This window comes from Dicentrarchus labrax, unplaced genomic scaffold (assembly GCF_905237075.1).
Source record: "Dicentrarchus labrax unplaced genomic scaffold, dlabrax2021, whole genome shotgun sequence".
NCBI classification, from domain to species: domain Eukaryota; kingdom Metazoa; phylum Chordata; class Actinopteri; family Moronidae; genus Dicentrarchus; species Dicentrarchus labrax.
In genome coordinates, this window is record NW_026136719.1 from 20,277,659 (window position 1) to 20,421,837 (window position 144,179).

Sequence of the window (144,179 nt, forward strand, 5' to 3'; positions counted from 1 at the left end):
ATAATTTTGTGTCAGTTTGCTGAAACAGCATGGGTACAAGACATTGTGCATGTAGTACTAAAATGTAACAGTTCCCCTTAGTGGCAAGCTAATTGTAATCATTATCTCAGGCCAGTGAAATACAGTAGAAAACGCATGAAGTATCCCGGTATGGTTAAAAAAAACCTGAATACATTTGCAATGGAACCCCCATTTCCAAAAGCTCAACAATTGCAGCATCATGCATCCCAAGTCACCCGAACAAAGTCTGAAAGCAGGTTTCAGGCAAGGCTGGTTCCAATTCAACTGTGATAAATGGGCAGATAAGACAATCAGTGCACACCGTGACATAGTGCAGTGTTAGCTGTCAGGCCAGCACTCTGCTGGGGGAGTCCAGGTGCACCCATGTTCCTGCAGCCAAGGAAGGAGGGAAAAGCAAGGGCACAAGGAGGCGTCTTGCAGCCTTCGTGTATAAATACCCAAACTGTAGTATAAAAGGTGACTACTAGTTTGAACCCAGTTTCTACTACACTGTTAACCATGTGCATGTTATTGAGGCCTATAAACACGGAGAAAGATCTTTTTTTGGAGAATTAAAACCAGAGCGTATCAAGGACTCGTATCAACTGATGCAGGATACGCTGCTCATAGCACAGTGCCCCCAACCCAGGATGGAAAACGGGCCTGCAGTTGAGAAACCTGTACCTGTGTGAAGTGGTGAGTTGGCCAAAAACCTGAATACCATTTGCCAATGACTGACAAATGTAAACTGTGCTTGGCTGGCTGGAGAGTGTATGAATGGGGCAGGCTGTTTGAAGTGCTTCTGGTGCATTGTTGTGGGAAATGTGTACATGTGTACATGATTCACTGTCTCTAAAGGGTGCCAAGTCATAGCAGGGGAATGCCCACGTTGCACTTCTCTCATCTCCGGGATACAATAATGTGTGTCTAATTGTGTGTTCGCACTTGTACAATTCATGTGGCTGTTATTGCCTCTCTCTTTCTAGCTCACTCGCCGCTTCGGAACAAGTGCAGCTCTGCACGCAAAGCTCCCACCAACCTCAAACCAAAACACCTTGCTCCATATAACATTAGATAGATACCCCCCCCCCCCCACACACACACACGAACACACACTCCCACAAAAATACTTTAATTTAAGTGACATCATGGTTGTGATGCTACTGCGTTTATTGCCCTCAGCACTGTGATGACTTCACCTTTGTGTCTTGTACAGTAATTGCTGCATCCTCTCTATTTTTGTTTTATTCTTATTTTGACTGCACAATGAGTTTTATTCAAACATTAGTAATACATTTCTATAACATTAGTAAAAAAAAAAAGATGCTTTACTGTTAATGTACAGTCAAATGGATCTATAGTTGTGGGTTTTGTGTTTTATGAACAAATGACTACAACAACTTAAGCTTTTTTTGCAGGGTGAAATGGACACAGAATGCTCCTGTGGCAACTTCTGGGACATGGAATATTTAATGTCAGCTTTCAGCTTTATCAGTTTTTAGCAGCAGTCATAATATTCTGCTGTGGATGAAGACTGTTGAGATTATTCTGTGGAGTCGTTCAAACTGAAGCACAGGGAGAGCACTTTAGGAGGTTGATATGACAATACTGCCACCTAGAGGCGTGGGGAGAAGTAAGGGAAGAAGCACAAGACTGACTAAAACCTCATTCAGTCCTGCTCTTGTTTGAAGAAAAAGGCCATTGATCTACTAAATAAATATGTGCGGCTTCACTTATTTAACAGTATTAACACTATATGATCAGCATGAACTTGACGCTCTAATTGTGCATGTGTGCATTTGTGTGCACCTGCATGTGGTCTTCACTTCTCTGTCACAACAAAAAAGGCATCTCTAGCTGCATTATGGGTACATCAGGTGGGTCATCCACCGAATGTCATCTCCATTGAATCCCATCTGGCCTGCAGAAGTAACCCGGCACATGCTGACCTGCTCTCATTTGCTATCAGAGAGACAGAAACACGGGACATGACTATAAAGAAAATAGAGAAGCGGAGGAAAAGAGAGGGCTCACCTGTGAACCAGAAATGTCCCGTTCAGGTGGGACCTGTTTTGACCTGTTGCCATGGGGACCCTAATGTAAGAGGTGAGGGGGGGGAGTGGCCATCTGGTGTGTGTTTATCAGTATGTGTGTGTGCTTTTGTTTATGTAGCTATCTGAAGTCATTAATAGGCCAAATGATTTTTCAAGCAGATTAAACTTTGTTGTGTACAATGTGGAAACACTCAGTACACTTAGTACATGAGAAATCTTCATTTGATACGTGATAACTTCCTTAATATGGGGCAGATCATATGTAAAAGTCATTTTACAATATATGGAGCTTGTGATTTGAATCTGAAAGACTGAGTTGAACTGTTTAAACACCCCTTGCACCATCCTCTTATTCTGTACATTTAGATGGATGAAATCCTAAAAAAAACTGAAGTAAATGTAATGTAAAAGTCTTTTAGGTAGAACTGATGGAAAGAAAAGCTCTTATGCAACAGTGCTTGTCACTGTGTATTACAGCAAATATGGTGGAGCTATTTATTCGGTATGTCATTTGCATGTAGGTAACATCCTGTTAACAGATGTGGTGAACAGTTGACAGTGTAGAAACTTAACATGCTTGTGTGTGTGTGTGTGTGTGTGTGTGTGTGTGTGTGTGTGTGTGTGTGTGTGTGTGTGTGTGTGTGTGTGTGGATGTGTGTGTTCTGTGTGTGTGTGTGTGTGTATACATCTTGACCTTGACGTTTTCCAGTTTTTATTACCAGTATACTTTTTTTAGTATCAGTATTGACTTGCAATAGCATGATTTTTTAAAAATCCTCTGACAATGACAATAATGTGATCCTCTATTTTTTTACAGTCAAAGGTCAGCTGCTTCTACGATTGTAACAATAACAGTCAAAACAAAATCACACACACTAATCGGGACAATAACATACACCGACTCAGACAGGGAATGACCTTTGTTGTTTATACAGAAGAGCTGGTTATCTGACAATCCACACTTAACACACACAAACATACACACAAGCATGCACACACATATTGGGCACACACTTACCTCTTGAGAATATCTGAAAAATCTAATTGGGATTTAAATTGGTTAGAGGCCTGGGGGCCTTGTTTGGCTGCGCGGTTTGTCTGTCTCTTGTTTCTTTCTCTCTAAGGTCATTTAGAAAGTGCTTGTTTAGGGATGAGTGATTAGCAGAGATGTCCAGGGGCTTCCTACTCATCTGAGGTTTCCTGGAAAGGCAGGGTAGACCTGCAACAGTGGCATGGCTGAACAGTGGAGGCTCCGGGGGCTTTGCCATCCAATACAGTGGGGATTCTGCTGTGGTTGTGAATGAAATCAGTGTCATGCAGGCTTTTGTGTTTAAATTGCATGTGTTGTATTATTGTGAGATTACACGTTAAAGTTGGGTTATGGAATTTCTCAAGTTAAGGTATTTAAGTAGTGCTTTATTCTCTGACCCGAACCCTCTAATACCAAGAGACAACATGTTACCACATTTAAATGACGGCACTGAACACGCACACACATTTATGCGCACGCAGGCTAACACATGCACACAAACAGACAAGCATTCGATGTAACAAAGTCCTCTGTTGACCCTGACATCCAATTTAACAAACACCAGTTTAAAGTCCTGTTGACAAGAAGCAGGAAGCGAGAAGAGAAAGAGGATATGACATGAGGAGAAATCGGCTCCTTCTGTTCCTTGTCACTCCATATTATTGAAGACTTACCCAACATGCACCTGGGGGAATCAGTGTCTGTCCACCCGAGTCTCTCTGTTTCATGTTGCTTTGCCTCTCTCTAACATACACACACAAACGTGCGCTCACACACACATTCATTCTCTTTCTCTTTCCTCTCTTATCCTCCTTGTCTTAATCAAATCTGCCTCTACACTCTCTTTTTCCTTCTTTTGTTTTTTCTCCTTGTTTTTTTTTTTTCTAAGTGTTTGGGCTCCAACGGGTCCGGCGTGGGCATGTATGTCAGCCTGTGTATGTTTATACATATGCGTACATGTGTGAGCAGATGTTTGCTTGAGGCAGTCTCACATGTCCGTCCCTGATAGCTCAATAGAAATGTGGGACAAACTGAAAATCACAAAAGAACTTTGTGTTGAGATGTATTCAGCACACATACGGAATAACTAATATGACTGTGATCAGTTCATCTCCATCAAATCATACTGTCCTCATTTTTGGCCTGACTATTCATTACATGACAATTTATTATAATTTGCATTATTTCTATGTGTTCAAGGAGGAGGAAAAATACATCTGTTAATAGTGCAAATCCCTTGATAATGTCCCTGCAGAATAGGCTTCTCCTCTCCATCTGATATTAATAGGTCTTAGAAACACAGCTATAGTTATTACAGTTATTTATATATTTTACTTCACAAAGCCAGCATACCTCAGTGAGCACCAAATATATTTTGTCAAACTCTTTAATGGTAATCTAATGAACCGTGACCTTTGGATGACAATTAATGCCAGATGTATTTCCACAATGTTCATTTATTACTGGCTAATTTTACCTTGCCTGCATTTTCTCCTGTGCAGATATTCATGCAAGTCTTGTCTAAATGAGCTCTTCATCATTAGTTAGCCTCACCAGGACAAAGACTTCCCCCGTCCACTTCCTGGAACGGTATTGGAAAATCCAGCTATCAATTCTTAATGAATATGTTTATGAAAAGCAGAGGCTTATATATTAACTGGCCCTTTTTTATCATGAGTGATTTTGATAAAGATGAAGAAGAAGAGAAGCCAAATGGATGCATTTATTATTGTAGTACAAACAATTTATATATAAACTTCTGAGATGGTGTGTCAAGAGATTACAAACCTTGTTAATGAACAAATGTGGTTCTATTGATTATTTCAGTGAAGTAATTGATACAAAACCAATCCTCTGTTCAAGGGATCCTCATGAAGTTTTTTTTTAAAGCCTTATCATAAGTCTGGAACTGTTTTTTTTTTTTTTTTTGATCAAGTGAGACAGTCATCACAAGATCTCAGAAATATCTAGTTTCCTCTTGTTCCCTTTTCTCCCTCCACCCCTTCTCACTATGTTTCCAGTCTATCATACATCCCCCCCTTACTGGGATCAGTGGGGCCATCACGCGCGCACCTTTGATGTCTCCCAGAGTTAAGCTGGTTTTGAAGTCAGATTAGTGAATTGTAAACACCCTTTTAGACCTTCAGACTCTCTCCACAGAATGAGGGAGAGTGAGAGAGGGAAAGCAAGTGAAAGAGTTGTGGGATTAACCCATACACTACAGCTCAAAGGTTAGCCGATCTAAAAAACCACGCTTCATATTGCCAAGTGCAAAACCATAAATTGAGATGTTCAACTCATTTATCATTTGTTTCTCTCCCCTGTCTCATCCTTTTTCATTTCATTTTATTTTGGGGGTGGGGGATGCAATGGAAATGGCTGGATTGAAGCAGACAGTAGATATGTGTGGGAGCAAGAGTGGCCCTCTCAACTCACACACACACATGCAGACACGCATGCACACACGTACACACATATATACACACGTGTACGGAGAGAGGGCAGTGTTTTTCAGACGAGAAGCCCGTCTGTCTCTTTCACATTCCATTAGTTCCTGGAGCTACATCAGAGGGCAGAGAGAGCACACAGACATTCCTGCAAGACGCAGATGTCAGGATCAAAAGTCAGACTGACTCCTGTACGCAGCAGGGGAGAAAGGCAGAGAGGGAGAGAGCAAAGGAAGAGAAAGAATTTATATGCTGGGTATGGTGAGAAAGCGTGTCTGCATCTGTTTGAACATCCTGTGTGTTGAAACCCATAAAAACATTATACTCTCCTTCAACAAATTCTCAAATTTTCTGCAAACAAAGGCCTTATCCGCCGCCTTGTGTTTCTGTCTACACCTGTAATGCTTTGTGTATTTACTGTTCTCAGGGCTATTGTTGCTATTGTTACTTACTGCTCTCTCGCTGCCAGGCTGATGGGAAACCATGCACCATGCTGCCTACATCTTGTGCCTTGTTTCAGTTATTAAAAGGCACGGGACCAGATGGTGTGTGTGTGTGTGTGTGTGTGTGTGTGTGTGTGTGTGTGTGTGTGTGTGTGTGTGTGTGTGTGTGTGTGTGTGTGTGTGTGTGTGTCTGTGTCTGTGTGTGTCTGTGTCTGTGTCTGTGTGTGTGTGTCTCCAGGTCTACACTTTGGCTCCAGGCTCTTCCAGAACTGGCACAAGCCCAACTGGGTCATCCATGCAAAGACTCTCTCTCTCTCCTCCTCACCAAGAGCGCATCTGTGTAGGCCTTTACATGGGGAATGTATGTGTGTGTGTGTGTGTGTGTGGGTTTAGTAAAGATACAGTATGTGTTATTGAAAGGCTGGGGGTGTTGGGCAAAGTACAGCCGCTCCTCAACAAAACATAAATTCTGTTCTGCATATGTCCATCTCTCCTCCTGGGTCTTTCAGTCTCTCTCTCTTCTCTCTGTTTATTTTCCATCTCGTTTGTTTGTTTGTTTCTATCTCTTCCTTCCTCTCATCTCTAGCCAGCAGAGCAGCCAGGTGAACATTCAGTCAAGTGATGAAGTGATGCTATTTTTTGCTATTTACAAAAGAGAACTATAGGAAGAGGAAGAGACAGAGGAGAAAATAAAAGAGCACTGTGGGATTAGAAGGGGGGAGGGCGAGAGGGAGACAAGGTGGGTAACAGCGAGCTGCAGACATATGTGCAGGGACACTGAAGGTAATGGTAGAGGATGGGAGGGTAAACACTTTCAGCACAGGGCTGAGAAAAAGATAGGAAGACAGAAGGAGTTAAGAAGAGCCATGGGTCTAGTAGAGCTGTCAAGATGTCCAGGGAGCTGCGGGACAACAGACTGTCAGGAAACATCGTGTCCCTCCAAGAAACAACCAGAACTCGTCTCGGCTCACAGCGTGGTTGTGACTTTACAGATATGTCTTTAAGTAGTACACCCCTGTTTTAATATCCCCTCATAGATTCTACTCAAATATTTACATGTCACTGATTAAGCAGGCTTGAGATGAGACATCAGAGACGGGAATTCAGCTTGGGGCCCGGCCACAGATCTTTCATTCATCATATTGTGTGTATCTCAGTTGAAGGAAACAAAGATTGAAATTTGACAAGCAAGAGACTGCCTCTGTTTGCTTCAAGCAGAGCTTTCACTCTGTGTAACCTCCAAAAAAAAAAGGTACCTGTACTTGAGTATTTCCATTTTGTGCTACTTTATATTCCTACTCCATGTTAAAGTCACTAGTTACTTTTCAGACTCAGATTATTAATCTAAAATATTATCAACAAATAAATGATGATGCTATACACGCACACATATATATCATACTTCAAAAGAGCTCCACCCAAATCTGTAGACACAAATGTATCACTAATTATTATCCAATAATATAATTTATCATACTGAAATAAGCAAATCTGCAAAGTCTATTTTGAGTACTCCCTACGCCACTGCATAACGCTATATTTCTGTGTTTCCTTATGCTCCTTTTCACCTTGCACAGGACATTGTATAAACTGTAAATATATGCCTTGTATAAGGGATCCTCGCTGCTTGACTCCTGTCTATTCTCCCACCTGTCTCGCTGCTAATCTCACCCTCCACCACCTGCCTCTCAGTCCGCAGAGGCAGGGGGCACTGATTACATTAGTCCTCAGAGGGCTGACCAGATCGATACAGAGTCACTGTTCAATCCAATACAATCACAGCCACGTGCTAATGAGAGGGAGAAAAAGACAGACAGGGGGGAAAAAGAGACAAGAAAACTGGTAAAGATCTGTTCTGTGTTTTTTCATCAAAGTGGCATTGTATCATAGATTTGTCTTTTGAGATACTGAGAACTCCATTTTGCCTTGATCAATACTGCATCCTGATTTTGGCATTTGCTGTAGTCTGACTGTGCCAATCTCTCTCTTTCCTTTCATCTGATTTCTTTCATATGAAGTGCTCCATCCTGCCTGTCTCCGACTCTCCCATTGTCTGTCACAGGCTCTCTTTTTTTGGCTCCCTCTTTCTCTCTCTCACACATCGCTGTTTAATGATGGTAATTTTCTACCCAGGTCCGAGTGTGAGCTGATGTGGCGAGGCTCTTGGCCCCCCGCTGTTCCTGATGAGGCATGATGGGAAATTACCCAGAGCTCTCTGTTGTCAGATTGTAACTCACTGTTTGGTTGTAATAAGCAGGCAAACCCCTGCACGGGTGTTCATGCACACACACGTATGCAGACACCTCTGATTGTGTGCATTAATTACACTGTGTGAGATCACCACGGTGACCACAGCTGTGTGGGCCACGCCTTGCTTTCCGGGTTACTTGGGTCATCAACTCCCTATAACGGCTACAGCATCGTCACTGTCAGACACAACAGCACATAATGAGAGTTCTCCTTGCTGATACCACTGAAACACTGTCCTCCATCCATCTATCACTTCCTTTCTTTCACTTACTTTCCCTCTCCATCCTGTCGTTCCCCTCAACAGTTTCAAGTTGTTCGATGATGTGTGTGTCTGTGTGTGTGTGTGTGTGTGTGTGTGTGTGTGTGTGTGTGTGTGTGTGTGGCCGCCTGCGGTTTATTGACTGACATGGCCAAGGTACAGGGCTCACTGGGGCACCACTGCTGGGTGAGTGGATGTTGGCTGGAGAGGGTGGAGGGGGGGCTGCCCCTGTCACTGTGGTGTGTCACCTCTGCAGCAGCGCTGTCACCAACAAATGGAGCTGTAGTGGGAACCCTGTAAAGAGAGTCCTGCTGAGGTACTGTTTGAGTCAGCTTGGGGCCAGTGGGGGACTGCAGGTTCTGTTTGATCAACATCAGCGGATGTTGGGAGGATGTCCACTGTCAGCTTAACTACAAATGACCATTCACAGTCAACACAGACAGTGGGTATTTATTTAAGTGGGTGTATATATTTTTCTGTAGGTTTAAGAGAATAGCATGTAATATTCTAAGAACACAGCTAAAAACAAGTGGTGCTGTCTCTTACTTGGTAAAAGTGAGGAGAATTTCAACAAGATCAGAATCCATAAAGGCTTGAATAGCAATCAGAAGGTCTATAATCTCTGTAATGACAACTGTCTGATGATCAAATTTAGTTTGAATGTAAGAATGCAAGCATAACAGGGAAGTCTACTTGCCAAATTACCTTTTAAACCAGCCACCTTCCCCCAGACATGCTTTGAGATATATAAAAAATACTCTCTTTTGAATAATAGTTTGAGGTTTTTCCACAAAAAAAGATTAACTAGTTAAGAATCCATATAGGCATATCTACTCTTTTCCCACATTCAAGAATCCAACATTTATGAATTTGCATATATTTTTAATTTCAAAAGTCAAACTGCTGGATGCAACATGTCCCCTACTTCACTTTAAAGTCCATTCTCACTGTATGTCTGCTGGACTTTTCAAGTTTTCACATCACACTTGTGTAAGTTGCATTTTGGACATTGAATGTATCCCAATCTAGTTGGGATATCACAACATCTTGCTCACAAGTACACATCTTAAACTGAGATTTAAGATGAGCACAGCAAATAATCGTAAAAACAGCCTGCTAGTGTCAAACATCATTAAAATCATTCTGCACCTTGAAGGTCAAACATCTAAATGAAGCAAAACACATTTTTGAGTGGAGTTAATTTTGTTTTTACAGTTGGACAAGTCAAACCACATGTAATTTGTATTTATTCTTTAAAAATGTTTTAAGTATTTTTTGTTGCACTTCAATGATGAGGTTGATAGAGTTAAAAATATTGACTTTCCTCATTGTGGTAAACATCTGAATGAGGCATTATCATGGTTTGGGGACGATATAAATCTGAATCTAAAATCTAAAACATGCTCTGCTTGATGATGTGTGTTTTAAACATGCAATAGCTTTCAAACATATTAGGGCAAGTCAAGAACTCAAAATTATGACTGTATTGTATGTATTTATATACCAAAAATATGATGATAAAGTACTTAAAAGGGCACACTTCAAGTCCACTGATGAGGTTGATAAGAACATTTTAAATTACAGATTTCCTTTATTATGATAAAACTATGAATGATAAATTATGTGATGAAGACAAAGAGGAGCAGGTCTTAGGACGTTTAATAGTGAAAAACCAATGTATGGGTGCCCGGATAGCTCAGTGGGTAGAGCTGGCGACCCATGTACCATGAGAGTCCTTGCTGCAGCAGCCCAGGGTTCGAATCTGACCTGCGGCCCTTTGCTGCGTGTCATCCCCTCTCTCTGTCTGTCTTCAGCTGTCACTATAATAAAGGCAATAAAAGCCCCCAAAAAATATACTTTAAAAAACAATGTACGAGTAATGCTAAAGCAGCTGGATAATTTAGAAGATTATTTAGAATACTTAGAAAATGTTCCTAGTGTACTGTACATTCATTCAATTATGATTAAAGAATGATATAATAAGCTCCATCAGATTACCCCTGTGATGCCTCACTCTATTCATGTCCAGATCACATCTTTGATATATCTGTGATATCTGTATCATATTGAGGGCATAGTAATTACATTTCTCCCCGCAGCGCTGGCTGCAGTGTTCAGCACCTCCCTGCATCACTGTGGAGATACCCTTCTAAGAGAAGCTTTAGCTAATGGATAACGGTCAGCATTCCCACTATCATAGTGCCGCTGGCTGTATGTGGGCAAAATGGCAAGGCCCGACTAAACTGGTGTGACTGAGAACGGTCTCAGATAGGGCAAAATCAGTCCTGCTCTCACACACATACACACACACAGCGACACACACACCCAGGGGCCAGGAGCTGACAGTAAATAAAACCAGAGTCCCTTCTTAATTAGCTCTTTGCCTGAGGGTGAAAACACAGAGAGAGAAAGTGTGTCAGTCTCTCCCCGTGTTGAACACTAAGCTGCCACCACATCCCTCTGACCACGGAAGCCAAGGAACATGGCATTTCAGCACGCTGATTTATGTGCAGATGTAGCTCAGTGGCCTTTATTTATCTAAGTATGAGGTGATTGTTTTAAAGTCATCATTGATTATCTCATTCTTATCAATTCCTTGCCATTTTTTAAATTGTTACTCGATGAAATTCTACACAACAAACAATGACATCCTTATACAGAGACAGTGAAAATAGATGGTTAGACATGCACTCTAATGGTATTTAATTGGACGTAGAAATAAAGTGAATTTAAATTTAGGCCAGAACGTCATGAGATATCTGAATTCACTGAGGTGAATATTATAAATGCTGATTAGATTTAACAATTACAAGGTAATGTCTGTCTCTACCTTTGTGCATCAGTGATGTCTAGCCCCTTACTCCAACCTAAGTTCATTATGATTTAAAAATGAGAGCTTTCCATTCCACACTTGTCTTTGAATTACTGACCTTATCAACATTTTTAATATGAGCCATAAGCATGAAAATAATTATCTTTGATAATGTGTTTCACTTATTTGTAAAATTCCATGTGATTTTACTGGATATTTAGTATCACTGTCCACTATATAATATACAGACAGTTTGAATAATATTTTATGTATTTAAAATAATCAGTGTAACCTATGTAAACGCTTGGTGCAGCTGGTTTGTGAGAAAAAGGCCATTTAGCTTGCGATAAGGAGCTCTGATGGCAGTGCACTACTGACCCCTGCTGGTGTGATGTTGCCCAGAAAAACAGTAGACAAGTGAATTATACACTCATTAAAAATCTTTTTCCTTGACTTTAAAGTATCTCTTTTTGCTTTCTCCTTTTTCAGAATTTATCTACACTTTTCTCTAACTTAAATAAAAAACATAAAGTAAACTTAAATACATGCTATTCCATTATATTACTGAAAGCTTGAAATCTAAGCAGGACTGACCTTACCTTATCTTATGTATAGACCATTCATTTTTTTCACATTAGTTTTTATATAAATCTTTTTGGGGATTATTAATTGTATGGAATGGTTGACAGTATAGTAAAGAGACAGTAAACATAGGAATAGGGGGACTGAAGGGTGACATAGAACAAAAGTCTCCAGCTGAAATCACACCAGGGATATTGCTTCTCTGCTAGGCAACCAGGACACCCCAAGTAACATTTTAATTTTTATCTTTTTAAACCTCAAAAGCACCAGAACCCTCAAAACTAATCTTTGCAGCCCTTTGTGCACACATTCTCTCAACGGATGTGGATATACTGTACATTTTCCCAGCCAAACAGGCTTGTGTGTCACACCTGACTTAACTGTGGCAGGGGTCTGTAAGAGCAACGGATTTACACCTCGTTGCGCATCTGATGTCACTAAGCCATGGGTCAGTGGGAGGAGGAGAGTGCTTGTGAGTAAGACCTCTGGGGGAGAGCAGGTTCAGGAGGTTAAATCCATCTTGTAGTGGACAAATGCTCAATCAGAAAGGACACAGAGGGGTCTTGTTATGACTAAATTCATCATTCAACAGCAGGAGCAGTTCATCTTAAAACATGATGAGCTTGAGAAGTATGAAAAACATGTTTTGTCTTAAATTTCTATTCTGCAGCTCAATGGTGTTTGAGTGTGCGACTCCCCCTCTGACCACAGTGTACAGCTAAGTGTCATCTGAGACAGATTCTTGCTAGGAAAGGCCAGGAACTGTATGAGATTAGACAAGCACAGGACACACGCCATTAACAGCGCATGGCAGTGGCCCCTGGAGCCATGACTGGCTATGAGTGGACTATCAGTCGCCACTATAAAGAAAGGCCCAATTAAGAACATTAATTATGCTTCCTTGGCACTAACTCTATCACTCTCTTTTTAGCCTGGAGAGCATTTAAGTCTGAGGCCATGGCTGCACGCTCCCTCTCATGCAATAATCCAATCTAGTTGAGGAAGTTTGTCATGTTTGGCAGAACTGGACTTTCTGGGATATCCAGATGGACAGGGTTGCAGAGTCGAGCTCATCCACAGGGTAAAGATGTGAAGTCGCACAGAAAATGTGGTGTGATCTCAAAGACTGTTTCTGCAAGGTTCTCCTAATGCACTGTGAAAAACCTGTGAGGGAGGCAGACGCAACATGTTTCACATCAACACGCCTCACAGCTCTTTACTGACACAGAAAATGCTAAACTGATACAGGCTTAATGTCAATTAGAATTTCTAAATACAGTGAAAGCAAGGAAACTCTGTGCAGTATGTCTCTGTATGTACTGACGTTAATTATAGGGAGTGAAATGTGCTTTTACTGTTAACAGCCCCAATACTGCCTGAGGCATGCTGCCTTAATCTATAAAGGCTTTTATTTGTGAGAGTTCTTTCTCTCTGCAGTCTTAGTTCCCAGAACTCCTCTGTTCACTGATTAGTAACATAATCAGGTTTACTAAATGTCATAGAGTAGCTGGAGTGTATGTCACATTAGAAAAGGCTTCATACTTCCAGCTACGCAAAAACCTTGGTGATTTTAGAAGGGTGTTTCTCAACAAGTAATGGGTTTATTCTAATGCAAATTAGTTCATAAAAACAAATCTCTATAAGAGAACATATACAGTTCTAATTAAGGACATTACTTCAAAATATAATGGCAGTATAATGACACAAAGCATGTTTAGTTTATGATTGAATTAAGTTGATATTGGATAGAAGAAGATAACTAAGTGGTTGCATGTGAAATGTTTATTTGGAGCCAAGATAATTGAGATGATACAGCTCAAATAAACATTTCCCGTAGAGGGCCAAGAGTGCATGAGTTTTCACCGCACTACGTTAGCTGATTTCACTCATCACTTCCTCCTCTCTGCTTTAAGTTGTGTTCATTAACAAATCAGCTGGTGTAGTAGTTCAAAGGAAAACCTCAATACTCTCTGCCCTCCATGGTGGTTCATTCCTGTAATGTAAAATTCCTTTTTGAGTACTTAGGCCCTTTGGGCCAGGGAATCTTTCATGAACTGAACTAGCACAGTGCAGCATATCTGCAACCATGGGAGTTAAATCTTTTGTTTTTGTTTCAAATAGCATGCAAGCAAAGATTGACAATGGTAAAAAAAGAAGATGATTCTTGATTACTGCGCCACCTGGAACTGAGTGTGAGCTCAGTGGCTTAAAATTATTTCACAAAGGGAGACAATATTTTGCTCAAAACGTTGTATGAGTCAAAAATTCTCATCATATCGGAATTGATACTAAAACTATGCTGGACATATACTGTATGTGTGAACAGCCAAAGCTGCTTTTGATACAAACGTCACACTACAGTTCTTTTTCAATATTTACTGCAACTTAAATTGTAATTAAATCCTTAAGTTACTGACAAAAAACCCCCAAAACAGTAGAAACAAAGCTTATTGAAAAATCAGGACAGGCACTAGTAAAGAAGTTTCTTTTGGAGGTGTGCATCTGCACCCAGCATCTGTTTAAAATATAATGTGGTAACTCCACTGCTGGAAATGACAAAAATGGTGGAAGGCCTTTTGCAGTAAAATTATAAACAGTAAAGTTACCATCAGAAAAGGCCTTGTGATGAGATATCTGAACACTTTTTAATACTGAACATCCCCTGATTTCACTGATTGAAAGTAACAAAGTTTGTGTCCGGATGAAATCTTAATGTCCATTACTGTCCCGACCTGCAGCTCCCACCCAAAGCACAACTTAGTCATGATCCGGCTCTAACGTAGACCTCAGTTTTCATGGCTAACAGAACATTAGCATGCTTATTGCTCTCACCGATTATCCCCACTATGTACGCTACATTAGCAAACTGTACGACTGGCCAACCCCCTGCCTGCACAATCAACAGAGAGCGTGAATGAATGATCAGCCATTAGCAGGTCGGCTGTGAACTGTGAAAATGGGCTCTCACACCAATGACTGCAGGAGGCCTTGATTTGCTTTAGCCTATCCTAGCATCATGCTAGCAAGGCCCTGCACTTCTTACACTGTGGCAGAGCTTTAGCTAGCATTAGCCGGCTCTGCCCAATGTAATGCAGTGGAATACAGACTAGTGTAGCGTGCTGAAGCCCAGTCTAGTGGAGTGCTGTGTGCAAGATCATAGTAAGACTCCTTGCTAGCATATGCTTGTGTTTAATGCAGCGACCTGCTTCTGCATGGTGAGTTTACACATACCCTGCAGTGAAGGTAGTGTGTGTGTGTGTGTGTGTGTGTAATATCAGTAATCAGTGTACCTCAAACAGGCAGAGTATAACTAGGCCTGGTGTGGCGAGAGTGCTGTAGACCAGCTCTCTGCCAGCCCACGTTGACTGTTTCTGCTGCATGTGTGTGCGTCTGTGTATGTGTGTGTCTCTCTGTGTGTGGTCATGGATACTAATATTGGACTCCACCTTCAGATGCCACCAGGACAGTGAAAGGCCCAAAAGGTTAAGGTAACAGGGAGAGGTGTCAGTGTGTGTGCATTGTTTGTTCTTCAAAGTGTGTTGTATTTCTAATGCAAGAGAGGTTCCTTTGGTGGGGAAAAATGTGATTGTTTGTGTATATTTTGTTCTTTAATACCCATATGACGTCTGTGTGTTTCAACTTAATCTGTGTGAGTGTGTGTGTGTGTGTGTGTGTGTGTGTGTGTGTGTGTGCGGACGTATTTTTATGGCTCAAGCAGTGGTCTCTGTGGATGGGATGCTATTATAATTGCCAGCATGATAGCAGTAGCATGTCAAGGGTCATAGGAGGATATCAGATGGACAGAAAATAAAATCTGAGAGAATATAGCCAAGGGATCCTCATTTGTGATTTGTTGAAGAAATGTAAAAATTACACAGTAAGTAATATAAATCAATACACCTATGAGGAAGTTGAAAACTACCTCCCGCAGTGCCGCTGCATAAAGTTGCAGTCTCTTGACCTTTGTTGCCTTAAAGTAAAACAGAAAGGCAGGAAAATAAGTTTCACTCTGGTTTTCAAACTACTTCATTATTCTCTTTTGAGTATATAATGGCTTGGAGAGCTGTGCATGACTTAATAATTCAGGTTAAAGAAAAAGAAGACAGTATTTTCAACAAGCTCGAGGCAAAGATGGCACATTAGTCACAACAGAGAAACCAAGATACATCTGATCGTGGACAATTTTCTTCTTTATCGAGTTTGACAGTGTTGAGGCGCGGGAATGAGACAGGCGAGAGAGCGTGATACCGTGTTTCAACCTCATGCTTACTTGGTTTTTCCACTTTCACACCCCAGACTAATTTCACAGTACAGAATCCTGACTGCATGATGGCTCGTTGTAGTCCCTCGAATCAGTGGACCAGAGTGGACCCAGGGCCACTGACTGAGCCCACCAATATCAGCTCGACAGACTGACGCCTGCATGTGTATGGTTAATTTGGTTGTTATTGTCGCTTATGTGTGTCCCAATGGAGCAAGGCGCATTGGTTTCGCAGGCCAGGTTTTAGTTCCACTCACTAGTCTAAATGCACACATGAAGGCTGATGTGAGGTCCCTCTGGGCCGCTCCCCTCTTGTGTGAAAACCTGACACTCTTATCCGACTCAGACTACATTAGTTCTGTATTTTTTTGCATTTGATTGATAGAGATGGCCTGGGTGAGACATTTTTGGGTTTGATTGTTTGCATGCACTCATGGTTTTATCTTGTGAATCAAAACACACTCAACACAATTCACTTTTTTAATATAAGAACGAATCAACTAATTGCTTTAAAAAAAGTCATTTTACAAAGCTTGTCAATGAGATTTTATTTAGTAAACTGTGTTAATATTCGATTCATCTATTCATTATACAGTGCAATAAGAATAATGCATGAGTAGCTGATGCAAGACAGTGAACACTCATAAAACCTTAGATTTCACAGTCCAGTGGCTCTATCTGTTCCAGTACTGTTACTTAAACGATGACCTCTCTATTCCCTGCCACTGAACAGCCTAAGGACCATCAAATCCTTATCCCACTCTGTCATATTCACATCACAGGACTTATTCAGGTCCTCCTGTCTGCAGAAACAAACATTTCATTATTGCTCTAAATCGCTGGCAGATCACTAATTCATCCCTCACACACTCTAATCCAGCGACTTCCTTGAATAATAGCACCTAAAGTTCTTCCATACATTAACATCTCACTTTCTGTATCCTAAAGTCATAATTGGCTCATCTCTGGGACGTGGTCAGTGGCTGTGTGATACGGGCATTGTGTGCAAAGTCTCCAAATAATGAGTGAGCTTTAAAACAAATAATGGTTGAGCTTTGCTATTAAACTCTCACACTACGGATTTGTAGATTAGTGTCGCTTTTTGGTCTCATATCCTCGACCCGTTGATGTGGCATCATAGACGCCTCTGCCCTGATCTTTATGCCAGCTTGGAGTCCTGATAATGAGAAACAGGATGGGTGCAGCAAGGGGACTGTGTGACAAATACTGGGTGCATGTGTTGTAAAGTGTAAACACTCTTAACTGGATTCACCTGATTTGTGCCGGTTTATGCCTCAATGTGCTGAGCAGTGTTAGCTATTCAGCACCCAGGCTCATTATAAGACCTAATTCAATTGACCTGGAGATGTAAACACATGTGTATTTGGATATAAGAGGGCCAATTAGGAGTGCTGCGAAACTGAACTGCAGTGATTTGCTGTACCGTAAGGATAATTGCCACAGAGCCTACGAAGTAATAGTGAGAAACTGAGACAATATGTATTGTAGTTCCTTCTCAGAGAGGGAGACCAAAAAAGGGAGGGGGGGAGGTCAGTACAGGCCCAGCTAGTGTCCCATGCTTACTTGGGTGTAATGACCCATCAATGGTGACATCTTGTTTCATCAACTTCTGCTTCCCTTCACTTGTCTGTCTGGGCCTGTTCTCTCTCTTTCTCTTGCCCCCCCCCGCTGAAATTCATCTTCCTCTCTCATGTTTTCTATTTCTCTGTAACTGCCGGTGTGCCCCTGCTACATGTAAAGGATAATCCAGAACCATGAGTGAGAGGACTTTCAGATTCTTAAAATCGATGTCCCAAAACTCTTCACACATTAGAATGAAAACTTGTCTGGAATCATTACTTACAACAGAGTTTTGTATAATGATGATATATGATCCTATCATCACAAAGTAGTTCCATAATATTTTATTCAAAGCTGGAACAGTTAATGGATTAATCAGTTACTCAATCAGCAGAAAATTAATCATCAGTAAATTGAATATCAGTTGGGTTTGGGACTGTCAGACAAAACAAGCAATTTTGACTTCGTCAAGACGTCACCTTATACTTGACTTGACTAGGAAATTGTTGGATTGTGACAAAACAATGACTCAATTAAGAAAATAACTGTTAATTGCAGAATGAACTGAATTGTCCTGCCATTCATCCTCCATCTCTTTACACATTCAACATTTAAATACTCTTTATGCCTTTGTTTGATGCCCAATAAGTTTATTTTATAGAAGTCAGTCTGATTATAAGAATAAATTTGATTTTAGAGATATATATATCGCAAAGAGAGTGAAAAGTGGTAGAAGTGGTGTGAACTGAAAATGCCATGACAGCATAAACTGTGTTCTAATTTTTTTCTGTCAGAAGTGTGTGTGTGTGTGTGTGTGTTTGTGAAGAAGCAGGGGGCCCAGCTGACGAGGCCTCTCACTGAGACACTGGCAGGCCTAACTCGCCGCAGGCCCAGCTCTCAGCTCTACCTCTGACAGGCTTCATACTTATTGCTCAATGACATTCGATGTTTTCCTTCAGTTTGCTGTAAGATTGATTTCCCAGATATGTTTGAAATATCTCCAGAGCCCTAGAGCAGGGTGACTGGCACAGTGGCACAGAGAGAGAGAGAGAGAGAGAGAGAGAGAGAGAGAGAGAGAGAGAGAGAGAGAGGTGGTGCAGAGGAGGAGATGGTGCAGCACAGGGTAAAGGAGGAGAAGTAAATATGAAAAGCAAATGCAGACTTCAGAATCAACAGATGAGTTCTCTGTTACCTGCAGAATACTCAAAGTGCCCGTGCTGTCTAGATTTAGGGATTCAACTTATTAGCATTATTATTATTATTATTATTATTATTATTATTATTATCGAATAATAACAATTTTATCGTTTGTAAAAAGTCAGAAAACAGTAAAAAATGTCCTCACAATCCATTTCCACAACTGAAGTTAAAGGTGCATTGTCGAGTTTTCTCGTAAACAAACATAAGTTATGTTTATATTTATTGTTTCTCACCAAAACACATACACAGGAGTATATCCTTAAAATAAACGTGTTAAACTCATGCTTATGCAAATGCTCCCATAGGCTGTAGAATTAAAAATGCATGGGTGGTAAAGAGAGAAGGACAGAGACAGAGCACAGCAACAACAGTAGCAACAACTATACTAGTAGAAATGACTGATGATGATGATGATGATGATTGTGATGATGATAATGAGGATTCATGAAGATGATGATGATGACAATGATAACAGATCCAACGATGGGGGATGATGAATAATAATACTACTACTACTAATAATAATATAGTAATATTAGCAGTGTTGGTCAAGCAGGACCATGGCAACAGGCATCACCATGATGGCGCCCACCTGTCACTCAAAACGGCCATGCCCTTAATTATGTATAACTTTAAGCCTTAATATGATTTAAATGGGTGGTTTAAAAAAAACTTACCCCCTGCACAGTTTAGCTATAGAGACCAAATCTGTTTATTGTACGAGGCTGTAAACATGTTTGGGACCTATGGGGCCTCATGGAGGTTGACTCACTTCTGTAGTCAGCCTCAAGTGACTGTTCAAGGAACTGATGTTTTAATAAGTGAGCAGAAATTCCACAGAGTACCTTTTAAGTGTACATTCCTTGTTTCGTCACACCAGTCCAAAACCTGAAGATTTTTTCATTTATTTATGTACAGTAACACCGTTACACAGCAAATCCTTACGTCTGAGAAGTTTTGCTCACTGAATGGCTTAAGTGGCTAATTGATTTGAAAAGAATGTTGTTTCCAACTGCTCAATAAATCAATTAATTGACTAATTGCATTTCTGGCTTATGTTGAACTTTCAGTGATCTCAAATTCACCCTGCTCTTCACTCTGAGGATAATATTAATACAGTAAGTTCAAAATAAATTGGGACACATTGATGCATGACCCAGAGAGGCCTGACAGTCCCTTTGGCGTGACTCTTGTTGTGGCATCAAGTTCATCTTTCTCTCCTGAGGTGTTTATCACGAGTGGATGGGGCCTCATGATGAAATTTTCCTCTTTGTGAAAATGCATCCTCGGTGCGTATTGCACGTCTCGTCAATGAGCATTTGAGCACATTTACCGCTTTGTTTTCTTGGGAGCGGGGAGGAGAGCGCGCGGGGGGGGGACACAGCTCTACTGTTTTAAACTCTTTAATGCAATTTAACAGTGCCACATATTCTTTTCACGTTTCATTGGAGTCCTTTACGTGTGAAATTGCAAAGGCTTGCCTAGCCTGAGCGACACAGCACAGCAGAGGCAGGGTCACACAGAAGCGCCAGATGTGGGAGGGAGAGCGAAATTAATTGCTACACATTGTTCAGTGGGTGTGTACGCACCTTCAGTGAATTAACCGCTCTCAGGGTGTGACTGTTTGAATAACGGGAATTAGGTATGAGGCCTCTCACTCACAGCTGAAGCCAACTGCAGGCATTGCATCCAATTAGCTTATCTGGCCCCAAATTTGCATGCTTAACTTGCCGTTGTTTAGTGCATACAGAAGGAAAACACGTGAACAACACATTGTGGCCTATAGTTGTTGTTCTCTGGTTTTCTGTACAGTATGCTCATATATACAATACTATTTTTACATCTTTCAAGTCAAGAAATGATTTCATTTGAAGGTATTTTAACATTACAGATATTTTGAGAATCATCAAGGGCCAGCCACTTAATTCAAGTGACACACTCAGATAGACAGTTTTAATAATGATGACCTGAAAGCTATGCATTAGGTGAAAATGGCAAACCAATTAGAGAGACTGTCACTGTGAGCCCATTAATGTGAATCTTAATGTTGTCTGTTCAGTCTTGTATTGCTATCAGATTAGACTTCACAATGTGGCTGAGAGCAGAGGTAATGCACATTAATGACAGTTGGATGACAGACATCAGGAGCATATGGGGCTTTTCTATGGCCATTACCAAGTTCATACCATCCCTTTTACCCATAAGGAAGAAGAGAATCAAATACATTTTAAGGTTCTCCTCCTATAATGATGTACAAATAATAAAGCTTTCTTATAACATTTGATCTCATTTAGCTTTAATGTATTATATGACATGACTGTATGACAACTGTTTTCATTGCGTTCCACACCATTACCTGAACTACCTACAGCATCAAGAGTGGCAGTACATCATAGTATTCCTCTGAGGTCTACAATTACCATCTAAGCAGCTCACATTGACCCTAACCCAAACTGCCAGCATCATCTGTATCAGAGGAACTAGCAGTGGCGTGCCCACCCTAATCGTGACCCTGGCGTTGTCTCCGGTGTGGCGAGCTTCTTGTAGCCCAGCCCAGCACAATGGAGCACCTCTTCTCTCCACCTGCCCCCTCCTGTCTCTCTATTTTCCTGGGCAATAGGAGGGTTGTGGTGGGGGCGGCAGTTTGATGGAGAGGTGGTGGTGGGGGGGCACTCTGCTTCCCCTGGGGCTGCCTGCTGGAGCGAGGTGACCCAGCTTGTCGCTCGGTGACCTGTGAGAGGGACATTATGAAGTGTGAGTGGCTGTCACCCTAACCGCTTGTGACAGCACGGCTCCCGGCACAGCTGTGCCAGCCTGCCCCAGCCAGGGACCCAGGGCCCACGGAGAAGGGGGTGGGAGAGAGGCCGCTTTGGAGAAGGCGCAGTCTTGGGTGGGGTGTTCAGAGAGTGTCTATGGTGGGGCAGGAGGGTCGGAGTAGAAGGAGAAAAGAGGTGAGGATGTTCGGGGCCTTTGCACTTACTGGTGTAATGACTTCTTCATTGATTCTGGTGCTTAAGGGACGTCCCTGCGGCTCCACAATGTCAAAGCCAGCACAGTTGGGCTTTGAGCTACAGGATGACATAGGGATGTGACGGTAGAGGTGTAAGCGACCAGCTGTTATCCTTTAAGCTAGCAGGGTTACATACATGTACTTTATTTGGCATGTATATGTTGTGCCAAAAATAACTTTCTGACTTGTCTTTTGCTTGTTGGAAGTTTCCCTTCTATGTTAGAAGCATTTTTTTGCATGGGTGAGACTTAGTTTAATTGACCTTCCTCAGGTCTGCATAGAAGGCATATGGCACCAGAATACATCAAAGTATTTGCTCTGTCACTTTATTGTACACTCTTTATTTTAATGTTGGGTTATGGTGAACCTTAACATGATTTAATTTTATTTAGTCCTCTGGAAATCTCGATGATTAAGGCTCTAGTGACGGTTCACAGACCCTCATGCCGCTGCTGTTGTTTGTCACCTTGCTAAACTCATTAGTGTCCAGAGAGACAAGAGTGGTAGAGTCTAAATCCAGATCAGGATCATTAATCTTTCTTTTTTTCCTTCCTCCTTTGATAGTTAGTTATTATAAACTTAACCATCTCTTCTTCTTCTTCTTCTTCTTCTTCTTCTTCTTCTTCTTCTTCTTCTTCTTGATCCCATCCCTTTTGGACGTGGGTTGAAGTCTAGGTATTGATGAAACTGTAGAACTTCTGAAAAGTAAAATATCCAAGTAGTGTAATTTAAAAGGTGGAATGTCAATTCCTCCTTAGGTTTAAACCAAGTTCAAGACTTTTTTTTAGCTTTAAGTAAAGTTTTTTCCAATAAGACAAGGGGCACAGGAAATTAGTTTTACATCATAAAATGCAAATAATGTGTATGTGCAACTCTAAAAGTATTCTGTAGACGACAAATGACATGACAATGAAGATACATTTCCTATAACCTCAGGCCAACTTTTCTTAACCTGAGTCAAATAAACATTACCCCAACCTTAACCAAAGTTCTAAATGTAATAAATGTGAAAATGATTTAATCAGTGTGAACTATTGTCTTGTGATAAGGAGTATAATATCCAAGTAATTTTCTCATTTCACAAAATTGTGTGTGGCTGTATTGAATATCATCACAAGCATTGGCTATGGGGCACCACACATGTTTGGAGTCAGATCGACTACACTGACTTTAAGAGACATGCTGATAAAAAGACCAGTGAATGAAATATTTATGTATTGCAATGGCTGGGTTATCAAGAAGAAGAATATATTTTTTTTAATTAAAAAGACAGATAGAGCTTCACTTGCTTTCTGTTACAAAAGTGCATGCAAGATGTAATTAAAAGTAACCTGGCAGTTTTAAGACATGACCTTAGGCTTTTCTAATTTATGATGTGAAACTATCTTGTTCTTCTTTTGGAGAAATTATACATATATATAAATAACTCAATGATACGATAAGTGTATAACAAAAATAATAAAAAGTTAGTTTGAATAAATTTTTAAATTTTAAATGCCTTAGAGGAGCAGTGTCTGTCTCTTATTATGTGAAAAAGAAACACAGCCTGGGTCAATGTCTAACATTGTACATTGCAACAACCCTACATCCTGGTGGAAGGGCACACACTGTTACTTCCTTAAGCAGGTCTCTAATTCCCCTAATCACTGTACATTGCAAAAAGTGTTCTTTACACATGGATGAGCAAACTAAGAAACACAGAGCCTGACTCCTCTTGAGGTGTTCCCTAGCACCAAATGAGCTCATGTGTCTTACTTTACTTCTTTTTTTCTAACATTTGAAAATGCCAGAATGGAGCAGTTTGATGCATAATTCTTTTATAGCTACAATTTGAAAAATGTGAATCTTGGTATCTTTGGCAACCCCTTTAAATCCTGTACAAGAAAGTATTTTACATCAGGTATAACAAAGATGACTCCTCGTTTGGCCAACGTTGCTGCAGGCTGCAAGAAGGCAACAAATATGCAAACAGTAGAGGTGACGTGAAATTGGCCTAATTGAATAATAGAACCAGAATAAACCTGTTAAAGGGAGCAAATCATTTCCCCACAATACAAGAGATCTTTATCAGGGGCGAAATTCAGCTCCGCTCTCATTTACCCAGCCTGACAGTCTAACTATTAACTTGCCAATCCATGTACAGCAGGATCGGTCAAGTAGGTGTATCCGTTACAGGTTTTGATAACAAGTTTGATTCCGTTTAAAGAAACAAATATGATGTGAACAATAAAACAAAATAATTCTCTCTCACTGTGATTTAATATTCATGTTTGTGTCACGCTGGGTATTTGAAGCTGCAGTGGCAAAACTACTCATCGTGTGTGTGCGGTCTATAATGCCTGTATGCACAGTAGTCATATATGACAGAATGTAAAATTCACTGAACTCACTACAGCGATTTGTCTATTGCGTTATTTTATATAGGTTAGGATTTTCTAAGTTATGAAAACTAATTGATAGAAATGTTTTGCCTTTATTATTAGAGAATAAACAACCAAATCCAGATTTTTGCTCATTCAAATTATCAGCAAAGGTGATTCCATAATTAACTTTCTCATAGACGTAAAGCAGGGTTTTTCTAAACTTAGATTTTCTGCAGTTTAAACTATAACAGATACAGAGTAAATAGAGCACTTTACAATGAACAAGTAATACCATTAATGTTTTGAATCTGCCGGGATTGTTACATTTGTAATTTTTCTCTGTCATTCATTTTCCTTATCACATGTGCAGTGCAGTTCAGTATATTTACAGTAAATCTCCTGCTTAGGTTGTAAAAAGAGGGGTTGCCGACCAAAGTAGAGGTGCAATGTAAAAAAATTACATGCAAAAGAAAAATTAACTAAGTATAAGGACTTCCTTGACAATGTTGTCTAGCAACTGCAGATCTCCATTTCTGAGAGATTTCTTTTTTTTCCCACTTTCACACCATCTCTCCTCATACTTTGCATTCAATCCCTTCATAACTTTCCTCTCCCAGTATGTTTTTGGATATCCCTGTTCTGTATCTAAACCTTGCCACTTTACTTCACACCTCTCTCTCTCTCTCTCTCTCTCTCTCTCTCTCTCTCTCTCTCTCTCTCTCTCTCTCTTTCTGTATCCCTCTGTCACGGCTGACCTGTGTCCTCTCTCTGCAGGGCCTCTCCTGGTAGCGCCCAGCTGGCGCACTGCGAGTCGGCCGGGCAGAGGCAGGAGGCAGTGCCAGCTCTACTGGTGCAGAAAGGGGCACACCAGGCAGACAGGCCCAGTGTCAGCAGCAGCAGCAGCAGCATGCTATCCCCCCGGCTGCTACATTCACAACACACACATATGCCCACATATATATATCACAGCAACCCAAACGCATGCACACCAGCATCAACGGACCAATGCCAAATAGGTTTGGTCCGACTGGGACCTAGTTAACTGGGACAAAACATTTGTTTACACACTGGACTAGTGCAAACAGGCACACATTGAGTCACACACACATTCACATGGCAGGCGATGGAAAGTGCCATATTCACATAAAGAGAAGCATAGCTATTCTTTGGTGCCATTTGCAGACTCCTAAGTGATTAGTTTGACAGTCCTGATGCCAGCCTGGGGCCTGTTGTCCCCCGAAGGAGTCTGAGCTGCATGAAGCATGTAATAGAGCCCATACTGAACAGCACGCATGTCTATTGGCTTGTATTTGTCCTCAGGGTCGACACTTGAAGCTCCTTGTAATTAAGAAGATGGAGACTGGGCCTCCTGCCTGTAGTTACGCCTTTATGTCTTCAGCCCTGGGTATTTCTGTCTGTTCTCTGCCTACCGATTCAACTTGACCTTCCTTTAGCAGCAACTTTATTAACCCAAGTAAAACCCTACTGCCCTGAGATCAGACCTACAGTAATTAAGATCAGCAGGGAGAGGAGAGAGCATGTTGCACCTTGACTGACATAATTTTAGAACTGGTGAACTCAGGTGGCTTGAACTGAAATGTCAAGAAATATACAGAATAATGTAACAATACTGTGATACATACGTGACATGAATTTCAGTAGCATCCATAGTGTGACTTATTCTAACTCAGACATTCATATGGGAAAGAAAAAGGAACTGGCTGATTTGCATACGGTTCGATTATCGGGGTCTTGAGTATTCAGCCAAACTTCCTTATTTGTGTTTGTGCCTCTGCATGTGTGTGTGTGTGTGTGTGTGTGTGTGTGTGTGTGTGTGTGTTCTGACCTCTTTCACACAGAGAGACCCCCAATTGTGCTCCAGTAGCCAGCCGAGCTCAGTGAAGCAGAGCCTATATGCTCACTGGCATTTCACACACCCAAACGCGTGCATGTAAACACACATGAATATCATTTATCCAGCTGGGGTCCCATGCGACACACACACACACACACACACACACACACACACACACACACACACACACACACACACACACACACACACACAAACACAAACACACAGATGCACACAGACATCAGCTTGGATATGGAAATAATGGTCTTATCCTCTAATGTACGCCTTGTATAGCACCTCTGTGCAGCAGAAAACCCCTCAGCCATATTTCCCCTGTTGTCACTCCAACTCTTCTTTGACTCTGCAGGTCAGCCCACCCTTTGACACCCCCAGCATTTGTGGCACACTTCCGCCTTAAAAGTTGTACACCGCTACCTTTTGATAATCAAGATAGAAACTAATTGAGCTCACCCATGCAGAAGATGCTCTCGCCTTTTGGCGCACACACACTTTTTGAGTGGATGGGGGCCTATACTGTTTCAGCTCATCCAACTGTGAGATTCTCCTTTCCCCTTTCCAGTCTTGCCATCATCTCACTAATGGTGTTTCTATCTCTTCTCCATAGGAGGTAAATGAAGCTTTTAAGCAGGGTGGAGGGAAGGGGGACCACTGAAAAGATTAATTGACTTTCTGCAGAGATTCACTTATCCTCTGCTGGCACCTTTGACTTGTGAGTGTATTTGTGTTTGGATTACATGATTATATCACCATTATTGCGGCAATTTGTGGTTTGTTCAAAACTGTGTCAGATAATATCAAACTGTGTCCCTTCAACCATTTCATCCACAGTGGCTGCTTTGTACCTTTATGCAATTAAAGCAAATTTTGGTGGCATTGTTGGTAAAATATTTTGTGATTACAAATAATTAATGTAATAAAGAGTAACTTTATTACTCATTTATCTTTTTTTTGTTGTTGTTTTTATCTCTTGATTTGATTTTGCCTGCATCTAATTTAAAACATATAATTCTGAGGAACAGACATAAAGCCGGCACCACAATTGTGGGTAGGGTGTGCAGGTATGTCCTTTATATGGTGACAGAGAGAGCTTAATGCACTGCAACCTAAGAAAAAGCAGGGGAAACTAAATTAAACGCACATTAATTAAGACTTGCAGCACCAATTTGACAACACATACTGTACGCAGGGCTAGGTAATAGCCTAAAAATAAAATCTCTGTTTTTTTCACACCACATCTGATTTACTTTTTTTAATTATTTAATCAATTTATTTCTTAAAAACAATCTATAAAAGACACCGTATTGATGGCACCACCACATCTGTAATGTATCACTCGAGCCTCTTCTTCTCATATGGAATACTATGAGAAAATGATCCGACACGCTCTGTATAGCTGAAGGACTGGGGCTTGTTAGCTGAGCTAACAATGTCTATCTTAGTTTCAACATTGTGATGGCATGAGTCTGATACTACTAGAGATAGCACCCATGCTCCTAGTGACAGTATTTTACTAATTATTAGTTCATCCTTAGTGTCCTCCAGAAGCTTCCATTGTGTTATAGTTGACTTGCACATTTTTAATTTTGCTAAAAATTTGTGTTAAAAGTGTGTGGATGATTCTTCATTTGCTTTTGACTATTAACAGTCATGGTAACTCTTTAGAGTATGCCCCACATTGTACTACATATTCTGCCATTTACAGTACAATTTTTTGTACAGTATGCACTGGTACATACATAGGTACAAGGGAAGATGTGAAGTTACGGAATAAGAGGGTAACAATGTGGGAACTTTATTAACCTTCCCCCAAACTCCTGGCTTGTATAGTTTTACTTTGATTTAAATCTTACTTACTTAGGAAAACTACATAGCTCCTAAACAACTACAGGGTACATTTGTATTTTTACATGGTCAAAACAAGTACTGGGAAAAGAGTATTGTCAGGAACATACTGTTGACTTAAAGCCTATATGTTTCTGTATATGTTGCAAAGTAGCCCCATAATATTATCTACAACATAGAAATGGTGTAGAAACGAAGGTGTAGGTGTAGAAATGAGTGTCAAGAATTAGATAATGATTCTAAACTTTGCTTAATGAATAGGGATTGAACCATTAAGGGAAGATCTCTTTGCACAATATAGGACAGTAGAGGATAAGACAAGGAGCTGTGCATGTTTTATGTAAATGGATGAAATGTTCCTCACTGCCTGTCGGTGAAGCAAGCTGTGATGAACTGTTTTGTAGAACAAGACTAATGGCTGTTGTCTCAGACAGTGAGACTATAAATATAGTCTTGAACTTAACCGACTCTGGTATGTAGAATCTATCCATTAAAAGTTCAGTCGAAAATGCTTATTTTGGTCTGTCTGCATTTGTCTGTATGTATGATAGACTGACCTCTCCCAAAATATCTTAAATGTCTGATCCCACAAAATCCTTTAGTTACACATATGTTGCTCAAGTTTTCCACCTGCCATCTTCTTTTAAACTACATCACCTCACAGATATGTTCGTTTTTTTATGTGTTGACCAGTCATCCTCATCATACAGTCGTATCTTGTAGAAACTGAAGTAAGTTTGACTTTGACTCCCAACACTGGTATGGTGAGAGAAAAGAGCCAAATGTGTGAATGTACAAAGAGTTCCCTCCCCACCCCCATCTCTCCGCTGTAAACTCCACCACCCACAGCTGCACACACTTCTCTTGTCACGGTGATAATCTCTTTGTCAGGAGCCGTCTGTTAGAGATTTGTCCGTCTGATTCGGTGAACGTCCGAGTGGCAGGTCTAGCTGTAGTGCCACAGGGTGTCCGTGGGTCTGTGTGTGTGTGTGTGTGTGTGTGTGTGTGTGTGTGTGTGTGTGTGTGTGTGTGTGTGTGTGTGTGTGCGTGTGTGTGTGTGCACACACTCAGTGCCATAGGTGGTGGGATCTCTGTCCCTGTCAGTGTGTGTATGCCGCTTGTCTTCAGAACTCTGTTTTGTGGCAGAAGAAGAATTTTGAGCAAAAGAGGAACAGATACACAAGGGAGAGTTTGCATTTTATATTTAAAAGCCAATTCAGAATCACCTGCACTTCAGGGTTTATTTGCATTCATCATCATCTTTCTTATTTTGTGGCAAATATTTCTCGAGATATATCATGTGATGTGTCATCCATGACAAACTGTGAAGTATTTAGGTTTTATTGCCGTGACTGAAAATGTTAAATTGGAAGTGGTCTTCCACTAGATGGCTCTGTTTTCTGCATAGAGGTATGATGTTTAATCATTTTGCTCATAGATTAACAAGAAACATTGAAAATCATTTCTCATGTGTTAACAAAAAAGGTTATTTGAAATCAAAAATGACTGTAATTTGTAACTTAAGTACTGATAATAGTCCATTAATATTGTTTTCAGTAGTCGTCAAGGGATTATTTTCATTTATCATGATGTGCCAATCTTGTACAAGAGTTTTGTAGTACCCTGTTGATCTCAAAATAACCTTTATCTGTTTAGTCTTTAATCAATCCTGCAAATATAATGTGATGCTTGCTATCTTATAACAAAAACAGTTTATACTGTGATAAATAGTACCCCTTTATCCTGTATGTTGGATGCAGTAATTAGCACTTAACACTTAGCCCTTAATTGTCTACAATATTCTACATTTAATTTTGTCTGGGGAGGAGCACCTATGCTCTGAATGTCTTTTCACTTTCTCCCCTTTGCAGGAATGTTTCAGGTCAAGTCCTGCTACAAAACAGCACTTCCAGAGTGGGTAATTATTCTGTAACTTTCTCAAGGACACTATGGTATAGCAAGGACCTGAACGTTGGCTCTCTGGTTAAAGGATGGCCAGACTCAAACCAGGTTTCCTACTTTGTCTTGTATGTGCTCACTTTTAAGGAACACTAAAGACTAAAACCTGAACTATTTGATTGCTTTACTATTACTTTATGAAAGACAATATAAATTCTGACAAAGCTGTAATTGTTGGGTTGAGTTATTGTTTCTCAAAGCTCTTTTCCTTTCTTTTGCCTTTCATCTCTCACCTCCCGACACCTTCCCCTTCCTCTATCTGTTGTTTGGTCTCCTCTTGTCACTCCACTGCAATCATCTTCGCAGGGGGGCTTGTCATCTGTATCTACTCATATCCTCCAATCCCTTTTGCTCTGAGCACTACTGCACTTAAATGTCAGGGCTGATGAGCCTGCCACACCCACCTGACACATCAGCTCAGCGCCTGCTAAAAGCTTTTATGGAACAGAGTGTGAGCCTGGTGGTTGATATAAATTAAAGCGTTCTTTTCTTCTTTTTTTTTTAGGGATTATGGCACTAAAAGGACAACTTCTGGTGAGAAACTGGAAAGAGAGCGAGTGAGAGCATAGACTATGATTGGTTGCCATCTAGTGGCTTTGACAAGCACTTGCTGCCACATTATGATGGACAGAAAGAAAAATACAATAAAGTGAATTCTTCCGCAACTGCTAACATGACATGGAGTTCTTGTGTGTAATGAGAAAAGGTTATTTGTTATTCCTTTGGGGGCCCTGCGTACTGAATATAAAACTATATTGATGTGACAGTTTTTCCATATTGTGATGCGAGGGGGGTGAAATCTTAGAAAACATTTCACATTTATTTGAATATCAAGCATAAGGGGTTTCATATTGCAGTATTTACAGTATTATAGTATAAAGATGAATTAGTTTGTCATATGTAAGTATTTTATATATTATTACATGTCTTTGTCTAATCTGTGCCTGTTTTGAGCTCCTTTTACTATGTTTACAAAGCCTTGATTACATCTTATAAGCACAGTTCTTGCTTTTAAATTTAAGGAAAATAAAGCAAAAATTGTGCAGCAGCTTTTCAGGGCCAACATTTGATTATTGTCATGTAATGTTGAATATTGCACTGTGCTAATATACCTTTTCACATTTTGACATATAATAGGAAAAGAATTGGTCTAAATAATACATTTAATGATGAATTCCATTTAGCTTCTTCAGTTGTAGGGTACTGGTATTGTGCTGGCTGACACTTAAATAGAACAGAGCCATCATTAATGTTATTAGTACCATCTGTAATTTTTCTACAATGACAAGTCAAAATACCTTCTATGAAACAGACCTATTGATATCTAGGAAGGTAAGTTTATTTGCTGTGATACACGTTGTTAATCCTGTGGTAAGAACTCCCAGGTTAAATGATTAAAATACACGCATGCCAGCACTAAAAAAAAACAAGACAAAAAACAAAATCAAAAGAAAAACAAATTTTCGTTCTTTTGCTTTATTTGTAAAACTTTGGCATTCTAGCCAACAACTTCAGTGATTGGCCAGGTATAGACAGTATGTACACTCTGAGCAATGGATGCACAACACAATATAATATGTACAATCGCAATATATCTGCAAACACAATATATACAGTCTTACTGCTTGCCGATAGTTGTATAACACTATATATATATATACAATCAAACCTCTTTATTGGTGGTTTTGCATGACAGTATGTACAATCTAAATTAGTAAACAATATTTACAACTTTACCTCAAACTTCTGGTTGTGCGACACAATATCTACAACCGTATCTGCATACTCATCAATTCAAGCTCCACCTCTACAGATGTGCAATGCATCACAACACATAGTCTCAGCAAACATAATGTACAGAATTACTGTATCTCAGCTACAGTGCTTATTAGTTACACATCACTACATGTTTTGTTTTACCTCAGACCAGTAAGTATGTGTATTAATTGTGGAGCATCATAATCTACATTCCTACTGGTAAATTGCACAACCCAAAATGTGCTACTCATTTCTGCACCCTGTTCAGTCTTACCTCGTATTTGTGATTGTACAACTTATTATTAGATACAATCAGGGCAGCAGCAATAGACAGTATGTACAATCCTCTGACACAGTGGTTCCCAAATATTTTGGCTCTCAAACACTAACAGCAAACAGAAGCCTACTGGCAGCGACATGACACACTCAAGCACACACAGAAAAATTAACCATCACACTGAACGCAGAGTTAATAATACAAAGTACTATAGGCTGCAGAGTTTTGCTATGAGTGTGACATTTACCACAGACCAATATGATGGTTTTTATCCTGCATTTGTGTCTACTCTTAAGCCAAATGACATTTTGAATATGTTATGAAAAAACACAACAATCTACGTTCAACATAAACACCTTCATATCTCACTGTTCCATCTAATCTGGGAAGTGCAGTAGTGACACGGTTAACAATACATTTCATAGGAGTCAAAGGCTGCATTTATGGAAGACAGCAATACATAGAGTAAAATTATTAAGCATATTATGAACAATAAGACTTCAATGGCATTGTTAACTTAAGTAATAATTCCCTTTGGTAGAATATTTACATTTTTAACATGCATAACACTGTAGAAGATTGATTGGAGGAAAAATATCTGAATGACAGTGTCTCATTCAAATAGATGTTATTCTAACGTATATCTCATGTTAGACATATATTAGAGTAATGACTATGGAAGACTGTATTGTTATGGCTGGCCATGAATATGAAAGCTAAATTAAACTCACTACTTGGCATGTTGTTTGTGGCACTGAATACTATGTTTTTCAGATTCTGGTGACCAGATTAATTGGTCCCACTTTCAGCCACCGGAGCTACTATAGATACTAATCAAGGCAGGTAGCAATTTGACTGTTTATATTGCACTACAGCTCTAAGTGTATTCTGACATGTATGACCCAAACAAAGTAAACGTCCATGTGTTTGCTCTGAATGTCAGATCAGTCCAGTTCCTTGCAAATGTATAGCAATGACCAAACTATGACAAATGTTGTCTGAGAATAACATTTAGATAAATGTTTTTTTTCAATTAAAATCAAGGGCAACTTTCAGACTAAGCTTGTAATCCCCACATGACTGTGTGATTAAGTGAAGCCCTCTGTGATCAGAATGATTCATTTTAGGGTCATATTAATCGACTTCTTCACGCCACTGGGTTTCGATCAGTTTTAAGGTCACAGTTTATCTACAGGTGCAGATGATGAATGTCGTATCACATAAGGTTTAATTTGAATTGAGTGAACTGAAGCTAATCCTGGTGCCAGCAATAGCAGACTGTTATATATGTTTTATTGTTATAGTTAATTAAACTTTGTCTCTTCTGTAAAGGTTTTTTTTTGGTCTGCTACATTCATTTTATAGGCCTCCAAACACTTTATAACAAGGTTTGTGCTTTCAAGTACATCTTCTTTGATTATGTTGGACTAAGTTTAATTTCTTTTGAGTTCCATTCAGATTGTAGAGGCTACTGCTTTTCTTTAGGGTCAGAGTTAACTTTGGGATTCCCCAGCTTCTTCATTTCTCGCCGCTGGGCCAGGCTGGAGGCTTGAACAGGCTCCAGGACCGGAGCAGGAGCACAGCGCCTCAGAGCAGAGTAGGTGGCAGACAATGCCCCCTAGTGGAATAAAAGGAGACTATGTCATATCATATTAATACTAGCCTATGTACATATTTCCAACAACTAAATAAGTAGCAGACAGCGCCACCCGATGGACAGACAGAAAAACACATCACAACACAATAACACATTGTTTTGCATTGTAGTAAATTTTACTGACGCTGACATTAACTCTGTTTTAAATCCAAATATATCTTAACATTTTGTTTTTAAAGAGATCACCCATTGAGGCTTCACTCAGTGAACAGCATAAGACAAAAAATCTTGCCAGCTGCAATGCCAATTGTTTATATGAACCACCTGTATTTGTCTGATATTCTGATAATGTTTTCTGTATACACACATGCACGCAGGTCTGACCTTGACAGTGAGTGCATCTTGTCTGGCGAGAGCTCTGTCAGAGAGCTGGTCTCTGTCCACAATCCAGGGGTGACGGAGAACCTGGAAGGCATCACAGCAAAGATTATTTCAAAATGTATTTTTCGAAAACTGCTCCTAATGGTGACATATAAACAATAAAGCGAGCTAACATACAGTATACTGTGTAATAGTACCTGGGGGGCGGTCAGGCGCTGGTGAGGGTCCACATGGAGCATCTTGATCACAATGTCCTGTTTAACATATGTAAACATACACACGTGATATTAGTATAGTATAGTTTATTTAGACAAGCCATGATGTCAACAACACAACCACTTTATCCGTATCTATATCCCCTCCCCCCCAAAATGTAATTTTACCTTGGCAGTGTTTGATACCAGGTCCCAGTTCCCTCCTGTGATAACGAATTTCCCGCAGCCGATTTGAGCCAGAATTTCCTCTGCTGTGTCCTCAGAGCTGCTGGCAAATGGACTGAAACTGGCCAATAAAAATAAAAATTTACAGAGAGCAATTCAAAGGTTGGGTGAATTACAATAACCGAGAACGAGGCAGACCATAGAGAGCCATCTAAAAACTGGTTGAGACAAACCGCTTGATAAATTAAATCCTCTGACTTTATAGAATCTAGAGACAATAAAACCCACTGTAGAGACGATAAAAAGCAATAACCTTTGATTTTCACATGGGTATAATAACATTGTCTTTTATTGTCTTCACTGTTATTTCACCGGGGGAGTTCATTTAGAAAACATCCTGTTTAAAGCAGCAGGGGGAGCGTTTGCAGGAAATGGAAACATTCCATGCAGTTTACACCTTTACAGAAGGTAGAAGCAGAAAGCTAAACTATAGTCTGTAGTACTGTAGTCTATAGTCTGTCATCGTTGGTAGTTATAAATGCATTTAAACTGACCCAGCTATTATGGTGTAGAGGAGGATCCCCAAGCTCCAGATGTCACAGGCTGCATCATAACCCTGCTTCTTCAGAACCTGCACAAACAAACACACACACACACACACACACACACACACACACACACACACACAAACACACATCAGTCAATAGAGTGCATGATGGGATTAGTCATTCATTAAATGTATTTTTGATAGCATTTCATCATTTGCAAGTGCTGGTTGAGACATTAGAAACTTCTTATTATGATTACTGATAAAACTGTACCTCAGGAGCCATGAATGTAGCTGTGTAACAAGGGGTCATCAATAAGCCATTCTCAGCCCTGAGCTGTTTGGCAAAGCCAAAATCACATATCCTGATGCATTCTGGGACTCCACTGTCATCAGCATAGCGAATGTTACTGGGCTTCAGGTCTCGATGCACGACCTGAAAACGGGAAAGGTACGCACGGACAAAAACACACATACGATTAGCAAGTTAACATTAATTATTAGTTTAACTGTTAACATTCAAGTATAGTGATGAGAAGAAGTCTTGTGTTAAGGTTTCTGTCCCTCCGTCTTACCCCCTGTGAGTGCAAATATTCTACAGTCTTGGTCAGTGTGCAGATGATGTCTGACGCATCTCTCTCTGTAAAGTTTGGCACCGTCAGAGCTCTGTCCAGCAGCTCGTCTCCTCTCAGTAAATCCTGAACCAGGAAAACGGACTGGCCGTCATCAAAAACCTGATAGTAAAACACACACGTGGCTTATTAAAAACTATTATAAAGATGCTGAAGAAGTTCTGCTTGTCATGTTAACATAGTTTTTGTGTGTTATACTTACATCCTTCAGGGTAATAATGTTTGGATGCTGTCCGTATCTTAACAGAATCTCAATCTCTTCTGATGGATCCTTCTTCGCTCTTTCAATGATCTGACACAAACATGAAACACACATGTTATGTTGAGAAAGACACACTATTGCAACTTCTAAAACACCACATATACATGGCCAGGATGCACAAAGCTTGGGTGCATCCCTTCCCAGAATCCAAAACTCATCCACTTATGCAAATGTAATTACTACATTTTGTTTTGATTTGGAGGTGTGTTTGAGGAAAGAATGTGGATGCTATGAAATACAATGACAAAAATGTAAATACGTTTTATATATATTTAGAGCTACTTTAAATATATTATAATGTTGTTGTATATGTAAATAAGTTCTCGTAAAGGTTTACTGTCCACTACCTTTACTGAATACTCCACAGCAGTGACTCTGTGCAGACATCTTTTGCAGACAGAAGTCGCTGTCTGTCCAACTTCCTCCTTAAGCTCATAAACATCACTGAAGGCCACATCACCACGGAGATGCTGCAGGGAACACATGACACACACTCTTGTATTATATTTCACACATCTGTCATAGTCAAACATATCAGAGTCATATATTAGGTGAGAGAATATTTGCTCTGTCCAGCAGTCAGTGGCTGTAGTAATACAGTTGGCCGTGATTTATGGGGGGAATGTTGAGAAAGGTCAGCATCATTAAATAGTCAATCTCTTAATTAATCAGTCTGTTTATCTGTCAGTTAACTCATAACACTGATTAATTCAGTGATTTGTTATCCAATCAGTGTGCAAGTGTATGATTTAATTAGATATGGAGTTAGGACATGAGTTGTTTTCTTAAAGACATATACACATACCTGCGCAATAGGGTTTATGTTGTTCACTTCCTGACGAGAAGGCGCTACTGTAGCAACAGTAGGCTCCTGACTTTGATTAGTCGCAACAAAGCTGAAACCACGAAACAACTGGTGTGTGTTCGCACTGGGAGGGATGCCGGGCGAATCTGGATAGGCAAAGACACACAGATACAAACATGTGTTTATGGTACTTTACAGTGATTTCTAATGAAAATTAAAATCATAATAATATTTCTCATCTAGTCCAAATGCATCGTACCACCACGCCTGTGTGTGTTTTTGTATGTTTTAGTTACCAGTGGGTGTTCTGGAGGTGAACTCAGGGTCAAAATGGAAAGTGTCTTCAGGTCTTCCAACTGTGGGTTTGAATGGGGGCCTCATCTCCTTCCTGTACAACCTCTACAGAAAACAACAACAATGATCGATATCAGCATCATCACACAACATCTGGTTAAAGCTTGAAGCTCTGGTGTACAACATGTTGCTTTCTTTCCATTAAACTGCTGTTGATTTTAATAATCACTGAATCCAGAATGAATAATGGGTTCAGTGGCTGCGAGCCCACTTTTGTCTCACATCTACCAAACTAATCCCATACTGATGCAAGGTTGAATGGAAAGTCAGCAATGACACAGCCAGATTTAAATTGAATTTAGCAAATTATAAAAAAAAGAGAATTAAATAAAGAATGCAAATATGCAAATTAGATAGGAAAATAATATTTGGCCTCAACCCCATAACGAAAAAATCATTTTATAGATAGTGACAAAGTAGGACACCTCTATGATACGTAATGTCATGTGATGTCAGGTGAAAACCCTTGTATGCCCACTGTATAACAGTCCACTGTATGTTTATTTACTTAAGTGTATTACTGGATATTGCCTGCAGATGTCACCATTGCAATGTCAGTCGTTGCCTGCTGTGAACAGTCCGGCAGGGTTTTTTATATTTATGGTGAGACTGTTACCAGTAATACACACTTTGCAATTTCTATTCTTTGTGAAGCTGAGATGCAGATTTTGTGAGTTGTCTTTTGAGAGAAATTCCTCAAAGATTGAAACATTGATAAAAGATTGGAGGATCACAGAGAAAAAGTCGAACAACATTCTGAGAGACAACAGAGGAAATTACTCTGCCTGGTAGAGCACAGTGATTTAATTAGCATAGTGTGGAAGAGAACTTAAGCCTCTTATTGATAGCTTGTCGCATCAAGCCAGCAACACCGTCTGTAAATGGGAAAATGTGATGTTTGGCAGGGGCGAGAAGGTAGTAAAGTAGTGAGGAGTAACAGTGAAAGCCAGTGGCAAGGGCAGAGATTAGTGGGCATGCAAAGCAGATAATAGTGGATTTTGTTAGAAATGAGAGCGTCACTACTCACAACAGCAGATAAACAAGTGTCACAAAAAAAAAATAAAAAGGGAATGGTGCAACAGTGTGACCATGAGTGCTTTGAAAGATTTTGTTCAATCAATAAAAGTGATTACTTTGCTGAGATTTCTGATTTCTCTAGAGACAAAAACCTCTGTCTGTTACTCGAGCAAAGTCTTTCTGGTGTGTACATCTAAGTTTGATAAAGCTACAATTGGCACATACTCTGATGTACTTCTATGTTTGATATTTTACAGTCAAAGGCATCTGCAGCATGGATGTTACTGACATAGGGGCTGCAGGAATAGCTTTCAGAAACAAATGGAGTTCAAGAGCATGATTCGGTGGTGTTTGACAAGCTACTTGAATAGAAACTTTGGGTCCTGACAGTGCTAGATGGGGTGGATGTCAGGGTTAGACTAATGCAGGTAATGTCTGTGGCCAAAACATTTGTGCATGAGAAAACTTTCTGGGGGGAAAAGTATTACAGATAGAGGATTAGTTACAGTTAAGTTGGGCATGGCATGCAGAAAGAGAAGTTGGGGATTTTGCCACTTTGCCAAATCTACTAAGGATGCTTAATGATTCATGATTGTGGGCAACTCTTGAGGAAGTGGATGAACAGCTGCAAGGTTTTGATGACAGGATACAGGAACTATAGTCACCACAATGTGATTCATATGTGTTGTTCTTAGAATAAACTTTTTTTAAATTTAACTCAGGTCACTTATCTGAATACTGAATCTCAGAAGTACCACTTTCAGTAAACCAGTACATGACAGTATCTGACATTTGTCACATGATAAAGAAAAAAATGTCTGGAAAAAAGAAAAAAAGATTTCTTCACCCTAACATGAAGCAACTGTGACCACAAAACTAATACACAATAGGAGTAGTGGTTGTTAGTAGGAAAGATCTTTCCACAACTGTAGCCTATATACTTTCAAACCAAGTTAAAAGTGGCCATGTAAATAGTGTCCTTCCTTAAAGGAAAAACAGAATTGGATATCTTAAAATGATGCAGACTACAGAATATTCTTCATAAATTGCACTTACATTCCAGTCTATCGATGCAAAGAAGCGATGTCTTTTTATTTCTTCCACTCCATCTGGTCCTGCACCTGTCAGTCACGCAGATTGAGACAAATTGAGAGAATTATGTCTTTGCTCACATCGATTAGGCAAACATAAATACAAACATACAAAGAGCATGAATACAGCCATTCAGTTTTGATATTTAATGAGCACCTCCAGATTTCCAATGGACTCAACATTATTGGCTTATCTTTATTGGCATACTGTAGGAAGACTGTAGAAGTTGTCATCAGGATGAGGTTTAATAGCATTAGCTCCCGAGGTCCGTTTGTGTAAAGTGTCTCATGTTAACTGACTTAACTTTTTTTGCAAAGTGTTCAAAAATTATTGATTCCACGTAAGAACTAACCTCAATAATCGGTAATCAAAAACAGCAAAAAAATGTAGAGCCATTATTCATTATTAGTTTTCAAGGTTCATGTATACAATACCTAGTCGATTAGCGGGGTTCCTCTTGAAGAGTGCTCTTAATAAACTCTGCACTTCAGGACTGAGGAACTGTGGCATTCCCAACTTTGCCCTGCGCAGACAAGACAAGAAGTAGGTTTATGCACGCACATATGTTTGGTAATGTCTTGATACATTAAGTAAGTAGGAATATAGTGGGATATCCTGAGATTGATAATTTAAGGTTCATAAAAGCAGTTTGGTAACATCCTGTACATGTATATGAAGAAAATCACATGTACACCGCACTAAGAACAACACACTAATAAAACATCAGTACCACAAGAAAACAATAACAACATTGTTAAACAAATGATCTATAACAGTAGATAAAAATCTAAACCCAAACCATTAGGAGTTGGTCATACATAGAAGGCTTTGAGAACCACTGAATGGTAACAGTGTGAATTGTTCTTACTTTAGAATAAGCGCCATTGTTTCCTTACGATCTTTTCCTTGGAATGGTAATGATCCTGTCAACATCTCAAACTGCAAAACAGATGATAACATTTTCAGAACACAAGGCAGTTGGCCAATTAAAAGGGTAGACGTGGATGGATTGTTTTGTACTTTTACACTTATTGCAAGTTTCATAAGATGGAAAAAGGAAAAATTCAATAGATTATTTGTAAAGGCTCAGCTATTTGTTAGTTTTAATAGTTGTATATTCATAATACTAGACAAGAGCACATAGGGGTAGCACTCTTCCCTGGTGCCCTGATGTAGCTGCAAGCTGTCAGTGAATGTTAACCTCATTTTCAGTATTAGTAAAATAAGCCACCAGCCTAACAAAACAAGCTGAATCCAACAGATGCACGATTACTGAAAGTGATGGGACCTAATCTGCCAGATACGGTAATTAAGCAGCTTTACTGCTAGAAGAAAGCCAAATTAAGAAACCGGTACACTAGCACATTAGACAAGAGCTGAGTCTTTGGCTCATAAGATATAGTAAATTCAGGCCTGCTGCTTTTGACAGCATGATCAGACAAAACTTGCAAGTCAGTAGAAAAAGTGACTATGTACTATGTAGTAAAGATCACAAGCTCAAATAAAAAATGAAAATAGGCTACCAAAATAAAATACGGTTTTAAGATTAAACAGTTCTTACCATAAGTACCCCAAAAGACCACCAGTCAGCACTTTGTGTATGCCCTCTCCTGTTTACTACCTCTGGAGCCATGTACTCTATTGTTCCACAGAAAGAATATGCTCTTTTATCATGGTCGATGGCCTCCTTACTCAGTCCAAAGTCTGGAACAGAGAAGCAGAAAGAGAGAGAAAGAGAGAGAGAGGGGGCAAGGGAAGCAGAAAAACTGACATTAAGTAAAAGATGAATAGAAAGACATAAAATTGAAAGGCAGAATTGTTTGCCGTTGGAAGCACTGACCAGTTATCTTAATGTGCCCTTCTTCATCCAGAAGAATACTGTTGGAGAACACGAATATTAAAATATGTTTTAAAAAATCATTTTGTGAAAGGAATGGATACAAAAAGGGAGCCTTTATGAGCCTTTACTTTTCAGGTTTGAGGTCCCTGTAAATAATCCCCAGACTGTGTAGATGGTCCAAGGCCAGGGCCAACTCTGCGAGGTAAAACTTCACATCCTCTTCCGTAAACATTACCTAGAACGGATAGAGAGATAGATGAGATTAAAAAGACAAAACAAAAAAAGATAATAAAACTGTAAAGAATATGACTAAAATATAAATGTTGGCATCTCACTCTGTAAGTCAAACGTCTTAATGTGGTAAGGGTCTCTTGGTGACATTAAGATGCACTTTTTCCATTCCTCTTATAACAGTAAAGAAAACTACTCTCTCATTAATTTGTTGTTTGTTCTTTCTTCACTCTAGAAGAATAGTCTGTGTTGGGAAAGCCGCAGTACAACAGACAAAATTAGCGTCCCACTGCAGCAAAAACAGTGATTGCTTTAGACTTGTGGGTCTTAATGGAAAAACAAACCAACCATCACACTTGTGTGCTCTGTGTTTACTCATGATGCATCAGTATGACAGTAACAGAGGAGAGGGTCACATCAACACAGCATTCACAAGACGAATGATGGCAGGTATATTCACTCCTGGTGATTCTGTATCAGTTTTATACAGTACAGATACCTTGAAAAGTAAAGGCTTTTAATTCTTTTAGTGGAGATGGGGAAAGAGCCAGAGAGCCTATCAGGAGCAAACCTACCTCCTTTGACAGACGAGTGAAAAGGTCCCCTCCTCGGAGGAAGTCTAGGATCAGATAGAGCTTTCCCTCTGTCTGGAAGGCTACACACACACACACACACACACACACACACACACAGAATATATTTAAAGAACAAAAGGTATACTTCGTGCACATGCAGCCACAGCAGGGTACAGGTGTGGGACAAAATCAGCAACATCGCAGAATTTAACACATGGACTATTGTGGAGCATGGACTATTCTCTTTTTTTCTCCTCATCTTGTTGTATTCACCCTCAATCCAAACAAATTTTTACTTTCTCTAAAAAAGTGTTCATGTGTTGTAACTCCCAGTGAGTAATGAGCCAAGGCTACAGCTCCAAATGCTCTAATGGAGTCGCTCAGCAGCCAACTGTAAAGTCTGCACTGATACCTGGAGTTTGTTTGTTCATTTCAGATCTAACTCTGTTCTTCTGAAATGAAATAACAGCACTGAGCCACTACATTTATTTTGAAAAACGTTAGTTTTTTTTCAAAAGGAAGATTGAAAAGTCATCTAAACCTCCTTTTTTGCTTTTCTCTTGTCAGAAAAGAGGATCTTGTTTGTTACAAATGGGAATAAAGTGTAATTTCAGAGAAAGATAGCTTATTCAAATCAGACTTCAGACTTACCATAGTGCAGTTTAACTATAAAGGGATGGTTCACTTCTGCCAGAATGTCTCTTTCCATCTTAGACCGCACGCGATCCCGGACTGAGGAGATAGTGGGGCAAGAACATAATGTTCAGTTATTTATATCTGCGTGCACATAAATCACCGCAAGCCTCTAATACCATGAGTAGGTTTTCTGTAGATTGAAACTGCATTTACCAGATTGAAAAATGTAAATTGAATTAGACCCATCCTATGTTGCTGTGGGTCTATAGTGCAGTGGAAACTACAATAACAGTGTTATTGCAGCATCTGTCTCCTTGACAGGATGAGAGCATAACTATTTAAATTCCAGGGGTGCAGGTTAAGAGGATTAAGCCTTGTACAAAGACACTAAATCAGCACATGACATCTCAACCTGCTTTTACAGTACATCCTCATTTACAATAATCCTATTCGTCTCAAAACAATTTATCTGCATCAAAAGTACAAACTAACCTGTTTTACCCCAAATCCTCATAAATGTAGGGCACTCTAAGAACTCTGACATTCATCTCTTTTTATTCTTGTGCACGACCCACAGTAGTCTTAACAAATAACCAGTCAGCACCCAATAAAGAACAAAGATGTTATTGCATCTGAGTACTACTTGAACTTGCAAGTACATTAACATCACAAGAAAAACATCCTCAACAGACACTTTTGCTGTTTGTTTTGTAATATTTTCTTTTATCTTTAAACTTTCCCTCCAAAAATTTATTTTCTTCTTTTCTTGTCAAATAGCTGCATGAGCCAGTTGTGCCACTATAAAAAGATAATTTAAATATAACATTTGAGCTTCTCTTTTTTACCTTTCAGTGTGGCTTTCTTCAGGACCTTCATGGCATACAGCTGTCCTCTGTCCAGTCCTCTGATCTTCCTCACCAGAAACACCTGGAAGCATCACCATCATTAATCACTGTCATCATCACATTTTTGTCAGACAGACTATTTTGTGTTTGTGACAATTTAAAACACTATCTTAACATTTCAAAAGACCCTTTATAGCAACATTAGTTAAACATTAAAACACATGTAGAATATCAATACTCATGTCATTCAGGTGTTGCTAATCAGTGGTGGAAGGTAAGTACGTACATATTAGTACAAATTGAAGGTACTTGTACTTTACTTGAATATTTCCATTTTTGCAACTTTATAGGCTCCATTACATCTCAAAGGCAAACACTGTACTTTTTACACCACTACTTTTGTCTGACAGCTTTACTTATTAGTTACTTTACAGATTACAACATTTCATGTATCTCCAAAATTTATAACAGGTATTTTTTTTTCAACTGAAAGGTTAAGTGTTCTTTTATGGGGTGAGAAAAATCTAGTACTTCTAAAGCTAATTAAACCACTTAAAACCCACAACAAACAGTACATACAGTTAAAACATCTAGAGCAGTAAAATTCAAAATACACATGCATGCACCAGTAGGTTAATATTAATCCAAAAACATCATATATAATAGTAAAATGCAGCATAAACAGTTTTTTCAATACTGTAAGTAAATTTAGCTTAATACATTCTTTTACTTACGTTTTTGAATGCAGCATTTATATGCGGGCACTGCATTTTCACAGTGTGCTACTGTTACTTTGACTTTGCTAAGTAAGAGATCAGAATATTTCCACCTGTGCTAATGGAATAAACCCGCTAACAACCAGCACTTAAACGCAGGCCTGTTTTTAAGACCACGCCCACCTGCGCCATCTTTGTGCCTCAGTGACCAACTTCCACCCAACCTCACCTGCAGTTTGTAGGCTACCAAGCTGAGGGAAGAGCCAGTTATGATTACAGTTTTGAATGACAATGGTGTTCCACTGTGAGACAGAAAACAGCTATGATATACACCTGGTTGCCAAATGCTAATTAAGCCTATATATATATATATATATTTAAATATATAGTTAGCTATGCAAACATGCTAACCAGGCCAGCTGTGACCTCACGTGCCTGCCTGTGGCTAACATCTGCTGTGGTTTCCTGTGTGCCCAGTGCAGACCTCTAATCTACAGTGACACTGACAATTCAGCAGGCCTTCACTGATTTAAATAAACGTACTGACCGGTGGCATGAGTTGACATTCTGCTCCTCTAGAAATAATCTACCAAATCTGACTGTCCCAAACAGAGCCCTGACCCTAACCCCCCCCGAACTGTTGTAGTCACATTTTTACACTCAATCCAAGTGGTGTTAATGCTATAAATGTGTAGTACAGCTGAAGCCACCTAAGGTGAGTAATCACCTACTGGGTGAGCTGTAGTAGTCCGCCTAGGGTGGACGTACTGTGAGGGATTATCTTTTGGCTGGTGGTGTCAACACTGATCTCCTGTCTTTCTCTTCCTGTCTCAGTATTCTGAGCCAATGGATTTGAGAGAACCTGCTTTCTCTCAAATTCCCGTTATATGAGTTGTGGTTTGAACTATTCAGGTCTCAGAGGTTATGGTTAAAATGTGTATCATGTACCTTTCCATAGGAGCCCTGTCCCAGTACTTTAAGCAGTTGGAACTGAGAGGGGTCTGCTTTCTCACAACCCTCCTTAACATGGTGGCTGATGTCAATCTCCTTAAGTATACTGTCATCCTGAGGAAAGAGAGACAGACATCACGTTATAAACAAAGACAGAAAAACACCTGTCTCAAAGGTGATGAAATATATTTTACAGCGTCTCAGCAGTTGTGAAATATTGTCCAAGTAACATCCATATCGATAAATATGCATAGTGTAAGCTTCCTTTTTTCAGCCTATTCAGTCTGCTTAATGAGGCAAATGATCAACTACCAATCTGAGGCACTACTGAGATTGGTCAGTATGGCAACATACTGTAATTCTGTAAAGATGTCAGTGTCATTTGGAAGTTAAGCTTTACACCCCACTTTCAATCAAGTATGAAATACTAGTTAGTATAGATGTCCTTAAATGTTAGTAAATCTGGAACGGTAATGGTTGTAAATTATATTTTCTTTTGATATCTTCCATGAGTTTACTTACTTTTTTCAGAAGTTGTCGTGATCAGGCCTTCCCTGAGGTTTTTGTTTCTCAGGCAGGAGGCACTGAGACATTTACAAGTGTAGCTTAGCATAGTTGAAAAATGGCATTTAGAAAATGCAGAAATTTGGGGGTTAATACTGTTGTCATGTCCATGTTGCATACATACTATACTGTGCGATTATTTTAGAAGCTAAATGTACTTTCTAGTCTATTTTGGTTGGTAGAATTTACAAAGTTGCCCCCCACTGTTACTTAAATCAATCCAATATACAATGTTTCTATAATGGTATGAGATCCCTATCCCTTTTCTTTGCAATTAGACTAATTTCTAAGACTGAAAGTCTATATGAAGCTAAAAATAATCAAACTGTCACATCTGTTCCTGCTAAAACAGGAAGTTATTTGATGCCGTCTCTGTGGTGAGTGTTATTGAGTCTGTGAATAACACAGCAAATTTGGTTCCTGTTACAGTTTACCCTCATCAAAAGAATGCAGGAAAGCAAGTTATCAGATCAAAAAATTTGGATTTATTTTTATTTAAACAAGAACAGGTACAGATAACTCCAGTTATTCCGGAGCAGTTTCACTTTCTAGAAATGCCATAAAATGTAAATAGATTCATATTGCAACAAGTGAAATTATCTTTCTCTCTTGCTAGTCCTCAGTAATGGAGATAATTACAAAAATAGAGGGTTTAGATCCTAAAGGAAGTGTAGAACTAAGCAAACCCAGTGCAGATCCACACCCCACATGAAATAGTCAACGATGTCAATGGATTTTCTATCACAATATCTTACACTTGCTTTGAATCAATTTTCACAGCAGAGTTTGTGCAAATGCACAAAATAATTTCAAATTCTAATTCTAGTATGTGGAACTGTACCAAATTAGAGTCACTACATTATGTAAATCAGGTAATACAACATGCATATAGTTTATTAGTGTAAACAGCATTTGTGTTAATATGAGATGGTTATATTCTAAGCACTGAGTGTGTGAGTTAGGGTTTGCACATTGAGTCTAACACAAGCTCTTTGCAGACTATAACTGAAAAACCAAAGCTATTACAATATAGTTTTGACTGATTGGGGTGTGGCTTGAAGTGTAACAAGCTGCAAAGTTTCAGCCTATAGAGAGTAGTGCGGGAGCAGTTTGCCTTCTGTGATTCATTGCTGTTTTATTTTTAAAACAGAGCAGCAGGAGGAACAGGTTCAAGGTTGCGGGATCGTGAACTCTGACCCTCCCATGAAGGGGAGGGATGTAAAAAGCAGGAATTCCCCACATGGAGCATTCAAGGCGTCATGCTATGGAGAGTCAGCCAAACAGGTAAACATACACAAGCGGAAAGACTAACAGTCACACAAACAGGTAGATAGCTAATTCATCAGCAATCACAACAACAAAGGCCAAAGGCTGGGGAGGGGGACTTCATTTCTATTTATATCTCAAACATACAGGTAGATACAGGTACTGCAAACAGCACACCGCCTCTCTCTCTCTTCCCCGCTGATTTGTTTGGGCTATAAATAGACCACCACTGCTGCGGCTGTCCACTGAATCAATCTGTCTGTATCCATTTATCTATCAACCTGCCTGCCTGGCTGCTTGTTTGCCTGTTAGCGTTTCTGTCTGTCAGATTGTATTTCCACGTAGCCTGTCTCTCTCTCTCTCTCTCTCTCTCTCTCTCTCTCTCTCACTCTCTTAAGTCAAAACACAGTGTCTCTCTGTCCCTCTGTTTTCTGGATTCCTGACAGACAGACAGAGCAACAGCTGTAATGATGCTGCAATGACTCCTGGAGCCCTCCACAACAAACCAAATAACACGCATTCTTCCCACACCCATTCCCATGTGACTCCTCACACACATGCTCATTTACTGTTGATGTGAGACGGCTGTTTTTGTTTTGTTTTGGCCTTCATATTCATACAAACACACATTGTGCAACTGTGATGCAGTCCCCCCCCTTCCGCCCCTCCCCTTCCAGCACATACAGATTCACACACATGTACCAATCTTTAGTTGATGTAAGTTTGTACTGTGCCTGGGTGTGTGTCTAAACAGCTTGACTCACCTCTAGTTGACAGAAGCCAGTGGTGTTCTTGTTCCTCGCTGCCTTGTTCTTCAGGTAGATAGAAAACCATCTCCGCACTGTGAATTTTCGCGTGCTTGTATCCATGGCAACGGGCAGACCTGTGCATCTATCCCATAATGATGAACATCTCCCTGCAGGAGGTCCTAAGGTAGAGACGCAGAATCAGAGCTTTATTTTTGGTTGGTTATCTATTTGTCCCGCAGTTTATCCATTGGCCCATCCTCAATGCAGTCGTTGCTTTTTAGTTTTCCCATCATTCACATTTGCTGCCCGTCTCTCTGGTGGGGTTTCAGCCAGTCGTTTCCCCACTCCCGTCTCTCAGCTGCAGTGAACGCCAGTAAGCACGCAGTCAGAGTTGTAACAGAGCCGTTAATCTACGCAGACAGACAGGCGGGTTGACGGACGGGGCAGGTGCCACCGGGTTTGGGATTGTCTTGTTTTGCAGCAGGCTCACTGCGTGAGGCTGCGAGGAGAGGTGACGAATAAATCTGTTCCGCTGAATCAGGAGAGGTGTGTGTGAGCTCCCTCTTCACATCTCTGCTGGAGCATGTGTGTGTGTGTGTTCATCCCCTGCTGCCTCCCTCTCCCTCTGCAGAACAAGGGATTGTCACCAGTCACATTGTGTACCAGCGAGCTCCCAACCCCTCCCTCCCTTATTCTCCCCTGTTCCTGCCCCTCACCTCCCTCTCTCTTTCTCCCACCAGCATACAGCAACAGCTGGCGAGGTCACATGGTGTAACCCAGCTACCTCTCTCTGTCTCCCTCTTCCTCTGTCCCCTCTGTTTTGCTCCCGCATGACATCCCAATAACACACATGGATACAGATGGAATACAAAATTATGGCAAAATAAAGTAGAGCCTGAGCAGTAAAGTTAGTAGAGCCCTGTGGAAATGTGTGTGGCTCAGATTCAGTGACATTGCATCAGAATTCAATTAAGTTTGAGGACAGCAATCAATGTTACAATCAATAATGATGACAGAAGCAAGGGCAGCAATCACATAGAGTACAGTGTGATCTGGTTGATCACAGGGCATGTGTGTGAGTGTGTGTGTGTAGGTACTTGGATCTGTCACATCAGCAGCTTTGCAGAACTGCAGTGTTACATAAGGAGAGAGAGAGGGAGAGAGAGAGGGAGGGAGAGGGAGAGAGATGGAAATAGAGACTGAGAGGGGGGGGGGCTTTATTAGATGGAAGCAGAGGGTAAATCAGGACTGCTGCTCTACCTGGGTCATGTGTCCGTAACTGACCAGAGCTGTAATTTTTCTAAAATAAGGTTTCAAGTTCTTCAGCCAGGCTTATTCACCTCAAACGCCCAAACTATGATCCCCAAACTTGGAACGTCACTAAAACCAGAGCTCATAGAAACTGTTTTCTCATGTTTGACCGGATTTGGACCACATTTAGAATAGCTGGTACGTAGTTTCAGGGCATTTTAGCACTATTGAATATGTAATCAGACGTGTTTAGTCAATCTGCAGTGGTGTTGTGGGAGGAGATTCGGGATTATGGACTGGTGTCTTTGTCCCGGTAGGATTATGTCTGCGTAAGGAGATCACGACATTAATATTCATACACACAAAGTAGATCTGGACAGATAGACAGACAGGCTGAAATATAGTACTATTACCATACAGTATTATATACTATATGACAGACATACAGACAGAAGATCCCTTTAAAACCATCCTGACACCACAATTTCAGGCAGATCATCTTCTATATTTAATCACCAAGCTCTATTTACAGGTTCACCTTCAATTACATCATTCAAAAATGCCAATAGATACACTATCAATATTGGATGTTACATAATCACAGATGACTAGGAGGCAGATCGACTACACATTGAATGTTTTATTGACATTTTAAAAAATTACATACCATACCATTTCATACCACAGCATTTGTCCACTGTAGCTGTAATTACAGTGATCACTAACACTTCAGCTTACACCGAATCGATTTATCTATGGCAAAAATTCCAAACAGCATCAATAAAAACAAATCCTTGTAGAAATCAGTGGGGGTAAAATAGTGTTTACCAAAATATTTGCTATATCCTTGAGAAACAAGCATTTTATCTGGACAGGCAAAGATTATGCATAATGAGGTTGACATCTTGTGTAAAGTATTGTGTTTGGGGTGTGTCTTGAGTATTTTAACTCCTATCTACTAAAAATTAAATATGCAGAAAAGACTATACCATTGACTTTATACACCATACACTATATTTACTTTCTGGTCTATACATAATGTATAAACTATTGGCTTTAAGCTCACAAATGTGATAAATGGCCCTCTTTCAGCAACATAGACACAGACCTAACCAGGCGTGCAGCACAACACTGAATAGTGGCTTATTACTTCACAAGACATCAGAAGGTAGCTAATCATTACTACCACTAGTTTATAACATCTGAAAAATGATGATGTTGTTGTTGCAAAGCAGCAGTATTGGGCTAAAATGATGGCCCTTGCCCCAAAAGCCCTCAAACATATGAATGTTAGCCCATATTATTTCTGTAGTGATTTAATCATAAAGAATGGCTGCTGTCTTGATATGCTGGATTAATCACTTATCATTTCACATCACATCACATTAAAAGTGGAAAAAGCACTTATTTGATAACTAAAAAATACAATCAAAAAAAAAAAAAAAGATGTGTGGAAAAATGTGGTGTAAAATATGGTTAGCGGAATCAGATCGTACACACTAGGGTTCGACATCTTCACAATCAACATGAAGACTCCTGCAAATTTGACAAAAGGCTCCACTCATGTGCCGATAAGATTCAGGCACATTAAACTGCCCGCCTGCCTGACCTGAACTCACCATAATGCCTCCTGTTGAGCCGTGGATCGGATTCATCTACTAGTAAAGGTCAGGAAGGGACATAATTCCATTAAAGCACTAAGTAGTAGTGGAGTCTGTGTGTGTGTGTGTGTGTGTGTGTGTGTGTGTGTGTGTGTGTGTGTGTGTGTGTGTGTGTGTGTGTGTGTGTGTGCGCGCGCGCCATGGCTTTTATAGGATATAAAAAGAATAATGCACTTAAAGGTGATTTTTTTCAAGTACCTGTCACAGCCAGAATTTTGATGCAGTTAAAAAAGGTTTTCAGATTGCACTGATATGAATAGGCCATATTTGACAAAAATTACCATTAAAAAAAAAAAAGGTATTATGTTCATTGTGAAGAAAAAAAAACAACATAGCTAGTCAGTGTGTGTATGTGCATGCTAAATTACAGTACAGTTGACTGGTAAACAAAGATTCAGTCTTTGAGTGCAAAAGTAAAAATGTAAAAGTAGGGTTTTAGTGTGTTTTCCATTTCAGTTTGTATGTGTTTTAGGTGGAGGGTAGTAAACGGGCAAATCATGGTCACACACACTGAACCCAGATGCTTTGTCAACAGCCATCAGCTTGTCCCAATCTCTCTTAGACATTGTTTCCATGGTAAACCGTGTCTCACAGTCCAGGAGAGTGAAGTCAGGGTTGAAACAGATCTCAATCTGCCCCAAAATCTGGAAGTCAGCATTCTGTCAAACATAAAAGCATATCATTTAACGATATGTCTGCCAACGTTTGAAACTTAAGCTTAAATACAGCACTTAAACATTCTTGAAAAGTAGCATGCAAAACACAAATAGCAAATTAGGACTTCTTTATTTGACTGAAATTAGGTTTTACATACCATTGACGGATGGACACACTGAATCTTAGGTTTGATGCCGTAGAAGTTCTCAATGACGCCTTCAATTTGTGAAAACTACACATGGGAATAGCAAACGTTAGAGGCAATAACTCATGCCACAGATTATTCCTTACATATTACTAATATTTGGGATTTTAAAATACCTTAATTAGATGTTAAAATATAAATTGACTTACTGTGTAGTATTTTTCTGAAGGGATGATGTCAAACTTCTTCAGGATGCTACAATTACAGAAACACACATTTGTATTTAAGGCTTTGAGGTGCTAATGCATTTATTCAGAGTGACCGAAAATAAGTATATAACAGTAGTCAGTTTCTGAAACCAAAATGTGGACAGCAAATGCGAACAGCATTAGCAGGAACACCAAGACAGTACTAAGAGATGAGACATTAGACATTGGTTCTGAGGATAGATGTGTGCGTATGTGCATGTGTGAGGGTGTAAATGTGTGAAAATGTGCTGTACCTGTCCAAATCCACTTTATGGTACAGTTCCAGTGCCTTGCCGAAGTATTTATGCTGACTATTCAGAGAATCTGCTTTGGCTGCACATGTACCATGTTTGTGCCACTCATACTTCCTGTTGAAACAGACGGATAAACAAAGAAATAGCGATAGGTTTTACTATTATCATTTACACCAGGAACACACATGATAATTATCATCACAATTTGGCTAATGATGACTGACTTCAAGATCATAGAACATCTTCACTGATCAAAAATAGGGAGGTCACCATGGGCAGTAGACACACAATATCTCGTGGTGTGCGGTGGGCTACGTTAACCTTTTTTCTAGTATATTTTATTATTTACTTAACTCACAAAATACTCCAATCTGGTCACTTTTCTTTTCCCTTCAGTACTCATTCACACACACCAACTGGTTTCTAACATGCATCGTCTTGCCCCGGTCCGCCTCTTTCTGTTTCTCTTCTCCCTGTATGTGTCTCTGGTGACTTCTATCAGCAGTATCTTTTGTAACTTATGTTTTGGATTTTTTTTTCACTCACAAATCTGTTTTCACAACAGCAGGTGAGTCGTGTGGGTAAGGCTTGTTGTTAACCATGTTGGTTTTGATTGAAACAGTCGAAATCAACGTGGTACCGAATGACATCGGCACCAACTGGTGTGTTCACTGCTGTTCACTCTTGATTTACCTAGTTTGTGCTTGTACAATATTCACCATGTCCACATCAGACAACATCTCTCTCTCTGTTTCTATGCAGAGCGATTGTCCCTAGTACATGAAGGGTAGAGTGATGGGAAACCTACTAGTTAATCGATTGTGGATACTCTGGCTGTGACTGGGAATGAGAGATGCTTTTCTGAGGCAATAGTGCAAAACGGATTGTTAGAGAGAAGTGTAAAAATATTTTATTTCCATTATGAAACTGGTGGGACAAGTTAAATTGTGGTGGGCCGCCACAGTCTAGGTAATTAATAGGAGACACTGATCACTATTATACAATACAGTAGTTATTATCACAATACCAGAATCCAGCAGACAAGGGGTTAAGCAAGTCAGGCCAACTCTTCTTCATGTCTGGAAGCAAATCCTGAAAACACACAACCAAGAACAGATTTGTTTTATCTGTCAGTATACCAACTGGAGAAGAGGAGAAAATTATTAATTTGCCTTCCAAAAGTCAGTAATGCCAATTCTACTGTCACACTTAGGTACAATATTGTACCTCTATTTGAGAAGAGTTGAAATGCCACGATGAATTGCAGTCAATCCCTTTATCTGGCCTGAAATGCAGAAAGATTCACGATATTAGGTCTTATTTTCTTCGTCTCTCACACACACACACACACACACACACACACACACACACACACACACACACACACACACACACACACACACACGGAGAGAGAGAGAGAGAGAGAGAGAGAGAGAGAGAGAGAGAGAGAGAGAGGGGGGGGGTATTACAGGTAACAGGTAGTTGTTCAGTAATATTTTCCATGAAAAACACACTCTTATCTGATTAAAAACCACACACACATACCAGAGTCCATGTAGTGTCCAGTAGCTAATGTTGGGATGACAGTGTTCCATCTGAAATTTATTTTAAAAATAGTACCGTTATTCCATCTGAACACATAAACCTAAAACTTTATTCTGTTTAGTAATTAATATTCACTAGTATCCAGCTGGGAGTGTCTCATTGAGCTGAAATATAGTTACAACCTTAATGAAGACACAAGATTAGAAAAAGATTGAAATGAACAAAAAGCTACTTATTTCTAGTATTGATCGTTTTTGATTATCGTTAAATGAGCCAATAAATTGTTTTGTCTATTAAATATCAAATATGTATTCTTTAATTTGTATGACCAAAAAATCCTGAAGGCATTATTAATGTTGTAGTATTTAAGGACGGTGTTGCTTGATAAAAGACTTGCGTGATTGATGACATGAACTATCACTTTAAGGGTACAGTAGGTCATGCATATTGCATTTATATTGGCCAACCACCTAAAATAAAAAAAAAGTTCTTCCTCTTTTTCACTGTTGACTAAATAAGGGAACTGCAGAAATTTTGTGGCTTTGCCGTTTAGGATCTACATCTTTGTCTTGGTATATCCAAGTTTAAATCATAAAGCAAAATGACACCTAGAGGAAATGAACAGAAACAAATTTCTACCCCAAACAGAAACTTATGACCACATTGTTGCCAATTCAAACCTTCTTCTGACATACAGCCAAACGATTCAATCAGAAAGGTTCTCAGCAAACATAAAAAGCGTGATAAGTTTAGTAAGAGTATAAAAAAAATGGGATGTGTGTTTTGTGTCGTGACGCGAGTTGAAATCACATGCTCACGTGTTTAACAGAATGCTGTCTAATCAAACCAGACTGTTGACACACAGCCAGTCTCATGACTCATTGACATCACGTGACATATAAGGATTAAATGAGAACTCACTGATATAGTATATAGGTTACATACATGGGCAATATAAGAGGGCAACATTGTCTCAGGATGGGACATCAAGTTATTAATTTGTCAAAATCATTAGATTATTATTATCTAAAGCTACCCTCAATTTGTCACTAAACTAGGCTTATCTAAACCTATACAGAGTATCCATGAAACAGTAAGTTATTATGTTTCTTTTTTTTAAAATGTGTTTTGACTCTCAGAACCCATTGTAATCCATGGCTAACCTGCTTTGTTGCAAGGTTTTTATTAATTTTTGCTAGTGCAGGAATAGATCCAACCAGACATACATATAATATTTCGGCTAGGTCGACACATATAAGGTTAATGCTGGAGTAAGAATGCTGCTCATGAAAACACACCGAAGCTCATGAGGCTCTTGAGTCGACTGTGAAAACTGAAACCTGACTCGTCAACCACAGGCTGCTGACAGTGTAGTAAACCAGAAACTTCTTTGTCATAGACGTCTTATATTGATTCAGTGACTTCAGTGAGTAACACATGGTTGGGGTAAAAGGGATTAATAATCTAGAGTTAAGAAGATTTCTCAAACATTTAATTACACATGTCCAGCAGATATTTTGACTTGTCATAGTAGGAAAGGCTCAGGTTTTACTAATCACATAAACAATGGGGCTGTTCCGTTCAAGCAGCTAAATGGCAATCATCAATTTGATCACTTACACCTAGGCTTCTTCAACTGTGATATGTCAGATTGGATTCTGTGAAAAAATCTTAAAGAAAAACAAATAAACAATGCAGGAAGATACTTACACTACAGAAGGTGGTTGGCCAGTGGTGGGTCAGGATCAGTTTGGTCCACATGTGCCTGAAACACATACATTAAACACAAAGACTCAGTGTTATACATACAAATGGAGAAGGAGAGAATTTACATTCATCTATATGTACAGTATATCATTTTGCTGTACTTACGGAGGTGAAATCACAAAAGCAGAGGACAGTGCTACTGCCAGGCAGAGCAGGAGAGGAGTGCAGAGCCTCATGTTTGACCTAAAAGAAGATAACAGCTTTGTCAGTTAACGGCCAGTTTTATCCATAACTCAGTACTGAACTTCAGAATAAGCCCATGTTACTGAAACAACCACGTAACAACAAAATTAAAACAGCATTCAGAGTGACTGTGGAGAAAAAGTAAATTTCTATAATAGTGGATTTTTCATGAAACCATGTATGACAAAAATGTTACAAGTTGGCCTGGTTCACTAGGCAAGAAGAAAAAAGGCACAAGAGCACATTGACTGACTAAAGGAGAAAAACAGGTTGTGGCTTCCACTGGGGGAAGTGGGTGCTGATAAAAACCTCGTATGACAACTTAATTAGGCAATCAAAATAAACTGCAACCCATCAGTCTCTACCCCAAATAAACAAACAAGGACATGAAATATATTTGAAATTCCCTTCCTGTACACACATTACCTGGGCCAGTTCCCTAAATCCCATCAATCATGGAAGATTGATTGATCAAATAAGTTCAGATAAGACAGACTTTATTGATCCAACACTGGGGAAATTCATGATGAGAAATAAGGATAGAAGAAACAACCCAATTCTGATTCTGACAGTGATTAGGATTAGGAGAGGATAGATCTTTCTGCTCCCCTGTTTGTGTAAATACAACAAGAAAACACTACCAGAGACTGTTAACTGTCGCTTCCTGGCACAGCAGTGCAGCTAACAGTTCAACAGCAGGAGGGGAAAAATGGTGTCCGACAATAACACGTTAACACTCTCGCACTGTGAAGTACAACAAGTACAAGTATGCTTAAATTTTAAACAACTCAGAAACACTGAACTGTAACTTAAGTGAACAAAAAGATAGCGACGGGCAACTTTGCAGTCAGTGGTCAGGAAGAAGAAGTTAACATCTTTCTGTAGTTAACAACTTAATCTAAAAGGTACGCTCCTAATCCTGTGAAAGGCGGCTTTAAAAAAAAGCTCCAAGCACTATCTTAAACATTAGCCTGCTAACCTACTGAATCTTCAGTCAGCAATTATTATCGCCATGTAACCACAAATGACACAGCGATAAACTCAACTTCACTTTAAACATATATGCAGTGTTTAAATCGGTCTCACCTTGTATCGGATATGTTGCAACAGATGTCTGTGGATGGTTACCCGGGAACGCCGCGCAGTGTTTGATTTAACTTAACTAGGTTAGTGAGTGCATTAGCTACATACAAGCCCTACAGTCCCAGGGCACAGTCTGTTGTTTATGTCCATTACGTACTGAAGCCGCCTCACTACCTGCCAGTGCTCAGCCAATCGGGAGCGCCGTAGACGTCTTGCGTCATCACGTGGTAGAATGGGTTGCTTGATTCGTTGTCCGGACCCAGCCGGCTGCTCCTTCTTCTCCTGGAGCCTTGTTTGTAGTGAGGCTTTGAAAACCGTGTTGGCTGGTGTAATAATGTACAATCTTCCTTTTCAAGGCATCGTGCACTACAATGTAAAATAAAATATTAGTAGCCTAAGTTTTAATGGTGATTTTAGGACAGTTCCTGTCACATTTTGTTTCATGTTACAGGTGGCATAATTATCATGATTAAGAATGTATTATAACACCATGATCTCATAAGTAGTATTGATTTTTGTAACTAATTCAGATTTGACTGAAATGTCAGTTCTCTAACAAGACTGCATTCTGATGAACACCATTTTAGTGATTTTGGAAAGAATATCAGTTTTTTATATAGAACAGCATTTGTGAAATTTGGAAAACTGTCCATAAAGTGTGTCAACAGAAAATGTCAATTTGACAATGCGTTCACCAAAAATAAATCTGTAGTCAGTTGTATTAACATTATATGAACCAAGCGACAAAAAAAATTATTATTCATTATTCTAAATGTATATATTTCTTGTGTGTTTAATATAGAGTCCTGATACAAGGGCCATGAACAGTTGGACATGCTGGGGGAGTTACTGTATATCTCCATTGTTACTCTGTGCATTAATGTCTTTACAGCTGCTGCCGGTTTTGGCAAGCTGCCATCCTCTATGCCTCTAAGCTTAACAGAAATCATGTGACAGGTTTACCAAGCCCAGAATGAACACACTCTGCAGATAGTGGAAAGGGACCGTTGATATCATTTTCTGTCAAAATGCTTCATATCTTGGTCAGTGTAAATCCAAGATCCAAAAATACTTGTGTGTGCTTGGTTAGTACAGTTTACTATATAGTACTAGTTTTTTTGTGTATATTCTAAATAGTGTTAATAGAGAGAAAGTCAACTAAAGGTATTGTGTGCCTACCAGCTGAAATATTCTGACAGACATTCCACTTGGTAAAATGCTCTGCACTAATGGTTCATAATTTAAAGTTAATCGGACAGGCCTGACTTATTAAATGTATGAGTGCCCAGGGGTTTCTTTTAAATAATGACTCATTATAAGCCAATGTGAAAAATAAAGTATGTCAGGAGACTAAAATAAGAGAATAATTCATATTGTTACGTCTCCAGGGATTGCAGTGTCAAAGATGTTGCCTGTAATAGTAAAACAAAACATCCAATTTGATGAAGCAGAGATTGACAAATACAACAAAACTGTACATATATTTTAAAGATAACATTTTTTTCAATGCCATTTCTTCCTTGGTCCATTTTAACACCACCTCATTACCCCGAAGCCCTGGCTTACCAAATGTCAGCAACATAATGTACTAAAGTTATCACTAGGCTTTGGTTACAGAGTGTACAACCATATGACCAACAGAGGGCTCTTTTTGACCACAGACAGACGTCAGTTCTGTTTTTGACGTAGACAAAAAGGGAGAACAAAGATTACAATGGTGCAAGAAAGTACAATGGATATCTGCCCATGTAAGACATTAAGTATTTATTAAGGCATAATATACTTTAAAACTCCATATAATTTTCATTGCAGGGTCCTATTGAGTCCTGGTGACTCTTACCTCTCACAGTTTAACCTCTCAACAAAATGCTAACCCCATGCATTTTATACTTTGTATTTATTTGGATGTTAATCTCACTCAAAATGTTACATTTTCAAATGTTATTGTGTGAGTGATAGGAATGGCGACCTTGTAAATCCAAAAAGGATGCCTGAATTTTGTTCCTTGGAGAGGTCAGCCTCAGCTATCTTTCTATCCATTTCAATTCTGTGGAAGGTACTGTTGATCTTTAATGTAACAGAAAAAAGTGAATTACCAAAATACTACTATAAAACTTCTGCAGAACAGTGACCTGCTCTGTTTCCAAACTACGCTTCACCTTCCTTTGCTAGTATCGATCCCAATTCACACATTTACAGACTTTATTGATTTTATGGAGTCTGTGACGGTGCTTTTATTGGAGAGTTACAGATTTCAGCATCAAAGAAATTATCCGCCACATATGCTTTGTTTTGTTGCCTTCTTATCTTGTGTCTTCTTCATTGCTTTCTTTCACTCTCTTCTATCTGTCTGTCGTCACTCACACATCACGCACTCCTCCCCAAGCCCCCACCCTGCCGCTCTCTCTCTCTCGTTAATTTTTTCAAAATGTAACTCCATTTTGTCCCATCAGATGATTTCGCCTCAGATGTGAAATGTGTTTCACAGCTTCTCCACTGTGTCAGGAATAGTCTAGCTGTAACTGTAGCTAGTTTTATAAATAGGCCCTGGCCAAAGTTCAGCATGCGACACAGTGTCTCAAGACGTTTTTGAGTGCATATGGAGAAAGATCTTAGTGAGGGACTTCAGTACTGTCTCAAGGATTTTAGATTTTAGAATGTGAAACAGTCATATACTGTAGATATCCATTTCCATTTTTTAAAATTGGTGTAAAATGTTTGAGTCTAAAATGCTGTCTGAAATATGTTTTATTATTCAGCAACTATGCCATTGTGATATGGACGGAATTATAGTAAGAAGCCTTGTTGCAGTGTGGTTCTTTAACCATATTGTTGCCTTTTCTGTAGAGCTAAAATGCTACTTATAAATGTGTTGCATGGCCCACCATAACATCACCATGGCCCAATTCTTTGCATTGTTTGAATCAGCTAGTATACTTGAATAGCAGTTGTTTAGCATCAGTTGTTGAGATAACAGAAACCAGCAAGGGCTAACATGGACTTTACTAAAAACTGTAATGGGTAAACTCTGTTAGTCAAACTGCTTCTAGTGGCCCTGAGTCTTGAAGGATACTGGTTATATATAGGTAGCTCTCTCCTTATAAGGCCTTAGGGAGAGGCAGGTGGGGGTTGAATGGAGACGGGTGGTGGTTTTGTTGGCCTGGTACTTCGTTTAGGCTGACTCCCTGTGGATTCAGGCTGACAACCGAAGTCGCTGCAAAAGAAGTCTCAAGGGGTAAGAAAAAACACAATTTTATTATCTTTCTGTTGCGATCTCCTCTGGATTGTCAGATATTTAATCTACTTTTGTTTCAAACTGAAAGTGTAGCAGGTGGGATCAGTGGGATGGAGAAATAGAGAACTGTTAGGGTATGCCCAAGAGATGTTGCATGGCCCCTAACCAGAGCTGATAATACTTAAAGTGATGAATGATAGGATATATGAATTATGAAAGCTGTGCAACTGAATTGAAATAAATGAGTTAACCAATGTTTTGAGCATAATGGCCATAATTACCTTGTTTGAGACAGGATAGATAGCCAGCAGGTTGCTCTGTGTGTTTATTATAGTAAGACTAATTGGTCAAATGGACTCCCACTAGACAGTCAAATTTGTTTCGGATATTTGGGTCTGTTGTGTCAGTGGACAAATTGCTGGTGTGTAGTTCTGGAACACATAATGTGTTCATCTTCTCATTTTAAATGAACAAACTTACAAGTAAAACCATTAATGTGTCATTGTATTACCATTGTCAGTAGTTAGCACACAGCCAAGTGTTTGGATCCAAATAGCAACTGTTTATGATAGAACTACAGAATTTCAGAGGTTTGTACGTTTATGGTTGAGAATTTTAGAGGTTTACTGTTACAGACGGAGAGGGTCAGGTGTCATTTGGCAGGCATTTGTGCTGTTACAGTATTGGCCAGACTGACAGAGGCAGAGGACAGCCACTGGGGCATAGGACTGATGGGACTAGAATATGACGTTCATGCAGTGACAACTTGCCTGTGGTGGCCACTGGCAGTTGAGTTTAATGCTTTAATGCTCTTAGGAAGCATGATGTCTTTCCACGTCTGTTTGATTTTTGATTTTGTGACATCAGCTGTAGAAGGTGCTATATAAATAAACTAACCACAAAAAACAACTGGCACTTAGCTGTGAGTGATTTTAGTGGTACATCTCTGTGACACTGTTGAACAAGCTGGTTCATTGTGTCTAACCACAGAACATTTTTTTCATGACAAGTAAATCATTTGGAGCTTTTCACTGCACAACCACATGATTCAAGCTGGAATGTAACAGTCATTATTGACTTTAGGGGTCAGAGGTGAGGAATTAGGGCATCATGGTCTTATCTATTTGATTGACTGGCTGCGTGCAGTTTTGGGGCGTTTCAGGTGAGTCAAACATGGGTTTAGTGATAGGTATGATGACCCTGAAGTGTTTCAGAGATGTGGAAACGGGAGTGTCTTTGCCAGTGGAGCACGTCTTAGTAGCTTTTAGGGTGAGGATGGGGAGGGAGAGTCGCTTTATGTTTCATCTGAGCTTATTTCTGGTCTCTAAGAACTTGGGTGATGTAAGGCAATTATGTTCCAACGCCACTCTGTGTGCATGATGTAAGACAAAGTTATGCTCCTGCCTTGGTGTGTACTGAAAACATGTCAGGCATACAGCGAATAAGAAAATTAGTACAAATTACTTGGAAAGTGAATACTGTCATTACCTGAAAGTAAAAACACACACAAACAATTTCCTCGAATAAATGCTCTACTGTTAAACTATGAATACAGACAAATTCATGCTGCATTCATGTGGATTCAGGCACTATCTTCCGGACAGCATGGGAAAAACAAAGAAACCATCAGACAGAATGGCAGGGTGGCAAAATGAAACATGCATGATGCTGTGGCTATGGTGATGTCTTATCGTTTACAAAAAAATTGAATAAAATAGATTATATCAAATTATTTAGTGTGTATTGTTTTCTGTAACCGAATCTCGTTGTCCAGATTGCCCTGTCTGCTGTTCTCACCTAATCTTACTCTCCTGCTCTCATCCACCAACACGATATCCGGTTTGCTATCTACCGTCTGCTTGAATCCATGTGAACTCAGCGTTATAGTTTCCAGATAAACTCACTTATTTGAGATTTAAATACAGTGCTGAGGCTCCTCGACTGTATTTTCGTACAAAGTAAAGGCAGTGCATTTAACATCCATGAAACAAAGAAGATGCACATTCACAAATGGTTGATTGGTGAGAATCCCCAAACAAAACTTTTTTTAAAGTTAAGAAGTTGAGGTTTTTTTATATTGGAAGTTTTCATTAGTCTGCTGCAGCAGTGAGCAATGAGCTAGCTAAATGTTTTTGAAGGCACATTTGAGGAAACAGTGATACGTGTGTGGCATTCTTTCTTTCTTTAATTTTTTTGTATTTGTGGTAACATCATTAGTGTTGGATTCATGCCATGTTATATCTCAGTTCTGTTCAGCTAGGGAAGGTTATGGCATGTGAATAATAGACACTTGTAATGACAAGAGCTGTATTTTGCTCACACTAAGTAACTATCCTTTCATGTTTCATTCAGTATCGTTTCATTCACTTGTCTTTAAAGCGGAAAATATTCACAACTGTTGACAACTGTTCAATAAATATATGACTGCTTGTGCTGAATTCGGGGTTGTCATATTGATGGACATGGTCTGGTTCAGCTGTACTGTCAGTTGGTGTTCATATACAGTACTGGTCCAAGAATAGCTTACAGCCATGCCTTTTGTTTACGTATGTGTACACATGTGTTTCTGTGTTGCTGGTGTCTTTAAATCAATATAATGTCACCTTGTCATTCCTAAAGCTGACAGTAATGCTGCTGTGTTTGTGTGTGTGAGACATTGTTTCCAAACTCTCATGTGTCCAAATTCCAGGAGGGTTTTGCAGGGGGCGAGGCAGTCAACACAAATATATTATCCACTATTCATACTACTCATTGTTGCACAACACCAAATCATTAATGAGAAAGACAGGACTGTACTTTTCGTATAGTTAACCATCTATTTCCTTCTTTACAGTTGTCTTCATTAATTCCTGAAGTCACTTTGACAATCCTTAAGGGTTGGTAGCCCTTGGTGTTTCTGTATGTTGGTGTCACTGGTAGCCCTTGGTGCTTGTGTATGACTTGTGAGGATCTACTGTACTTTGTTAACATGTCAGTCTGTGTGTGTGTGTTGCTGGTCCAACAGGTCGGTATCTACGGTGTCACCATGTCAGTGTGGATGAAACGTGGGAATTACAACCATGAATACCACCACAAACAAAGCAAATATGTGGTAAAAGAATACAGCAGGTATATGCTGCACTCTAGTGCTGTATGCAATTATAACTAAAACATTTAACAGTAGTATTGTAACAGTAGTCAGCTTTGTCTTTGCTAAACCTAAAAATGCAGCTTAATAAGCTAAATATAACAAAATAACCTAGCTTAAAAACGCAGACTAGGTTTAAATTAAGAAATCTTTCCTGGTTAACAAGCTAATACCAAGACCAAACTAACCCCACGCTAAAACTGAATTTTTTCACATGGGATGTCCCAGGCTCATCTTTTGAATCCATATCAGGGCTGATCAAAGCATTTATTTTTTTTACAATAGATCATTATTGACGATATTAAGCTAAATCCAACTTGAGCCCATAGTAATTTACAGCTTCCTTACACCCCACTGTTAAAACACTGAAACCTATTTGCAATGCACTGAAGTGCAAGTGAGTGAACTGCACAGTTTTAATGAAGGTCTTACGTATTGAGACTACACTTCACTGAGCAGGTTGAGAAAAACTGCTCTGGATTTGCATTTGAATTTGTTTGTTCTTGTGTTTAAGAGAGGCTGTTGAAACTCTCAAGCAGCAAAAGTCTGATGCTGATGCCTTTTCCTCAGATTAAATACAAAACACAAAAGGAAAGTTTTGATGAATAGTGACGAATAACTTGTACTAATTTTAAAATATGTCTGACTGGGAATCTGAATCATGTTGAAATGCACATATTAAGTTTTGATTTAATCAGGATCAAGTACATTTTTTTGGTAAGTGTTTGTGTGTGTGTGTGTGTGTGTTTGTGTGTGTGTGTGACTTAAGAAGCATACCATCAAGTACTCTGGCTGCTGTGTTTCATGACTATATTTACCACTTAAAAATATCTTATTCTTGCTGCTGCTTACTTTTCTTGCTTCTCTTTAAATCTTTGCTAATAAGCAGCTAACCAGTGCACAAGTTTAACACAGTGTTCAATAATGTAGTAGTACTGATTCTGCTAATATAGAGCTTATTTCCCTAACCAATTTCCTTATCTTTTATTTAAAACTCAAGTAAGTATGAATCCTTTGTGTATAATATACCATGAACAATGAATTACTAATAAAATAGGCTACAGGTTAACTATTGTATGTGAAAAATAATAATTAATCAACAGACTTGATAAAAACTCTATGCAGGCACAACCACATATGATCTTTCCTAGTTGTCTAGGTGACAAAGCTGTTTTTCACATTTACCCACTTTCCTGTACAGAGCAGCACACCAAACATTACATGTTACATGCTAATTAGAACAAACCCACAAATCCCAGAGGCTGTGTAAATGGTCATCATACCCCAACCTGGCATCTACTTGCAACACAAAAACCAAGACATATTTTTGGTCAAGAACGTCCTCATCTTCCTCTCTTAATATGCAACACGCCTTCTCCAACCTTGTTCTCATCACAGTGGTCCCCACACCAACTGCTTCATCTGCAGCTGCCATCTTTTCAGGATCACCCTGACTTTCCCTTTGCAGGGCAGTCCCCTCTTTTTTCCGGTGGCAGTGATGGAATGACTTCAGGCCTGAAGGCTTTCTGGACAACAGTGATGAAAGACACAGACACAGAGCTTCCCACTGCTGGCTGTGTCTTTGCTTCTGACAATCTCCAGCTCCCAGGCAACAGGCCTGTTGCCAGCCCTGGAGCAGCCTCTCAAGGGGTTGGGCCTTCAGTGGCATAGCCTGCTGAGAATGGGATTTGGCAATGCGCAAAACATATGTATAGCAGCAAGAAAACATCCAATGAATCCATGTTGTGCAGACATACAATAATAACCACATCTAAAGCTAACGATTCTGAGGCACAAGAAACCTTGCTTTCCTGTCTCTACTACGGAGAGATCATGGAAAGTGTCCTGCATACTTTGCATGAACTGGGTTCACACCCTTTTTTTTTATGTTGGCAGGGTTTAAAATCATGGGACTTTACTCTGAAGTTTGAAATGCCTGTCAGAAGGAAAAATACCTATTTGAAAAATAACACAAATAATACAGTAACCACAAGCACAACCTCTGAACTTGTCATTGTACCACTTCTTAAGTCTTCATGAATGCCCGGTTGGGGTACAACAGCCCATGTTCCAGCAAGTACTAGGTGGGATTAGTGGATCAGTACTGATTGACTTTACTGATCATTTCACAAAGAACTACCCTCATAGAACTAGGCATGTAATGGATATCCTTTGATACAAATGGATATATTTTTAATTTTCATTTACAAGTAGTTAGTTAGTCATAGTTTTAAAAAATGGCAAGAAACAATGTGGAATCCGATTACACGCCCTGTCAATCACTGGCAACACAGACTGCATACAGCCTGTATGCAGAGACAAAACAAACACACAATACAACAGCAAGCAAGCAGCACCAAACACCCTCAATAGCACAAGGCATTTTTCACACACATGATTATTATTGCTTTGAAACCCGTGCTGAGAGATGAACCCTTAAATGCAGCTAATGTCTTCTTACATATTTTTAACAAATGTTACGTAGTGTTACAGTATAAACATACTAAGTAGGTACATGTTCAAAATCACATATAATCACATGTTAGCAAAACTGACTCAGTGTTTGTCTTTAGCTCTGAGGCGGTGGAGGAAAGATATGAGCACAAAACACGTGTTCACGTCCAGGAAATGGTAAGAATCTATTGACTTTTCCAATCCAGACTTGCATATAAACATTGCGTGAAAATTGTGTGTAATCATCTGTACCTGAGCTCATATCGACACAGTGGCAGTTGAACCACATTGTTTTGGAAATGTTTATGTGTGGAGTTTATTAATGTCAGTATGTTATAATATGGTGATGTGGAGATGTGCGTGAGTAAGGAGTGTATATTATTTATGTGTTTATTATGCATTGCTATTCCTGATTCCCTGTCTAGATAAGTGCAAAGATGTTGGACAAATATGTGCGTGAGGGGCCTATGATCAGGGGACCAAAGTTCCTGGCCAGACTCAGATCCCACACCGTGTTCGAACACACTCCAGTCAAACTCTTCTGTACTGTCGATGGCTTCCCCATGCCTATTGTAAAATGGTGAGTCTTTTAATATGGTAATACTAAAGCTGAGTCTATTAATAAAAAAATGTTTTTTTTATGAAGATAGGTAGGCGTATCACCACTTTTTCTTTTCTTATTTCAGATATGATAGTAATATGATAGTAAATCTTAGTGGCGATGTTGAGAAAAAAAGTCTATTACGGTTTCACATCTTGATGCTGGTGAGCTGTAATTTCCCTCCATTTTAGGTATAAAGATGATGTGATTCTGGACGTGTCCTCTGGAAAGTACCTGGTCGAAGCTAAAGGTGGAGTCCATTCTCTGGAGATCCCAAGGTACAGTGTGTGTATATATGTGTCTTCTGTGACTGGAGGGAGCTTTGTAAAGTCAGAATTCAACAGGGAGCAGGAATAATTTGTGGCAGCACAAGGTACAATTAAAGGTAGCAAGAAATGCATTTAATGTTGGCTTTAAGGATACAATGAATGTTGGTGAGTAACTTTTTGTGTACAATGATTTCCCCTGGTTGTCTTTTATATTGTCCATTTATTGGGTTTGTAAGTGACCACTCACACCTACATGTAACCAATCATGACACTTGCCCTCATGGGCCACTGACTGGTTAATCATTGATCCCAGTGACTACATATTAAACCATCTTGTCAGTCCCACTGGGATGGCCACACAAAGTCAGACTAGAGTAATAACGTCAGCCGACTGACTGTGTGGGTAGGCTGTGTGCTTAAAGATATGGAGGGGGGGAATGCATATCCCGCTCTCCCTCCAGTCTTAGGAAGCTCAGCTGTTCGACTGCTGACCTCAGTGGTACGTGATACTCCAGGACTCTTCAAGTCATCACTCTCTCTTTGGATCTAGTCACCTTTAGCTCCTTCTGTCTGTTACTTACACATAGAATAGCCAACTGCCATTACTCCTTGTAGAGAAATAAACACCATCACTCTCCTAAAACTCACAAGACTCTTAGATACAGTATATTACCATTAACACTGAATTCTGTGTGTTTTAAGGGAACAAAGTGCAGAATGGACAAAATGATTGCTACCATCAAAGGCTTAGGATGGTATCAAAGTTTTGAAAAATAAGCTAACTTAGAAGACTGTAGAGGAAAAATCTGCTTTGAATTGCAAATTACCAGTTACATGTCGTAATTTTAAGCCAGGCTCATGACAGAAAGAGGAATGCCCCCCCCCCTCTCAATCCTTACACCATGATATTTCTGTACGCTCCCTCCTATCATCCCCTACAAAGGCACACACACACACACACACATACACGCACACACACACACACACACACACACACACACACACACACACACTCTTGCAGCAGTGCAAACATTTCTGTGCATTAGAAGGATTTACTGAACGCTATTATGATCCAAAATAAGAATACATTTGCTGCTCTCCCTCGGCTCCCTGCTGCAACTCACTGCACTTACTTCCGGCAGTAATGTCAAAGTCATCTCCTCTTCATCGCCTTTGCATTCTGCACGGGCTGAAATTCCCATGCTAGATGATACTGGTGTAATATGAGAGTTCAGAAAAGTTGGTGAGAAGAGCGTCAGAGTGAGAGAGAGATGAAGAGATGAAGAAGATGAAGAGACTGAAGGATAAAGAGAGAATTAAAGAAGTGAGAGGCTGAGAAACGTGGCTTTGACCTCAGTAGCAGTCCTTGTGTGCCTCTTAGTCTTTCTCTCTACATCTCTCCCACATACACCTTAGCCAGCAAATGCATTTTTCTATGATGGCACCATCTGAAAGCAGAACTTGATTGTCTAGATCAGTAGCTTCTGCATCTTGTTTGCTTGGGGCTAGCTAAGATTGTCGAACATCTGTGGCTCTAGAGGGAACACAGCATCTCATGTAAATATGATTTAGAGCATTCCAATAACAAGAGACACAGAAGGGGAAGCTTTACATCTTGCAACTTGATCACACCATGCATTTTGCAGCAGCCAATTTTATTGTAAATTAAGCATTTTTGTTAAAATGCCCTGGACGTTGAACCAATGCTGACTGAAAAGAACTGTCATCTATTCACAAAGAAGACCAGATTAATGTTACAGCTTTGTTGCACTGTCTCCAAGTAATATGTCTAATGCCAAGTATTGTCCAAGCATCACTTACAGTAATCTCCCCAGAATACGTATGTCAAGTAGGGTCAGACTAGACACTAGAGCAGGAGCGCTGCAAGTTAAAACCAATACCTTCCCCAGAGAAATGGACCCAGCAATGTTGCAGCTTTTACTGTATGTGTGAACAGGGCTTCGCACAATCTTTACTGTGCCCGCTCAGCTGCTGATGATCCCTGGCAACATAATGCATTCAGTTGGGAAATTAGTGCTCATTCGGTGTATTACTTTCATACATACATTGTAAAAGCAAATCCCACTGACATTACTTCAGTGGTTTACAATTAGTCCTTTTGGAGCAGATCCTTTAGGATATCGTGTACGTCTAGTATGTAGGCATTTTCCATGTTTTTATAGTCACTTTCAACATCCCTGGCTTGATATAAGGCAGTGAAGAACCTTGTTAGGATAATCCATGGTCTCAGTCACACATATGTTGGCTATTTAAAGAAATATTCTTTTGATTAAATACAATGAGAGTCGTATATTTAAGGTATACTTAACGTGTGTTTTATTATGTGTGTATATTTAGCTGCTCAACTGATGATACCGCCCAGTACACTGTGGTGGCTGGTAACAACCATGGACAGGCCTCTAGTCAGGCCTCCATCATTGTCAAGAGTAAGTCCTTCTATCTGATTGTTGTATCTGATGTTGTAGTTTTTATCATACATTGTCATGTCAAGTTCTTGCACTACCAGTTGCAAGAGGATATCAGTGGGTTCTATAAATGCCTATAAATGATATTTTAAGGCAGAGCTTCACCCTTATCTCAAGATTAGCCATTAGCTAAGATCTAAACTACTTTACTAATAATACATTTATTATCTTTATTTGCAGGACTCTGCAACTCTGACAGAGCTAAAGCTGTGTTTTCTAACATCTCTGTTCAGTTAATAATAACTGAAGTTTCATAAACAAACCATTTGTCATTATATTTAGCTGAGGCACTTGGATCCATACCTGCCCATTTTAGGCCATCAGTTTTCCTTTACTGCTATCAGTTACCATTTTTCTGCTTGTTCAATGATTACTTACTTAATTATTACAACTGACTGCTGCTAATAATGTTTAACTTTTGGTGTGTTTGTTTTTTATCATGTAGGGTTTAAGCAGGAAGAGGAGTCCTGTCCTTATGCATGGCTGCCTTACACTGGTAAGCATCATATTTTCCTCCAGCTCCGTCTTAACATGTCCAGAAATCACAAGATCAGGGAATAAAATATGTCTCTCTTTTCTCTCATCATAGTAATGTGAAGCAACCACCAGCCATATTCCCATCACTCTTATATTCATAGTTTCTTCCTTTCCCCCAATTTCTCAGCTGCCATGCTTCCTAAGATCCACTACACTAAAATCAACATCACTTTTCTGGAAAAGTTTGGGCCTGTTTTTGCGACTGAGGGAGAATCTGCATCACTGACTGCTACTATGACCCTGACCCCCAACCTGGCCAACCTGCAGCCTGAGGCACAGTGGTACAGAGATGGTAATTGTTATGAAGTTGCATTTTATGACAAAGTAATTACACTATAATTGCTATTAATATATACTGCCTGCCAAGGCGACTACCAGACCCAATTTAGCCGACACGCAGCCAAAGGCACAGAAATGGAAAAATGGGATGAAATTGTTATGGACACTATTTCTATTGCTAATTAATTATAGTGAAAGTAGTTAAATACACTCTAGCAATATACCCCCAATTCATGAGTGTCTATAGACATTACATAAAGGTGCCATGTGGTATAAGAGCAAATTGTTATAAGTTAATCTTTTATATTCTATATTCACTATATGCAATAAAACCACATGTTTAATTTATAGAAACATATTGCAAGGGCAAGTTTAAAATGGAGGTTTATAACAATTATGCAGGAGGTGACAATGAATTCAGGATCCTGTCTCATTTCCAGACACACGTCTGTTTGATTCTAAATGGGTGAAGATTGAAACTGGCAGAGGAGTCACCACCTTGACTCTTCCTAACCTCTTCAAAGATGATGAAGGCCTCTACACACTACGCATGGTCACTAAAGGAGGCACTGCAGAACACAGTGCTTTTGTCTCTGTCTCAGGTGAGAGGAGTTGATAACTTGAAATCAAACACCAATGATTACAATTTGAAACTTGAATCATACTGGGTTTTTATTTCATTGTTGTCAACATAATACTTGCCTGTTTTTTGTGACTGTTTGTTATTTAGATATGTATTACTTACTTATAATGAAAGTGTGTGTGTCATTTTGTGCGTAGATGGTCCCCCCCCAGTCCCTGGTGCACCTGGTGCTCCTATGGACATCAAGATCCACGATGCCAATAGAGACTATGTCATTGTGTCATGGAAGCCCCCAAATACCACCACAGAGGGACCAATCCTGGGATACTTTGTGGACAAGTAGGAGTTACTGATATAAACACCATAAATAGATAAACTGACCAACATAAAGACAAACTGATTACTGTAAGTCATCACATAGTGTTTGTTTGATTATCAAGCTACAGCTACAGTATGAGAGTACTCCCTTTTTCTCTTTACTCCTCCATTTATTTTCAGATGTACTCTTATTGACCCTTTCTGTCCCTACATATTTAACCAATAGAAGCTTAAATGCGCTTGGCTCACTAACTTATAGGAGTCTAAACCAAGAATCATTTGTTTGCAATCACCTTTTTCATATTTCTTGTAACAGAACTACATTTCATATTTTTACCAAGCACCATAAGGGACAGAAAATGATCTCTATGTAGCTCATTTTTTGTTGATTGATTTATTACTTGACCACTTCTCAACTCTTACTTACAATGTTGAATCCACTGTATTCTAATGCACTTGCCATTATTAATCACTATAATAATTTACTCAGCTACGGCCTCTTATTACTGCATGAAGTTCTGAAAGTATTCTTGTGCTCGTAATTTTGAGTTGCACCATCTTGTAGGATCTTGTAAAAATCTCTTCTGCAAACCAAACCTCTACTACTTCAGAACATAAAATTATTATCTGTTATGACATGATGATTAAATAACTTATGGTCTCTTTTTGAGCCATAACAGCATGATACCTGTCAAATATCTAACACAATATTGTATTAATGTAAGCCTAGGTATATAATAAGGTTTTCTTTGTGCTTTCTGGAACTTTCCTGAACTACTTTTCTTGTCTCTTTTGATCTTAATTTTACAGATGTGAGGTTGGAACTGAAAACTGGACCCAGTGCAATGATCACCCAATTAAGATCTGTAAATACCCAGTGTCTGGGCTGTTTGAAGGACACTCCTACTACTTCAGAGTCAGAGCAGTCAACTCGCACGGAATCAGCAAACCATCCCGCATGTCTGATCCTATCGCTGCACTGGACCCCACTGAGTTCGCCAAGCTCCATGGTGGGTTTAACTGGAAATGTCACCCCTACCTTTTATATTACAGAATTTGAAGATTTGAAATGCGTCCCACCTGTAGTTGCTGACAAATGCCAAATGTCACTGCTGTTTTGAATGGAATATACACATGACATGATCATATCAATATAATGGTTGTTTTGCTACTTGCTTTCATTGACTGGACACAAACACAGTTCAACAGCTAATTTGTGAATGTTTCCACGTTATTCAATACAAAAACAAATCTTGGACACGCACACTTCAGAATTTATTGCGTGTCTGATCATTTTGTTTCACTGACCAAACTATTTTATTGGACTCTGCTACATTTAAGGGTCATCGTACAAAGTTTGGTTTATGTTTGAATGATGTGGCCTTCTTTTGTCAGAGCAGTTGTCCTTCTGTTACCGTTGATCAACAACTGACATATATTTGATTATATAATGTGATGATGGATAATATTTGATCCCAGTGTGCTTATTTGATACATTTCAAGAACCACAAAAGAACATTTATCTAAATCTCTAGCCAAACAAAAACATTTGACCAAATAAACAAGTACTAGAACTTCAACGTGAACATAATTGCTGATAATGTTGGTTTTGCCTTCCTGTAGCCATAAAACTTGGAGGAAAAATAGACGTTGTGTCTTACCATGATGAAGTGGAAGGTGAGTTGTTACTATAATTAATATATATCTATTTCTTGTTTATAATATCTATAATATCCAGTTGCAGGACAACAGTATATGTCTCAAAGTACTAGTGTGTATGTGTATTTAATCACCTCTCTGTGTGTTTGAGTGTAGCTGAGGGAAAGCCTCCAGGTGCTCCATCAGGAATTAATGCCTCAGAAACAGACAGGACATATGTTGTTCTGAGCTGGAAAGCTCCTGCATATTCCAGCAAGGCTCCCATGTGGTACTACATAGAAAAGGTAACAAACAATGTCATCAATGCTGCTTTGAGTACAACAGTGTACACACTGTGCTACTTAGATGCATGCCTTATCAGTGTAAGAATGCACGTTCTTCTATGTTTGAAAGCCCTTCTCTACTCCAGTAAAGCTGCTGTGTGGTTCGACATCATCGGTGTGTGAAAATATTTGTACTCCTCTCTCTCCTTGGAAGCAAAGGGGTGGATTAAAAAAAAACAGGATTACATAATCAGAGGCACATACAATGGTTGGTTGAATAAATAAATTAAATGTGTGAATGACAACAAGTACTTTCCTGTACAATGCTGTATTTGGCCCAACAATATTAATTTCATTTCTATAAATTCTATAAAAAAGGCAAGACTGACTGATTTGAATGGTTAGTAAAGATGACAGACTGATATTAGGCAAACTACTCTAGTGACCATACCATCTTCACTGATGTAGAAGATGATGTTTTCATGCATGATGAAAATAAAAGCTTTTTTTGTGCATGTTTCTGATCAACTACACTAGATAAGACTATTTTGAAGTTACTGGTTTAATCTAAACAGTTAGATTTGTCCAAAGATCTGCAATAAGTCCAGGCTCAAATTTAGCAAAGCATATCACTACGTGTATGTGTAGTATCAGTAAGCGCACTTTCTCTCTCTGTCTCTCTCTCCCCACAGTGCCTGGCAGACACTGGTGCATGGCAGCGTGTTAACACTCAGGTTCCTATTCGATCTCCCCGTTATGCCGTATTTGACCTGGCAGAGGGCAAACAATACAAGTTCAGAGTTGTGTCTGCCAATATGTATGGAAACAGCGAGCCATCAGAGCCAACTGGACCTATCGAGACTCAGGAGCTCAAAGGTCTGTTTCTGTCCAATTATTTATAGTGTTACACAGATGAATATATTTTCTACAACAGTGGAATGAATCCACACTTAAGCTGTTGATTTGTTTAAGATTGCCTATGAATGTAAATGTTTGTCTTCAGGTGTGCCATCTGCTCCCGGTCAGGTGATTTCTACCAGGGAAACAGACACCTCTGTCCTCATCCAGTGGGCTCCTCCAAAGGAACCCAACAATCTGATTGGCTACTATATCGACCAGTGCGTGAAGGGGTCCAAGGACTGGACCTCGGCCAATCACAAACCTCACAAGAGCACCAAGTATGTTTTCAAATCAACAAAAAACATGCTGTATTGCACACAAATGTGTCTTTCTTTGATTACGTGTGGGTTTCTGTGGCTTTGTTTCTGCAGGTTTGTGGTTAGTGGTCTGACCAAAGGAGAAACCTATGTGTTCCGTGTCCAGGCTATTAATGAGCTGGGTCTTAGTGATGAATCCCAGGAGTCCGCACCTCTGACTGTTAAGGCTGCCCTCAGTCAGTATTACATTTTTGGTTATTATTATTGATGATGGTGGTGAAATGGTGATGATTATCTGCTACGTACTGGACTGTGATGATCATTTTGATTAGATTTTTGACATCACTAATATGTCTTATGTTTGTCATTAGTGTTGACCGTAATGTTTAATGTATGTTATTTAACGTTTTGGTTTGTTTGGACTGTAGTGCTTTTAAATGTGGACCCCAGGAAGACTAGTTGTGTTTTAGGGCCCAGCTAATGGGGATCCTAACCAATAAATAAACACATTCTTTGTAACTATAAGCATTGAAATTCAGTACTGCCTTTTCAGCCATCCCCTCTTCTCCCTACGACATTGGACTGCTGAACTGTGACGGCCATTCAATGGTTCTTAACTGGAAAAAGCCTCTTCACACTGGAGGAGCAAAGATCAAGGAGTATTACGTGGACAAAAGACGCAGCGGAACAACCATGTGGAGGGAGGTTCACATCCCACCACTCACAGAAAGACTTTATAAGGTACCATAACATCTGTCAAGCTTACCTTAAAACAAACGGAAGAGGAACCTACAATTTTGACATGAAGTGTATCCAAGCACTTCAGTTAATTGTTATTTGATGTCACAACAAAGCTTAAGTCACATACTTTTGTTTTAAGTATGGTTTGGTTTGGTTTTCCACATTCTAAAAAAAATATCTGGGTCCATTAGGATCTCTGAATAAGCAACTTTTTAACCAAGCACTCATTTACTTTAACTATCCACTATTTCACAGTGGTTGTTTTGTGTCGGCTTGTGTAAGTTTGGATAGCAGCTTGCCCAGTTTGTTAAAGATAATGATGATTGGCATTTTATTAACCACGGTAACTGTTTTATTGACAGGTGGAGGGCTTGACAGAGGGAGCAGTCTATCAGTTCCATGTGTATGCAGCCAATCTGGCTGGCCTCGGAACAGCTTCCAAACAATCAGCCGATTTCACCTGTGAGGCCTGGACTATGCCAGAGCCTGGTTAGTAAACCTCTTCTAACTGACTCACTGGCAAACTTTGAAACCTGCCTAAAAAACATGAAGCCTATACAAGTTAAGGGCAATCATGCTCATTTAAACCAATTAGCCTTGAGAATTAGGAGAAAGAGAGTGAATGTGTTTTTTGTTTTTTTTACACAAATACAAATTGTATGTAATCTCTTATTCTGTGTGTCTTCAGGCCCTGCCTATAACCTGACTTTCACTGAAGTGAGAGATAATTCATTGGTGGTTGAGTGGCAAAAGCCTGTCTATGCTGGTTCTGGACCAATTACAGGCTATCATGTTGAATACGCTAAGAAGGGCACTTCTGAGTGGACCACAGCCAATCAGACGGCTGTCAGTCATCGTTTCTTCAAGGTGAGATATAACCAAAACATACTGAGAACATGTTTAATATTATTTATGGTTCATTTCTTTGAGGGTTACATTAGGGTTAAGTATGAATATCTGAAATCTTTTCATATGTGCTATTTTAAGTCAAAAACGTGTTTTATTGATTAAGAAAAAAATAAAATACTATGTATATTTTGTAAAAAAAACTGCCCAAAATTCTCTAGTTCTCAATTGTGAATGACAATGACAGTGAAGTTACTAGTTTTTAGATTTTGGGACTGCTGGTCAGCCAAAACAAGCAGTTTGAATACGTCTACTTGGGCTTTTGGAAATTGTGATGGGCATATTTCACTTCAATCAAGAAAATCATTGACAGGTTAATCAATAATGAAAGTAATCATAAAGTTATGCCATATATTCTTGTTTTCTTTTTTCAGCAGACATTGGTCACAAAGTGTAAAACAGCTTCTGGCATGGCAAAAACTAACACACACCTTTACTGTAGAAAATGTTATTGTTGCAGAACTGGTGTTTGGTGTCAGCATTGCGGAAACAAGTTACTATTGTTCTACTATTGTACATTGTGCTCCTGATGCTGTTCTATAATATTGTTTACAAACTTCTGTCCATTACATTTCAGCCTTCAGTACCAGCCTAAACTGTTTTATTCACACTGTTGCATAGTACATGCGCTTACATTAAACTGTATGATACTGACACCTAGTGGATAAAGTAAAAAGTTACTGGGTTAAATACAGAAGAAAGAAAAAAAAAGCTAAGACAGTAGATGGATATGCTTAGAATGAAAAGTAGTGGCAATTTGGTGATTTATTTACGTGACATGTAAAGTCAGTCAAAAAAACATTGTATGTATGTGGTACCTGTGTAGTGTGAAGAATATTTAGTGACCTAATAAAACACGGGTTGCAAAACAGTACAGATTAATTATGAGTGAATAAAAATGTCATTCATTTATTTATTGCAAAAAAAATGGGTGCTACTATATGACTATATATTATGAATTTATTAGCTGCAGCAGCTGCTGGATCTCAGAATTTACTACAGCTGTCACTCAGAAACTGAGAAATCTGCAGCGGTTTGTGATGTTGAAGAAAAACATACTGCAACAAAGTTAATGTCACAGTTACCGTCCCTGTCAAATGTCCCCAAACTAATGATTAACACTGGTGCAGAAAAAAAATCATAGCTCTCTTCCCTTCACTAACACTTCTGTTTGTTTCCTAGGTAACAGGTCTGGAGGCGAACACTAGCTATATTTTCCGAGTACGTGGGGTCAATGCTGCTGGAGTGGGTATGGCCTCAATGCCATCTGACCCTGTGTATGCCAAGGCTGTGGCAGGTAACATTTATTTACAGACAGTAGGAGATTATTATTATGGCTTTGTTAAGTTGGAATGATGCACTTTGTTGCGAAAGTGCTAGAGGCAAGATGAAAGTTGCAAGTGGAGAAGAGAAATCTAATAAAAAAACCAGTGAAATATAAAATCTATGGACAATATTCCTTCTGTGCCTTTTTTGACTAAAATATGCGCAGTTTAAAAACGCTCACTTTGTGTGTGTTGGCCTGTCTCTTTGTATTCAAGGTTTCCAGGAGGTATCCTGTGGTGTGGATGAGAAGTCGGGTGACATTGTTATGTCATTCGAGTCGTGCCAAATGAACGAGGGCTCTCAGTTCATCTGGAAGAAAGATTATAAAGAAATCACAGATTTCTCCAAAGGAGTTGTGATTAAAACCGAAGGCAGCCAGTAAGACACCACACACACACACACACACACACACACACACACACACACACACACACACACACACACACACACACACACACACACACACACAAATATTTGGTGTACACATGCAAACAAAAAATGCGTTTTGAAATCTTGAGCATGCATCATCTCTCTGTCTTTATGTCTGTGTCTGCATTGTAGTTCTAAGCTGATCTTTAAGAATGCAGATAAAGAGGACTTCGGGACGTATTCTGTTTCTGTCACCAACACAGAGGGAGTGTCATCCAGCTATAAGATCTCTGCTGAAGGTAGGATTTTACTCAGCCAAACTCTGGCTTTCTAAATGTACAGGAACTGATTAAAAATTCTATCTACAACCTAAACTATTGAAAATCCTTTATGTTACATTTATTCATAGCCCAGACTGACAGATTATTTATTCCTGTTGACATACCGTAATTTGAATTGTTGCCATTATTCATAATCTCATCAGCATTTACATCGCATTAAATATTATCTCCTCCATCTGTTAAAATAGTGCAAGCAAATATCTTTCATGCTTTGATCATGAAAATGTGTACAGCTGTACTGCAGCATCCAGTTAGACATGTACATCAAAAGTACAGACTTAAGCAAAATTCAAAAGGAAACTATGTATTGAAGAACTGAGGCACTGTGTGGGATGAAATAAAGATGAAAGTAATGAGACTGTGCTTAAAAAACGATCACACTGGCATGTAGGCAACAAACAATTTCATTAAACATCTGATGAGTACTAGCAGAGCACGTTGCTCACAAAATTTCTCTGAGCTTAGGGCAGTTTGTGTGTTTTAAAAACCATGTCATCATGGCAAAGGGCTTCCTGTCAGAAAGTTTCACAATGTTTTTCTTGCTATTGCACCACTATGCTACCAGACACTATGATATGTTATTCAGTGTACCTTGCAGTGATTGCTTCCCATTTGGCCTACAGTTTCTTCAGCCTAACTTAGAATCATTTCTAAACTCCAAGTATACAACTTTTCATACATTGCGCTATTATGACAGGTACTTGGGAAGATTCCAGTGATTTAATCTACTAACTCTCAATGCAGTTGGTTTGGGGAGTTTCAGAGTGGACCTTTGGGTCCAGTTCTAGGCTTTAAAGAACACCGAGCCATAATGTATTGTCTTCCCTATGGCTATAGAGCTGTTTGTGCATTTATCTGCCTCTTCCTATTAAACTCAGTTACATTAGTGACTTCTCCAACTCCAGACTTGGTACTTGAAGCACCCTGTGAAAGTGCATGATAAAATAATATCTGTGTACAAAGTGTAACATGTATTGTAGCTGCTAGTTTGTGCCCATGGCTGCATGAAATGAATAAGTTGTCTTTTCACATTTCAGAGTTGGCTAAGATGCTGGCACTCAGCTATGATATCAGACACCCAAGTAGGTACCTCTGGCTGACTCTTTCCATCTCTCATAATCTCTCTCTTTGTCCTTTTTAATCTCTCTTCTCTTACACTTTTTCCTCTGCTGCGTCTTTAATCTGTTTTACCCACTCTCCCTATTTTTTGGTTTCTCCCTTTCACGCCTTCATTTTGCTTTGTTCTGACTTGCTTTGAACCTTTCAGATTTCTTTCTTCTTTTAGGAACACATTTCTCTTTTTATTTGATTCAAAAAAGTCTTACCTGCTTTTGCATCACCTGCCTAACCACTATTCACCTATCCTTTTCTTTTGTCTCTTCTCCTTGCCTCTTCTGTTGCTGATAAATGAACACTAGTTTGGTTATGTTATTAGTAAATAAGCGCAATAATGTTTTTGAACCCGTAACCTTCCCCTCGTCTCCTCTTCTCTCCTGCAGTCATACCACTGAAATCAGAGTTGGCCTATAAGATTTTGGAGAGAGGCAGAATGCGGTTCTGGCTGCAGGCTGAGGAGATTTCTTCCAATGTCACCTACAAATTCTTTGCCAACAACAAGGAACTGTCTGGAGCTGATGTAAGATACACTGTAGTTTAAGGCATGGACATGGGGAGAGATGTACATTCAGTCAGTCATTCAGTCAGCCGCATGTTGCAACATTAAAGCCATAACTACAGGAAATAGGTATCCGTCTAGTCTATCATCGAGTGCATTATGGCATTTTTACAAGCAACTCTATTTTTCTGCAGCCCAACAAGATGGGTCATGACGTCTCTACAGGTATCATTGAGTTCATCATGGACCATTTCACCGAGGAGAATGAGGGGACATTTACCTGCCAGATCACAGATGGAGGAGGCAAAGCACAGAGCTCCCTGGTTCTCATTGGAGATGGTAAGAGAGGCCAGGTCCTCAGGCAGAACACAGCCTATTGAGACATATGCACTATGCATGTCCTTGTGTATAGGTGTAGGTGGGTGTGTGTGTGTGGCAGTAGACTTACTGTATGACTAGCATAAGATACATGATGGAAATGTAATCAGTTGATAAATGTAAAGGTAGGTTTGAAGCAGCTATGTTGTTTTTTTTTTTTCATAAATTATGATTCCACTCTCATACAGGGGACCATTAGCTTGCTAATCCACTGAAGAAATCTATAGCAACTACTGGCAACACTTTGATCTTTTAATTATTCTCTGTTTATGTGTATCTGTATGTATACACAGCTTTCAAGGCAGCGCTTGCTGAGGCTGACTACCAGAGGAGAGAGTACATCAGAGTCAAAGAGGGTAAGAAACACAAAACATCATCCACTTTTAAGCTTGTATGAGCTTTACTCTACTTAGCCTGAGACCAGAACACCACTACGTTGCCTGGGAGACAACTAATCTAATCAGTGAGTGTACAAGAAAGAAACAGACCAATATCACTTCAACTGGGAGCTGGAATCTTTAAACTCATAATGGACCCATCTGAAATGGCTCGCTACATGACAAAACAAATCCCAGACTTAGACATTTATAGAACAGCCGATGTAGGTGTTCAAGGATATTCCACTGTGGTATCTTGTATTAGGAATGTTGAAACCACCTTTAACTTATGCACCAGGCAGTTAATGGAGCTCACACAATCACTGTCCACAAGTAATTTGTTTTAAGCTTATGTCCCTTCCTTGGGCCTTTCTCTCCTGCATTTATCCACCACAGGTCCCCACTTCAGTGAGTTCCTGTCACTTCAGGTTGGAGAGGACTGCTCTGTCACTTTGGTCTGCAAGGTAAACACAGCCAAACTCAATAATTATTGAATATTTACACTGATTTGTGGATAGCTGATGAGCTATTCTATGGAGGCTGAGTGCCGGATGCGCCAATGCTGTTTAATGATAAGGTCCAGATTGAAAATAACTAGAATTACACTGTCAGGATTTTGGCTCGGCTTGGCTTTGTTAGCATGACGTATATAATTAAAACAATTTTAAAATCGAAGTATTGTTCATATCCCTCAAGACAATCTGCAGCTGACATCTGTTTGATCTGTTTGTTTAGCCTAAGTAAGTGCATTCTGAATAAACAAACACATACATTAAATTAAGTGGGGAATATGCTTCTTTTCAAGCACCAACAACTTTGCAGAAATAGTAGTTGCAGAAATAGTCATTTGTAGGTGGTGTCAGTGATTTGTTTGTGTAAAATATATTCTTTAAAAATAACCACAAGCCAACAATCTCTTGAGGGACAGATTTAATTTTGTATCCATGAGATGGGGTGAGAGAAACTGCCTAAAGTACAGATGTTGAGGCATCTCTTGGTCTTAATAAACCACCACAGAAACTGAACTTTATACACATCACTGACTTGTTTGGATTTGCATCTTGTAATGAGTGTGCAGCATTAATGATATTGATAACAGGTTTCTATAAGGCAGAAAATATTTAATGAATCTGTTACACTTTTAAATAGTTGGGTTGCTATGAAAAGATGAGGTGCAACCTATCTAAAACCCAGGACTGATAAATTGTTTAGATACAGATTTATGCAGTTTTTGGGCTGGGTCTATCTGAATTGGTGCCACTGGGATTCCATAATCTACGATATAGAATACAAAAAAAAAGCTATGTGAATTGTTTTAATAATATTTGTAAATATGTTTCTAATTGCAGGTTGCTAACTTGAAGAAGGAATCAGAGTTCCACTGGTATAAAGAAGACACAGAGATCATCCCTGATGTGAAACCTGACCTGGGATCAGGAGTCTGTAAACTGCCAATTAAACTGGTAATTTCAATTTGGTCATTTTAATCTAAATGCTATTAAACCATGTACAATACTTTTATTTCTATGCCTGGTTATATATGGACGTATATATGTATGTACCAGGATATGGTGTATTGCAGTGTGTATACTAAGTCAATTGGTATGGATGCAACATTTCTGTTCAGTGATTTGGTTTTGTACAAAATGCAACAATGTGCTTCCCATGTTCTTCACGCTATTGTATGTGTTTCCTGTTTCTCCTGCAGTTTTCACTGAAGACAACAGGAGTTTATAAGGCCACCATCAGTGATGACAGAGGAAAAGATATGAGCCAAATTAACATCTCTGGAAAAGGTAAACATATTTTCCGTACTTAATATATCTTACTGATTAATTCAGTAATTCACTGACTTGCTGGCTGGCTGGTTGTCTTAACTGAGCAAGAATAAATAAAACGGCCACTGAAAAATATGAATTGAAAATGGGTTTGATGGATGCTCATTAAAAAGTGGTAGACAGAAAAACAATATGATCCAAATGTATATATATATACTTTATCTGTACACAGTAAGAAGTCTAGGTACAGACATGGACCTAAAAGGGTACAAAAGCTTTGTCAGCACTGTACCTTTGAATGGTACATATTTGTACCTTCTTTTTTCGTGCCTCTGAAAGAACATTTCTGTACCCCTAGTGACAAAAATGTACCCATTGGGGTGAGCGACATTCCATTTTGAACCTTTGTGTGGCAGAAACATACCCTTATATTCAGAGACAAACATTTGCAATTATTCACCAAACTTTATTTAAAGAAATAACAACTAGTTTACGTATTTTAACACTTTTTAGCTCCTTTTCATTGTATTGTTTAGCTAGAACTGATTTGTCCAAACCAGTGAGTTCTGTAATGTCCTAAATCCAGTTTTAAACCCTGTAAGCTTCAGCAGTGCACTTGCCAGGGGCACATGCCTGGAAAAAAAAAGGTTGCACAACCCAGCTACGCAGGGGCTCAATGAGGGAGGGTCACAGCATAAAATTAAGTTAAATAAACACAGAATAACGAGTCCCTGTGGAGGAATGCAAAGAATGAGGAAATAGATTGACAATAAAACAGTGATAATACTTAGGTGATTAAAAATTGGCAATATTTGTAATGGCTTGTGGAAGCAGTTAGTTACTTGATTAAATAAAGAAAATCCCTCAAATAGATACATTGTGAAGTTGCCAATACACACTGAAGAAGTGCGCCTTGCCCAAACGTCCATGTGGCAAAATTTAAAAACTGAATGGAAGTGCTGTAGTTACTTCATTGCTCATTAAATTATTCCCTGGTCACTCAGACCAAAAATTACAAGGGTAATTTACTAGTAGCCTGTTTTATTTTAAAAAATCCAACTCTCTATTTAAATCAAAATTTTGTGATTACTGATTTGTGAATTATGTACCCCGTTATGTTAGCCATGATTCTGTACCTTTAAAATTAAACAAAATGTCCACAGTTATCCCCTTAAGGACCTTTTCCATACCTTATGGATATTTTTCTGACAAATGTATCTTTGGATACATAAATGATACCCCTATTTCTCTGTGTGTACATGGTAAACTAATGTATTTGTAACACATGCCAACTGTGTTTTTCTGACAACTCTTTTAAAATAGTTCTTGCCAACTTGTTCACCTGCTGGCTGTATTTAAACCTTCCCTTACTGAGATTTGAATGCAGCCACCAGAGGGCAGCATCGTGACTCTCCATCCTCTTGGCTCGTTCTCTGACCCTAGTGTTTCTCTGCCTCTCTTCTAGTTTTTGAGGATGCCATCAACAAGATCAGCCAACTGGCTGGTGGGTACCTGCCTTTTACACACACCCGCACCCACACACACATCCACACACACACGCACATAAGTGAATACACAGGCACAAATTATCTCACTAACAGAAATCCATATTAAAAACAGTACTAAATCATCATCATCATCTACCCACTGTAGTGCAAATGATCTAAATTTAACATGACACAATCAAACCACATTGATAAGAGATTTAGATTTATTACCAGGCTGATACATTTCTGTTTTAAAATCTCCCTGCCATACTCTCACACACACACATACACTTATCAGCATGTGGCAGAAGTTGTCATGCTGGAAGCATTTGGCCATCATGTCGTCATGTGGTGAAATCACTTTAAAATTCCACCGCGCTGTCACAGTGACAGTGTGGAGGAGAATCTTACTCCTATTTTAAGAGACAGTCACTTGACAGCTCTGCAGCAACTGTTACAGCAGTGGTTGCAGAGGAGAAGAGGGTTCATTACTGTGATAATGGGAAACCATGGTGATGTGACCAGGTGGATGACACACTTGTACACTTGTAATGTGCAGTGAGCAAAGTCCCACACAGTCACAGTGTAGTATAAAACTCCATTTAGGTGTAACAGCTTAAAAAAAAAAAAATAAAAAAATAAAAATAGTTATTAAGGCTTCTGATGTTTTGAAGCGTTTTATTGAATGCAGCATACATTCTGCACTCTGCTTCATTACTACAATTCTGCTCTCCGAGATGGATAAAGGTAACATAAAAAGGGAAGTCTTAAAATGGGTACTACATGCTCAAATGGCTGCAGATGGAAGTTTAATTCTATTTGATTAGTTCTGAGCAAAAAAAAAAAAAGTGCATCTTGTTGCTCTCCTCCCAGCAGAGAGAGGCCAGCTTATCCAGCAGCAGATGGAAAATATGTATCTGATTCTGATTTTAAATGTGCCCTCCACAACTTCTATCACCTCCCATCACCTCCTCTAGGAGCCAGTGCGGCAGAGCTGGTGATTAACTGCACGGCAACAGGCATTCAGCTGCAGTGTCACATGAAGTATTACACCTCAGAGATGAACATCACCTGGTATCATGGGTAAGAAATTAAAACTAATAACACTACTACTACTACTAAAACACCGACTACTACTAAGGAGAAGAAGAAGAAGAAGAAAATAATGCAATATTGCAGTATTCGTGGTTGCAGCAGGGGTTTTAGGAGGAAGAAGAGAATTCTTTTAAGTCTGCCTATAAATATGCTGACCACAAACACATTATTTTGCTTTTCTCTCAAGTTAAACCGCCGGGAGAGGCAAAAACAATAAGCCACATAATAAAACTTGTGATGGCTGTTGGCAAGTGTTTTCATTATCCTGGTTATTGCAGTAAAATTGCCCTGTTTTGTGACAAAAATCACACCCCTATCATTTCCTATAAAGAAGCAAGGTTTTTCTGCACTTAAAAGCACTCTGTCATACCCTAGAGATTATAAAATGTGGGAGGGGAAGTAGAGTGAAAGAGAGTGGACAGAAAGAAAGAAAAGATGTGAAAAAGAGGGAAATAGAGAAAGATGACAGGGGGGTAGTAGAGCTGTTATTCAATTATTCAAAGAACTAAAATGACAGAGATTAGATTTTTAACCTCTCCCCCATCTTTTCTGTGAGTGTGGGTGAGAGAGCGACAGATACCATGAGAGAGAAATTGGTATCCCTATGCGTAACATTAGGCAGGCATGTAAACATGATTTTCCATTACCTCTGAAGCAGGCTTCACCAGCGCTCACACACACAAACACACACACATACACATACACATACACATACACATACACATACACACTAACCTCTCCTCTCCTCTCCTCAGTGAGACTAAACTCTCCCACAGTGACAAGGCTGTGATTGGAGGAACTCCTTCTATGGCAACAATGGAGGTATTATCTTCTCCTGTACAATACTGAACAGTATATGCCTCTTAACTGGATCATACATGGGTCATTTTATGATAATAAACCTCATCAGGCAGTGGTACTGTTGCTTGAAAGTCCTCTTTGTAGAAGTGATACCAGGGCAACTTGGAGAATAATTAATAGATAATGTCACCTTTAGAAGGGGTGGCTAATGAATAAAACATAACACATTTTAAAATTAATTCATTAAGCTTAATTAATTAAGCAGTGTGTCTTCCTTTTTTGTCAGAAAGCTTAATAATTGTAATTACCCGGTAGATGAATGAATCTTTTTTAAACCATTAATTAAAGACATACAAGTAGAAATAAACAATTTCTTAACTGATTGATTGTTTCACAGGTGATTGAGCCGATGGAGAAGGATAAAGGAATGTACTCCATCATGATCACTGACCCTGAAAACACACATAAACGCAAACTGGACCTCAGTGGTGATGGTCAGTACCTTCTCACTCTCATTTGCTCTCTCTTTCAATGTGACTTGCGCCTTTTATTGATAATACAGTTAAAAAGAGGAGTGGAAGCAACAGAGACACTTGTTTTTATGGAGCTCTTGACTTCAATCTGTAGTTTAAGACTTTGAAGTGATACTCCAACCTTTTGAGTATCAAACACTCATCCCTGTGGGCTTGAAAACTGGCTGTAAAAAAGTTAGCAGTCTGCTCTTTCACTAAAAACTGCAGCTGTGGTCAGCTAGAAATCATATTGGCTACAATGGATTTTAATAGCGAGAGGTTTTCATGCAGAAAATAGCCTCTCCTTAAGCATAACCAACATCTCCTATGTTCTTCTGTTATGCTTAGTTATATTTTCGACAAATGGTGTATATGTTCACTGCTTCCATGTTGCATTATCTCCCTCCTCAAGCTGTGAAGATATGCCATGAAGTAGTGTTTTTATATTTTCACCACAATATGTTAGTTTCACCAACATTTCAGTTTAAATATTAAAGCCGAGCAGTGCTGCGGTTGTTTGTGAAAGAGTGAGCAACGGTTTCAAAGCGACCTTTTAAGTCAGGGTTGAGTGGTTTTATACTCAAAAGGTAGATTTCTATTGGAATATCACTTGAAAATATAAAGTTCTATTCTGTTTTTGTCTATTACAGTGTATGAGAAGGCCTTCGCCGAGTTCCAGAAACTCAAGTAAGACTACCCTCTCAAATCTGTTCCTTTACTTGTGCCTTTCTATTTTAGTCCAACTATTAACTCTTGCTAATGATGTTTCTTCACATTTGAACTTACACTGCTTCATCATTGCAAGTTTAACATCTGGTAGCTCAAAGTTGTGTGTAATGATTGCCCAGCATACTTTCTGTTCATATACTGAAAACTATATTCTTTATCCTAGTTTAATAGTAGCACAGTGTTTACCATGAATAAATTTGATTTTTTTTGACTGAGTGGTTTTCATTAAATTTGAATATTAAAAATAACAAGAAATGAAATTGATTTCTATTTTAATCTCCACATTTAAAACGTTTTGCTCACTGGATCGTGTTAGAGAGAATACATGGAATAGACCAGTTCAGCCAAACCTCTACTGGCTTCTACACACAGCTTACTTTACTAAACACAAGATGCATGTAAATCCAACTCACCCTTTCCAATGAGATCAATTTGAAGGATCAATAGACAGACCACTCCTATGATGCATCTACTACTGCTGCTGTTTTACCCATCTGTGTCCAAACACTGGAACGACTCTCCTTCTAAGTTCCCGGGGGGAGCTTATTATTTTCACTCCCCGATCAAGGCCAAGCATACATTAAACTGTGCTGAGCTTGTTGTATGCCTGTACCAGAGGTCAGAGCCTTCATGTGTGTTTTCTCACTGAACTGCTACTATTGAAATGTTGCTCAGTTGTTTTATTTGGGCTTCATGTGCTTGTCTGTGCAGAAACAGAAAAGTAAACCTTTAAGTAAATAGAGCTGCTTTTCCGCTTATGAATGGTCAGAACAACTTCAGCAAAGGTTGCTCTCCATCTACAAATTGAACAAAACTTCAAAAACTACAGTGAATCCACAGAACCCAGTGCCTTGCCATCTGAAAAAGTCCAGTCTATTATAATTTGAGATAAAAATCAATGTTAAAAATAGAAGCAGTCAGGTAGCAGAGATCCTTTTGGGTCCCTAATTGGGCCAAAGCGAAACCCCACACTGAATTTTGCAAATCCATTTAGAAAAATCAATTGAAACTCCAAACACTAAACAGTGCATGCAGAGTGGAAACTGTCCAAATCCCTTTTCTAATTAACATTCAAAGAGAGACATTTAAGCACAAGATTTTACCAACACATGGAAACAAGTGACACCCTGTTGCCCTTTTGATTGAGCATCGACATGCCAAGAGGAGAGCAGAGTTCCTCAGCCATCTGGTCCTGTGGCTGACCTGTGGTCCTCTCATGCTGCTCCGACAGCCCTCACCCAGTTACTACAAAGCAATATCACTTTTCCCATTGAAAAGATTCTGTTAAGTCCCTGAGTAAGCTACAGTGTAATGAGGTTTGGCTCTAAACCCAGAATGCCTTGTGGCAAACCATCTGACCACTGCTACTGAGTCAAAAATGGAAAAGATATTATGTGTGTGGTCAGTGAGCAGAGCCAGGTAGTGGAAACAGACCATAACCAAACTTGGCTATACTACATTTACAGGGTTACATTTGACACTCATTGCTTTTAAAAGACAAATGAATACTGAGAGCCATATTTTAGGTTGCAGTTTGTTGTACTCAATACTGTATATGATAAGTGTACTCTAACTTTTCTTTCTGTGTGTTTCAGGGCTGAGGCTTATGCTGAGAAGAGTGAGTTCATCCTTCCATTTTCCATTTTTAATACAGTTAATACGATTATTTCTCATTAAAATGATCAGACATGATGTCCCCATAATCATAAAGCTACTGGTTGTTTAGTTGTCCTAGAAGGAATAAGGCCCCAGAGTTCATCATCAATATAATACGCAATAGGCATGATTGGTAATACTAACAATGGTTTGTTTCAGATCGTGGTAAGGTGGTGGGAGGACTGCCTGATGTGGTCACCATTATGGAAAAGAAGGTAAGTGCCTGTGATTGTGTAATTTTTGTAAATTTGTACATGTTTGTCTAACAAGACGTCTTTTGTTCCTCCTACAGACTCTGAGTTTAACATGTACAGTGTGTGGAGACCCCAAGCCTCAGGTCTCATGGTTGAAGAACGGAGCGGATGTGGAACCTGACGATCAGGTAAATGCCACAGACCAGCAGATAAAGCCCTTTAAACAGAGCCTCACTCTTTTCTTTGGTTCCTACTTGCCACACGCTAGTACTCACTTTTAAAGCAGATTACTCCCTTCCCAAACCCAGCCCCTCCATCCTTTCTCATGATTAATTACCTGATTATTCAGACACAATTGCAACAGTATATTTATATTAACTTGTCTAGTGATAGACTATGGGGAGTCAGGGTGTGTCTAGTGTTACCCTCGGCGGCTTTGACTGTGTTAAAATATTTTGCACACTCTTTGCACATTGGTATGGGTAGTGTGCAACATACAGTATGTGCTGTCAAAATGCAGCATACAACCATGACTACAAAAAATGTTTTACTATCATGGTAGGAATTTTTGACCCAACAAGAAATCTTACATGCAAACTAACATAAAGTAATGGACAAGTAATATTCAGGAAATACTGGAAGAAGTATTGAGGTGGTAATGAACAAAGTACTTACTTAGGTAGTGTATAATAAATTAAACATCAGAAGTTATACACTTAGGTCTCTTGTTGGAAACTGCTGCAAGTCTCTATACAGCCTCCATATGTAGAAACAAAGGACCTCTAGCTGCTTTTGTTGGAGCCTTCAGCACCAATTACAATCTCTCACTGGAGGGATCACATACTTTAGGTGAGGTCAGCATTATCAGCACACTCCTGGATCAGTAATGGAACAAATCTACCTCTCATAACTCATTGACCTACTTGCCAACCAGTATAAGTCTACAGTCTATCCCCAGTCAGTGGAGACTCTTTCAACAGCATCAGCATCCTGCGGCTCCAAACGGCTTTGAAGATTTAAGTTTGAGAAGTCCAGGTGGAATATGTGTTGAAGTTTGGCCTCTTCTTTATTCATTCCCTCACCTGCTAATAATCTGTCGAAAACAAGAACTGACGTCCTTGGTGATGTGTTTTCCAAACCTCAGGAATGCATCTCCCCTATGTAGTTACCACAGAGACAGCTGAAGATATTAACAGAAAAACAAACTGAAATATGTACAGATCCAGAGAATGTTGCATTGAAACTAGAAACTAAAGTAGGAATAGGTAATACTGTAAAACTATACAGGCTTAAACAGAGGTCAGCTGAAGCAGGTGGTGCGTACTAGAAATTAATTAATTTTCTCACTAAGTTTGTTATTTGTGGTTATTGGTACCACCAAAACAACTATAATAACCTAATATAACAAAAGAGAAACCAGCAACCCACAGATTAGCCTACATCGGTCTAATAAATGAATGCAATTATCCTAGACCATATAACATGTTAATTAGAAAAGGGCCATCAATTGCAAATATGGCATCTTTTTTTTTTTTTAGGGTCCATTTGACTTTTAAGCCAGTAGAGCTTTTAATTTCTCAAAATTAAAGGCAAGTGTTTCTCTTAATAGGAATGTAATTAGCCTGCTACAAGTGCCACTCCATAAAAATGTACTAATGTCCAGACCTTGCAAATGAGTGGGCAGGTATGAGAGAGGGAAATTAAAACACTGTATTCTCACCGACACCACTCACATAGTACAAGGCAGAATACAAGTACTCTATGTTGTCTGAGACGTCTGCAGAGCATCGACACGAGTGTACTTCAACTCTGAAGACTTTAAACTTCCATTGTTTTAGATTTGTGGTTTCCAGAAATACAGATGGAATATGTTTTATGGGAATTTAATTCCATCATATTTTGTTTGAGCTAACAGGGACAATAAGAGTAAAATAGACTGGAATAGATCATCACAGCTTGTGCACACAGCAGAATTGGATGGTGAAAATGGTCTGTTCATAGTCATACTGACATTATACCGAAAAACATATACACCGTGCCGACGCAGCCACGTGCAGCTCAGGTAGGTCAGTGTGAACCGAGGGTTAGTCCTTGTGTCCAACAAGGCCATCTAGCAGCGCTCAGCTTTTGCTAAAGAGAGATGGTAATCAAAGCTCATGCTGCTGCTCTCACTAAAAGATAAATCAAATTTTTAAATAAAACTTTAACTGACAGGCGTTTTAAATGTTCAATCATGCTCAAGTCCCTGTGCTGCCTTTCTCACTCTTTTAACCTTTGATTTCATATTTCAGTATGTGGTCTCCCTGGACCAGGGCAAGTTTGCAAGTCTGACGATCAAAGGTGTTACCATGGAGGATTCTGGCAGATATACCATGATTGTCCAGAACAAATACGGAGGGGAGTCTGTGGATATAGTGGTGAGTGTCACTGCTGTGTACCACAAATTACTGGATTTACTCAGAGCTGTGAAATGTTTCTGACCATCTGTGACACAAATCTTGTCTTTTCATTGGGGCCTAACAGTAAGATATTTTTGTGATCACAGTTATGTGGAACTCGGAGCTGTTACATAGCTGATATTTAAACTTTTGACTTTTGGCCGACCTTGATTTGACAGTTTTAATATAAATCCTGACCTAGAATATTCTTTACTTAAAACTCAAAATGATGTGGTTGAATGCTGTACAGTGTTGTAGCCCTTTTCGTATTGCCATAGGTACAAACAGTAGATTAAATGCACGTGTGGAAAACGTCTACATAATATTATGCCTTATTCTTTCTCTCCAGGTCAGTGTGTACCGCCATGGAGAGAAAATCCCTGAGGCGAAGCCAACTCTGACCCCTAAAACAATCATCCCTCCCAAGCTCCCCATTGAGATCCCTCAGCCCAAGACCCAGCCTGCTCCAAGCCCCGCTCCTAGCCCTGCCCCTCCCAAGGCTCCAACAGGAAGAGGGGTGAAGAGTCCCACTCCCACTAGGAGGAAGTAGAAAGCATGACAGTCATAAATGAGGAAGAAACATATTCACACACTGGTGCACATGTAGACCACACAAGCTTTCATTGGTATTCTCTATCTGGACAAATATTAAAAGCATTAAATGAAATGGACCTAATGCACGTGGTGTTAAATTAGAGACTCGAGGAAACCCTGATAGCTAAAATAATAAGTGTAATAGTAATAAAAACTGAAAAAAAAATGTATTACTGTGATATCACTGTATGAAAAAAAAACTGAAATGAATGAAATAAACTAGTTCAAATCTGAAAATGACTAAATAATAAATGCGTTTAATTCAATTGAAATTAAATGAATTGAAACTTGAATAAAGCTGAAATATGATTAAAACTATTGCTGGAAAAAGAATGAAATGTGTTTTAAATTGTTGCTGGAGTGTAAGTGGAGCAACTATTAAACACAGAGCTTCCATGGACAGCCCTGTGTACAAATGTTAAAACAAATCTAATGCATATCTGGCAAAACTAAAAATATAAATAAATAAAGATTAATACGTACACTATGATTACGTACGTACACACCATGTAGATATCTGCTCAGCATCCTTAAGCTCCTCAGCCGCTATGCTCACTGTCTGCAAACATTATAACAGCATTGATACTTTAAGAACAATAGCTTTGATATGCCCTCATCAGTATCCTGCTGAAAAGACGTCTTATTTTTCATTGATCAATGATGTCTTTTTGATGGTGTGCAACATATTGTGCTTTAGGCAGCCCTTGGCAGAAATTCTTAATCCCCCCCTCTCACACACCCTCAACACCACTACCACCACCCTTTGAAGACCGGGCCAAGCCAAGTCTTGGTGGCCCTGTGGAGAGGGGTGGGCCCTACTCTGCCTATAGGGAGGGGCGTCTCAGCGTATGATCAATGGTTTGGCTCTGTCTCACAGTCTCAAGACGTGTTATATACATGACGGATTTCATTTACATTTTTCAGAATCTCGCGCACCTGTAATGGTTTCTGAAGGATGTTGACCCGCAAAACAATACCGGCTTAGTATCACAGCTCCGAGTCACTGCTACGTCCAAGAGTATGAATGTTCACACCATCTAGTTTTTACCGTCCTTAATACATAATGCTAAACTTAACAGGTACAGAGAGAAATAAGCTGTACAGAGCCATCATTACGCTCCCAGCTCTGTCAACCGATGGCTGGAAATATATAACACCATCCTTCTTAACATCATCATGGTGAGATATTGAACATGCTGAAGATCAGCTGGCAGTGAATCACCACTTAGTAAACCACAGCCATGGAGCAGAACTGTCACACTAACACTGCTGCCACTGAAAACTGTAACCAAATTCTGCTTCATATTGACTCCGACTATTAGCACCAAAAACATATTTTTGGAAAAAATCTATATACATTGTACATTGAAGCTAAATATAAATGATGTACAGTCCGCCTGGTCATCAGCCAACAGTACAAATAGACATGCTGTGAGTAGTCAGTCAGGTTTAAAGTGCAGGAAGTAATGATGGCAGAGCTGATGAAAAAGATGGCTGATGAGATTTGTGGTTCATTAAAGCTGATGAGAGGCGAAGAGCAGACAGAGGGGGAGGGGGGGGGCAGGGTAAATTCATTGTTTCTGTGTTTGCTGTTGCTAATAAAAGAAAGAGATTACACTTTGCTGAGCCTGTTTATTCATTCTGTCAGAGAGAAAAGAGACCGAGAACAAGAGACGGATTGTGAGAGAACTGAAATAATGGAGAGGCTGAAAGTGAGAATGTGAGGCTGCTATTGTTTTGTAGTACTTGCTGGTGTGTCTGCTCTGGCGGCTTGAGACGAGTCTTGTCATGCTTGTTAACAAGTTGAGAATGAGTTGAGTGATTGAATGGAAAAGGAGAGAGGGGGAATACGCTATTTTGCCACTGCTGCTGCTTGCTGTGTTTTCTGGACATGAAGACAAATCTCATGTCATAACTCGTGTGCTTAAGTGTGAAGGGAAGGAAGAAAACGGACTGACAGCGTGTGTGAGAGATGAATGTAGATAATTCAGTGTTGCGTGGCAATAAAGGACTTCTGAAGTGCGACAGAGAAAGACGGGAAGAGAAGAAGACATGTGTATATTAGAGAGAGCATGAGGAGGGGGAGAAAGAGACAGAGATCTGAATCATTTTGATGTTTTCGCTGATCATCTGCTGTGAGATCATTTTCCTGACTTTTTAATTAATTTGCACATTTTTAATCAACATAATTACTGAGAATCCAAATGTTGCCATGACAACCAACTTTTAATTTCAATAAACTTGGAAAAGGACTCATCTCTGTGAGACATGCAGACAGCCTGTGCACTCGCAGACACACAAGTAGATGCATACATACAGACAGACACACACACACATACATATACACGCGTACACACACACATATATATAGACAGGCTGCTATCTAAATGGAATAGCTAGCCAGTACTGATAGCATGAAATTGTGTTTCCAAATATAACACCGTGTCATTGGAGTGTGTGTGAGTGTGCTTGTGTGTGTTGAGAAACAAGACTATAGAATATGTGCTCTTCTACTGTCCTCCACATGGGGGCACTATGGTAACATGCACACACACTTAGACACTGTTACTCACTTTTAGGCACACACACACACACACACACACACACAAACACGCGCACACACACACGCACGCACGGATAGACAGGCCTATCCTAATTAAAGCAGCGCTGTTCAAACAATGAGATAAACTAGGAGCAGAGACATTTTGTGGGTGTGCACTGACACAGCCACATTTTAAAATACTGCCATTATGCACACAAATACGTGCACACTCGCATACACACATTTTTTAATTTGCAATTTGCATTGTGGGGGTAAATGCTGACAATTACTCTGATGATGATATTGATTACTGCTGATTTTTTTGCCTAAAAGAGAGAGGAGGAGAGAGGTGAACAGAGGGATATGAGAGGAGGAGAGACATGAAGAACAAGGGGAATGAGGAAAGAGAGGAACTAATAAAGGAGAGAGCGAGAGGGGAGAAACAAGTAGCGTGTTATTCTGCAAGCTTGTCACGCCGCTTCAGCACACATGATCATTTCTTTATTTTACTGTGAAGAGAAGGACAGCTATAGGGGGAAAGGAAGAAAAGTGAGAGTAATGCGGGGAGGGAGGGGAAAGAAAGTTGAGAAAAAGGGTGCAGTGAGCAAGAGGAAGAGGTGTGCGAGACAGAAGGAGGAAAGCGAGAGACAAGTAGGGGATGAGAAGAGGGAGGAAAGCGAAGAAAGTGAGCAAGGTGGGTCGATTAAACCTAGGGACCTTGAAATTAGAACTGATTTTCAGAGTGCATTATATCAGATACACTTTTTTTTTTTTAGGCTTTCACCTTTTTTGTCTCATGCTCACACTACGATCAGACAACAGCGTGGTGTCGCACACTTGGCTAGAACTGAAGTGAATCCGCTTGTTTCTGATTCATGAACCGTGTCAGCACCTCCAATCTCACAGGAGCTCTCACACCAATTATAAAAAGATCTGCAAACGCTAGATCGTAAATATAAAGTTTGACATAATCGAGACAGCTGCAACGTGTCTGCGCATTGATGAGAGCTGGAAAGAGTGAATTTGTAAAACTCCTCACACTAGCATATAATCCTGGTTGACCGTCGGTCCTGTCTAACCTCTGGCTGGGATTTCCCCTCAGATTGGTGGCAGATAGAGTAAATCAACCCGGTAATCCTGCACTGTGCTCCGAGCTTTACTACTGCAAGTTTGTTCTGTGCAATACAAACGGAGTAATATAGACAATATAAACGTCAAGCTGATAATACTGACAATAGAGCGAAGGATGGGGGCAGAGGTGAGGAGGATGAGACAGAGACATGAGGCGGGAAGGAGAGACAATAGAGAAGAAGCATTGGAATGAATCAAGAGAGTATTCAAATGATTTCACGAGATTGTTATATTACTCCATGCAGTGATGAATCCAGTACCTGGACATCTTTTCTCCAGGCATGTCAGAAACTAATCGTGTCACATGTTTAAAACACATTCTGTAAACGTAAAGGACTGCATTTGCGTCAAGTGGAAAATGACTCATCTTGAGGAGAAGGAGGCGAGCCTAATGTTCACATCTGGTGTGTTTCCAGTGATATCAGGTTTTTCTTAGCAGGGGAACATGCTTCCCCCTTTTGCATGGAAGTCAGGTAGCTCAACTACACGGCGGCTCCCCTGGAGCTCGTAGTGACTCAGTGCCTGGCTGTTGGAGGCTGTTGGAGGCTTCAGCAGGACAGATGCTTGACAACATGAGGACGTAAAACCCTGAATCTCTGGTCCAAGGACATTGTGCCTATTGCCATTCCACTACGTAGCCCTAATGCCACTCTGCTGGGATACGGTGGGCCCTTACACACATTAAATACTGAGGCATTGTTTGTGTCAACGGAATCCAATGAATCACAGCTCGGTGGCTTATTGTTCTGTAAAAGCCCAAAAGGACACGCAAGCTCTCGTCTTCACTCTCCTTTGTCTCTGCAGCAGTACTACAGGTTCCCTCAGTTTCTCTCACATTACTGACGTGGAAGTGAGTTTGATTGGAGTCTCTAAATTGCTCATATTAATGAATGTGACTCATCATCTGTCTGAGCCTGTGTCACCCTGCCCTCAATGGAAAGAAAGAGAGAGTGGGCAGAGGAAAAACAATGGTCGTTTGTGAAACTTAGCCTCCTTTCAAACTAGCATGGAAACAATTTTTTCAGTGAGAATGGGAGATGAGAATGATGTGTGATTTTAACTTAAGCTGCTTATTCCTGGAAAGCTGAATTGTTTTTAAAGATGGAAGACTCCCCTCCGACAGCACTGTTCTTCTCTACCCCCCATCCCTGAATTACTAACAAAAATGAAGTCAGTATTACCATAGTCTGTCCTCCTCTCTGCTTCTATCTTCCTCTAACACATATCTTTCTACCCCCCTTTTTTCCCTCTATTTCATCTCTTTTTCAGTCTCTCCTCCCTCACTCTTCTTTTCACTCCTTCTCCAATCACTGTGAAATTGCAAAGCGGCTGGTTGGGGACTTTTCTGACAGAGAAATTTGGCTCTGATCAGAATCACCAGCAAGCATTCCTGCATTCCTTTCCCAATTTAAATGATTTTGCAGCTTCACAGGCACACCCACCCAGACAGCCAGACATACCACATTGACACTTTGCAAGTCTCCCAACCTCTCTTTCTCTTGTGCACGCGCTCACTCTTTCATTCCTCTTCTTCTTTCTCTGTCACACACATACAAACATACCCATACAAAACACAATTCAGACCTATAAGTGGTGGTGGTAGTGGTGAGGTGCCAAGGAGCAGGAGCCCATACAGTCACTTTCACTGACTTCGGTTAGCTGAGAGAACAGATGAGAGACAAAAAGGAGAAGAGAGGCTGCAGCTGGGAGAAGAGACAGCAATAGGAAGGCAGATAGATGGAGTGACAGTTTAGCAATCATTAAAACATGAATAATATATTTATCCTGGTGCATTTCTGTGTTGTATAATGCACTTATTATGCACAATCTCACAATAATATGCCTTATTTCCCCCCTAAACTGCATGCAGATGAATTTTCAGCCCGTTGGAAACAGCGCAGTCCCTGATGCGTGTCAACATGTTGAAGTCACAGACAAAGGAAGCTGTGGAGTCTGCAGACAATTTTATTTTTTTTTCTTGATGCGTAGGGGCCAGCTGTCTCACTGAGATTATTATGTGAAGGCAGCGCACCAGGTTTGCCTCACCTGTCTGTTCCATGCATCAGATGTTCTTCTTGACTTTTTGCGTCGAGCATGCCGAGGCGCTGCGAACAGGTGTCTGCACCTCCTCGGGCTAAGGGGGCAGATTCAGAGTAAGAAGCGACATCGTAATCAGCCACTTCATTTTTAACTTTTCACCCTGACTCAGAAGCCACTGAGCCATCAGCTGCAAGCAGCACAGCCGAGAGTCATGAGCGTTCTTTCATTTCTTGATTTTAATGATATGTATCAGATACTGATACTGTACTTAGGTACAATTTTGAGGTTTTGTACTTTAGTTTGAATACTTTAAGCTTCTTTATTTACTTCTACTCCACTAAATTTCAGAGGGAAATATTTTTACTCCACATACATATATCAGACAGATTTTACATAAGATACATGACCAGGTCATTAAAATGATTATTTTTAGTAGTATGTATTATTATATATATAAATGATTTGTATATAATCAAATGATATAACACTGTATCATTATATCATCATATCAACACCTATGAGTACTTTTGATACTCCAAGTTATTGTTTTACTTGAATGGAGTATTTCTTTAGTGTGGTTTTGCTACTTTTACTTACAGTAAAGTAACTGTATCTCAGGTAGTTATAGACATATTTCCTTTTTACTGAAATAACAAGCAGAATTGTTGATTATAAACTCTTCCTCTGTCATTTAGTCATACCTTTCTGAAATTATATATAATTACACGTTTTCTTTGAATGCCTCTTGAGGAAAAGACATGTATGCATCTGAATACTAATGTCCAGTGGTGTACTGTGCAGTACTAATGAGGTTATGTGTTAAAAACAGTGATCCATCTTTAAAAACCTGGGGCCTCAGTTTTTTTTCTTTCTGATCTGGCACCACTATCATCAGGACAATGTGCATGAAAAATAAGTCATATCCATTGATATGCATGTATTTTCTGCTCTGCCACCTGGTTAATTGTAGTAGTTGTTGTGGTTGAAGTTGTAGTTGTTCTTTTTAAAATCAAATCATAATTCACATTGTGAACTGTACTGTATGGTGGCCTACTTGTTTAAAGATAGCATGTGAGGGCAAAAGTCCCACAGGTCAAATCCAACCACTGGTAATGTGAAGTGAGCCGTTTAAGTCCAGCAGAGAGCTATTACTGCTGTGTGAAAGTGTGTTTTAATATGCATGCATGGACATGAGAGTACAGTGGTTGTGGTTGTGACCTTACAATTAGAGGAGAGCACTCTTGCCCATAAGGTCCTGAGAATCAAATTCCCCGTCGGCAGTCTAATGAGAAAGACTCAAATCTGCAACACACCTGCTGTCACTGCACGCGGTATATGTCTTTTATGCCAATTCTGCCATAGAGTTATGTGTGCTGTAATTCATGTATCAACAAAGCTTTTGTTTTCAGGCTTCATCATGGTCATTGTCATTCTGTCTCTTTCTGACTTCCTCTCTTTAATCTTACACCTCTCTGAATCCATCCAAAAAACAGCAAGAAATTACTTAAAAGTCACAACATTTGAGATAAAAGCCTTCAGTTTGTCTCTTCTCTCTGATCTTCTTTTCTTCTCACAATATGAAATAAAATGATTTACTTTGAACTTTGAACCTGTTGCGGCACAGATTTTCCTCATGTTTTCTGCATCTAAAGCTTGTAAATTCTTACAGCTTTACTCACGGTCACCTGTGTCCAACCTGGTCCGAAGGTAACAGTACATTTTGTAACCTTTGCTCTGATCTGCTGAAACTTTAATAATGCCTGCAGAGACTTGAGAGAGTAAAAATCTTCTCACCTTCTGAACTGTTGCTAAGCAGGTACTATACCCCTTCCAGATTTATTTTTAATGTTTTTTTTGCCCTGGTGATCCATGTGGTTTATCCTTGATCTCTTTTGACACTTTTTGAAAATTGATGTTAACCATGTAATTGCACATTTTTCAGAATAAGAGTGAGCAACATTGATACAAGTAGTAGGAAGTTTTTCTGAAAAATCAATTAAACCATAAACCATTTATGAATTAAATAACCAGATGGGAACGTCTGCTTTTGTCTAATCCAGTTAATTATGTACTTGACAAATCAACAAACTTCGCCATGCTAATGATACTAGAAAATCAAACAATGAAACAGTTTGCTTAAAATAAGCCCAGAAATATTAAAGAGATAGTTACTGCATCTTACGCCCGCCTGGAGGCTGAAAGAAAAGGAGCTCTCTCTCTGAGGCATAGCAGCCTTCTGATGCTTTCATTGTTTTGTTCCTTTTTCTCAATATCTTGCGCTTTATGCTTTGTAGTCCAGTTTTCACAGCTTTGTTTATTAGTTTATTTGGGTATGGGGTGTGTATAGCAGTGCTACACCACCTCCACTAACATAAAAAATGTCTAATCTTATATATAGGAAGCGTTTGACACATCAAATAACATATTTAATGAGAGTTTGTTGTTTAGGCTGTCATCTAGTAAATAAACTGATCATAAGATGAGATGTCTTTAGTAAACAACTTTGAAAACGGTGCTGATGGGTGAGAAATTAAGTTGTAAGGTGTTTGGCCACCATGAACCACCAGAACAGCTTCAGTGTGCCACACTATAGATTCTTTATGTCTCTGTAACTCTACTGTAGGGATGACATCATTCATGCAACAGGTATTCTCTCATTTGGTAATGATGTTAGTGGTGCAAAATCTTCAACTGGGGTTTAACTGGGTTGAGATGTGATGACTGTTAAATCCATAGCATATGATTTACATCATTTACATACGTGACCTCCTCCTGCCTTTATGGAATCATTTTATATTCCTCCACTCATTAATTCAGGCTTTTTCTTAGACAATTAGATGCTATTGTTTGACCATGCCTACATAGTCATACTTTTGGATAGGAGAAGGGGAAAAAAGGCAATTTAAGAGACACTCAAGGAGTGTGAACGATGGGAATAACATGACACTCAACAAAATGTAAGGTAAATTTAAGCATCAAAGTCAATTGTTTAGTAAAGATATGATGGAGCTGTATATTTGTGTGGTAGCAGGATGCTGTTTCTCCTGGCAGGCCTGTACACTTCCACTGTCATGGCCAATCATTGTCAAGAAGACCACAGCTCCCCCTCCACCCACACACACAGACACACACACACACCTACACAAACACACACACACACACACACACACACACACACACACACACACACACACACACACTTTCTTGGTCTCTCTAGTAATATGAGGGTCAGCTATGCAGTCACCCGTACCTGTTATTCTCTTTGCTTTCATATACACACACAGTGGAAGACATCAACAAGCTGCAAAAAATGTGCATAGCAAGTCCTTGACTATGTTTCAACCCCAGGACTAAACTACATACTCGGTGGTCCTCGACATAATTGAAACATGTTTGTGAGCGTGTATTGAATGTGTGTGTGTGTGTGTGTGTGTGTGCGTGTGTGTGTGTGCGTGTGTGTGCATGTGCTTCATTAGTGTGCTCCAGCCCAGAGAAAATTTTAAAAAAGAGCAGCACTGATCTTTTCAAGCTGGAGTGGGGGGGCTCAAAATGCTGCATTGTGCACTCAGAAAGGAAACACAAATATCATCCCCTTTTTACATACACACACACACACACACACACACACACACACACACACACACACACACACACACACACACACACACACTTCAGTTGTGCAACAGTAAATTCTTGGAAGAAGGGATAGTGCTCAGATTTAAATGCAAAATCCATACATTTAAAAAGACTGCAGTGGTTGCATTTTGGCAGCTGCAATTTAGAATACAGTTGAGGTCTGGGCAATAACTCAATTAAACTATCTTTGGTCAGTTTTCAACATAATCATATCATGACATAATTATCATGGATCATTATCAATTCTAAAAAGGTTTTTGTTTTACACATACAAGAGTTTGAGTTTGAGTGGACAATACAACAATACACTCAGTTGCCACTTTATTAGGTACACCTGTAAAATGGAATCCCACCAACAGCCATAAATTCTACTTTTGTAAAGATGATAATGTTCAGGTTTGATTGACACTGTCAGAGAGTTAAAAATTTAACTAAATTATTATTATTATTATCATTGTTGAGGGTGTAGTTTGCAGTGGTGTTACACTGGACTGCATTATGTTGAGAGCTGTTTCTAAAGAGTTGTGTCCATCCCTTTTACATGAGGGCGGAGGAACACATTTCAGTATAATGTAGTCCTGTACAACAGTGGTTCTCAACCCTTTTCCTTAAGGGACCCCTTTTCTATCATTTAGTAACTGATGACCCCTGACTAAGTGACATGTTTTATGGATATTTCATTTCATATTCAAAACTGTATAATGCACCCAAATAGTGGACTTCAACACGTTTGTGTAAACTAGTTATTTGGATGAATTTTGAGCAGATTATTTCCTGTTAAGGGATCTTTTTAAACAATTCTATGTATTATGTACTGTATTTGTTATCATTTTTAACAATCATACATACTAAATCATACATAATCATAATCATACATAAACCCATTTTAACGGCGTCAATTTTTTTATCGTGAGATTAACGTTCTTTTTTGTAGTTTTTTTCACATGCTGTTGCAACAGCTAGTAACGTTAGAAAAACTACAACACCACACTGGATCTAGCTAGACTGGAAACAAAACAACAGGCATGCCGCACACACTTGTTTAAGAGTAGTAGACGTTACGTTTTGAGTGGATGGCAAGCGCGAGACGCCGAAATGGATGCCAATAATATTCTGAATGGAAAGTTTACTTTTAAAAAGTTGCCAAATGGTTCTATTGACAAGACCAAAGTGATCTGTGTGTTTTGTCGTGAACTGAGCTATCATCGCAGCACATCCAGTCTGAAATACTACTTGATGGCCAAGCACACAGCTGATGCGAATTCTCTGCCCCCTTGTCAAAGCCAGGCGACAATGGATGATTTTTCAATAAAAACAACATTTGCACAAAGCAAGCCGATCCACTTTTCCATGTTGATAAGAGCATTAAAATGAGAAAAAATAATGGGAAAAAGAAATCAAGGGACATTTAGAATAGATAAAAATATTTTAAATTAAATATTTTAATCGTTTGACAGCACTACTTACTAGGCTTCTTTTTTGACAAATCCAGTGTTTTCTTGTCCCTGACCCTGACACTTGGCCATTGTTCTATTAGAAAATGTCCTTTACAATTTACTTTGCTTTCTATTTACATTTCTCTAGAGAAGTTAACCAAATGAGATATAGACTTACTGTGTATATTTTTCAAGTTTTCTAGCAGGCCTTAAGAAGGCCTTGCGACCCTCCATGAAGCTTTGGCTTTGGGGTCCTGACCCTCAGGTTGGGAACCACTGCAGTGCAACACCACCACTAACTATGACTTCAGTAATAAACATACAACACCTCTCTGAAAGTTTTACCAAAAATTGGACATTACAATGTTCACACAGGAATGAAGTGGCCAGGGAGTGTATATTCAGTGAGACAATATATTTGTCAATCATCTGAGATTTTCTATCCCATTTATACTTCAGCTGTGGCTTTAATAAATGCAAATCAATAGGCAGGCCTGCTTTATAGGCATTACAGGCATTCATGTCTGGTTATTGTATCGCTATATGAAAGTATTGACTTTTATATAGCCTATATATAAAACTATTATTTATTTTATGATGACAATTTAATATACCACAAATGTGGCATGCACAGTGTGCATAATCCTTGCATGACTTTAATACACAAAACACCTTATAATATTTCTAGGCGGAGCCTTGGGCAGTGCATTTACGCTGTTCATGTTTAAGATAAGACATTGTGGAGTTGATGGCTTAGGGGAAATGTTATCCAGTCCTTCCAGAAAAATGCGTAGTTTTTTTGTGATTGTTGCAGGCAAAAATCCTTGATTATGCGGCACATTTTCTTAAAAAATGTGATTGAATATGCGGGATATTTATGCAATTTTATGCGATGAAATTGCGGGAACTTGCTGAAACTGCGGTTTGATGAAAAAGAGAAAAAAAAAGTGATTTCCCCAACATCCTGTTCCCACTTGGCTACTACCTTAATGTAAAGAGTCATTTCTTATTACTTCCTATGATAAGCAAGCATACTACATCACAGAAAGTGCTGGGAATATTTAAGTTCTCATCTTGTTTTATTTCAGACCTTAATAAACACATGGCTCAAACTTACAAAACATTGATGAGTCAAACAAGTTCTGTAGCTTTACAAAAGGAATATGCTACAACTTCTGTAAAAATGAATAAATAAAATATAAAAAAATATTAAAGCTGCAAGCAGCATTGGGCGGGACCTCGCATTCCACACAACTCGGGGAGTGCTGCGGCCGTGTCGCGTGCCGTCGTAACACGTGCAGACCACAACATGAAAATCTCACGAAAAGTTCACCGAAAGTGAAAATCAAAATTAAAATGGCTGACTTCCTCTGGGGTTTCGGGTATGGGTCCAAGAGGCTTTTTTGTACGTCCCGGCATGTTACACATGCCTACAGAGTTTCATACATATCGGTGAAACGTGACGCCGGGGCTGCTGTTTTTTTTATCCTGTAGAGGGCGCTACAAACACGACAAACGCGATTTTTGGTATGTGAGCTTCAGGCACCACTCTACACGTGCCCTGTGAATTTCATATTCATAACTATTACGGTCTCCGCACAGTGATCATACATGAAAGTCACTCACCTTTCGGCGAAATCTGCCGTTTTGAAACCAAAATAGGTGACCTACGTGAATCGTGTAGATTCGATGAGAAATTGTTTAGGAGGGGGGGGTGTAGGTACCAGAGATTCAGTGAACTGCGAACAGGTGCCCCTGCCAAAAGGCATGGAAATATTCGCTCAGCTTTGCACTGCAGTGAACAGAGTCCAGATGCAAAGCGAATTTAACCACCTAAAAACATCTATATCAGTTCAAGTGTATGTTGTATAGAGAAAATTCACACCGCTTTACATTTCCGTCAGACGGCCCTTCCTTTGGCACTACATTTCTCAACCATATAACTCACATATTCCTACGCATACGGCGTAATACAGTGCAGCCGCAGCGGGCAAAAGTTGCGCTTATGCGTAGGAATACGTGAGTTATATGGTATAAGGGCCGTCTGATAGTGATGTAAAGCGGTGTGAATTTTCTCTATGTAACATACACTTGAACTGATATAGATTTTTTAAGGTGGGCCTTGTTTTAAGTGATTAAAATTCGCTTTGCATCTGGACTCCGTTCACTGCAGTGCAAAGCTGATCGTCTGTGCTGGAGCGGCTCTCTGCTTCTCCAAACTGAGCGGTCGCTGAGCAGCAGCTAATGTAGCTAACACACTGATTATAGATAAGTACTTCATACGACCCCACTTCAAAAAACCCGAACTATCCCTTTAAGGTTGAAGATCGACAACATTTCCGTTTAATCTTTTGTTTACACTGTAGTTTATTTTGAGTCAATCCGTTATACACTGTTCTTCTGCTGCAAATACTCACTAGCTCACCAAATCCGTAGCTGAAAGTCGTCCCATTACAAATACACTGTTTATTTCTGTTTGGGTAACTTTTGCCAGAAACTACAGTGCCCAGCTGTTTTAGGAGTAGTATAGTATAGTATATTAGTATAGTATGTTTTCGTAACCTGTTTTCATGACCTTACCACATTGCGCCTCATATACTGTAAATGTTAGACCCAGTGACAGGCTGGCATGAAATGGCTTGCATAATACTTAGTAAGGAGACCATAATATTTTTGACTCATGGCTGAAGTTAAGTTTCTCCAGCTCTCCCCAGGTTGGCAAAAAATGCATCTCAAAATGCATCAGATTGATGCTTTAAAATATGGAATATTAAAAATGTTCCTTCTCACCTTTTTCACCCCTGACCCATTTTCATGCCTGAGTGATGGTTGACACATCTTTTAGTGAGCCTCAGGGAGCCATGGGGAAGCATCGTACCAAGTTTCATCTTAATCACACATACCGTTGTAGAGATATAAACTTCTTCGTTTTAAAGAGTGCCACCTTGTGGCGATGGCCTGAAATTGTGCACGATGCCTAAGGAAGACATGTGGAACTATGGACCCAAGCTTGGTGTCAATCGGACATACCAATGTGGAGAAATGGTCCACTTCCTTTTTTGACGAAAAATCCACAGGTAGTGCTAATTTTATAATGTGCTGGTTTTTTGAAATATCAAAATTCTTTTAATCACTTTTTTATTATGAGAGTCCTGAGATGCTACGTGAAAAATGTTGTGGACAAAGCGCATGGGCGGAACACGGAAAAGTAGTTTATGGAAATTTTGCGCTCTAGCGGAGAAAAAATATAAGCGGAAGTGGGGGAGATTCAGCTCTATTTACCGAACGTGTGGATACAAGGTTTTTGAATATGCGACAAACTATGCAGAAGTTATTAGCCTAAATGCATTTTTTATGATAGTAGCGCCACCTAGTGGCCAACCCGAAAGCGACACATAGAATATCCCCATTTTCACCAGGCCTGACAACTTTGCTAAATAAGATTTTTTTTGTATATGTTCAGGGGGGCAAAAATGCAGTCAAAGGGGGCTAAAAATAATAATAAGAAACATAGCAAATACAATAGGGACCTCCAGCTGTCGCTGGCTCGGTCCCTAAAAATGTGTGCTTCCTGTTTTACAGAGGTAGCTATACAAATCAGACATCTTCTGTTAAAATAAGTGCTTCCATCTCTTACTGTAATGTAAATTTACATAGGCTACTACTAATATACTTACAACTGTAAGGTTTTTGAAACTAGTATGATTTAACCCACTGGTAACAAAAAAGTGCAATCTTACAACTGTAAAGTTGCATCAACTCCTGAATGAAACTACAACAGTCCACTGTGAAAATGAAAACTATAACTGCGTAGACTGATTTGCGGGCTTCATCATGGCTTCATCGCGGGGTTTGCAGCTTTTCGATGATGTTCACGTCGCGTAATTATGTCACTTCATAACGTTCCCATGGCAACAGGGGAAAATGGCTGCTCTTGTGTGAAGTAAACGCAACATTTTTCAGATATATGTGACTTTTTTGCAACGAAAATGCGGGGATTATGAAATCATGCAAGCCCCGCATATTTTGCGCGGAAATCGGCAATTAATGCAGCGAAAATGCGGCGTATTTGAAAAAATGCGGCCCCGCATAAATATGCAGACTTTGGCTGATTATGCATTGAATTATGCGACCGCATAATCACATTTTTCTGGAGGGTCTGGTTATCAACCTTGTGAAACGCTGTCTATGACAAATTCTTAATAATTTGTCCCCTCTTGCAAATTCAGCAAATAACTGAATCCCAAATTCCTTTCCTTCATTTTTCTTTTGGCAGCGCCAGAGGAACTTGAGTTTTCGAGGTGCCATCATGATTCATGTCTACTTTTTTATTGATTGGACAGTTGCTGCAGCCAGTGTTGTGCAAATTCACAGCTCACAAGAGCTCTGGGCTTGATATATACAGTGCGCTAAACATAACCACGTTTTGCTGTCATTTATGATCACGCTTCTCTGTCTCTTTCCCCTGCAGGACAGAGAGACCGCGGTGCAAAAAAAAAAGCAGAAAAGCGATATTTCCACCTACTTGTCTCTAGTTATTGTTCTAATTCTGCTCAGAACATTTTTCTTCCTAATGTCTGAGAGTAATGTGAAAACTACAACCTGTGTGGGGTTTTAAAATAAGTATAAAAATAATAGTAGACTAAAACTATGTGAAAATGCATTTTTTAATTTTAAGTCAAATAACATCAACATTTCATGGGGAAGGACCCGCAAACCCCCTCACCACAGTATATATGTAAAAATGTCACTTTTTTATGTACATACATACATAGGCTACACATATTGTGTGCATGGACATGCAAGGATTTTATCCCTATCACCCACCCGTATAGTCTCATGCAACAGTGGGACACAGTTAATCACCCTGAATGTCAGTTTGATTATATATCATCAATATATCAATATATGGCTAATGTTTCGATAATTATCTCAACCATTTAACTCAGCCTTAGTAGAGAGAGACATTATCTCATTATGTCACCTATTTGTAGAGTGTTAAACATGTCTGCTTACAAGGGTTAGGAAAGTAAATGACCAGATACATTACAGGTAAGTGTTTCCACACACCCACCATCCTATACAATAGAGAGGGATTTAAAATGTGGGTTGTATGAGCATTCTGTTTGTGTTTCTTATGTCCTACTTCCCAATCAAAAGGCATGAGCCAACAATTGGAGCACTTACATAATGCTGTGGAGGTAGCTACAGTAAGTACACAGAGATGGTGTGTTTCTTAATGTGTGTGATGTCTTGAGGTTTGTGTGTCCTGGGCTGTGTTTCTAGACATCAGATGATCATGACAGCTGCTTTATTTACTAGAGACCAAACATGCTTCATCCCCGTCTGTTTATGCACCCTCTTTCTATTCTTCTTTCACCTTTTTAATCTCTCTCTCTCTCTCCCCCTCTCTCTCTTCCTTCCTCGCCTGTCTGTTAGCATATTTTACTCGCTGTATTGGCATACTGAATTGATAATATTTGTTGAGCTTAAGGGCGGATTCTGGTAGCTGCTCATGCAACCATGAGTCTCAGTGTCTGCTATGCTACACTGCATACTCCAGTGGAGCAGATATGAAATGGGTGTTAAGGTTGCTACAGCCTATAATGGCTAAAATATCCGTTATATATATTTTTGATGAAAGAGTTGTTGCAGGTCCCACGGTTAACGTGTAACTACCACCCACCGCTGCCAAATGACAGTAGAGCGCTAAGGTGTAATGGAATTGTATGTTTATTGTTTGTTTAATATGCATATAAATTATGTATGCTATGCAAATAAGTACAAGCACAGGTTAGAAATGCAAAAGTTTTTACTTAATGAGCCGGCTTTCCACCCATGGATGAGCTGTCGTAATAATATACACCTGCACTGATCCAAACTTGATAAATTCAGATTAGTTCTGTGAAGCTATGCGCTGCTAGCAGTCACTTCATTCATTCACTGTGATAGAGGGTGGTGATCGTGGTGAGCAGAAGGTTTGCAGTGGAGAAAACTAATGGTGTCTTTCTATGGCTTCCTTAATCTTGTCTTTGCCATCAACAATCTCCAGCATCATCAGAACACAAGTTGCCCACGCTGATCAGTCACAGTCTTTGCAGTCCACATGAAAAACATAGGTTCATTATTGTAAAATCAGGATAGTTTTATAATTAATACTTATTCTGACTTTGCTCATGCCTACTGTACCACTATACTGCTGCAGGATACAACTGCTGTATGATAAAAAATACATTTCTATTTCTAGAACTCTTGTATAGGATACACAGAAGCAAGAGGGTCCAACTGGAGTGGACCAACCGGGTAAATATTCCTTTTTTTAAAACTGCTTGAAACTGATTCATGCTGACCACATCTGATTGATAGAGTTCATATTCTGATCAATATTTTTATCTGCAAAGCCATAGATCAGTTAAATAGTATTTTACTGTGTCTCACATGGAACAATAATTCTCCCCTGATCACGAGTATGCCCCTACCCCCCCACCCTCACCCCCCCAGAGTTGAAATGAAATCCTCCAGCTTAGAAAATCATTTTTACTGTCCACTATTTTCAGCTTGACTCCAGGACACCTCTTGCAAAGCTGAATTCAGCCCAGTGAACTATATCGGATGATAATCCCTCCCTTGCTAGCTACCTGCGGCTGTCAGGCTCAAGAGTCACAACCATAAGTGGCAAAAAACGTATTGACTGCTGTCAAACGGTGCAAAAAGGAATAAAATAAGAATCACTTGACAATATGCGTTCACATCTCATCACTGTAGGACCGATACAGGATAGATTAAAGTAGCTCTGGCCTGTAAATCCATTTATTCATTTTCTACAGCCAGTTGCGTCGCAGTGGAGTCAGGAGTCTATCCCTGCATACACTGAAGAAAATGCACGCAAACACCATGAAAGGCTACCAGTCCATGACAGGGTGAACACAGACGCAGTGCTACACAACCACTCACTCTAATGGCAATTTAAAGCCTGCTGTTTCACACCTCCCTGAACAGCTTGTGTTTGGAGGAGAAAGAGGAGGAGGAGGAGAAGGAGGAGGAAGAAGAAGAGTAGGTCCTTAAACATGGGGTGAACATGCAAAGTCTACAAATTGCTGGAGCTGGGGGGGTGGTGGAACTAACCACTGTGCCACTCAAATTGAAAACATAATCAGGGTTATCTGTTTGATGTACAGTTGGCCAGTCACCGCAAAACCATGTTAGCAATGGTCTTGAGGCTCTTCATGGTGGGGAACTGATCAAGGAGACCATCTTTCAACCGGATGCCCTGGGTTCCTGTCCTTGACCGTGACAGCTCTGGGTCGCTTTAAGCCGGGAATGGATTTTGAGATTATTCCTCAACCTATAAAGACTAAAAAGTCCACATGTAACGACTGTTACCAACATATGCATATTGTCTGTCTTGGCAGCCAGAAAGGAGCACATACTGAGGACTGAATAAATCCAGAAACAATACAATTGGTAGGCTATGAATACAGTTACATTATTAGCCAACTTCTGACATAAATTCTCTCATGTTCCTGTACCATAACAGAGGCCGACATTCTTTTAAAAAGAGTTTGTCTCGCTAGTTTATACCACAAACTGTGCAGAAAAGTGGAGGAAAAACACTAAACTTCTTCCCTGGAGTTTTTGTGCTTTCTCGTCTCGCAGATTCCAATGCAACCTGGTTGCACCTGCTGCCATGGTCCTCCCCCACTGCCAATATTATTGTTATTATTGTTATCATAATTATTTATTATTCAAATCCATTCTAAAACTCACGGAGCCACTAGTTTTAGGTTCTTACAACAGTTAATTACAAACCATTCACTCATGTACTTATTCCAGTAAACTGCAATACGAAACATAACACAGCAACGAAAAGCGTTACAGCACTAAGCAATAAGTGCCATTTCTTTGCTTCTTTCAGTCGGTTTTGGTTTTATTATTACTGTACTACGCAATGTTAACAATCGATCACAATCCTTGATTGATTGATCAATAATGCATGAATTTATCTTTTGATTGTCAGCACCCTCCGACCCAGATTGGAACAGACTTGACTTGGTCCGCACAAGTCACACCCAAGTAATTTATATGTAACATTGTATAATATACATATATTATAAATATATTTAATGCCCGCTTTCATTGAACAGATTCTCAATTATCAATCAAGCTTGACAAAGAATAATGTCAGATACTTGGTTCTCATATTCCCCAAGTAATAAGGTAGCAAATAAGGGCAAACTGGCTAAGGTTGCCACTATTGTACTAATAGCTGTGAGTTGAAGGACTGGAGACTTTATCATTCCTAGGAGGAGCTGAAATCAAACAATGAGGAGAAAAGGAACAGACCAAAGAGGACATGAGATTTTTTAAAAAGGACAGTCTGGTCAAAATGTAATTCCAGGGATAGAAGTGTTGGATAAAGCACCAGAGAATGAAGCTGCTGGGGCGGTAAGGGGAAAGGACATACACTTATAAATCTCTGTATGTCTCTGTCTCTGTCTCTTCAGATTCTATTATGGCGGACTGACACACCATCACAAAACCTATGATCTGACACCTGTGTGTCTGTGCGTGTAGGTCATTATAACCGCTACAGATTCCTGGGTATAACACCTGACACCCACATGGTGCATGCATGCACGCACGCACGCACACACACACACACACACACACACACACACACACACACACACACCCGCACACCAATGTCTCTGAAAGGTGGTGGAATTGATTTTACACAGAAAACTCCAATCCAAAGTTACTTATTAGAGCTGCCAAGTGCTAATGCCCTTCCCACCTGGCTGAGGTGTTTGTGTTTGTGTTTGCCTGGTTGACCTGTCTCTTCCTTTGTCTTTGTACTATTTACCCTTCCTCCTCTGCCTATTAGCATGTCTTTCACCTGTCTCCCCTCTCATTTCTCTACGGATAGCAGTGATCTGTCAGTGGATCAGTCCACCATATTCTTTCAGACTGAAATATCTCAATAATCACTGGCTGGATTGCCAAATTTTGCACAGATATTCATTGTGTCCAGAGAATATATCCCTAATTATGACTAAGGTCAACCCTTGACTTTTCCTCTAGTGCTACTATGAGGTTTTGCCTTGGATAATGGCCAAATACCTTTAAAACTATGACATTCCCATCAGCCCCGACTGTACTTTTTACTGTACTAATTGTCAAATATGAGCATGCAACAGGTTCAACTAAGGTGGTGAATATGATAAACATTAAGCCTGCTAAACATCAGCATGTTAGCATTATCATTGTGAGTATCTTAGCATGCTGATTTTAGCATTTAGCTTGAAGTATCACAGTTTTGCCTATTTTTTATCTTCAAGATCCCCCTCTCCTCCAGCTCCTGCAACCGCTACCCACAGAGAAGGCACACACACACACACACACACACACACACACACACACACACACACACACACACACACACACACACACACACACACATTCACACACATTCACATCATCTTAACTTCCAATTGTATGGTACAATTGGTTTGCTATTTTATCCCTGGAACAAAGCTGTCTGTGTCTGTGTGGTTAAAAAGTGTTCCCCTAACTTGCTGCCATGTTGAATATCCACCATCATACACTGCCTTCATTCAGACAACCAGAGAGCAGAGAGAGAAGCGAAGACACGGGCAGAAAACGACAGAGCAAGAAGACAGGGGAGAGCAGGAGAGTGGAAGATGAGAGGAGACTCAGGAGGCATTTGCCCAACAGGAATCTTGAATTTTCATTCCTTGTCATAGACACACAAACTCACATATACACAAAGAAAGAGGTAGCGAGCGAAAGAGGGAAAATGATTCACTCCTTCAGCCAACTGTGGATGATGCCAAAATGATAATCATGCCCGAATCCCTGCAATGATGCCAAAATCCATTGCCATTTTCCATTTTAGGCGATTGGCCAATACAATAAGTACATAATAGCATTTCAGTGTTTCCCCAAGATATGTTTTTTGGCAATGTGAGAGGGCCCCTGAAACAGCATTTAGATGTGATACTAAAACTCTCCATTGAAACCAATAATAATGAAATTCTGTGACAGCAAACCACGTGGTGATAAAGTTCTCCTGGTAAATCAACAACTGCCTGCCAAAGATTAAACCCAGAGCAGCGAGGGCTCTAATCTGTGATGATATCGAGAGACAGATGCTGGAGCCCCTTTCCTGATAATGAGTTACAGACTTGCTCATTCTTGTTTACAGTTTTTCACAGTCACTTAAAGCCTCCCCAGACGACTTGATATCCGATATCAGCCCGATAATGGCCTGATCGGATTGACATAATGGAATATGAGCTTTATATTATTTTTATTCCATGTTTTGTGACACAGCAGAAGACAATCAAAGCAGCCTATGGGACACGTACAAAGATAAATGTATAAAAAACAGCACATCCATCTTTTGCCTTTTTTTTGAGCGTTTGAGACAACACTGGGCACAGGTTAGATTGCGGCACGTCATGAGTTCGATGATATTGATGAATCACAGCACAGTGTTGCTGACTACACTCTAAAAATTGGCAGTACTGCTTTAGTTTGTCCAGTCTGTGGAAAAGTTTACCCTTCACTGTCAGATCTCCCTCATCTATCACCATGACTACATTTGCTTTTGTCTGTTGAACTTATTTACCAGTTTATTTTTATTTTAATTGTTTAAATGTATTGTTTTTAAAAGTGCTCCATGTCCAAGTCCCACAAATTTCCTTTACATGGTAAAAGCAGTATATGTATATTATTTTCTTTAGTTTTTCTACTGCTGTACAGTGGCAATTTTTATCATTTCAATTTGAGCCATTTGGTTGCCTATTTAGTTTGTTTGTTGATTTTGAGTGCTCCATTTCCTGTACAGATAAAAGGGTTACTCACAAATACACACATAATCACAAGAATAGTTGACTTTACTAGTCTCTCCAAGCAGCAAGAATTTGTTTCACAAAGTAAAAACCTTCAGTAGAATACAATTATAATCCAAATGAGTATCCAAAAAAAGTATTGTATGCAGACAAACAACACGAAACATGCAAGAATTAAAAGGTGTGTATGAGTAAACTCTTGCTAAACTGTGCACCACAAACATGATAAGCACCAGTGGACGAGACCTAGCAATACGACTATGAAACTGTCCATCGCCATCAGAGATTATGAACCTACATGACATGATGCTCCAGGGTTGGTTACTATAGAGAACATAGGTCCACACACACACACACACACACACACACACACTCTCTCTCTCTCTCTCTCTCTCTCTCTCTCTCTTGCACACACGCACGCACACACACACATTCTGCTGACTCCAGTATAAGATGTGGTAATCAATTTTGCCCTCCCACTCTCTCACTTGCTGAATCACTGATAACAGTGTTTGTTTTGTTCAAGTGTGGGGCAGCACTGTGAAAATAAACGCGCACTGTCCTGCACTGGCACTGGATATCAGGCTGATAAGACACTAAATTAAGGGATCAGTATCTGAGAAGTTTCTAATTACAAAAATGTTGTACGATAGCATCTATGCACTACTGATTACAAATTAAGACCTTTAGCAACATGAGCCATGAGCCATAACATTATGACCACCTGGGCAACCTGCTGCCCATGATCCTGTCTCAGATTCACCACTTATCCTTCCTTGGACTACTTTTGATAGGTGCTGACCGGGAACACCCCACAAGTCTAGCCATCACAATTTGGCCCTTTTCAAAGTTGCTCAAATCCTCACGCTGCTCAACTTGAGGATAAAATGTTCACTTGCTGCCTAATATATCCCACCCACAGACAGGTGCCATGATAGCCAGATAATCAGTGTTATTCACTTCACCTGTCAGTGCCCATAATGTTATGGCTGATCAGTGTATTTAAAAATACCAGATCTCATATACATTGATGTTTATTGAGTCTTACTATGTCTATACAGTATTTAGTTAAATAAATAAATTGGTGTGGTGATCCTCAACACCTTTGAGTTGAAGTTTAATACCTGACAATTATACCATGGAGGATGAAGGCACTGACGCAAATAACATACCAAATGACTAGAAGAGGAGACTCAATGCTGAATGGCAATTAAAGATGGCAACAAGAACTGATGAGGACTGAAGAACATCGGGAAAAGAGCTAAATGGAAAGGGAGCATAGAGACAGCTGATTGGGAGTAGAAGAGTAGACAACAGATGGGTATAGAAGAGATGACATGTCAGTGATGACAAAGACAATTTTGCTTCAGCCAGGTCACCTTGACAGGATGAGAGTTAATGTGACAATCTTACATTTCCTGTCTCTTCTCTTTTTTTTTTTTATTTAACTTCTTTGTTTTTATTTGTGGGTGACTTATATAATGCTAATATGTGCATTATTAGTTGAGATATAAAACAGAAAAATGAATAACAGAAAATAAACAGTAATAATGTGATCCAACAATATCACTGTCTGAAATGGTAGGGGGTTAGCAATGGTGAAAGGCTGAAGTATTAAAGATCCCGTGAAACGCAATAAATATATATGCAGTGCATCAGTGTGTGTTGATGTGTGTGTGTGTGTGTGTGCATGTGTGCAATCATGCATGTGGAAATGAGTGGAAATGTGAGCATGTTACAAACCCTCTCTTTCACTCTGTTTTAGCAGACAGAAATGTTTATCTGAGCTAACAGATCAGTTTAATAAAGCATCAATGAAGACCATCTGTCTCCCAAAATCACACACACTCACAAAGACCACTAAAATAATATTGGAAAACGAATGCAAGACAAATGAAAATGAAAGAAGACATTAATAAGATACTTTAAAGCTCAATTAAGCTGCACAGAAGAACAGATTTCAATCCCAAACCACAACTGTTGCTGTTCAAATTTGACGTTCGATATTGATAAAATAACACAGTGCTTTATTTATGATAGAGTTTCGTATCTCTTTTGTTAAACCACTTTCTTTCTCTGTGAAAGGTGCAGGGATGATTGCCAAGATGTCTTTGTGACAGTGATCTGAAAAACTGCTAGAAATGTACAGAAGTGGCCACTATAGCTGTCACATTTCCAATTGCACTGATAGCAGCTTCTTTGAAATGAATCAATCAAAACAGTTGCAATTAGTGGATGATATATATAACATTTTTAATCTGATATTGCAGTATTATTTCCTTCAAGCCTACCAGCAGACTATCATCAAGGATGGTCTTTGAGATCCCACAGTATGTCTTAGCTTGAGGTGGAGTTATTAGAAAGTAATTGTCTAAATGCCACCACTTTGTGTTTTGGCTGGTGGATAAAAGCCAAGTTTTGTGGTAATAATTAGCTCCCCTGCGTTATGTTGATGAAGTGGGATCACCTTGCAGGTATGTTTCTGAAAACAAGTGACTAACTTGTAACTAACTGGTGGATTTTCTGAGGCTTACAATAATCACTGCACTGCAAACCATTCGCTGTTCCTGTGTTTGCATCGCGTTGAAGATGACGACAGTTTCACCCGAAGCCGCTGTGATGATCAGCTAAGAATCCCATCTACGTTGACGGGCGGTATTACAACAATGGAAACCAAAGTAGAGAAGCCCTACCATGCAGTGGAAACGTAAGAATATGTCTTGCAGACATACTGTAACTAAAAGGCCTTTGGCATACTACTATACTTTCAAATGAGAGAAGCATCTGAAGTGTTTGAGGGAAGAGTGTTATGTCGTAAATCAGTTTCGATCATAAGTTTCCATTACAGCCCACACTTTTGGCTTTTTTCTACAAATTTTACTGTAGATGAATTACATCTAAATGCATCTATATTTAATAATCTGTGCTCCTATGCATGCATTTAGTAAAGTTGATCAGTTGGTGTGTTAGTCAGGAGGGGAAAGGGCATACCATATATATCATTCATGATAATACCAGTATAATGTTTAATATGAATAAAAAATAATCATATGCTGATTATTATTATGACATCATCCCATTATGCACAGTGACAACAAGCGTGGCTGAAAGTGAAAATTACTACTGGCACTGCAGTGAAGGAGATCCAAAAAGGGGAGTGACTTCAGTAATGTGACAGTGGTTTGGTTACACAAGATCCGATGTAACAACCACAGTATTATGTAAGAAGTACAAGAAGACTGTAACAACATAAACAAAAAACTTACTTAAACACCTCAAGCAACACGGCAGATTGAGAACAAGGAGAGTGAGCCTGCGAGGAGAGCTCAACAGCTACTGTGAGTTCTAAATGAAAATATGTTTCAGTATTTTGTCAAATTGTCAAGAATATCGTTATTGCAGAAATACCCTGAAATATCTTGATATTACTTTAGGGCCATATCCCCCACCTCAAGCAACAACCACAATTATGAATATGCACATTAAAATGAAGTGAAACATAAACATATTCCTTCTTCCTTGTTGTTCCTTTGCACAATGAGCTTACCAAGTAAAGTTCCAAAACTTTCTGTAATGACAATAAAGGTAACTCAACTAAATTCAACTCAAACCTTTAATATATTCAAAAAGCTCCACCTCTCCTTTTGATGTTCAGCACCTGCAGACAAATCTGGAAACTTCATTAAGATGATGATGAAAATGATTATTAGACACTTTATGTATATATTATGATTATCAGCAGCTGACCTTCTGAACTGTGTTTAAACATTGTGTTTAAAATAAAGCAGAGTTTCCGTAAGGGGACAACTGCGGGAGCAACAGGGTTACTGAAAACCATAATATCACTGATTTGATTTTACAACAGTGCCATAGATGGTGAAAGTTAGTTGGAGATTGTTGCCACGTGTAAACTTATCTATGCCGTGGACTCGGTGATAAATAGTGGATGTTGCTTCCAGGAAGCAAATACGTTAGTGCCATAAACCTGTATTCTTTCCAGTGGCCAGCAGGGGGAGACTCCATTGTTTGCAAAAAGAAGTCAGACTCTTTTTAACCTTTTGAGAAAATGACCCTCTTGTTCACTTGATGTATTAGCTTGGTAAACAGTTCCCTAATTGGATTACGGTCTCAATCGCTAGTTTCAAGTCTTCTTCAATACAGCGTGATATTCATTTAGTAAATGATGGTCCCACTTAGAGAAAAATAGACTAAAAGGTAGGGTATGATTTTGGGTGTGGCTGCCTTGTGATTGACAAGCTGCTTCTACATCTGCCCTCGGGTTCCCTAAGTTGCCCTTATACGGAACAGAGAGAAATGTGGATTATAATAAGGTGTGCTATTTCATCACCATGGACATTGCCATGGATTTATCATTAAACTGCGAGCTGCTGATATTTAGCACTGATAGGCTATTTCAAAACCATGATCAGATAAAGGTCAAGGATAAAAAAAAGTAAGACTGACTAAACTAGCGAGCATTCAGCATTTGACATTCAGTGATGATGGATGCTCATTCAGCCATAAAGCCACATAATCAACCCAAACATGACAACAAATTAGGCTGCAAGTCTGCAAGTAATGTGTGTCCTGCCATTACTACAATAACCAAAGAGACACAGTGGTCCACAACAGAAGCAGCAACAAACACCAGATATCCAGCATCTATGACAGGCCTGTCATCACAAATACTGAATATGAAACAACTTACTACGTATGCTTTCACTCAGCAGCTGTCAGTTCAAATCCAATCCAGCAAAAATCACATGAATCCACTGTAGTCTGTATGAAAGGTCTAAAACAGTCCAACACGCTTGAACACGACAAACTCGACGTGTTTCACCATCATCATCTTCATCATCACTATTGCTTTCAGCTACCTGCAGGGAGCTAGCTGCTGCTCCTTGCTAACATTTCCACCTGTTTGTCTAACAGCTAACAGCAGGACTCTGTCGGACGTGGAGGGTTGAGTTGTTGAGTGAGAAGAAGTTTGAAAGTGGAAAACATGAGTCAACAAGATTCTACCTCTGCTCTCTGGCTTTGTTTTAATACTTATATTGTTACAAAGAACAGCGAGGTAAACAGAGATAGAGCAGATAGGCTACCAGCGTTTAAATCTCCCGGTGCTGTGAAAAAAAAAAATTTACTCTTTAGGTGCTGAATAACTAATAGGGTTTTGCCAGGTAGTGTTGCAAAAGAATTTCCCCACTGGGGATTAATAAAGTACATCTATCTATATCTAGTGTGGCAACCACTTCCTGTTCCTGTCACATGTGGTCACAGTGGATAAAATTAGATGTCTGCTTTATTGCCATAATGTTTTGTAATAATTTTGTGTTTTAACTATATTTACTATGCTCATCTTTTCAAATCATACTTTGAAGTGAAGCTTCCTCCTCAGTGGCCACCTCTCACCTGTGGTGTTCCCCAAGGATCCATCCTCTGTCCCCTTTGGTTTAGAAGAGAACTTGAATCTTTTAATATCTTTTATGCTAGAAATAACCATTATGGTTGTCTCAAAACTCTCTCCATCTCAGGAGAAATTCATCAAAACCTGTTTTATTTGATTCTCTGAAGCCCATCACTCTATGTCAATAAATGTCATGCCTGCACTCAAACTGTTGACATCTTGCTTGAGAATGGGGTTATTTATTGTTCCACCGGCTGAGAGGCCTTTTTGCATTTCTTCGGGTCTCCTTATCCATATCCTTTTATTTCTATATGTGATATATCAATTTTCTATGTGCTTTAGTGAGGCTAGATTACATGTTAACAGACTAAAATATTCAAATCCAAGATGCCACATTTTTCATGGCTGCCCCAGCATAAAATAAAAGTATTACTAGGCCTAGATGTCTGTGCATCATATCCTGCAATTTTCTCTAAAATTCATTTTAGCATAATTTGGTATGTTTGAAAAAAAAATTGGTTTGGAATTTGAAATAAACACATGTTGTTTTGAACAGAATTTGTCCAGACATCATGTTGGACTCACTGTCAGTATTAGAGACAAGATCACATCATCTCAATTCTGGCCTCCTTTCAATGTCAGCTTTTATTTCACTGCCTTCTTCTTCTTTTCCTTTATTTTATCGCATTGTCCTTTTAGTTATTCAGATCATTTGCTTGTATTTTCTTGTCCTGTTTTTATTTCTTGCTCTGTGCATCTTCCATGCATCTGTTGCTTTAAATAGTGAAATGTTTAATCATGAATTCTCCTGTAAATATGCTTGTAACCTTGTTTTGTAAGGTGCCGTATAAATAAAGATTCAGCTGTCATCACTCTGCCCCAGTGTTTCCAACCAGTCACATGCTGTGGCTGACTGGCTGTGCTGCTTTCTCCCTTCACTGCTCCAGCTCTCTCCTTCTCTGCCTTCATATGAGTCATTGATGGAATCTCTTTACTTACGTATATTCAATTTCTCAGTGATATGATTTGCTGAAAAGTTTGACCAACCTGTGTAACCATGGTAACATGCTAGTAAGGTCCAGCACGTCTAGAAAAAAACATCAACTTTTTAAGTCCAGCATTGTACAAAAAAAATTAAAAAGATAAATAATAATAAAAAAGAAATGCTCACTATGAAGCACATGTATTGATGTAAATTTCGAACACTACGTTTTAAGTCTTCCGTACCAAGCGCACCACAAAATATTAGCAACCAAGACTGCAATGCAATATAATCCACTCCCACCCTTAAAGTTAATTGACCTTCACAGTGTTTGCTATCAGTGACTGAAAGACTCTGTAGATTATGCAGTGATTATTGCACTCAGTGCAGAGTCAAACATCAGGTTCTTTAACACACACTTTGCCAGGGATTATCCCTTTTTAATGTCAGGATTAAGGTACTCCTCATTGAAACCTGCACAGGGGTTTGACTGTGAATTCAAAATTAAGCAATTAGTCCATATACAGTAGTAGTGTCTAGCCACAGAGGTTCATGTTTAATGAACCTGTATTTCCTAGACAAACAATAACATAAATTCACCTGACCAGTATATCTTTAGACTGTGCATGGAGACTTGAGCACCTGGACGAAATCCGAAAAAAAAAAAAACATGCACACAGAAAGGCTTCAGCTGGTCAAATCAGGTTAAACCCAGGACTGAGGCACCATAGTGACCTTGTGTTTGCAACTAAACATATTCAGCCACACAAAACATATTAAAGACTACTTCATAAATCAGGATAGCAGCTCACAAAAACATTAGCACAAAGGAGAAATTATTGTATCAAAAACTTTATTCTCAAATAATGTTTTCAAAATAGCTGATAGATAAACTGTGTCTCTTTAACAGCACGCTGTGAGGCTGCATTCACATACAGTATCTGTTGTTTAACTCTTTATAACACTCCATGTTGTTTCTCTCTCACATGATCTCATGGGAGGACAGAAAATGCCATTTTCCATCCTTGAATTCAAAACTTAAAGAGTACCAGTCTTGTTTTATCAGTCAATATATAGGAGCCTCCGAAACTGTTGCCGATTTGCTAATGCTGCTGCTAGAGCCTAAATTTACCACAATTTCATTTCCACTCTAAACCCATAATGTCTAAGCAAGGAGAACCAGATTCCTCCTTGTTTAGACAGACATGGGATCAGATTTTGGGCCATAAAAGACAAAAGGGGTCAAGTCATCCAAAATCTTTTGTGCCTGTGGAAGTCATCCCTCTCCCAGATGTAGACATTAGGATCAGTCACACAGGGCTGCTGTTACACAAGAACACTGTGTTTTATCGGAGGTGTCATTTTCAACCCATCCATGAACCAATCCGTTCATGATATTGTGACACTAAACATCTGGTGTTTATTTTATGTTCATTGTAAAGTGTGTGTGTATCTAAAATCAATTCTGAAATATGTATGTACGTAAACAAGATATTTTAATGAGAGAAATAACCAATTCTCAGGCAACTCTCATTAGAAGCCACCTACAGTTGTTAATTACTTTATACCATTTTTTTAGCAATGAATGCTGTTCAAAAGACATAGTCTGCTGCCCTCAAGCTGTAGAGGGGTTGAAACTGACACATTATTGTATATGATTTTAGTGTTTTAGAACGTGAATAACAAATGTTTTACAGGTGTGACCCAGATATAGTTCACTCCAGCACGAAGAAAGTTAACTCTGGGTCCCTGCAAGGTTTCCTGTTCCTGTGTAAAAGCAGCCATAATGGACAAAAGAGATCATATGACATTTTGATATTTGATACTCAGTTTGAACCTCAGATTTTTACATGGTGTGTGACAGTAAAAACATTGACTTTAATGAACAAGATTTTGTTGTACCTACATCATTAATCATAAAAAGTACAGCATGTTTAATAATTTGTTTTTTTACAAATTCTCCATAAAAAATAGATTTTCTGTACAAAATTTTTTTTTCTTTTGCACCTACTTCAAGTTCAGCAGCACATGATGATGATGATGAAAGGTGACAGTGATGATAATGACGGTGATTATGATGCTTAAAATGATAACACTAATAATGATGATGGCAACTCCCTGGTGAGGACTTGCCATATTCAACATATCTCTGTGCCATTTGGGACAACAAAAATGAAACAATATTTTTCAGCACACATTTAAAAGCAACAAACGTACTTACTGCATGTCAATATGTGTCGCTAACGCATCCAGTCACTGTAACGTGTGAATATAGCACTTATATGTGGTGTCCTGATCTACAAGCTGCCATGTGCTGAAATGACAATTATTCATTGTTTGCACTGATGAGTGAAGCAGGGCTGCAGTCAACGCACGTTCAATTCAGACACACCAGGCTGTAGATTTATCTTCAAAGCTCTAATGCTGAATGTACGGCATGAGAAGTTTGTCCTATCCAGACTATCGAAAAGAAGGTAAAACAAAGGCCTGTCAAGGGCAAATTAACAGCAATACTTAATATTTAAATTTGACAAACTGAAACTGAAAGCAGCCCATATATATATATATATACATATATATATATATATATGTAGTGTATTTGTGCATATCACAGACACACCAGAAACATTACAGCACAGATAGAAATCCATCTACAGGTCCATCTGGCGGCTGAGCCACATATGAACACATGTATGACACGGTTCCTCTCCAAGCAGGACAGCAACTGGAATTTCCTATAGTATTCCTACAGGAAAAGTTTAGCAACATCCCTCTTCCATCCATCTGATGTTATTTAGATATGTCTTATATCTGCATTGAAGCTATGCTGTATCTAATACTTCATGGAGAAAAAAAAGCTCATCTCTGCCATGTGACACTGTGTGAAAAGGCAATGCGTGACATTTACAATTTTAGCTGGTATTTTCTTCAGCTCGCAGCAACCTGCGGCCCTTTGTTTCAATGAGGACTGCTGACAATACCACTTTAGAGAAAGTGAGGGACAAATGTGGAAACTTCTTCCCAAACTGTGAAATGTCTCAGAAGCAGAAACAGCCTTGGCATTTTAAAATTTAGTGGGTAGTTTTATTATTTTTTTTAAACTTGTAGCCAGCTGTCGCTCTTTTAAACAGTGAGGACTGCTGACGATGCCAAATGAAGGACAAATGTGGAAACTTCTACACAAATTGTGAAAAAAAAAAGTTGAGTGAAGGGAATATTATCCAAATTTTCTGGGCATGTCAGAGAAGAGATGTGTCTCATCATCGCATTTTCAAAAGTCGACTAAGGATACTAGTGATGCTATAAATGTCAGTGGCCAGAAGTCACTGTATCACAGCCTCCTCATTGTCTTTCCTAAATTTTTTAACAGAAATGAACAGAATAGCTATACCAAACAAGATTAACTCATTACACCCAGAAGGGCTCTTTTGTTATGGAATTTGATTCTAATAAGATACAGCAAGTAAGGGACACACTGTAAGGTTAAATAAAAATGTTGTCTATTGTATGATGATCTCGATCAGGACCACAGTAGACCTCCTCTTTTCTGTTATATGAGAGGAATCAACAGTAGACCTGGTAGACGAGAGGACTGCCTTTCTTCCCGTTTATATCATTCACATTCCTTTAATTTTTAAATAGTTGAATTATCTCCAGCTTTCAGTTCGACTGCCTCCTTTGTGAGTATAAAATGGACACATGGGATCTATTTTTTGTAACCCTATTGAAGACATTTTTGTTGAAAGAGATATTATTGAATAAGATTGAATAAAAAAACTGAAATCTGTTTAGCTGTAATCTAGCAGTCCAACAATCCAGAGCTGTGTTCATTCTGCACATCTACCATGACTCAGCATACCTTTAGTCTAAATTTATCAGAAGCAATGAGACAAACTATTACACAAACACTGTAATAACCTAAGATTTCTGCTGTAAGCTTGAGACTGTACCATGGCATAAGATCTGAAATCCAACCACTGTAGTACTGACTCTGATCTTTACATGCAAGAGATAACAGGGAATATGGAGTCTAACTGTTCTTGTTTGGGCACACTAGGAGATCAGATCGGTGTCATTAATTGTTAAAAATGAGACCTTTTATTACCCCTGTGGAAACCTTGCAGCCTCTAATTTTCAGGCACTATTATGCTCTCTTGACTCCATAGGAAATCTCAGCTGAATTAATTAAATCAATTAAAATAGAGAAAGTGGGTGCACTCCAGCAATAAAAAGATTCGAGGCTCACTATCTTGTGAACAGACGCTCTACTGTTGTTTACAGATGTCTTGTTTATTTCTCTGAAGAGATTTTTAATACGTCTTCTGTCTCGACGTTCTTTTTAACCACTGCCAGTATTATAGCTCATACGCACATCTGCATATCTTTATTTTGTGTACCTCACACTGGTGTATGTGTTTCTGGCTGTCTGTTCATGACCCTGACACAGAGGCTGTGAATGACAGCTTCACAATGGATATTATAATACCAACAATATCCCGTAGTTATGCTTTCCAAACATAATCTCCATTGTTTCAGAACGTTTCATTTGCAACATTTAGGTCTGGAGTAGATTCATTTTCAATTAAATGAGCAGAAAATGTAAATAGAAACTGCAATTTGCTTGTGAATTCATTCTCACTTAGAATAGGTAGATGTGACAACCTTCTCATGCCAAATGATTTTTTTTGTTTCAGTATTTAAATTCTGTGGAAATACACTCACTGTTTTTAGTGAATTAAGTCCTGGACTATAACACTGTAATATAACAAGTGTTTCATGAGCAAAATCATTTCATCAGTTGTAAGCTTTCATTATCTGATTCTCACACATTCCACTCACCATTTGATATCATATGTATTAATGAATGGATTTGTGATTTATTGTTTGTAGGCATGACGGTATGATGGACTGAAATTTAATATTTGAAAAACACGAGGGACATCAAGTAAAACTCATTTGGATAAGAAAAATCATGCAGGTTAAAGCAAATGCCTGAAGTGTAAGCCTAATGTCAGAATGGTGCATGGAGTGTGAAACAAACAAGAAACAGGCCTGAAGACACTGAAAGACACACACTGAAAGCAGTTACATCTGTGATCTAAACCAAGTGCAGCATCTTTCGAAAAATAAAAATATTTTTGAGAGGACACTGCGAGAAATAACAAGCTTGGCAAGTGATTTGAAACTAGAGAATTTTCTTGGATCCTGCAGACTCATGGGTGTTAGTACGATGTTTCGACTTAAAATACCAGGAAATAAGCTGAATGCAAGGTCACACTCGCTAAGCTTGTGTATTTGTTACAGTGAGGTTCCAGCATTGATAAGCAGGATGTAACTTACTCTCTGCATACGAGGTATTTCTCAAACAATGGAGGGGCTCCAGGGGCGATAACTGTTGACAACAATAATTGTGCATGTTGTCTTCATACCGTTTCTGTTTTTCCTCTGCCTTAAATGACCAATTCTCAAACTGATCACACGGTCAATGTGAGCTCTTTAAAAAGGTGTGTTGAAATAAGATCATCAGATATGTAAAATGCGTTGAAAAGATGATGCATGATAATGTGGAAACACAACACATCTTTTTAAAGAGAGTTAGAGAAACAATCACTTGTTTCTGAAAGCTTAAACTGTCTGCTACTGTTGGGGATCAACAGAAAAAGTGAACCAATACTTAGATAGAGAACCCTAAGAGAACTGTACAGTATCTCAGAAAATTATGGAGTTCAATGGCTGTAAATAAAACTAGCAGTGTGGCACCAGTGTTTCAGTGGGACCATACTGCATATTATGGATGTATATTTCTTTCACATGTTATAGCAGTAACAGTATTCAGTATGAGCTTTCAGAAACAGCCACTGTTCTAAAAATGGCAACAAAGTGGTGTCATTATGTGACACTAGAAGCTAGAAAGGTCCACAGGTAAACTGATCCCAACTTTCTGGTTGGCTAGCATGTTGTCATGGCAACAAAATAAACAACGGTATAGCATGTGGTCACACCTTCGGCTAACAGGGAGTATGAAATATAAATGTGTATATACAAACACTCTGTAACCCTGTATTTAGTCATCTTGCCGTCTTTTTAAAGATAGAAGTTTTTGAATAAAATTCTCTTTTTTGAATGACTCATTTTTCAAACCCATTTCAGACCCAAAAAGTATTCATTTTTTCATAACCCAGTCAGAAAAACACACTAGTGCAAAATTTGTGCGGTTTAAGAGTTTATATAAAGTTTATATTTTGGGGTCCCCAGCAGCAGTCGTTTGGGAAGTCCCATGGGCCCACTGGGTTATGAACATGGAGTCTGTTCATCAATATCTTCACTGAAGAAAAATGCCAGCAGAGACAATTAGAGAGAACTATTTGCCTCTGTTTCCGTAGCAACCTGTCCTCTCTCTTTTCCAGTGTGACTGACAGAGATGTCTATCCGTCCATTTGTCTGTGTCCGTCTGTCTAATTTCTGTCAGTCAACCGGTCGGTCTGTTAATCTGTTTCTATTTCTGATTCTGTGGCTGGAGAGTATACTGTAGAAAAAAATCAGTCATCACTTGACTGATAATCCCGACCACAGTTACAAGAAGACAAATCATTTCCTGGATTTGGCCACAGCTGATTGCAGCAGTCGACGATCTTGACAGCTTATTGCCTCCAGGCTTCCACTTGTTCAGCCACCAAGCACAGAATCCTGGCTAGTCCAAGAACAAGAATCAGTTGTCTGACTCTTTGATTGTATTGGACAGGCCTCTGGAAACCAGTCCACTGTGTACACCAGCGTGGCAACTCAAATGTCTGGTTTTCTGGTTCAGCACAGTCTGCCTAGTGCTAGTGCGGAATATTGTGTATAGGACTGATTTTAAATGTGTAGTAACTCTATGGAATATTTGAAAACGTCCAAAACTCATCTAGAACTAGGTCACAGGCTCTCGTACTAAACCTGGGAAAAATAGAATTTGCAAAAGCTTGATTTGGTATGTTTTAACCTCATTGGTTGCCAAATACTGTAGGTAGACATTGTCATAAAAGGCAATACAGTAAGTGGCAGATGGGCAAAGACAATCACAGTAACTTATTTTAAAATCCAACAACTCAACTTGCCTAACACTGTGATTATCCTGGTATATCAAACCTAACCCATTCTCCAAGTTTGGCTAAAACGAACATTTTAAACTTATCTGCAACTGTATTTGACCCCGGTTTGTCTACTACTAGTCCACCACTCCTAGTACTATACTAGTATCCAGTTCTGGATGAGAGTATCATTTTCTTTAAAGGAATTGGTCTGGTTGAACTCGTCACTGCATTGACTGCATTTCACAATCTATATGAGATTCCACCAAAACAGACTCTGTAAGCTGTCATCGCATCAGAGAGTCCAGTCCTGTCAAGTCCAGCGTGATGGAAGTCCAGTGGGAGGTTTTTGGTCCAGCACCAATGATGGTTTTTGTGTTGTAATATAGGAACCATCCAATAAGTATTCAATGTCCCGAGGGGCTTTAAGGGTGGAATAGTCTATTTGCTTCCCCTGAGGGTAGAACCTTGCATCGGTCAAACCCACTTCTGGCCTGCAGCAGGGGAGTTAGCAAGCCTAAACCACTGTGCAAATTTGGCATGGAGTATGGGGTTAGATTGGGTAAACCGCTATTCAGGTTGCGGGGAGGATATTCGAGGGGGCCATGTGACTGGACATTTGGGTCAAATTTTTGCAGAAGTCAAACTGACCCTGGACGAGCACGGTCCAGCAAGGTTTTCTTTATTTTTTTTCTATCGATCTCTGAATAGCAACAGTGCTTAAGAAGAATTCTGGTCCCAGCACTGACCTCCTGAACAACAGATTTTATGTTATTTGATGACGTCATTGTCTACTCCCTTGTTTATTGGTTCAACCTTATTTTGCTCTTTCAGACTATAGGGAGAGGTGACACCATTGTTCAGGTGGAGGTGGAGCAAAGCTGCATTACTGCGCAGATAATGCTGCCTGAGGACCAGCATGCTACAACACAGACTGCTCACGGTGACAAGTCCAAATCACAAGTTTGTTCTTTCTTCTCTGTTTGGTTAAACCACACTGCAACAGGGAGGCTGGACTGAACCACTATATAGGTAGTGGCAGGTTTGTTGGACTATACCACAGTGCAGACTGTATTGAGCGTGGTATCGAATCGAACTGCCTTAGCCTCAGTAGGCTTCATGTTGGTGTCATACATTGGGTTTTCAAATGATGCCTGGCCATTGGAGCTCTCATGGCCGACATAGCCATTGAACTGGACCTTGGGACGCGTCCTGAAAAAGAAAATGAGAAGGAAATAATGGTGTTCATGGCAGGTATTTGATTTCACAAAGATATCTTGATTGTATTTAATGTTTGGAAAAGGAAAACACAGTACAACCAAAAGGGTGCAGACCTCTGAAACATGAAATGACTAGTAAATCACAAACTCATAGACATTTTAGGGCTGCGCGTTTAAGTTGCTTAAATTTGCTGATGTCCTTATTGTAATATACACCATGTATTAGCTGTCACAGGACACAAAAATGAACTATAAAATAACTTGAATTTAGTGATAATTTGTATTAACACAAAGCTCTGAAATAGGTGAATCAAACCAGAACCAAAATTTTCAGGTGGCCAGAAAAATAACAAATGGGATGCTCATGTTGCTCTGTGTATGGTTGTATATGTCTATGAGTTTGTTTTGGAGGTTTTTGCCCCCAACTGTTCAAAAATCCCCCTATGAAGGTTTTAGTTAAAAGATTTTCGACTGACAGCAGGAAAGCATTGCTTATTTAAGTCAATGTCAAAAGTTTGACTTTTTCATTTGTGTGATAAGTTTAAACATTTTGAAATATAAGAGACTGCAAACAGCATTTTATAATTTGAATTGCATGTCCTATTTAACATTACTAATTTAAAAAGCACAGGTGTTCAGGGAAATAAAGAATGTATGAGTTCAAGGATTACTGAACAGCCGAAAGTCCTCGCACTACTCATACTCAGAGAAACCTATACGTAATTGTAAGGTTATGGATTAACAGTTTACTGAATATTGACTATATTTATCTCATTTACCTCTACAACCAATTCAAAACAATGTTTAATTAAAAAAAGTTTTAGGTAAATTAAAATACCCTTATCTGTCCTTTCAGCTGTCTTGTTAGATATGTTGGTCGGCAGCTTTTTTCCCTCAGACTTAGTAAGTGAAGGTTTCTGGTAAAAATCTACAAATTGCAGGGAAAATTATGGCAGGAGCGAGAACATGAACCATAACAACTGGCTGCTTCAGTGGTTCATCTGCCCAGTGCCCATCTGCTGCTCTAATGTGAGTGTGTCTGCCGTGCATACAACCTGCCATCATCCTGCGAATGGTACCCAATGGTTTTAGTTCAAAAGAATATATTATTACTCAGTTTGCCTGAATGAGGATTTTAAGAAATTTACTGCAGGGGTTCAAACAGATACATGGTGAAATATGACTACCCCCATCCTAATTTGTCTGTTTGTCGCAGATTACATTTTTGGATAATCAGGTCCTATAATCCAGTTAGATATAATCACTTACTCCCAAACCCTGTGGAACTATTAGCAGGGAGGAGTGCTGCAGCTGAAACGCTGTTTGACTCTGACCTCATTAAGAGTGTGTGTACGTGTGTGTGTGTGTGCGCACTGGTAGAAATCCAACCCTGGGGAGCCACTAAGCCTACCCTACATGCTCAACCCATTATTTTACAAAACTGCACACACACAAACACACACCGCAGACCTCCCTGTGTGGCAGTAGTTCAAACCGCTGCACTAGTTTCTGGTTGTGGCTGTAGGTGCAATAGTTTAATTTTATTGGTAGAATGAATAACAGCACACATAATTGCTTTGACAGAATTATAGATACTGTGCAGACGTGGGCCAAAGCAGGAAGAAACTGCAGAGTACACACTCACACCTTGCTTTTAGTCTCTCATTTAAGCTATTACATTGTTATGTGAAGAAATCATTTCTATTTCTGTTGGCTTGCCATTCTGTTGGACAAGGCATTATGTTAGCAAAGTTAACTTTACCACACACCCACTGTTAAGTCAAGATGAAAGTCATGAAAGTTACAGGTAACAGTAACATTTTGGGAAAAAAAGCAACAGCAAGTTGTTTAAAGTACGTCGAATACTGTATTTTGTTATTGATGACATCATGCTGACAGAGAGATGACAATGAGATCAAAGACAAAATAAAATTCTCTTCATCGAACTTTAAATGATTGCTGTTTTGACACAGTAGGGCTGCACTGCTTTTAAAAACTTAAAATCATATGCTTATTTTTTCCTGAGCATAAATGTCACACCAATTACTTTGCGCTGACTTGAGGAGTCTCCATGTTTAATTTCTCTCTGAATTAATTTTCATTTTGATTTAGTTTTACTTTAATTTCCCAGTGATAAAAAATAGTGTCAGACAAAGTACAACATTCAGTTACAAGTTCAGTAATTTTAAATTTGATATTTTGTTCAATTGTGCAGCCTTACTAAACAGCATGAAGAAAAATCGAAAAACTAAAAACAAGAGATGACGAGTTTGACGGAGGATGTGGCGGCGGGCGGAGGTCTGGTTGCTGTTTGAAACCAGGTGAACGACAGGTGCCAGTCTTACCTGCCGCCAGGCCCCCAGGTGTCTTTTGGTCTCTCATTGTCATCTGTGTCAGCAGACAATGTCCTGCATACAACCATGAGGTTTAATATACATCAACTAGCATTGCACACTGCTAACTGGTAGGCAGGTTGTGTAACAAAGTGTAAAGTAATGGAGTGGTAGTGTTAGTAATCTTCTAGCCCAATCAGCCATTGGTATATAATGTTAGTACAATGCTAAGTATTGTCGATATAAACACTACACACACTATAAACACTATAAGCACTATATGTTTCATTGCAGATAGAATACTGTAGCATACAGCTACCACAAATTACAACCAAACAGATAAACGTGTATGACTATTATTAATGAGTAAGATGACTTTGTAAAACTTTGAGTGATGAAGTGCAGAAGTCAGAACATCTCTTAGATTTAGAGTTTCACACAAGTCTTAAACAGGAAACATTAATGATGACATTTTACCCTCAATATAGTTCTGAATTATCTGGCATCTTTAGGCATTGTAAGTCTTTTTCTGAACTTCCTAGGAACAATAATTAATATCTTAGGTCAATCAGATTTAACCCTCAGGTGCGTTTTGAGTTTTAGAGCTATATTTAAGTTTTAAAATTTCTGTAAACCTGTCTGCCCCTTCAAAACACTCTTATCTCATCCACTCAGTGTATTCCAGTAGTTCTTTAGGAATCAGGGTGTATCAAACATTCCCTCTACCCAGTTTATAACAGGACTCACATATTAACTAATCAATTCAGTCATTAAGGAATATTTGTGCTCATGAACAATAATGTCATACACTGTAACCGATGACTGAAGTCTAAATATACATGCAAAAACTATTCATTATTATTCATAAGGAGCGTGATCACAGGAATTTCAGAGTCTATTGTAAACTGAATTAAACTCGAAAAGTGATTATATCTGCTATTGAAAGCATATGTGGAGTGCACCCTGCTTACTCGTCCTGGGCTGCATTTGCACCTTCATTAAATTAAGCTGTGCCTCAAAATACAGAGCGTATGATTTGTTTTGTGGAAGGAAAAGGCAAAGAGGATCACACTATTGTGCAAGACTAAAATATTGTTTTTATTCTTTGTATAACAAATGTCCTCAGTGTAAAATAAATCTTAAATTAAAGAAAATACTTTTGAAGAGATATTTCTACATGTATTTTGCATGGTTCTCCTTGAGAAAAACCAAAAAGGCCACTTCTACCTATCACTTTAAAATACTTGAAGTGTAGCTACAACTGCTGCCTAAAACATAAATATGAATCTGTGTATCAATGCTCATATTTATCAGGAATTCATTATTTATTTATTAATCACTCCTAAGTATTGTGCAGTAAGTTTGACATTATCTTCAAAGTGGGTCTTTTAGTTATTTAGTACGTTTTGGACACTTACACTCAGTAAAAAGTAAAGGTTTTCTTATAATTGATTCTTTAGGGTCCAATAAATGCCATCACATTTGTAAAGTACCACTGGTATAGATGCATTTCACTGTTACCAATTCAGTGTACAGTAACTTATTTAAGGAGTTTTGCGAATAGGTTATTGCAACCTTAACAAAATTAATCCAAAGGCATTTAAATCCTTATCTTTAAAGAGACTAATTGTTTTTAAATTCAGTTGCCACCTACTGTAAACTCCTAACCAGCCAGTTCTCTGCCTTATCTGGAAAACGTAGCGTGACTTTCTAAGGTTAATGAAGTTGAAAAAACTTTCTGACTCCAAAAATTCAAAGTAGGACAAAATATGTGCCACTGTAAATGTGTCCGGATACATTTCTTACTTTGAGGAGCTTGATAAATACAGGCTCAAGTTTTGGTGCCAAGCCCTCAGAATAAGAGGTTGCACCATGGTGCACTAACATTTGATAAAAGGCACATATGCAGTAAGGGTTTAAGCAATAGAAACCTTAAGAGACCATAATAAAATAAAATAAAGACACATTTTTTAATAAGTTAAAGTGGGTGTTTCATAGAAATGTATAAAATAAATTACAGAGTTAGACCAAGCAAATTAGGGAATAGTGGTGGACTGAAAAAGTAAAATTAAACTAAGCCCTTCAAATGCAGTGAAAATTATGAAGTAATATCTGCATGAGGAAACAATTAAAGGCGGATATTTTCTTAAATTTATTCACAAGGTGAACACGTTTAGGATCAACTGATTGAGATGCAGTTCATGTGTATACTATAATTAAAAAGAAATTGGAGCTAATATTGGAGCTAATATTTTTTCCCTTTTACTTTACTACACTTAATCATCTAACCTCTTCTTTTCACAGAGACAGCAGGCAAGCCAGAGGACAAACACCTGTTTTGTATTCTACTCTGCTGGCTGTCTGTTTTTCTCTGATGGATTTACATCGAGGATATAGCTTACCTGTGCTTGTAGAGGTAGAAGGCAAATCCAGACAGGATGAGGGCAAAGAAAGGAACTAAGATGGCTGCTGCCACAGAGCTGCTGTTCGTATAGGGGTTGGATGGATCTAGTGACGTGGTTACAGGGCCTGGGGATACAGACACAGTTAAACCCACACATGCATGAACACATAACACGCAAACACCTTTTTGTGCACGTGTAATAGTGCTTTGCTTCTCATGTTTCCTCAGTCCAAAATTACATCTATTTTAACGCTAATAAAAACATTTCAATACTATTTCTTCAATTGGACTATTTCCGAATGACATTGTTTTCTAGAAAGGTCAAGGCTGTATTGTTTGTTGTGGCCGTTAATACCCACCTTGCCTCGTCAGATGGAACTTGCCAAAGTCTTTACTGTGAATATGTCCCTGGTAGACAAAAGTCTTCTGGTCTGATTCTGCAGTAACCTGAAAAAAAAAAAAATATATGATTAATATGAGCACATACAATGGGAGATAATATACATGTTTGAATTATTATATGATGGAGGTACAAAGTGCTGGAAAAACAAACTTGCCACAGAGGTAGTCTGGTGAATGAGTCAGCAAATTACTTTTGTATAAAGTAATGATATTGTTTTAATAATCAAAACAATCAAACAATCATTCAGTGTGTTCTTTGGTTTTTTACTGTGACAATAAATTCAATAAACATTTTTGTTTTTTTGTTTTTGAGGATTTCACATTATGCTGTATGCATTGTGAGAGCCAGGTTTCATCCTGTCCTCTTCCCTCATCAACAGTTACCAGTGTCCCTGTCCCCACCTCCTTCTCCCCTCTCCACAATCTCTTGTTTGGAGATTGAAGCAGCAATGTTTTACCCACAAATCGACAATCGAAATTTCATCTTCTAACTGTAAAAGATTGTTTTTCAGGAATCACAACTTGGCCATTTTTAGCCTGACTCGTCTCCGCCCTCACTCTTTCTGTCATTCGAGACATGATAAATTGGCTGTCTACGTGTCTCCTTCTTTCCTCCTTACATCCTTTTTCAACCATCCCTGCCTGCTACTATCTTTTACAATCTCCCCACTTGGTTCCTCCATCCCAACCTCTCACCTCAAACAGGATCAGATTTTTAATCCATTCCCCAGTTGCAGACATGATCTTAAGAAGTCCCAGTTAAACAGTCAACATGGAACCACAAAGCTTTGCATCTTTTTTTTCTCCTTTGTCTAGACACTCAACATTCAATATTCATATCCAATTTAATGTAGCTTATTGAATACAGTCATAGTCCAATGAAAGAAAAAAACAATTTATGCACATCAAATAGAAATTGTGAATACACAGAGCAAATGCACAATAATTCAACAAAATCTGAGCCCCAGATGTGTCATTTCATTAATAAAACCAACAAGATATAACATATTAATTAGTGAGATTTAGAAGCGCTGGTAGGGAGATTTCTTTTAAATCTTTGGCCAAGCTAGCTCTTTCCCTCCGTTTCCAGTCTTTGTACTAACCTAAGCTTGCCATCTGTTGGATGTAGCTTCATATTCAAAGTACACACAGTAGAGTTGTATTGATATTCTCAAGTAACTCGTCAAGAAAGTGGAAAAAAAACATTCCTTTAAAATGCCTATGAAGAATAACATTTGACATAGTTGGTGGAAAAGCTGTCCTGCTGTTCCCAATGGTCACAAACGATCACCCCCTATGACAGATGACCATTAGATATGACATGTAAGAGATAAACCTCCATTCTTTATAATGGCAAACTTTGCAAATTCTTAATAATTAGATGTCTTAATTTCGTACCACACTATAGTATTTAGCATATACCAGTTTGAAAGACAGTAAACATGGTGGATAGACTAATAAAAGGAAATGGTGACAGCACTTTCATTTCAGCTATATTGTATATGTGGTAACAAATGCATATATACTGGAATTTCTGATTACTTTTTGCAACTTCGGCTAATGGTGATAATTTTATGGAATAAATTATTTCTTACACCTTTGATATGGAAACAAAAGCTGCTTGGTAAACTACAGATGTTAATTAGAGTTCATAGTATTTCAAAAACTGTTTTGCATAATGTGACTGTGGATTTGTCTGGCATTTCAATACACCTCTCTTGCAAGAACTTAGTGGGTGTGGGGTGAGTAATGTGGTGTGGACGGTGCAACATCAGGGCATCGACTTTTGAGATTCGTTCAGTTCCTGTTATCACAATTCTGTTGTCCAAAAATATTTACATTATTAGGTGAGATTGATGTGTAAATGTCAGAAAAACGTTTTAAATTAAAATGCTTGATACAGAAAATACGAGGACGTTGCCTTACATATCCATCCATAGCCCAGTTGTCGTTTTTAAACTTGCTGAGGTAATGCTCTGTCGGCCCCTTCACCTGGTAGACCTTCAACAGCAGCTGGTTTTCCTCTGATTTGTAGGTACCTGCATTGAATAGATGCATAGAGGTACAGAGGTACAAGGAATGTGGTTAGTGCCTGAATCTGGTATCATTTTAATAACAGAAACTTAACTAATTTGTGTTGGCACTTGGCAAGAAAAAGAGAAAGAGATTGAGGTAAAGGTACCATGGGAGGTTGACAAACAGACAGACAGGTTGACTGACAAACAGAGAAAAGGAGACACCATGACATTTTGAATTATCATACTCTATTTCCTTTACCAAGCACCTGACACATTACTGGGGGAAAGGGTGACATTTACCCTTCAGCTACATGTCTCTACTTGGTTAACTATAGTACCAACGCAGAGACTGTTTCTATCCAATGTGACAAGTCCATGTAAAAGAAACATCACAGATTCAAAATGAAATCATTTTATACATTGAGAGCCCTTGTCTCTCACCTGCAGAAAATCGTTCATGACCCTAAGATCAAGCTGAACTATTGATTGTGAAGCGTCATTGTGAAATGTCAAAACATACATGAGTGTCAGTGGGGGAGTGAGACAGTTTCTCTCAGTTTCTTAAACACTACTGTTCTGGAGGTTTTCACTCAAGAGTGCAGCTTTACCTGTTTCGTCAACCTGTCATTCATTTTACTGTAATGCAATCAATTTGGCTACAGTACATATGAATAAAAAATACATCATGTGCAGTGGAGCCCTACAGTGGGCGTTATGTTGCTCAGGTAATAGTTTGGCCCTAAGACTGGTGTGGGGACTCTGCAGATGCATTGGTGCAGAGAAGCCCAGGCACACAACTTGCCAGGTGGTTCATAATTCCCATCAGTGCCCCTGCATGTTATATTATTTAATGTATTAATAACCTGTTTATCTTCTCTGTGTGCTCCACAGCTCTTGCACAAAAACAAATTTTTTGTACTTGGGTGCAATATATTGTGCCAATTTCTACATAGATATCAGTGATCCCTTTCTAATAAGTGTGAATGAAAGCTGGATCTTTATTAACCTGCTGTGTATTTACACCTCCAGTAGTAACTCCGCTTGTGTTATTTACACTGCATTTTAAGTCTGCAAATCTTCCACTTCTGGAATGTATTTGCTCTTTTTACCTCACTGAAAACAAAGGTGATATTACAGTGCTCCTTTGCAGTCAGACATTTTATTTTCATTTAGCTATCATTTCAGGACTACAGGAAATAATGTATTACCCATCCATTCTCTATATCTGCTTATCTTGTTCAGGATCATTTGGGGAAAGTATTTTCTATTTCATGTAGGTTTTATGACTTCTAACACATGACAGGCTTTGATGCAAATTTAATCTCAGAAAATAAAAACTGAAGAAATTAGTTTATTGGATCAGTTTTATGTATTCGTATTCAAGATTTGAAAGCTTTGAAAAGAACTCCTGAACACTGTCTCGCTTTTTGCTGGAAATTAGTTTTTACTGATTACATTTTTTATTGATTAAATTGTGTTTCGGCAAGTCCAACCCTCATCACGTACTCAGTAAAAAAAAAAAAACTGCAGTAAGCGAGACAGAGATGCTCTTGTCACACATTTAGGTGTGCAGAGATTTTTTTTAAACAGGTTTTGGAAGATCTGAAACCATTAAAATAACATAATAATAGCTCTTTTGGGAAGTTACTCAGAGTAATTAGTATGTAACTCTTAGTAACATTAATGTTTTATTTGTTTTGTCTTTTTACCTGACAGTCTGATTGACACGCCGCTGGTCTCCAGTAATGTGACGTTCACTCTCCCGCTGGTAGCATTGAACCCAGCAACTGTAAATGTGGTGGCCTGTCTCTTGCCTAGATATTCATAAAACCCGCTCCACTCAGAGTTTGGAGAGAACACATCCACTGGAACTATAATGGAGACACAGAAACAAAAACAAGAAGAACCATTTACAGCTCGACATGATTTAAAACTGCTGTTAACAGTACCACCACTGCCTCAAAGCATCAGCAGTAACACTGTGTGATTGTCTTAGTTTAACAGGATCAAGTTTAGCACTCTTATCACACAAACCTTTGCAACCAGCCACAAGTAAAAGAACTGAACCAATGACTAAAAAAGGGTCAGGGTCAGGATTAGGATTAACCCTTTGTGGTTGGTTCCTTCAAAATTGACTGCTCCAGTGGGTTTGTCTCTGCTTGTCTGAATCCACACTGACAATTATGACTTACTTAAAACTCAGCAGCTTCAGTATTCTTGCAAAGATCACACAACTTTTTGTGTGTTATTTTTCTCTGGTGTAAGTCTCTCCTGACTGTTCCCTCTAAATGCATATATTGATTATAAAATCCTACTTCAAACTTACAAACTATTACATGGTATTGCACCTGAGTGTTTTTTTTATTTTTTTCAGATTTATTTACTCTGCCCGCGCCTTTTTCCTATAAATCTGAGACAAGACTGCTTGTCCAGAGAGAACAACCTTATAGTCAAAACTCACTACAACCTCCTACCGCAATAGCCATTCGTCCCTTGGAAATCCTGTTTATTAAAAAACAGTATGATGAACAGCATTCCAGCTGCCAACAAAATAAGCAAGTGCAATAAGTATATATCTGTGGTTTAAGTACAACAATGTATATGTGTGTTGTAGTTTATACGGCATACCTCGAATCTTGTTCTTCTGGACATCTGACTCTCCTCTTCCTTTGGGATTGACTTTCACTCCAACTGAAATACAGAATAACAATAAGTTTTAGTTTAGCTCATTAAGCTTACTGACAGTAGATCTGGTATAGATACGGTTGGGAACAAATATTTAATGTGTGACAGGACTGAGAATGTATGATAAGTGTTAATCATAATCTAACTGACCATTAAACATTGATATTTGTCAGTTCAGTCAGGACCACTTTGGTCAAAATATCTTTTATCCCAAAGCAGAATATTACATTTGGCAGTATGGCTCTGTTCTGGGACCTCCTTGTCCTTCCATGTGCATACATGGAAAAGTTTAAGACAAGGAGAGCGGCAGCAGAGACCCCCCCAGGGTAGAACAGAGCAAGCAACAATGGCAATCAGAAAATGACATTGATTAATTAGAAACAACATAAAAAGGAGGAGCTGGGGTGGAAGTGGGTTGAAAAACGGCTTGTAGAGGAAGCAGCAAAGATAGGCAGGCTAAAGCAGCTTAAATAAGGCGCCATAAATGATATTTGCCAATTGGATGCCTGAGGGAATCAGGTGAGCTGTCAGCTGACTGTGTATGGTTTCCAATAGGAAGCTTAGAGGAATCAGCTGATCCATCAGCGGATGTATGTTTATGACTAGCTGTGATCATATGATATAGCTGTAACTGAGAGCTGAGCCTGACTTCGGCCTGCCTGAACTAACGCTATGCTCAATTTCTAGGGTTCCACAGACAAAAGGGGACCAAGACACGAAGCAGAAAACAAGTGGCAGTCTATTTCCGGTCTGGTTGTAAACCTGATTGTTTTGTTGTCATAAATCACAGTATTCACAGCCATCCACTTCTTATCTTAAAGCCACGAGTATGTGGTTGAAAAAAATACATCCCAGCATTCATGGTACACCTGAGGCAGATTTACGAGAGCATAGCAATAATATCAGGCTGATAATCTGTATTTATCTTAAACCATATGGGATTATGACATCCAGTTTAGATTTTAGGCTCAACGTCCGCCTAGTTTATACATGCAGCGCATTTTCAAGATAGGATCTGAATACCTTTACAGAGTGGGGGTTTGCCCGACCATCTCCCATCACTTTTGCAGGTTCTGTGCTCTGAGCCCCCGGCCAGATAGAAACCATCTTGACAGGTGTAGATCAGCGTATATCCCAAGGTAGGAAGGTCCATAGATCGAACATCTACATTACTGGGCGTCTCTGGTTGTCTGCATGAATGGGCTAATTGATGAGGAAGAGAAAAAATAAAACACAGACATTGTTTTTCCTCTCTATAAAAATAAGTATTGAATAAAATGTAACATAAACATCAACAAAAAATCAAACTGAATTAACACACACAATTATAAGGACAAATAATATTAAGGCATAGAGTAACAAAAACAACTTTCTTACCTATGCACTCAGGTTGAGTTCCACTCCAGGTTAGGTTTTCTAGGCACGTTCTTGTGGTGGAACCAAGGATGTGGTAGTTCTTGCGGCATTTAAAAGAAATCTTACTTCCAACCTACATGATGTAAAAGCAGAATCAAAAGTCCTCTTTATTCACTGATAACCCTATAGTTTCAGAAGACCTGCCACAGTCATCAGTGGTAGTTGTCATTTAGTTTAAAAAAAAAAAAAATCTTAACAATGAAAATAAAAATAAAAACTCACTGCTCTTTAAATCTAATAAAACACAACAACAACAACAACAAATATCTACTTTTATTTGTACTTCTTTCTCTTTTAGTGGATGTTAGTCCTGAATAATGTCGGTGTTTCCTCTCTTTTAATGTCAGGGGAAATATAGGTGGATAATATCCAATTATACCTCCACAAATTGAAGGATTTGCATGTTTGCTTGAATTCCACTAAGGATTGTATGGCCAATATATTCCATCAACAGGTACTTATCTGTGCTCTAAATAGCCTGGTCCTTAAGATCAAAGAAAATATTGACTCTCTTTGTCATCTATAAGGACTAATCTTAGAAATCTGGGAACCACTTTTGACCAGGGCTTTACTTTTGACCTCCATGTAAAGTATTTGATTGGCTCTTGTTTTTCCTACAGAGAAACTTTGTAAAATATTGTATCTCTGATGAAGTTTAATATTCATGCATTTAGTCATCCTGCTTGCATTACTGCGAATCATTTTGACCTTGCCTCGTCGCATCCTTGGATCTCATAAAAGCAGTAAAATGCTGCTGCTTTCTTTTCATGGTCTACAAAAACGTGTCATCCTCACATCTTTACATCCTTTTAACAGCTCCTCAACAAGTTCAGATGTTAAGCATTGACACTTAACCTACATACCAACAAAACCATTGTATACAGTTTACAATTTGTATAGTTAGTATATCTAAATATGAGGATTTCTAGAAATTTTAAGAGTCAACTGATATATTTCTCACCTGAAAGCCCTGTGCCATGACCGGGATACCATAGGCTGGAGTTCCTGGATCACGACAGCTGTTGAAGGCTGGGTCTACACACACACACACACATACACATAAACACTGAGTATTGTATGCGCTCACATTTTTTTTATACATACTACTTATACATACTTCATATTATATATACATGTCGTGGCAAAGGTATTCAGAGCCTCAGCAGTAGCACAACACATTATATTCTTAACACACAGTTTTGTGAGTAAAACCTTCATCTGCAAAGTAACCTGTAGGTCAGACACGTTTAGTAACGTAGAAAGGACAATATTTCCATCTGAAATGTAGTTGAGCAAAGGAATAAAGTGGCATAAAATGGAAAATATAAGTATTAGTATTGAAATAAGGAGTAATTCAATACTAGTCAGGGCATTTGGGTGCCGCCATGGATAGATTTTACAGTTATGTATGACAGATACAACAGCTATTTATAGAAGTGGAACATGACAGAATTTCTGTGATGGCTGTGGTGTTGGTACAAGGCTGCTTTCCACTTCAGCTCTTACACAATAATTCAGCTTTTTTCCTTGTGATTTCACAACTTGTTCCAAAATAAGCTCCATGCTTTCACCACAACAACCTACATTTCACTCAAGAAATGAATGCTTTCCAAGATAAAATCGTTATAGAAACCAAATGTTGACATCAAAACTACACACTTTATCCATTGATTAGATAATATCTTCAGCTCTATCTGCACAGGAATACTAATGCTAAAATGTGTACAAGAGTATGCTCCACAATCTTGTTTACCAATAATCTGATTTCACACAATTTTATTCATAACTTGTTGATTAAATGTTTTTCTTTGCAGTAAACAAAATGTCTGTTCCTCACAATTATGGAAAGATTGCAATATGTAATATTTCAAATTTACATAAACACTCTATTCTGGTAATGTTTCTCAGATTTATGCAGGCTTTTCTGTGTGTGATGCAGAAGGGTGTTAGGAGTGTTGGTGACTATGTTATTCACCTTTCCCATCGAAAGTAAGCACAAACAAGCTTTATGCAGTAGAAACAATAACTAAATTCCCCGCCAGTTTTGTCATGTCAGTCAAGACAGAGTATTTTTAAAGCTTAATAATTGTGATATAGCATCACACCACAGTGATGCACACATCTTGGTAGAATGATATTTGTAAGATTTTCCTAGACTGTATCTTTACCCTGTAGTGAATAACACTGATGAGATGGGTAGACTAAAAAAATGAACAAACACAAAAACAGGTGTTCAATCATTTTCTCACACAGCTTCAGAGATAATGACCATAATTAACCCACCTTTTTGACGTGCAGCATTGAGTTGTCTAATTTGAAGGTATTATATGGATTTATAGTAACCTCCTGTTCTTTAGACATACAGTCCATACACTATTGAAATTGAGTCTGCTGTAATGATGGCAACTGAGACAAACTGTAATAATAACTTTGCTGTGATCACTATATTATAAAAACTTAATGTGTTATAAAGTGGTATGATATACAGCTAGTCTAAAGCTAATAATCATTACAGCACTATATTGATTACATTTTTAAAACTGACACATATGCTTGCAGTGTATTTGAGGGCAAACGTTATTTAGTGTTGTTGTGGTGGTAGTCTATTAATTACCTATACAGGCTGGTTGTTGGCCACTCCAAATTCCATCAGCTTGACAGACTCTGGAAACAGAGCCTACAAGCAAGTAGGGGGCTTGGCAGTAGAACCTGACCTCTGACCTGCATAGGGAAACAAAAATTGAATTACTCACACAAAAAATAACAAAAATAAGTCACGCAAAATAATAAAATATGGCTTCAGTGTTTCTACTTGATCATTTGAGGTGTGGTTTGATGCCCATAGGACAGGTTAGGGTATGATATGTAAGATGTTTCTGCAGTCTAACCACTTCACCTTTAGCTGACATTGTTTTCTTGTTTTTGCTCAAAAAACAAAATCTATTTTGTCCTTGCAATGTTTCAAACTGACATCCAGACAAAATGTCTAATCTATTTTTAGATATACCTTGTTGAGTCAACATTTGGTAACCCTGATGGAACAAACAACACTTCCCAAGGTGGTTTTGCAGTAAAGACAGACTATATCCTTTAAATTAAATCACATGTATTGTGAAGCACGTGCAGCAAATCTTGATTAATTATCAACAGTGTCTTAATGCATTAATTTTAGTTCACCGCAGCAAATGTGACAATCCTGTTTGAGTGATAATATGTCTGTAGGCATATAACAAACAATATCAGTCACAGTAGGCTGCTACAAACATTTTACTAGTAATTTTAATGAAGCACAGGTATTTCAAAAAAGCTTGATAGCTAACAGCTATATATAACCACTGACCGGTAGGAAAAGATGTTCCCCTCTCTGAATCCTCCTCCAGGAGAGCCAGGATCTCCACAAAGGACAGCTTCAATGAGACAAAAGGTACAATTAGGACATCTGCTTTCTGTGAACTGCTGACATTACTGAAGGGGAAACAGTGATCAATTACAGTTACTAAAGGTCAGGCCAGATTACTCACGCAGACACTGTGGTATCTCTCCTGTCCACGTCCCATTCCCCTCACAGGTTAACACAGCGGGAGTGGATAACTGATAACCATGGAAACAACTGTAGCTAACACTCGAGCCCCATGAATGGTCACTTCCTTCCACTTTCCCATGATGTACTTGAGCAGGAGGTCCACACTGGATCACTAAAACACACAGATGTAAAAGATGACCTACAGTACTGTACTGATGATATCATAATAATAATAACAGTACAATTTTTAGGTGCTTGTACTTTACTTGACTATTACCATTTTCACACATTCACACAACCAATGTGTAGGATTCAGTGGCATCTAGTGGTGAAGTTGTAGATAGCAACCAATTGAATACAGCTCAGTCTTCCAAGTGTGTATGAAAAACTATAGAGGCCGCAAAACTTGGGAAAAACATGAAAGGCTCTATCTAGAGCAAGTGCTTGGTAACCTAAATGGCTCATTCTAAAGTAATGAAAACGATTCTTATTTTTTGGTGTTTATACAAAAAGATTATTTTTTTCTCATTTCCACCAATAGATTCCCCTAAATGTTACACAGTATTCTGAAAAGATCACAATGAGTATATGAGTTTAACTTTGATACTTGATAATACTTTTGTACTTCAAGTACACTTCTACTATTTCTTAGCAGTGCAAAACAGACAGTATGTCAGTAATAGCTAATGCTGTTTAATGGGATATTTATACATCATATGATCTTTTGCTAACATCTGCAATTTTATCTTCAGTAGAGCTAAATAAATCAGCACCAAATAACACAATGAACTCTCAGACTGTCAAAGTCAAGACAAAACAGCAGTCAACACTTGTCCCTGGTGTATGTGTAGCACTGTAGATGTGGAAGATATGAAACAACAATGGAGACAATGCCCATCTGAACCAAAAGTTGATTATACAAACCTTTAACAAAATGAAAAATAGCCATTCACCAGAGCCAGGTAGTTTTGTATTCTGTAATGTTGGGGCTGGTGTCTACCCCGGCTGATCAATGAGCCACACCCTGTGGTCCCCATCTTTAATCTCTGATGTATAGTTAAAAAAAAGTGCTTACTATGAGAGATTCACAATGGCATATGACAAGATGGCTGCACATGGGAGGTGAGACATCAAGTGAAAATAAAGAACAGCAAAAGCAGCAGTCAGCCGTGATCCCCATATGAGTATTTACTGCCGTAAAGCAGCAGGTGACCTAGGCCACCTCATTTAAGTTGCTTAACCAAAAGACAAACCATGGCCACCATATGGACGGAGAGTTTCTGAAAGGACATGTTCAGTTTGGCATTGCCTGTGATGATTTGTGTTTCCACTCTGGAGTTAACAAGTCTGCTAAATTACATAATGACAATATTATCCACAAGACAACTTTTCCATCAACCTCCTTCTTTTGAAAGGCTGTCCTACATTGGGGATTTTAGGAAGAAATACATATTTATGCTTGAGACTCACTATGTGGGATTGCTGTTTATGTAATGCTAATGATTCACACAAACCTACAGCTACTTTGAAACTGATTTCATAACTGCTAGTATACATGACCAATGCTGATATCAAATGGTCCAGCAGATCAAATCGATTATTTTCCATTAAAAAAGCATCTGTTATTTACAGAGAATGGAGGCCTTGATAACATGACAACATATTGTTTATGCCTGATGATGTTCCACCAGCTTCAAAAGATTTTAGGAGACCCACTGTGTGCATGTACGATTACACGCATCTGAGTGTGTGTTCACACATGCAAGCGTGTTGTATGTCTGTGCGTGTCACTTCTTAACACGCTGATCAACATCTGTGAGTGTGCGTGCGTGCATGAGTGTGCCTAACTCCCTAAGATAATGATAACCATCTGCATGGTTTCAAACATCTAATAAAGTCAGTGTAATTCTCATCTAACCAGGAGACAGATGGTTTCATGCTCCATTCACTCTGCTATGATGATATACAGTGCACACAAACATACAGAGAGAGAGAGAGAGAGAGAGAGAGAGAGAGAGAGAGACACACACACAGATGCAGAAACAGACATGCATGCACAAGCAACACATACATGCTATATAAACAGTAGATGCGGCAATAAGCACATACTGAAATGAACAGGAAAAAAAAAAAATACGGATCAATTTATGGATAGAATGTAATAACGTATCAAATACTGCTTCAAGAATGATACGAAACCTACACCAAATAGACATCCTCCTTCTTTCCACGTTTGATTATTCCTCTTTATAATTTGTTTTGTTCCTGCCCTCCAACCCTTGATTTAGTTTTTTCTCTGTCAATCTTTTTTTCCTATTTTCTTATTGTTTTTTTCACTCTCTTTTTGGTTTCTCTATTGCATTATAACCACCAGTCTTTCGGAGGCAGAATCAAAGTGCCATTAACAAAAAATTGCTTTGAACTACTAAAAAATATCTATTGTTTGTAACACTGCGGTTCCTAGGCAACCGCGAGTGCTCGCATCAAACTAATCAGTTTACTAATTCTGTCTTTGTA

At 39.1% G+C, this 144,179-nt stretch overlaps 4 protein-coding genes across 7 annotated transcripts in view; 1 reads left to right on the forward strand and 3 right to left on the reverse strand.

Annotated features, from left to right (window-relative positions):
* Positions 1 to 31,429: 31,429 nt before the first annotated feature.
* On the reverse strand, positions 31,430 to 48,091 carry LOC127352242 (ribosomal protein S6 kinase alpha-2-like). Its single transcript, XM_051380474.1, has 22 exons — positions 47,460 to 48,091; positions 44,863 to 44,979; positions 43,199 to 43,280; positions 42,369 to 42,449; positions 41,718 to 41,797; positions 41,040 to 41,146; positions 40,912 to 40,949; positions 40,633 to 40,775; positions 39,940 to 40,010; positions 39,506 to 39,594; positions 39,036 to 39,100; positions 36,905 to 37,007; positions 36,609 to 36,754; positions 36,151 to 36,273; positions 35,744 to 35,833; positions 35,485 to 35,643; positions 35,184 to 35,345; positions 34,917 to 34,993; positions 34,366 to 34,483; positions 34,180 to 34,236; positions 33,986 to 34,066; positions 31,430 to 33,622 (listed from the first exon to the last, which is right to left on the reverse strand). Exons 1-22 carry the CDS (start codon positions 47,562 to 47,564, stop codon positions 33,473 to 33,475), a joined length of 2,244 nt encoding a protein of 747 aa, XP_051236434.1. The 5' UTR covers positions 47,565 to 48,091; the 3' UTR covers positions 31,430 to 33,472.
* Positions 48,092 to 49,317: 1,226 nt separating this feature from the next.
* Positions 49,318 to 56,410, reverse strand: rnaset2 (ribonuclease T2). The gene is made up of 10 exons (XM_051380536.1): positions 56,242 to 56,410; positions 55,078 to 55,155; positions 54,916 to 54,970; positions 53,206 to 53,255; positions 52,888 to 52,945; positions 52,688 to 52,752; positions 51,661 to 51,774; positions 51,368 to 51,413; positions 51,171 to 51,245; positions 49,318 to 51,015 (listed from the first exon to the last, which is right to left on the reverse strand). Exons 2-10 carry the CDS (start codon positions 55,146 to 55,148, stop codon positions 50,809 to 50,811), a joined length of 741 nt encoding a protein of 246 aa, XP_051236496.1. The 5' UTR covers positions 55,149 to 55,155; positions 56,242 to 56,410; the 3' UTR covers positions 49,318 to 50,808.
* A 2,947-nt stretch (positions 56,411 to 59,357) lies between these two features.
* On the forward strand, positions 59,358 to 90,861 carry myom2b (myomesin 2b). Of its 3 annotated transcripts, XM_051380442.1 has the most exons (39): positions 59,368 to 59,473; positions 62,478 to 62,581; positions 65,174 to 65,231; positions 65,480 to 65,634; positions 65,847 to 65,933; positions 68,283 to 68,371; positions 68,856 to 68,906; positions 69,075 to 69,239; positions 69,667 to 69,828; positions 70,007 to 70,148; positions 70,938 to 71,137; positions 71,751 to 71,804; positions 71,943 to 72,070; positions 72,742 to 72,925; positions 73,053 to 73,227; positions 73,321 to 73,442; positions 73,760 to 73,947; positions 74,310 to 74,436; positions 74,636 to 74,814; positions 76,036 to 76,150; positions 76,395 to 76,557; positions 76,741 to 76,847; positions 77,927 to 77,971; positions 78,389 to 78,525; positions 78,699 to 78,843; positions 79,176 to 79,238; positions 79,656 to 79,723; positions 80,609 to 80,722; positions 80,968 to 81,055; positions 82,503 to 82,541; positions 83,502 to 83,607; positions 84,375 to 84,441; positions 84,818 to 84,914; positions 85,583 to 85,619; positions 87,257 to 87,279; positions 87,477 to 87,532; positions 87,610 to 87,699; positions 89,803 to 89,928; positions 90,299 to 90,861. In XM_051380442.1, the coding sequence occupies exons 2-39, from the start codon at positions 62,499 to 62,501 to the stop codon at positions 90,497 to 90,499; spliced, it is 4,236 nt and encodes a 1,411-aa protein (XP_051236402.1). In that variant the 5' UTR covers positions 59,368 to 59,473; positions 62,478 to 62,498; the 3' UTR covers positions 90,500 to 90,861. The 3 variants fall into 3 exon arrangements, with proteins under 3 accessions (XP_051236404.1, XP_051236402.1, XP_051236403.1); XM_051380443.1 differs by lacking the exon at positions 62,478 to 62,581 and having other exon boundaries at positions 59,373 to 59,473; XM_051380444.1 differs by lacking the exons at positions 62,478 to 62,581; positions 65,174 to 65,231 and having other exon boundaries at positions 59,358 to 59,473.
* A 28,566-nt stretch (positions 90,862 to 119,427) lies between these two features.
* Positions 119,428 to 144,179, reverse strand: part of LOC127352220 (CUB and sushi domain-containing protein 1-like) — a 396,058-nt gene continuing 371,306 nt past the window's right edge. The window contains exons 63-75 of one of the 2 annotated variants that reach the window (XM_051380419.1): positions 141,661 to 141,834; positions 141,480 to 141,546; positions 140,754 to 140,860; positions 139,101 to 139,174; positions 138,101 to 138,212; positions 137,747 to 137,926; positions 136,667 to 136,729; positions 135,748 to 135,909; positions 133,947 to 134,059; positions 131,978 to 132,065; positions 131,617 to 131,743; positions 129,227 to 129,289; positions 119,428 to 126,873 (exon numbers count right to left, since the gene is read on the reverse strand). In XM_051380419.1, the coding sequence (XP_051236379.1) occupies positions 126,714 to 126,873; positions 129,227 to 129,289; positions 131,617 to 131,743; positions 131,978 to 132,065; positions 133,947 to 134,059; positions 135,748 to 135,909; positions 136,667 to 136,729; positions 137,747 to 137,926; positions 138,101 to 138,212; positions 139,101 to 139,174; positions 140,754 to 140,860; positions 141,480 to 141,546; positions 141,661 to 141,834 (1,490 nt within the window). In that variant the 3' untranslated portion in view covers positions 119,428 to 126,713. The remainder of the gene's footprint in view (positions 126,874 to 129,226; positions 129,290 to 131,616; positions 131,744 to 131,977; positions 132,066 to 133,946; positions 134,060 to 135,747; positions 135,910 to 136,666; positions 136,730 to 137,746; positions 137,927 to 138,100; positions 138,213 to 139,100; positions 139,175 to 140,753; positions 140,861 to 141,479; positions 141,547 to 141,660; positions 141,835 to 144,179) is intronic. The other variant, XM_051380421.1, reaches the window with a different exon arrangement.

Coding starts and splice junctions, on each gene's coding strand:
- myom2b (XM_051380442.1), top strand. CDS start 62,499: ATGTCAGTGTGGATGAAACGTGGGAATTACAACCATGAATACCACCAC. Junction 79,724..80,608: donor CTGTCACTTTGGTCTGCAAG/GTAAACACAGCC, acceptor TTCTAATTGCAG/GTTGCTAACTTGAAGAAGGA. Junction 81,056..82,502: donor AATTAACATCTCTGGAAAAG/GTAAACATATTT, acceptor CCTCTCTTCTAG/TTTTTGAGGATGCCATCAAC.
- LOC127352242 (XM_051380474.1), bottom strand. CDS start 47,564: ATGGATACAAGCACGCGAAAATTCACAGTGCGGAGATGGTTTTCTATC. Junction 40,776..40,911: donor AGGGCACATTAAGATAACTG/GTCAGTGCTTCC, acceptor TCTCTGTTCCAG/ACTTTGGACTGAGTAAGGAG. Junction 34,994..35,183: donor CTACATTCATGGCTCCTGAG/GTACAGTTTTAT, acceptor TTGTTTGTGCAG/GTTCTGAAGAAGCAGGGTTA.
- rnaset2 (XM_051380536.1), bottom strand. CDS start 55,148: ATGAGGCTCTGCACTCCTCTCCTGCTCTGCCTGGCAGTAGCACTGTCC. Junction 54,971..55,077: donor GCTTTTGTGATTTCACCTCC/GTAAGTACAGCA, acceptor TATGTGTTTCAG/GCACATGTGGACCAAACTGA. Junction 51,246..51,367: donor CTTCAGAAAAATACTACACA/GTAAGTCAATTT, acceptor TCCCATGTGTAG/TTTTCACAAATTGAAGGCGT.